The sequence below is a fragment of the Macrotis lagotis genome, chromosome 5, assembly GCF_037893015.1.
Source record: "Macrotis lagotis isolate mMagLag1 chromosome 5, bilby.v1.9.chrom.fasta, whole genome shotgun sequence".
Classification (NCBI taxonomy): Eukaryota; Metazoa; Chordata; class Mammalia; order Peramelemorphia; family Peramelidae; genus Macrotis; species Macrotis lagotis.
This window is the reverse complement of record NC_133662.1, coordinates 140,665,808-140,807,639: the sequence shown is the minus strand read 5'-3', so window position 1 is coordinate 140,807,639 and position 141,832 is coordinate 140,665,808. Positions and strand designations below refer to the sequence as shown.

Below are 141,832 nucleotides of genomic sequence, written 5' to 3'. Positions count from 1 at the left end.
AGTTCCACAGTATTTTTCATATCCACTTCTTCCTCCTCATCATACTACCACCATTTTAGTCTAGGTCCTCATCAGTTCACTTGATCTGTTTTAAGAGCCTCCAAATTGTCCTCCAAATTCTCTCTTCTTCATCCTATCCTTTACCAAGCTGCTAAAATAAACTTCTAAAGGCTCTATGTGCTTTATGTTGCTCATCTGCTCAATAATCTTTAGTGATTTCTATGACCTCTAGAACAAAATAACCCTGATTCCTCATGCCTTACTCTACTTTGCATCTGCTGCTCTGTCTAATTTTAGAATATACCAGTCACTTCTAATCTCAGCACCATGCTGCTTAGTATAGTTTGACTGATAGCATCTTCCCCTCTGATTGAGGAGACTGGAGGACAGAAAAGCAAATTCCTCCCACTGCCTTTCTTTATAGAAGGCAAAAACTGGACTTGCAGGTCATTCCATTTTGCTCCTTTTATCATTTCAATTCTACAGAACAATATATTCCCTGATGATTCCTCTACTCTGTCCCAGTTTTTTCTGCCTCCTTTTTGTATGTCATCTTTCTTTTTTAGATGGTAAGCTCCTTGAAGGCAAGGACTACCTTCTCATTATTTATAGCCCCAGAATTTAGCATAGTGTCTGATATGGTAGATTTAGATATAAATAAATAGCTATTGGATTAGATTGGACCTTCAACCCACTCCTTCATGGAAGTGGGAGGCCCTCAGTTGTAACACATTGCACATTTTGAAACTTTTACCATGTGTTGATTTTTTTTTCAAAAATACTATTTGTCATATGAGATGACTCTCTGATGGGGAAAAGAAAGAAGAGTTGAGATAGGTATGTTGATGTAAGAAGCAGAAGATGTGAATAAAAGCTCATTTTTTAATAAATAGGATAGTTCACAAATTCTTCTCAAAGTGCTGAGTAAAGTAAATGAAAACATGGACTATCATAATTGATATACATGGAATGGTTAAAGAATTTCAGTGAGATATTCTTATTTATCTGAAAACAACAATCAGAAAGCTCAAATAAACAGAATTTTCTTGCATTTGTTCACAATTCTAAGAAACCAAAAGAAGCTAAAATCAGTGCTTTACTTGGAAAAAGAACTACCATGACTAATCAAAAGATGGGCAGATGCTGCTGCATCTCCTATGCCCTCTGCTGAACATCTGCAGAACTGCTGTCATTTCTGAATTTAGAATAGCCAGACTAATGCCCCACAGCATGTTACCTTCTATACCATCAAATAAAGCTTCAACTATGTGCTTTATCATTTTAGTGTTAAGCATATTTCATTGTGCTCTAATAAGTAAAAATAATCAGATCCTCAAATGCCTAGCTCTTAATTAAGCTTAATATTCACTTATTCCCCAGTCATTCTCTTTTTAAAAAATATTTTAATTAATTTTCATCCATATGCACATGTATATTTTTTAAGTTACAAAATTTCCTTCCCACCCCCCTCCCCTCAGCAGCGAACAGTCAGATTAGCATTATACATACATATTTTGATAAACATGCTTACAGATTAGTTATTTTCAGTATTAAGAATTAGAATTAAGGGAAAGAGACACATAAGAGATAATTTATTTAAAGTGTTCATCAGATTCTGAAGGGTTGTTTTTGTGTGTGTATGATTTGCTTTGTTTTGTTTTTCTTCCTTTGGATGGGTTTTCCATAGCTTGTCTAATCCATTTGTCCCAGCTCTGAATTGCCAAGAGGAACTGCTTCCATCAAGATTGATTATCTCACAATGTTGTTGTTAATATGTACGTTGTTCTCTTGGTTCTACTTCCTTCCTCAGCATCAAATCCTGTAACTCATGCCACACTTATCTAAAGTCCGACCATTTATGATTTCTTATTCATGTACCATAACTTGTCTGGCCATTCGCCAATGGATGGGCATCCCCGATTTCCAATTCTTTGCCACTACAAAAAGAGCTGCTATGAATATTTTGGAACATGTAGGACTTTTCCTTTTTTTTTTTTGATATAATTTCTTCTGGATATAGACCTAGAATTGCAATTGCTGGGTTAAAGTATGCTCTTTGGGCATACTTCTGTATTGCTCTCTAGAAAGACTGGATCCATTCACAATTCCACCAGCCATGCATCATTGTCCCAATCCTCCCACAACCTCTCTCCAACATTGATTATGTTCCCTTTATCTCATCTTGGCCAATCTGACAAGTGTGAGATGATACTTCCTTGTTTTCATTTGCATTTTTCTAATCAATAATGATTTGGAGCATTCTTTTCATATGATTATATCTAGCTTTAATTTCTTCATTTGAAAACTGTGCATAGCCTTTGACCATTTATCAATTGGGGATGACTTATAACCTTATAAATGTAATGCAATTCTCTCTCTCTCTCTCTCTCTCTCTCTCTCTCTCTCTATATATATATATATATATATATATATATATATATATATATAAGACCTTTATCAGAATTCCTAATTGTGAAGATTTTTTTCCCAGCTTTCTGCTTTCCTTCTAATTTTGGCAGCATTGATTTTATTAGCGCAAAAACTTTTTTTAGTAAAAAAAACAGTATGGTTTCTTTTATTTGATTTTTTGGTGTTTTGCTTTTGTTTTCCTTTAAAAACACACACACACACACACACACACACACACACACACACACACACACACACACACACATCACAACTACTTCTACACTTAAACAGCCTGTCTATTCTAAGGGAATAGGTGGGAGAGGAAAGGGGAGGAGGGAGGGGAGGGGAGGGAAGGGGGAAATGGACTCCGATGCCTAGCACACTTCAGAAGTGGGGGTAGCAGCAAGGAGGGTTCTACTGCTCATGTAGAAGGCCCAGTGTTGGTTTGACTGGGCTTGCTGACATGCCGCTTCCTCATGGCCTCCTGAGCCCCATCACAGGTGATCGTGCCAGGAGCAACCTGGAAGGTTCCTGAGTTCTCTGGTGATTCCAATACAGTTGTCATGAATGGATGATTCGACTTTCCGAAGAAGAAACTTGCCCACCAGTGGCCTGGGTCTGATTTAGGAAGACCTGGATGGTGGGGGATCACTTCCCCAGAGTACTCAGCACTTCCACAGGAGCTGTTGCTGGAAGTGGACCAGACGCCTTTGGTAGTAACAGAGAAAATAGACATACGAAAAGGAGGCAGAAAAAACTGGGACAGAGTAGAGGAATCATGGGTTGCTACAAGTGAACAGCTAGACGGGATTGCTGCCTTGTTGCTTGTTCTTCTTGTGATGATGTAAACCTTAGTGGAGGCTCCGGAGCAGCCCTGGTCAGGCAGAGGGCTGCGATGGACGATCACGGTGACCTGGCTCGAGGGGAAAGGGGCACTAGGCCACAGAGCCCATTTGTAAAGGACATCACAGGAGGTAACTCCACGGCAACGGAAAATGCGAGAGTTCTTTGGGTTTTGCAAAAACTTTTTTTAACTTAATTATATTCAGAATCACTCATTTTGCAGTTTCTTGTTTGGTCATAAATTTATCCCCTTTCCATAGATCTGATAGAGTATTTCTTGGTCTATTTATTTATCTTTGGTGTTACTCTTTATGTCTAAATCCTGTACCCATTTTGACCTTATTTTATATACGGTGTGAGATGTGAATCTATGTCTAGTTTTTGCCATACTATTTTTCAGTTTTTCCCAGTAATTTTTATCAAATAGTAAGTTCTTATCCCAGATGTCTTTGGATTTGTCAAATAGTAGATTGCTATAGTCATTTACTGCAACTTCTTTTGAATCTATCCTAATTCACTGATCTATTACTGTATTTTCTTAACCAGTACTAGGCAGTTTTGATGACTGCTGCTTTATAGTATAGTTTTAGATCTGGTAGAGCTAGGCCACCTTCTTTTACATTTTTTTTCCTTCACTTCCCTTGCTATTCTTGCCCTTTTGTTGCTCCAGATGAATTTTGTTACTATTTTTTTTCTAGCTCAGTAAAGTAGTTATTTGGTACTTTGATTAGTATGGCACTGAATAAGTCATTTAATTTAGGTAGAATTATCATTTTTATTATATTAGCTTGACCAACCTATGAAGCATTTTACATTTTTCCAATTATTTAGATCTGACTTTATTTGGGTGAGAAATGCTTTATAATTGTATTCATACAGTTACTGGGTTTGTCTTGGGAGGCAGATTCCCAAGTATTTAATGGTGTCTATAGCTATTTTAAATGGAATTTCTCTTTCTATATCTTGTTCTTGGGCTTTGTTGTTCATTTATAGATATGTTAATGATTTATGTGGATTTATTATATATCCTGCTACTTTGCTGAATTGTTCATTGTTTCAAGGAGTTTTTAGATGATTTTCTCAGGTTCTTTAAGTATACCGTCATATCATCTGCAAAGAGGGAAAGTTTTGCTTCCTTATTGCCAACTCTGATTCCTTCAATTTCTTTTTCTTCTCTTATTGTTATAGCTAGCATTCTAATACTATATTGAATTGAATGGTGATAATTGACATCCTTGTTTCACCTTTGATTTTATTGGAAATACTCTGAGTTTATGAAATGGGAACAACATATAATATTTGTTGATGGTATTAGATAGATACTATTTATTATTTTAAGGAAATTCTATTTATTCTTAAACTTTCCAGTGTTTTTTAACAGGAATGGATGTTGTATTTTATCAAAGGCTTCCAGCATCAATAGAGATAATCGTATGATTTCTGTTGGTTTTGCTATTGATATGTTTAATTATGTTGAGTGTTTTCCTAATATTGAACCATTTCTGGTAATGGTATATTATCCTGGTAATAACTTGCTGTAGTCTCATTGCTAAAACTTTATTTAAGATTTTTGCATCAATATTAATTAGGGAGATTGGTCTACAATTTTCTTTGTCTGTTTTACTTCTTCCTGGTTTAGATATCAGCACCATGTTGGTGTCATAAAGAGAGTTTGGCAGAACTCCTTCCTCTCCTATTTTTTTAAAACAGCTTATGTAGAATAGGAATTAATTGATCCTTAAATGTTTGGTAGAATTCACTTGTAAATTCATCTGGACCTGGAGATTTTTTCTTAGGGAGTTTATCGATGGTTTCTTCAATTTCTTTCTCTGAAATAAGTAATTTATTTTCTCTTCTATTAATCTGGGCAGTTTGTATTTTTTGTAAATATTCATCCATTTTACTCAGGTTATCCAATTTATTGGCATGCAGCATAATAAATTGGCTCTGAATTATCTCTTTAATTTCCTCCTTATTGGTAGTTAGTTTATCCTTTTCATTTTTAATACTGGTAATTTGGTTATCTTCTTTCTTTTTTAAAAATCAGATTGGGGTGGCTAGGTGGCATAGTGGATAAAGCACCAGCCTTGGAGTCAGGAGTACCTGGGTTCAAATCTGACCTCAGACACTTAATAATTACCTAGCTGTATGGCCTTGGGCAAGCCACTTAACCCCGTTTGCCTTGCAAAAACCTAAAAAAAATTAGATTGACCAAAGATTTGTCTATTTTATTGGCTTTTTCGTAAAACCAACTAAGTTTTATTTATAAGATCAATGGTTTTCTTGCTTTCAATTTTATTAATCTGTCCCTTGATTTTCAAAATTTCTAATTTGTTATTTAATTGGGAATGTTTAATTTGTTCTTTTTTCTAGCTTTTTTATTAGTATGCCCAGTTCATTGTTCTCCTCTTTCTCTTTTTCATTCATATAAGCATTAGAGATATAAAGTTTCCCCTCAAAACTAACCTGGCTGCATTCCATAAATTTTGGTATGTCTCATTATTATCATTTTCTTGAATATAATTATTGAATGTTTCTATTATTTACTATTTGATCCACCTATTATTTAAGATAAAGCTATTTAATTTCCAATTAGTTCTTGGTTTATCTTTCCAATATCCTTTATTACATTTAATTTTTATTCCATCGTGGTCTGAGAAGTGTGTATTATTTCTGCCTTTCTGCATGTGATTATAAGGTTTTGTAGCCTAGTACATAGACAATTTTGGTATATACTGCCAAGAAAAAGGTATATTCTTTTCTATCCCCATTAAGTTTTCTCCAGAGATCTATCATATCTAAGTTTTCTAAGATTTCATTCACCTTCTTAACTTCCTTCTTGTTTATTTTGTGGTTAGATTTATCTACTTCTGAGAGAGGGAGATTGAGGTCTCCCATTATTAAAGTTTTGCTGTCTATGTCTCCTTGTAATTCACTCAACTTTTCCCCTAGGAATTTGGATGCTATGCCACTAGGTGCATACATGTTTAGTAATGATATAGTTTCATTACCAATGGTGCCTTTTTAAGAAGATGTAGTTTCCTTCCTTATCCCTTTTAATGAAATTGATTTTTTTCTTTTATTATATTTGAGATTAGGATGGATACCCCTGATTTTTTTCACTTCAGTTTAGGCATAATATATTTTGCTCCAACCTATTACCTTTACCCTGTTTGTATCTCTGCACTTCAAATGTATTTCTTGTAAACAATAAATTGTAGGATTCTGGTTTTTAATCCATTCTGCTATCCACTTCTGTCTGTTTTATGGGAGAGTTCATCCCATTCACATTTCCAGTTAAAATGACTAATTCTGTATTTCCCTCCATGATATCTTTCTCCATTTAGATTTTTCTCTTTCCTTTGCTCATTCCTCATCATCAAAATTTTACTTTCTCTCTTTGACTTTTCTTTTAAAAATTTTCACTTATACCTTCACCTTCCCTTTTATCAGTCCCTTCTTCCCTTATCTTTCCATCTCCCAGTCCCCACTTCCCTGTAGATTAGGGTAGATTTTTAACCCTAAGTAGGAATGTATCAGATTCCCTCTCTAGGCCAAATCTATTGAATAGAATTTACTCAGCATTCACATTCTCCCTTCTTTCCCTCTAAAATTATGAGTCTTTGTGCCTCTTCCCTTGGTATTATTATTTATCACTCTAGTACTATTAATCAGGTATCATCAATCACAGCTTGATTCTTTGATTGCTTGATAAACTCATATTGTTATCAAGGTATCATCACAGATTACTTACTTGATTGTTTGATGGGCAGCATTGTCTCAAATTATATCAAATTATAATTATAATTATAATCATTTTTTACCTTAACCCCCCTTCAAGCACACATAATCCTCCTCATGAGCTAAAGTATCATCCAAAGTCATGTCATTTCTTGAATTATTTATGCCCCTCCCCCAGGCCTATTTTCTCTCATACTTTTCTCCCCTCCCCCTCCCCCACCTAGGGTCAAGTACTTAACCCCTTGTTAGGGGAAGTAAAGCCTATTTTCTCTCCCACTTTACCAACACCCCCAGGGTACTTAACTCCTTGTTAAGTGAAGCATGGGTTATATCAAACCCTGTACTAATTAAATGCAAGAATCTTAAAGATCTCTAAGTACTGGGAGGCTCTGGAGGTCTCACCTGAGAACCTTGCAAATAATTTTAAGTTATAAAGACACTGACTCAGATCCTTGCAGTTTATGATGCCCTCATCAGACAAGGTGCTAAGCACTATGTGATTAAAGTGAGTCAAAGGATAATGAACACTTAAGTTTAAAGTTAGCACCCCTGCTTTTTTTCAGGGCTTTTTGTCCCAAATATAGTGATATCATCTTGGAACTTTTCATTGGAGAGATAAGACTCAACTATACTCAAATACTTTAGGTCCATTCTCTTCAATTATATTCTACCCTTTAATTATCCCAAGAGAAGTAGAGTTTTAAAGAATTAGACATGTTATATCTTCCCTTTTAGGGCTGTATACAATTTGATGATCTTGACCAACATTTGTTTTACTTTTTTTTCTTTCCCTTTTCATATACCTTTTTTATGCAACTCTTAAGTCAGGTGATTGAGTTCTCTGTTCAGTTCTGATCTTGTGTCAGGAAATTCTGGAAATCCTCTATTTCATTGAGCATTCATCTTTTTCCTTAACAGTATATGCTGAATTTTGTAGTGTAGATCTTTCTGGGTTGTAATCCCAGGTCCTTTGCTCTCTGATATATGCTATTCCAGGTCTTTGGATCCTTTAGTGTTTAGACTGATAGGTCCTGTGTGAGTCTGATTGTGTTTCCTTTGTATTTGAATTGTTTTCTTTTCACTGCTTGCATTATTATCTCCTTTATTTGAGAATTCTGGAATTTGGCTATTTCAGCTCTTGGAATTTTTATCCTGAGGTCTCTTTCTAGAGGAGTTCTGTGAATTCTTTCAATGGTTTTATTGCTATCTTGTTCTAGTAGGTTTGGACAGTTTTCCCTTACAATTTCCTGCATGTTTTTGATCTAGGCTTTCTAGTAGTCCAATGATTCATAGATTGACTCTTTGATTTATTTTGCAGGTCATGCATTTTTCCCTTAAAGGTACTTTACATTTTCTTCAGTTTTTTTCAGTTCTTTTTATTTTATTTGATAGAATCTTGTAGTCTTGTAGATTTGTTGGTTTCTATCTATTCAATTTTAATTTTTAGGGTTTTATTTTCTTCAATTAGCTTTTGTGTTTCTTTTTCCAATTGGTTATTTTTGCTTTTAACAGAGGTGATTTCTTTGGTCGATTTTTCATAATTTTCCTGCATTACTTTCATTTCTTTTTTCCATTTTTCTTCTTCCTCTCTTCTTTGGTTTTTAAATTCTTTTTTAAGCTCTTAGATGAGCTTTTGTATTTGAGTTCAATTTATAAACTGTTTTGATACTTCTCCTATGAGTGATTTTTCACTGCTTTCTTCTTCCAACATGGCATTATTATCATCTTTGTCTGTTAAGTAGTTTTCTATACTGAGCACTCTTTTAATTTTTTTTGTTCATCTCCATTGTTTTACTTCTGCTACTGGGGTACAGGGAGTATAGATCCAAGCTTTTTTCTTTTTTTTTGCTGGGGCTGGCATCTGATCCCTGGCTTGTCATTGGCCAAGATGTTGTCTATGTAATCCAGGTCTTGCCTTTGCAAAGGTTTGTTTCCTCCTTTATGTCCAAGTTCTCACTTAACAGTGGTTTGTTCCCAACCCAGTCCTGTCTTTTACCCTGTATTCTCAAAATTCAGACTTTGTTTGGGGTTGAATTCCTCCCTACTGGCTTGCCATCTAGCTGCTGGGACCTCTGCTGTTGTTCAGCTGTCAGGACCTGGATTGCACTGTTGCTTAAAACCTCCTGCTGTCTTTCCCACTCTCCCACCTCCTGGGCTTTATTTCCCCTTTTCCCACAAAGAGACAGACCTTCACTGAAGATCTTCTATGATGTCTATAGTTGAAAACTTCTTTGAATTTTCTCTTTTTTTTGGTGGGATCTGTACCTTGAATGTCAGAGTAGAGGCTTCAGAGAGAAAGCTCCAGGAGCATGCTAGCTTCACCTGACATCTTGGCATCCTGGAAATCCCAAAAGCAATCTTTATAGGTAGATCACAAATACACACACACACACACACACATATATATATATGTAATTTTGAAAATTAAATTTTAAATACTCCCCCAGTCATTCTCTAGGCAGCAAAACTACAAATCAGGGTTTGAGTGATTATTTTGTTAATGTCTAGATTTAAGAAAGTGATAGAAAAAAATGTTAAAAATGCAGATTAAACTTTAACAGAATCTTTTGGTGGGGGGGGGGGAGTGGAAGGGAAAGACTTGTCTCTCCTAGAAACATCTCATTCAGGATGTTTGGTTTGGTTTTAGTTTCCTGTGCATGAATTATCCCAAAACATGACAGCAGAGGGCATCCTCCTCCTTTATGAAAGAGTTTGTTCCATTATTTCAAAGTTTCATAGCAGAAACGAGACCTTAGTTAATTCCTGTCTTACTGGAACTGTTCAAATTATTTACCAAATGATGTCTAAAGGTTAAGTAAATGGAAAGCAAACTAATAAGTTCTCCAGAACAGATACTTGGGCAGGTCTCCATATCCTCTTGAACTGTCACTAACATTTACTGGATAAAAAAAGTTGTAGTATTCCTTTTGCTATAATCCACATGGTTGTATGTGCCCACATGTGGAACCCAGCCTGGTAAGGAGGGTCTAGTTTGCTTACCAAAATCTGAAGCTGTCCATCTCCCTGAAGCATTGTTCTCAGGAATTAACTAATCCCTTTTGATCTACCCTCCCTGTCTAAGTCAAATAATACTCAATATTCCACTTTATTGTTGTAATGTTCCAATAATCATTTTAAAGACAGCTTCACAACCTGAAAGATATTTCTATCTTTCCTTTTCCACACCATTCTTGTGTCTCCTGAACACTACTCTCTTGTCTACAGTGCCCCCCACCATCCATCCTCTTCCTCAGTTTCTTTTTTCTTTCCAAACCATTTTAAAGGCAAATTTCAAAGAAGGGATTCTCTCTGCCAGTTTAGATCAGAACCTGCTTTGCAATCTCAATCCTAAAAAAAATTGACTAGTAGTTTGCTCTGGGTCACATAGTTTGCTCTGGGTCACATAACTAGTTTATAGCTGAGACAGGATTTGAACCTAAGTATTCTGAACAATAATATATGGCTTTTAGACACTCTTAAGGTTTGCAAAGTGCTTTACAAATTTTCTCATTTTATCCTTGTTACAACCCTGGGAAGTAGATACTATTGTTCTGCCCATTTTACAGATAAGGATACTGAAATAGAAAGAGGTTAAGGGTCTAGAGTTAATTAAACATCTGAGACCATATTTGAACACAAGGTCTCCCTATTCATTAGGAAATATTGCCTCTTATTTCTGAGTTTTAGGATAGGGGAAAGTAGAAAGGTGTAAAGACCTGAGAGAATCGATAATGTTCTTACTATCTGAAGTAGAAAAATCACAGGTCCTTAGAAATGGAAGGAGTATCATTTAAATGTCATTCAACCCAAATCAACCCATGTATGTGATTATTCATGAAGTTACCAAAATACTAATTTGACATTTACCTTATATGTGTATATGTTGGAGTCAAGTTTCTTAAGAACAGGGATTATTTCATTGTTGTCATTGCTTACTAAATGCTAATTGGATTAAATTAAATTCAACTTTTAATTTTATATATTCAGTACAGGAAACTCACTTCTCCCCAGGCATCTTATTCCTCTTTTGAATAGATCTGATTATAAAGAAGTTTTTCTTACACCAAACTGAAATGTGTTTCCTTACAATTCTATCCAGTGTTCCTGGTGCTCCTTTCTATATTCAAGCGGAACCAATAAAACCCATCTTCCAGCAGCTATCATAACCTTCATTAAACTAAAAATACTTCCTGGTTGTTCCAAACGTTCCTCTTGTAGCATGGTATCCAGATCTTTCATCTTGGAATTATATCAATTTAAAGGCAAAGAAAACCATTACTCCTCTTCAGAACAAACTTTAGAATGTAATAAAAACAACTGTATTTATAATCAGTTGCTCTTGGCTTAAATTTTAGGATTGTACCTTTCTATCCTTGAATAAATCCATTTAATCTCTAAACTCCAGTTTTCTTATCTATGAAATGGAGATAATAATGCTACCATGTCTGTCTCACATTATTATTATAGAATGAAATGAGTAAGTGAAACTTTTTTGCTGATAATTCCTTATATATTATTTATATTAAGTACTACAAAATATAGCTGCATATTTTAGCATAACCTTTGCTTCCCAGCTATCTCTCCTTTATTCACACACATAGATAAATTAGAGATCTGATGAAGGAACTACTATTATATTGTGTCATTCCATTGTCAATTAGTTCAAAGAAGTAACACAGTTAAAGTAACTCTCACTCTTCCCCTGACCCCATTCCCTTTTTTTCTCATGACTTCCTCTTATTCAATCAAATGAAATGTATGTGTAAAGCCCTTAGGAGAATGCCTGGCACATATTTGTGATTGTTGTTTGTCCTTCATTTTCAGAGTATCAATGACATGATGGGATGATGTCTTGACTTGTGAGTGAATTGTATTCAAATGAGGCAAAGTTGCCTAAAGTCATCAGTTTCACTCTTTCTTCCAGTCATCAAAGATTTTAAAGACAAAAGTCAGGATGACTGTTGATAAATAGTGAATTAGTATTTGACCTTGGAATCTTTGAAGTCTGGCAAAACTCTAAGATGCTTCAGTGCCTACTTCAGTTGCCTTGTTGGCCATTGGAACAAATTGTTCTCATCCATTCATTCTACTGGGAAAAGTCTTCAAATAATTGGGGTAGATACTCCCCTAACTCAACAGATCTGAGGTCTGTTGGTTGCCATGAACCTGGTTTAGCCCTATCTACCAAGATGGTTTCTTGGGGTTATGGGCTGCTGTGCAGCCACAGTTTTTTGGAACCACAGGTGAGAGTTGAGTGCCAGGTAGATGAGCAGCTCTGAAAGCCCTAACACTACAGAAGCTAATCCTCCTTAACACTTTGTTCCTCTGGCATTCATATATATTTTTTAGAAATCTTGTATTGACCACTGGAAGGATCAGTGGAAGATATGAGTACAAATTTAGTCCCAGACACTTACCAGCTATTTGGTCTTGTGGGAGTCACTTAAACTTTCTGCTTCATTTTCTGCAGTTAATATGTGAATAATAATAGCATGTGCTTTTTTTTTGTCAGATTCAAATAAGATAATATTAGTTAAGTGTTTAACAGTGCCTGATACATTTTTAAAGAAAAAAATAGTAGAAATAACTGGTACTAATTATAAAAGCATCTGTCTTGATGCTAGCTAAAAAGCTTCAGAGGTTCAAGAGAATATAAATGAATTCACTATGTACAAATTATAAAGACCAACTCTTGACCCACAATAATTATTTACACATTTCTGTGTTTATTAAAGTAACAAGGGAATTGAGCGATAAATTGATTTTTCTTAGGAAAATTGTTAAATTCCTTAAGAAAGTAGCAAAGTCAAAAGAGATATTAAGGACAGCTGTAAGAGCATCACAACCAGGCTGATAACAGCAACTGCCCTGCAGGATAACTAGATAGAATCAGCAACCAAGAGGGATAAAGCCAGCAGGGGAAAAGGTCAGAATCATATAGGACAAGTATTGTGAAAGTGATAAAGGAGGAGTTAGGGTGGTGTTAGGGTGGTGCTAGGAAGAGTTAAAGGAGTGGATAACACAGAAACTGCATGTTCAGAGAGGTCAATTTAGTGCCTCCAAGTGGTATCTGTAAAGTAGACAATGGGATGGAAGAAGGTACAGTAGCTTTATCCTTCCAGGTTAGGGCAGGGATTTATTTTGTTGATAGGGGCTTGTTTTGTACCTGGGTATAAGGCACTTCACTAAAGGTCATTGACCTCATCATTGCCCCCACCCCCCACCCCCTGCCACAAGGAGTAGGAACTCAAATTCATTTGGGGAACAAGGAAGAAGGTCTTATCTTCTAAAGCTGTTTCTTTCTTTTTTTTTTTTAGGTTTTTGCAAGGCAATGGGGTTAAGTGACTTGCCCAAGGCCACATGGCTAAGTAATTATTAAGTGTCTGAGACTGGATTTGAACCCAGGTACTCCTGACTCCAGGGCCAGTACTTTATCTGCTGTGCTACCTAGCCACCCCTCTAAAGCTGTTTCTTGCTGAGAATGGGGCTTTTAATAAATGCTTATTTTCCAACCACTTGGAAAGGTTTTTTTGGTAATGTATGGTGGAAATATAAATCAAGTCAAAATTTCAGCAAATGCAGGTGATGATGCTAGGGCTGGGTATTTTGTAGTAACACTGCCATCTATTTCTTGACAACAAGGAGGGTGGGTGCAATAGGGTACAGAAATCTATCTTACCCTAGAGAAAAATGAGGGGAAAGAGATGGCATAAGGGGGACAGGGAAGGGGAGGGAGGAGTAGGTGATAGTTGAGAGGGAAGATTGTGGGAAAAGAGTAATCAGATACAAGATACTTCTGAGCAAAGACAAGGTGATAAGAGAGAGAATAGAATAAATGGGAGGGGGACAGAATGGAGGAAAATATAGCTAGTAATAGCAACTGTGGGAAAAGATACTACTTCTCTGGTAGACTTAAGATAAAGAAGGTAACTCATCCCAGAGACAGAGTTGATGGAATATGAACACAGACTGAAATACAATTTTTTTTCTCTCACTTCATTTCTCTTGAGGTTTCTCTATCTCTTTGGAGGGTAGAGGGGGGTGTAATCTTTATTTTCACAACATGATTATTATAATAATATAAAATAAACTATAAAAAGAAAAAAGAATGAAGAACAAACAATATCAAAAAGACTCTTTAGACAGCCAATGTGTATGTGTAAGATACTGGGTTAAGTACTGGTGATTAAAAAGGAAGGAAATAACAGCCCTTATCCTCAAGGAACTCACAGTCCAATTTGGTAAACAACTTTCATTTTGGGGTTTGTTTGGGGGTTTTTTTGGATTTGGTTTTTGCAAGGCAATGGGGTTAAATGACTTGCCCAAGATCACACAGCTAGGTAATTATGAAGTATCTGAACCAGGATTTGAATTCAGGTCCTCCTGACTCTAGGACCAGTGCCCTATGCATTATGCCACCTAGCTGTCCAGTAAACAATTTTCAAAGAACTATGTACAAATTATAAGCAGTTAAATGGGAGAGAATCTCAGAGGAAATGCATTAGCAATGGGTAGCAGAAGGGGACATAAAAAAGATCTGCTGAAAAAAAAATGAGACTTGTATTGAATCATAAAGGAAGCCAGGAGGCAGAGACATTTGGCAAGAATATCCCAGATAAGGGGATAATATCCAGTGAAAAGGCACAGAGAGAGAGAGAGGATGGGGGTGTTCTGGGAAGGAACAGCAAAGAGACAGGCATTGTTATATCTCTGAATATGTGGAAGTCCCCAAACAGTCTTAGGATCATGAAATCATAGTTTTAAAACTAGAAGGGACTTTAGAGGCTACTTAGTTCAATCCTGTAATTTTACTGGTGAAGAAATTAGGTGCAGAAACATTAGCTGATTTTCCCAGAGTCAAAGAGGTAATAAATAGGTGCATGAGCCAAATCACATAACAAATATTTGTTGAACTAATGAAACTTAATCCAGGTAAGTGTAAAATCCTACACTTATTTTTTTTAAAATTAATCTGCCATAGGATAATAGGATCATAGATTTAAAGCTGGAAGGGAACTTAGAGGTAATCCAAAACAACTTTTCATTTTAAAAATGAGGAAATACAAGAACGTGGAGTAATTGATAACTGCTGCTCACCCAATACTCTGCCCTATGAATGCAATTATGCTGCTCTTATTTGTTCTTTTGGTAGATTAATCCCAGTGTGATTAGTCTGGAGCCAAGATTAAAACTCCCCTTCATAGACATGAGAAGAAAGGGTAGCTCTGTGAAATAGTTGGAGAGAGTGCCTGCTACTTTATTTAACTCATTTTCTTCAATCTTTTATTCTGTTAATTATTATTCCTTTCATTAAATAAATTTTATTTGCTTTGCTATGATGTAATGTGTAGAGGTAATAATTAAAACAATGGGAGTAGATGACATTTTCAAGGAATATAGAATAGAAACAGAAAGAACATTGAAACCCAAATCTCATGTTTGGGGACTGGAAGTATTAAAAGAGTCAGAAAGCGAGAGAGAGAGAGAGAGAGAGAGAGAGAGAGAGAGAGAGAGAGAGAGAGAGAAAGCTGCTGTCAGAGAGGTAAGAATATAGCTGGGATGGTGGAAATAAGAAAGAGGAGAGTTTAAGAAATGAATGTTCAGCATGATGTGCAAACAGATGGCAGATAGGTGGCACAGTGGATAGAGTACCAAATTTGGAGTAAGGAAGACTCATCTTCATGGTTCAAGTTTTGTTTGCCTTAGTTTTCTCATCTGTAAAATGGACTGGAGAAGTAAATGGCAAACTGCTCCAGGATCTTTGCCAAAAGAATAAATGGAGGCAGAAAGAGTGGAAAGTAATTGAACAACAATATTTGCGAGTTGGGGAAGATGAAAATGAGAAATAGCTTTTTTTATTTCATCCAGTGAGCAGGCTATTGTTGATCTTTGAGAGAGAAATTTCAGTGCAGTTGGAACAGAAGCTGAAATTCTAAAGGCTAAAGAGAAAAAGTGGAAAAGATGGCTGGTAAACAGGAGTGCTCCTAGAGTACTCAAGGATGAAAAGAAGTGAAAGCAAGGGGAGTAACTGAAAGGAACAAGTGGGAGTAAGGATCAAATGATCATTTTTTTCAAGACACAGGAAATTAAAAAAAAAACCAGGCAGGTATAGGTGGATTCAGATGAGAGAAAATAACTGAACTCCTGAAGAGAAGGTGGAGTGATTCAACCTAGAGAGGTGAAGGGATATCTTTTTCTCTGAGATGGTAGGTTAGAGGACAGTGATATACAAACAAAGATGATGTGGAGGGAAAGAAAGAGGGGAAAAGGATACTTGTCCTTAGATCATCAAACTCTGTATTACCTGTCGGGGACTCAGAGTTAAAGAGAAAGATAAGGTGAACTGTTACATTTGAGCTTCTTCCTATCATTTAAATCATATGCCTTATAAATAATGCATTGTGATTAAGTCACTTCAGAGTCTTCATGTTGCATTCAAAATGTGTTTCTAATATTGGCCCGTCAAAAAATTATTGATGGGATTCTCATAGGATGATAAATTTAGAGATGGAAGGAAACTCGGAAGACATGTAATATAAGGTCCTTGAATGAAAAGATGGTTTTTAATTCTGTCTTTGCATCTCCAATATCCAGCACAGGCTCAAAGCAATGCAGGTATTTTTTGAATGGTTTAGTTTAGCCCTTTTCATTTTACTGGAAAGAATAGATGAATCAAATGATTCACCCAAGATCACCCATAAGTGGCAGTTAGATTCAAACCACTTGATCCAACATCAAAATCCATCCCTCTTTCCTCTAAATGTCATAATCTCTCTTAGAGAAGGGATAATTCTCCTCTTGACTAAAATATCTGACAGTTGTATGTTTACTTTTGATCAGATCACTCATATCCCTCCCTCCCAGATATTCCATTCTCACCACCACCACCATCCCCCTTCTATCTATTTATTTTTGAAGCTAGAAGGTTTTATCTGAACTAATGGATTTGATTTGATTCAAATGGAGGTCAGTTTTCTACATGAGAAACAGTGGTGCTTTGTAACAGTTTCTCCATTTAATGTGTCAACATGCTGAAAAGTTCATTCTTTCCTAGTCAGCTCAGCAGACTTTGAGCTCTCCACAGGATGGAGTCAATGAAACAATTGTGTCAACCCTGAAAAGACATTCTCTTGTTTTGATTCAGCTTTGAATATGGAGCAACAAGACATTTATGAATGAACTCCTTCCTCATGAATATGTTGGAGATATTAGGAGACCCAAAATACCATACACTGTACAAGAATAAGGGAGGGTGTCATAAATAATGGATTCCAGCATCATTCCCCTGCAGCTAAATTTCTCTGACCAGTGACTTGCATGCTAATGTTGAATGTATCCCTGGGGGGGGGGGGGGGGGGGGGGGGGGGAAGGGGGGGAGATTGCTTCTCAAACTTCATTGCAAGTTTTGGTGGAAGGTCCCTGAACCTCTTTGAGTATTCATTTTTCCACCTATCCAATGAAACCATTGCACTAAAAGACTCTAAGGTCTTTCCAATTTTATGTCTTGTCAAGATTTGAATTTATGTAGTACATTATTTACAAAGTTCTTTGCAAAAACTATCACATTTTATCTTCATGAACCTGAGAAGTAGGAGTCATTATTATCACTATTTTATAAATAAAAGTAAACAAAAGTTGGTACATTTATCATTAATCTTTTACCCTTTTCCCATTCTAAGTAATCATTTATTAAAACCAATTTTGAGAGGAAATGCTCAAAGGTAGATACATCCTTTACATGGATGACTAAAAGAGGAAGCATGGTAGGTCTCAGATGTAACATTATGGTTTAGAGATATGAACTTTTTTTCAGATTATTTTACTCTCCCTAAAATGCTACATTGCCTTGCAAGGCAAGATAAGTAACTTTCTAGATAAAAAAAAATTCAGATGTGCAACTAAGAAAATTTTGATATTTGAAATATTTTCACTAATATATGTACAAAAGTTAATTTATTTGCCCAGGGTCAAACAGCAAACAAGAGTGTGAGGTATGATTTAAACTCATATCTTTTTTTATTAAAATTCAGGTGCTCTAGCTATTGAAACCACTTTGCTACAAGATTTAGACAACTGGACAGGAGAATGAAGGGCATACTTGGCAGGCTAGGGATTGTAATGAGTAAAGCATTCTTTATTATTATTATTATTATTGTTGTTGTTGTTGTTAACAGCAACAATATAAAAATTATCAATGGAGTAGATATAGAGGTTTTATTATAGAGAAAAAGCAGGCTAAATTATGGAGTGCCTAGACTGTCACTCAAGGAGATGAAATAAATCATTTCTAGAAAAGATTTGAAAATTTTACTCTCTATGTTTTCCTGGTGTTCTTAAGAATTAAATAGGGGTGGCTAGGTGGTGCAGTAGATAGAGTACCAGCCCTGGAGTCAGGAGTACCTGAGTTCAAATTTGGCCTCAGATAGTTAATAATTACCTAGCTGTGTGGCCTTGGGCAAGCCACTTAACCCCATTTGCCTTGCAAAAACCTAAAAAAAAATTTTGAATGAAAACATAGAAATTCTTTGCAAATTTTTAAGCATTAATTAAATGTTACATTTTTGCCCAAACACTATGATGTCATGTTTGTGGAGAGTTCCTGGTATGGCACTTCAATCTCTAAGGAAAATTATCACCTTGTTTACAACTTAAAGAAAGTTGCCTGGCCACTGAGACTTTCCCAGATTGATATAACCAATATGTATCAAAGGTAGAGCTTGATTCACATTCTGCTAATGCTGATGTCACCCCTCCTATCCATTCAGTCATGCCATCTCATGATTGTCAATTATCATTATTAACTATAATACACAACACTTGTTTTGTCATCAATGCTTAAGTGCTCTGAAAACCAGAACTTCAGACATTAAAAGTACATCCATGTGTGAAAATGTACTAAACATCAAATTTTTCTTGGTTGCATCAATTGTACATTATCAATTAGAAGACTACTACTTTCCTTACCTATCCAAGGCAATGTTATGATTCCTATCTTATTTGCAATGGGAATCTAGAAAAGTTTTTCAGTTAGAGAGTGATCAAGGCAGCATTATAGAGAGATTACTGTAATCTAAAAAAAAAAGTTCCCAGTGTCCATATCTCCAAAAAGTAAACCACAGTATTACATCAAATTTGGAGACCTTCTATGCTTCCTCTTTTAGATATCCATCTAAGAAAAGGCTGAATCTATCTTTGAGCATTTCATCTCAAAATTAATTTTAACAAATGATTGCTTAGAAGAGAGAGAACAAAGGATAAATGGAAAAAGTACTAAAACAGAAAAAGAACTAAGAAATTATTACAAATCAGGGTATTTCTATTAGTCTGAGACCGAATGACTAGGATAACCTCTAAGAAATTTCAAAAACCAATTCTAAGTTTTTAACACTATATATCTTTGTAGTTCTGAGAGGCTGGCTTTTTTTTCCTTTTATACAATGATCAGTAGAGTGTTTGAATATAAGTGAATTTTTAAAATATTTAGTAATATATATGACTCACTCTAGCTCATACACTGTAGTATATGAGTTCTCTATCAGGAAATGGATAATGTGTTTCATTTTGGCTCCTCTGGATTAATATTAGGTGAGTGAATATTAATCAGAGTTCTTAAATTTTTCAGTTATTTGTCTTAACAGTGTTGTTATTATATAAATTGTTCTTCTGGTTCTGCTTACCAATTCATCTGTCTTCCCAAGTTTCCCTGAAATGATCCCTTTTGTCACTTCTTTCAGAACAAATAATATAATTTGTTCTACCAGTTCTTTGTCACCACAAATAGAGCTATCAATGTTTTTTGTTCATATAGGTACCTTTTTTCTTCAAGTACCTTAGTATGTGACAATTTTTTGAGGATTATTGATATTTTGCTCTTATATAATAAACATTTATATTTATGGAATTTACCCATTCTGTGAGAGATATCATATAAAAAATAAATAAAACAATTAAGCAAACTAAAAAAAGGGCTCTCACCTGAAAGTGCACAACATTACACATTTTTAATATCTACATTAAAAAAAATTTTAATTAACAAAAATCTAATTTCTCTCCCTCCCATCTTCTACTCCACTGGGGGAAAAAAAAGAGAAAAGAAAACAATTCCTTGTAACAAATTTGCATGATCAAGCTAAACAAATTCCTTCATTATATATGTCTCATTGTACACCATAAATTCATTACTTTCTGTCATGGAAAGCACTTTTTATCACTGGTTTTCTGAAATCATAAAAATTGAACATAATTCTTACAGCTTTCAGAGTTGCTTGTATGTAATGTGTTGTCATCATACAAATTATTTTTCTGGTTCCGCTCACCTCATCAGTTTTTAAACACCTTCCAAATGTTTTGTTTTTAAAATGTTGATATTATAGTATAACATTTTCTAGCTCTGCTAATTTCATGCTATCAGTGCATACAGGTCCATCTTTGCATTTTTGAAACCATTTGGTTCCTCATTTCTCACTACGCAATAATATTCCAATGCATTCATAAATCACAGCCTATTCAGTCTCTCAATTAATGAACATCTCTTTGGTTTCATGTTTTTTTTTGTCACCATGAAAAAAGCCAGTGTAAATATTTTTATGTGCATTGGACCTTTTCCTCTTTCTTTTAATTCTTTTGGGAGTAGGCCTGGATGACTTACTATTCTGCTCTTGAGAGCAAAATAGACCAGATGTTATTAAAGGATTTTTTTTTTGCTCTGTCAGTCTATTATCTAACACAGTAAAAACTGTCTTGAATGCAAAAAAGCATTCAACTTTAGTTTTCAACTAAAAACTGATAATTCACTGAATCTTTTGGAGGGAAAAATCTAGATATAATAGTTATTGATTAGAGGGCTCTGGTTTTGGAAATATTGTGGGTATTCAATAGAGGCTTTAAGATTTCTGATAACTTTTCAGACACAAGCTTATCAAGTAATTTCAGAGACCTGTTTAATAATATCTCATTGAGAAGTTTGGTTTCCCAGAAGATGAGTTTTTTCTTTTTTTGTTACATGTTCAAAAGATAAAACAAGCAAGCATTTATGAGGCTAAGAAAGTATATAAAAATGTATTTTATAAGGTGAATCCAGTTAGAATGGTGAGGGCTGGTTAAATGTATAATAAAATGTACACATAAAATGTTGTTCCAGAGGTCACAGATCAGATGTGGCTGTTTGCTCAGTGAACTATGGATGAACTTTGTTTCATACTGAAGATTTATTTTACCAGCAATCTTCACAGTTCATTGCCAATAAACTTTGGGCTCAAGAGTAACAAATCTATGAGGGAATGGAAAAAGAACTCAGGGAAAAAGAAATCCTCTAAATTTAGGGGTTTATAAATTTTCTCCAATATTTATAAATATTGATTTCTTAGCTTAGAAATGTATAAACGCCCTATAAATTCTTTCTATCACCCTTCTTTTCTTTCCCCTTTCCTTTCCCCCTCCTATCTAATATGTAGACTCATGTCAAAAGCAGAAAGAAAGTTCCCTACTTAATCACAGGGAGATTTACTAATTTTTTTTAAATAAAATACTTTCCAACACAATAAATTCCTATCACAAATCTCCAGCAAAAACTTTAATTACCGTATTTTCCCATGTTTAAGATGCACCTTTTTTTGAAAAATTTGGGGTCTAAAAACTGGGAGTGTCTTTATACAATGGTTATAGATTTTTTTGTTTGCATATCCTGCTTTTTTCCCCCACTTGTCTTTGGGCTCACTGTTTCACATTTATGACCAGTGCATTACGTTACACTTTGCCACGTTCTGCCCAGAAATGACTCAGAAAAGATCTTCTAGTGCTGAATTCAAGTTCAAAATGATCCAATTTGCAAAAGTGAATGGAAATTGTGCTGCTGAACAAAAGTCTGATCCTCCTCCAACTGAGAAAACTGAGACTGGCTACAGGACGAAGAAATCGTCTGAAAATGCCATGGCAGAAGAAGGCCATGAGAGGCAAGTCAGTAAAATGGCCTGAGTTAAGGGAGCTGAAGAAATGGATTGAAAAGCTAAAGCCAAGTGGAATTCCTGTGTCCACAAAGATGGTTCAGCATGAGCCAAGAAGAATTGCTGATGAAAAAGAATTGACTGATTTCCAAGGAGGACACAATTGGTGCCTCAGGTTCATGAAACGGAATAGGCTAAGCATGCATTCACACACAGACTTGCCCAGGTTGTGCTTGTGGTCAACCCCAGACCAGAGCACAGGCAGGAGAGCAGTCAGAGTCTCTCCTAAGACAGAGATACATCATCAAACACAGATAAAGATGAGCTAATGGATGGGAGTTTTGACAGTGATGAGAAACTGTATGAATTTTATGATGAATTATATTAAAGTGTGTCTTATGCTTACAAGTGTCTTATACATGGGAAGCACACTGTTTAATTGAGTTTCAGATGAGTTTCTTGATGACTAGCACCAAGAGTTTTGGAGTGTGGCTGACCTCACACCTAAAAACTGCAATAGCTTTCTGGTTGATTTTCCTACCTGAAGACATAATCAAAGTAATCTTCCTAAAGAGAAGGTCTGATCATGGCACACCACAATCCCTAACTCAACAAACTCCATTGTCAGTATAATATTCCCAGAACCAAATATAAAAATCTTCCTTTTGACTTTTAAACCCCATAACTTTTCCCCTTCCTACCTTTCTTGCATTTTTAAGACTTTGCTCTCTTTTAATTACTCTGATAACAATGACACTGTTCTTCCTTACTATTCTTCACATGAGACAATATATATTCCTGATTTATATTTTCACTTGCTTTCTCCAATGCCAGGAATTCTTTCTCTTCATGTTTTTCTCCTGGCTCCCCTGCCTTCCTTGGAATCTCATTCTACAAGGAACCTTTTCTAGTTCCCTTAAATGTTAGCACATTTCCTCAGTTGATCACCTCCAATTTATCCAGTATACATACATACATATATATATATATTATATATATATATATATATATATATATATATATATATATATATATATATATTGATTGCATGTTGTCTCCTGGTAAAATGTGAAAGGAAAGTGATTGAGAAAAAGAACTTTTTAAAAAACATTCTTTAAATTCTCAATGTACATGCCTATCACATGGGTACTTAATCAATGTTGTCCATTTGATTTGGGACTAGATGAACCATAGAGTCTTTTCCAACTTTTGTATTTCATAAGGCTATAAGTTACTGATTAAATAATTTATGGAAGACAAATACACAAAATGATTTAAAACTTATTGAGAGATCGTCAAAGTGAGTATTGGAGAAAGTACAATAAACATATTTCTCTAAAAATATCTTCCAGAACTCCTCATCAATTTACTACAATTTAAGTTTATGTTAGAGAATAAAGTCACTGATTCACAATTCTAATGAAGGAAATAATTGGGGTTATATGAATTTGATAAGATACAATTCATTTTTAAAGAAAAAATCCTGAAAAAACATCACCAGCAACAAATTGTCTCCAAGTCTAAATCCACATGAAGAATTAACATTACTAAAGATATGCCCTACCTCCTTTTTTTAAGTTAATAGATTATACAAATTTATGCAAAATAGAGGTAGGAAAACAATATATATATATATATATATTACACATATATATATACTAACTATAGCAATGTAAATGGAAACATCAACCATTTTAAAAAATCAAAAAATGATTTTGAAAAATTATAAGGAATAAACTTGACTCTAAAGAAGGGATATAAAGATACCTATTTCTACTCCTTTGTAGAGGTGGGAGAAGGGGTCTATAATATGAAGTATTGCATATAACAATTACATTGTTCAGTTCTACTGAATTTTTTTTCTTGATCTTTTGCCTTTTTTCAAAATTTCTAGGTGTTATAAAAACAAAAAAATACCCTATTTTTAAAAAAAAGAGTAGAGGCGGCTAGGTGGCATAGTGGATAAAACACTGGTCTTGGAGTCAGGAGTACTTGGGTTCAAATGTGGTCTCAGATACTTAATAATTACCTAGCTGTGTGGCCTTGGGCAAGCCACTTAACCCCATTTGCCTTGCAAAAACCTAAAAAAAAAAAAAAAGAATGAAAAGAAACCCCACACAGTGGTACATTTCTGTAATCACAGCTACCAGGAAGTTTGATTATGATAGTTAGGTAGTTCTGAACTGTAGGGGAATATGCTGATGGAGTGCCAGCACTAAGTCTGGCCCTAATATGGTAAGTCTCTAGAAACAGCCCAGAAATACCAAACTGCTTAAATATAGGTGAGCCAAAATAAATTGGAAATGGAGCAAGTCAAAGTCTCTTTGACAATCAGCACTGGGACAGGGCTAGCAAGTAAGTAAGCAATTACCAGCAGAGGTAAAATGTAGAGAATTAGTCTTTTTAAAAAAAAAATAAGCATTATACAAATGTTGAGGGAAAAAGAGTCAACAATAGGTTTGTATTACATATAAATTTATTTTTTAAAAAATGAATTTGATATTACAAAGCAGGAAAAACAAAGTAGTGACACATTACAACAAATTGTCTGTTTGACATTTGAATAATGCCAGTGACAGAAAATGGTAGTGTGAGGAAAAGCTACGTGTATGAGGGACAAGCCATTCTGGAATCCCAATGACACAATAGCACAATAATAAGGAGACCTATAGACTAATTAAGCTTTTTTAATAGACTCCACAATAATTGAGTGAAGTCATGCATGGGTGTGTGTTCTTTTAAAGAATAAATAAAAGTAAATGAGCCAGATTCCCCAAGTAACTAGGCTATTTGTCAAGTCACAAACTGAGTACCTTTGAGAGCCACAAGGATTCTTTGTGGCCATCTGTCAATAGACCACCTCACAGAATGGAAAAATTAAATGGTGGACTTAAGCAGCAACTAAGTAGTGAGCTAGGTGTCCCAAAAGTTAGCTTCCAAAGGTTCCTGATTTGGGACTATAGCTTAAGTCCTAAGAAAATCATGCTCATTGTATTCTCTCTTGTTCCATAGGGAGCTTGAGAGGGATGGGAATAATATCTCTAGACCCATCACCATTACTGGCACAACCATCCACAGCTACAAATGATGAAGATAGTAGTGCCAATGGTGTGTACAAAAAACATTCAGTAGTTATAATAAACCAACTGAACTCTTAGAAGCTACACAAATATGTTTCCAACAACTTTTCTACTTGTTTTCTCTTAACTGATATGGCTAGAATAAGTTAACTACACAAATCTTATTGCCCCCCTACTGTGGAATTCTATGTGTGTGTGTGTATATATATATATATATATATATATATATATATATATATATATATATATATATGTATATATATATATTTCAGTGAAATTTGATGCACCTTAATGATGCTGGTTCACATTACAATTTAAAATAATCACTTGGAACAAAGAAGAAATTTTTCTTTTCAATGTCTCAGTTCAGTAGTATTGAACTAGACTATACTGGGTTCCTCTTTAAACAAATCAAAGAAATGAATCTCTGGAATCATAAAATTGAATATAATTCTTACAGCTCGACCCCACAATAAATAAATAGGCATAATTTACTTCTAGGTCTTCCCACAAATAAAGATATTAAAATAATTCAAATTGAAAAAGGACCATGTGAGATTCAGGTTTGGAGGGATATTCATGATTTCATAAGTGTGGGGAAATCATGTTGAGGAAACTTCCTTCACTATTGTGCATCAGCATTTTGTCTACAATTCAATCTTAAGGGGCAGCTAGGTGGAAAAGTAAATAGAGCACCAACCCTGAAGTCAGGAGGAATGGAGTTCAAATCCAGTCTCAGACACTTAAAATTTATTTAGCTGTATGACCTTGGACAAGTCACTTAACTCCATTGCCTTTCAAAAAAAAATTCATCTTAAGAGAGTTGCCCAAGGCACTGCAAAATTAAATGACTTAGCCATGGTCACATAACTAAGATGGGTCAGAGGAAGGACATGAACCTTAATCTTTCTACTGGATTGATTTCTGACCAAGATCAATCCTCTCTCTACTCTAACAGCTGACTCCCCAAATTTGTAAATCTTTTTTTTGGTGGGAAGTTCATGAGTAACTATTTTGGCTCCTCTTTATACAATTAAAAAATTAGATCCCAAGTTAGAAGTGATATAATATCACTTTTTAATTTTTTGTCAAAATTCTAATGTAATATCAAATGACTCTTTGCCAAAGAATGTCAAAGAATCATTCTAGTTTCCACAGACTTTACATGAGCACATTAATCTTCAAAAAATAAAAATCTGACTTCCAGAAGATTTTTGTATTTACTTGCTTTTCTATTCCCAGGACAAAGAAAAGTGGGAAAAAAGTTCTACATCTCCTTTATCACCAGGACTGAAACAACGTATACCATTCTTACATAGTCATCCATTTGCAGGACATTAGGAACTCCCTTCTAATGCTGTGCTTAGTTCAGCAAATTTCCCTGAGATATGTGTCACATGAACAATTCCCAAATCCACTTTTGGTTGAATGTTTCCAAACAACATGCTAATCTATGGCACTGGGAACAGAACACTATAGAACACTCTCTTTTCCTGTGAAATTTAAAGATCTCTTGCAAAGAAACATGGCAGGAAAAAATTTAAATCAATCTTCTTGATTAAATGTTGGCAAATACGTTTTCAACTTCAAAATGTCTGAGACTGCCTCTTTTCTGTCTTGATAGAAGCTTAGTCCTGTGATAAGTTCAACATCAGAAACACGGGCTCTATGAAGCCTTAGCAGCTCTTCCACCCATAAAGATTCCTGCTTTCCACGCTGTTGAAGTAAATAAAGAATCAAAGGAGAATCAGAAAAACAGTGTAAATAAATGGTTAAAGAGCACTCCATCTTATTATTTGGTGGGACCATCTCCCAAGCATCCCTGCTTTCATGCATTAAAAGGGAAGTATAAGAGGTAGTGTGGGCAATGGAAGAGTCTTAGATTTGGAGTTAGAGGAACTAGGTTTAAATCCTAGTTCCACTATTTGCTTCTTTTGTGACTTTGGACAAACCTCTTTGGGTCTTGGTTTTTCCAACTGGGGGAGAAAAGAGGGAACAGGAAATCTGTCTAAAAGGGGAAAAATATCTTAAATCTCTTCTACCTTTCTTAACTAAACTCCTTGAAGATTTTGTTGGCACTCACTGTGTATAATTTTATCCTCAGTTCTCTAGTTTTCTATTTCATCCCCTATACAAATATATATATATATGTGTGTGTGTGTGTGTGTGTGTGTGTGTGTGTGTGTGTACATATAGACACACACAAATATATGATGTATATAAGTATATATGTATGTACATATATATGCTGATCTTTTCATTATTTCCTGTTGCACTGATTTCATTATTATCCTATGTCATAATTTTTCAGCTCTTATCTAAGTGATACTCCCAATTCTTAGTTTCAAAAAAATATATTATTATAAACATTTTTGTATTTATAGATCTTTTCCCTCTGTCTTTGGGTACTACCAGAAACTTTTAATTACATATATATATATATGTATGTATATATATATATATATATATATATATATATATATACTAAATTTCTTTTCTTTTCTCTAAATTTGTTCTTTCTTATGATTTCTGACCTCAGTCTGACTTAAAATTAGAATTGTCTACTGTCACATGTTTGAGGTCTTGATTTTATCTCTGATGTTTCCCTTTTTCTTATCTCATATCTTTTAGATATATTTAGTCTTCGAAACTATCTTTCCACATGCACATCCTCTTTTTTCCCATTGATATCAACCCAATATAGGAATACTGCAATAGTTTTCTAATAGTTCAATCAATCAAAAAGTATTTATTAATACAATGAGCCAGGAACTCTTCTAGAAGCTGGATGTATAAGTACAAATAGTGAAACAAGCCCTACTAGTGATGCATTTAGACTCTATTAGAGGAGCCAGTAAATATAAAAAATAGTTACATACAAATATCAAGTGAGTATGTACATATAAGAATGTGTCCCTACATATATAACTATGTTCATATACATTTTATTTATATGCAGTAGTGCATGTCCATACACATAAATAAATTTTGTATGTACATATTTGTTTGTATGTTTTCATAAAAATATACATATGTATCTTAATTAGGTTCATAAACAAGGTTGAGACATCACCTAGTTAGAGTAGCTGGATGACACAACAGAGAGCTCCAGTACTGGGATCAGAGAGATCCAAAGAGCAAAATCTGGGCTTAGATACTTGCTAGCCATGTGACCCTGGACAAGTCACAATTTTTGATTGCCTAGTTTCCTTGAATGTAAAATAAGGATAATAATAATAATAACACCTACATCCCAAGATTGTTGTGAGGATCAAAGGAGGTAATAAAAAAAATCACAGTGCCTGATACATAATAGGTAATATAGAAAGTTAGTTATCATCATCATCATCATCAACCCAAAGTCAGTCAACTTGGTGAGATGAAACAGACAGAAATTATAGTGACAGATAATAAGTAGTGACAGAAATTGGAACAAATGACAGGGACTGGCACAGTACAGCAGTTTGAACACAGCCCTCAGAAGAATACTAGAAAGGGAAGGTATCACTTAGTGGTCGTCAGGAGAGTGGATTATGTAAACAATAAAGTTATATAAAAGATACCCATTATGGCCTCATACAATCTCTATACACTATCAGCTGTTGCTGCATGCAAAAACATAAAGAGCCCTAAGACAGCAATCTCTTTATGGTTCCAGACCTCAGATTTAGAATTGGTGAGTGAAAATATAAGGCAAGCAGATTTAGACTCAAAATAAGGAAGAATATCATCATTGTGATGATTATTGTTGGCCAGTCATTCAGCTGTGCCTGACTCTTTGTGACCCCCAAGTCCTTTTGTTCTCCACTATCTCCCAAATTTGTACAAGTTCATGTTCATTGCTCCCATGATACTATTTATTCATCTCATCATAAATCAGAGTTGTCTAAATTGGGATCGCCCTCACTTTTTGATACAGTATTAAAGCATAGCCCAGATGGATATGTGAAAGACATTCCTGCATTGTATTAAAGAGATTCTAAAGTACCATTTCAAATCTAGAAATAGATAAGATTTAAATTATTTAGATTTAACATTTTAAAAATAAGAGACATAAATACAAAGTTTTAAATACTCAACCAAGAGAACTAGGAAGTAGAATAACTATATATAAGAATCAGACAAAAAGGCAGTTCATTTACAGTGTAATTTAAAAATCATAATTAATTGACATTATGACAATGTCAAAATGAAAAATACATATTTTTAAAAGTAAATAAATACTTCAAATGTTTCTGGGATTCAACATTTAAACATCCTGCTTACTGAATTTTGCATATTAAAATCTCATTTTTATAGTTTGAACTTGGATATATTGATGATTTCCTACCTGTCTGTAAAGACACCATCTTAAAATAACAATTAAAAACTACCTGTTACTTCCTTCTACACTGATAACGTAGGCCCAGGGATGTACATGATAATTCATATGCAATATTTAAGTGATCAAATATACTTACAGTACAACTTTCACTGTTGTCTATCCGGTGAGGAATAATAAAAGCAAGAGTCTCTAAAGAATTCTCACACCGCAATGGAGTCTGGGTTTTATTTTTGCAACTTGTTAACACAATGAAATAGTGAGTGGGTATCAGGACTTCTTGATTACTGATGCGTTTGCTGTTTCTGCATCAAAAAATAAATAAATAAAATAAATAAATAATAAGTCTGTATTGTCTTAGGAGAGAAATAGCATTATTATTTATTGTTGTAATTGAGTTTAGTAGAATATAGCTAAACTCATATCCTGAAGCATATGAGTCACTTTGACAACCATTGTAAAAAGAAAAGTAGTAATTTTCGAATATATATATATATATATATATATATATATATATATACTCTCATTTTTCTCCAAGCTATATTCTGATCTTCTCCTAGGCTACAACTCTTCATCCTAAAGTTCACTCCAATCCCAGAATTCACACATTTGAAGTACTTCACTCACTTCTATAACTTTCTTCTGATTGAATGGACCCCCCCCAAATAGCTTCTATAGAAATATGGTATATAGGCAAACCAATTCCTCTCCAGTCTACATTCAAGATTTACTGTACTAAGTAGTGGGGTATTTTAGAAAACATTTCTAGTCTAGGAAGGAAAACTCCATGAGAAAATACCAAATACCCTATATATTCCAGTCAAAGATATTTTGCAAAAAGTCAGTGAATTTCATTTTCTAATCATAAAATTCTAATAGTTTTAAAATCCAGCTATCAATCTGTTCAGAATATTCACACAAAGTGCAACCTGGCCCCTATAGAATAAAAATATGGTTTATAAGTAATACTCTTTTTTCTTATTTATATATCTAAATGTTCATGTTTATTGATGGTTTAAGTTTTTAATTAAGAATTAATTTTTTTTTTAAATTAAGGTCAGAATCAAAGTATGAAATTTACCCTCTAGTAGAATAGAAACATTGAGATTCAAGTCAAAATTCTAAAGCCTGCTTAAATGAAAACTAAGGGAAATTTTTCCTCCTTAGTGGCAAAGAAGAGAAAATGAGTTCACTACAATCAAATGTACCAATGCAAGAAATGCCTTTTCTGCCACCTAGTCTTAGAGTCCTCTCTAGGGCACTGTTAGGTGACTTGCCCCAACTCGGACAGCAGACAGAGGTGAAAACTTTAATCCAAATCTTCCTGGCTCTCATTCCTTTTAGTTTCAATTTAAAACACTTAATTTCCTTTTTTTCCTCCTATTAATCAAAACAAATAATACTAAACAACATTATTATATTTACATTGCATTATATACTTCTCAGAACACTTCCAAATCAATATTTGATACTTAAAAATTATTATAAAAACTATTTATATCCTACATAGATTTTTATATTTATTTCCCCAGCAAAGGAAATGAAAGATTCAAATATTTAATCCCTTTTCTTATCCCTACTATGCTTACACCTCATATAAATCTTTATGCCCAAAATCATGGCTCTTTTCTTTAATTTCCAGTTCCAATTTTTCCTTCACTTTACCCCTTCCCCATTCAGTGAGGTGGTAAGAAGAAAAAAGTCCTTTACAAATATGCATAGCCATGCAAAGCAAAGTTCTATGTAAGCCAATTTCTTTTATATTTATTTAGTGATTCCTTCTTTCCTTCCCTCCACCCACCCACCCAAAGCGCATACTGAAAATCTCACTGATTTCATCCCTTACTTTGGTTCTTTTTGTTTTCAATTAAGAGAAAGAGATTTATTTACAGACTTTTGTCATAATTAATCATAAACTCAAACACAGTCTTCCATTTGTCAGTTACATATATTTATAATTTTTTAAATTATTTTTTCCTAGCTATAGGATTACAATTGCTTTTCAGTCAGAAATAATTCTCATGACTTTCCTACTGTAAAAATTTAGCACTTCCAAATTTATGTGACAATTTTTTTCTAGTATACTTCATCAATTATCAATAAACAGTTAATAATAAAAGGTAGGAGAGAATAGTTAGTCAAGTATAATGAAATGTCAATTGGACTTAAATTTTCCCTCTCTATATAATTACAATTTTTTTTGCCTTTCAACACTCTCATTCCTTTACCATCATCATGATCTCTGATGCTGGTGAGTTATATGGAGAGGACTATATGAACAAGTGATTAAAATAATCACTGATCTGAGGGTGAAGTCCTCCATGAAAAAAGGAAAGGAAAAGATAAGCCAGAAGTCAGGTCAAAACATGAGCTACAAGATCAAAGTCCAAGAAACGAGGTGGTAACCAGGAATAAAGCAGAGATTTCAAGCTAGGGAAGGTCACATGAACTAAGTTACATGAATCAAAAGTGTAAATAAAATGATAGATTGTCTTACACAACCTTCTTATTTGCAGTCCTGTTCTTCTATAGAGATCTTCTTCCTCGCTGCCTCCTAAACTCTGATAAACCAGTGATGATGCTGTAGGATCCCTATTCCCCAAAATGCCTCTTCAGATTTCAAATACATTGTTTTTCAGGGCAGTGTTGAGGGAAGACCTCTATAAATTGTGAGCTATACATAAAATAAACAGACTCCCATGTTCTTTGCATAGACCTATGTCTAAACCAATCTCCTTTAACTGATGTTACTTCTTTGAGTAAAAGATTTCACAGACTAGATATTCTTATTGTCCACCTGCTATTTGTAGGAATAAGATTAAGGTGAGTGACCAGGGTATGAACTGTGGAACAGTGGTGGACCAGGAACACTGATTTAGTATCCACACTTCAAAGATAAAGTGACTGAACCCACAAGCCAGGGTCAGCAGATGAAGATTAAGTTTTTATTTCTTGTCACAAGGTATGCATTTCAGAGAAGTTAAGACTATAGACTTGATCCCTTTGTCTCCCATACTGACTACAAAGTCAGGTTACCTAGATTAAATTGTTGAAACAACCCAGAAGAGGACAATAATTCTAAAAACACAGAAAACACATAAGACTTCATTATAAAATACAGCTTGCCCAGAAGATTGTTTAGAATTCCTCAAGGAAATAATGAAAGAATATTTTTTAATGATAATAAAAGTAAAATAAGAGCAATGGAGAAAAAAAATTAAGAAAAAAGGAAATGGATCTGGGATTTTATATTTTAAAAACAGAAAAGAAGTATGCACAAACATGGGGGGGGGCTTTATCTAAATGTGAATTGTCATTAGAATTCATAGGAGTCAAATAAGGTGGAGAACCTGGAAGTGATTTTTATTATGTTTTGGTTATTTTAAAAGGAAAAAAAGGAAAGAGAAGGGAAGAATAATTTATGGGAGTACTTAGATCACATAAAGGGGAGGGGAACACATAATAAATATATTGAGATGAAAGAAAAGCCCAAGAGACAGTTTCAAAGTAATTAGTAATCAGCTCAATGCTAATTTGGTTATCAATGTAATAGAAAATTAATTATTTTTCTCACATACAAATGAACAAGCATCACAAATCTTTTCATTTGAAATTTCAAACATTACTTGTACATACATAAACACACACACAAAACTCAGCAGGAAAACAGGAGGCAACAAGAAGAAGGGAATAAGACAGAGAGAAAAATCAAGGAGGAACAAAACATAAGTGAAATAAACTCTAACTCAAAAGGGGAATTGTGAAAAAAAAGAGAGGAAGGAAGGAAGGAGGGAGAGAGTAAGAAAAGGAAGGAAGAAAGGCTAACAGCCAGTGACTGAGATCTGGGTGAAAGGGAAAGAAGGTCAAGAAGTGGAATTTGTTTGTTATAAGCATAGAAGTATGAGTATTAAGCACATTTTCATTCTATGCCCTAATTCTACTATATAAAAAAGGAGAAAGGAGCAAAGAAAGGGGGAGAAAAACATAAAAATAGGATTGACAAGATACATAAAATTTAAAAGTTTTTGCACAAATAAATCAGTACAGTTAAGATTAGAAATGGAAAAATTAATTAGGAAACAAAAATCTTCTCAATGAGTTTCTTTGCTAAACATCTTATTTCCAAAATATAGGAATGCATATACAATAGTCATATACAATATACAGGAGTCAATATGCATGAGTCATTTCTTAATTAATAAATAGTCAAAGGATATGAACAAGCAGTTTTCACTGGAAGAAATCCAAGTGATCTATAGCCAAATAAAAAAAAGTTCCTAATCATGATTAATTAGAGAACTGCAAATTAAAGCAATTCTGAGATATCACCTTTACACCCATAAGACTGGCAAATATGCCAAAACATAAAAATGACAAATGCCAGAGGGGCTATGAGAAAATAAGTACATTGATACACCATTGGAATTGTGAATTAGTCTAGCAATTCTGTAAAACAATTTGGAGCAATGCATAAAAAGTTGCTTAAAGTACTGATTATAATCTTTAATCCAACAATACTACTACTAATAAGCCTATTCCCCAAGGAATAGGAAAGAGGAAAAGATAGAAAGATAAACTGATAGATATAGAAATGTATGTGTATATATACATACATGTGTATGGAATACACACACACACATATATGTAGGTCTACTCTTTTTTTGTAGTAACAAGGAACTGAGAACTGGGGAGATGTTCATCAATTAGATAATGACTGAACAACTTATTGTACATACATGTAATATAATCCTGTTGTGTTATAAGAAATGAAGAAATCTAGGAAACTTTAGAAGGCTGCTTTCATATTTATTGCCTTACTATGTCATGGTTAGGTCATACAATATACACCACCACCACCATCATCATCACCACCCCCAAGAGCTTCAATTTAGTGGATACCTCTGTCCCTGAAAAAATCATCCATCAACTCAAGTAACAATATCAGATTGTGGTGATATTCAGGGCTCTATTGTTATGGCAGAGTTGCTATTCTCTACTTTAAAAACAAAAGCAACAATAAAAACAGGTCTAACCCTTCAGGAAGAGAAACAGAGGGTCAGAAAGAATGTTTCTTTCAGATCTTTCCCCATTGAATTTCTATATACTTGCCATCTCTGAACTTAGCAACACTTGGGGAGAAAAAAGCTACTTTCCAAGATAGTCCTCTCTACTTAAATGTAAAGTAACATGGAAACCATAAGTAATGTGTGTGTGTGTGTGTATACAATATGTATGTATGTATATAGATTCATATATAAACATTTATACATACATACACACACACACACACACACACATATATATATATATGTATACCAGCTATAATTATCTCATTCTCATTTTGATGGGATTACAAATAGAACTAGTGCTATGATAAAATGTTATTCCATCATTCCTTTATATTCAATATTGTACAGATAAAACAATTTCTCTTTGCAGTTGATTACCATTGGGATAAAAGTTAATCTGTGACTCACTTGGTTCAGTGGCACACCTCATCCTATTCCCACACGATTTTTATCTTTTTAGTTGTCTTGATATTTTATAAGCTTTTCATTCCACATACCTTTGAGATTATGAGTATTTGCGATAGTGACAGCTATTAAGAATACTTTTTAAATTTGTGTGAATCAATGTTTATTCCCTTGGCTGTTATTGGCAATAGTTCATATGGGCTAATTGGTTCAGTTCCGGTAGTTTATCAGCTGAGTTCTTCAAGGTCACTTTAAAAATCTGTATTTTTGAATGGATTTGTTGTACATTAGTCCATGAAAGACAGCAAGCTTCTAATATGTAATTCTAGCGATCAGATTATGGCTTACTAAAAACTAAACAGGTCCTAAATGTTTAATGACTGATGGGCTATAGTGATGTATTTCCACTGTTTCTTTGAATAAAGTACATTAATCACTAAATCCAGGTTCCTTAAGGTAGTTTCTTTTCTTTTTTCTTTTTTAGGTTTTTGCAAGGCAAATGGCGTTAAGTGGCTTGCCCAAGGCCACACAGCTAGGTAATTATTAAGTGTCTGAGACCGGATTCGAACCCAAGTACTCCTGACTCCAAGGTTGGTGCTCTATCCACTACGCCACCTAGCCGCCCCCTTAAGGTAGTTTCTTAAGGAGTTTCTGGTGGCAATACGCCATATTACCCCATTTGCTTCCACAAATCCACATGATTTAACATTTGTTCAATATTCCTTTGTTGACATATTGATGTTTACCTAATTGATGCCAAATGGCCCATTGATGACAATCTTGTATTTCAATCATTTAATAGGCTCCATAAAGAGAAAAGTCTAAAGATGTTGTGGACTATAATGAAGATAATTTTGTGATTGTATTTGTTGCTATGGGTGTAAACATGGAAACTGCTTGATTCTTCGAATCAGACTTTGAAGAAAATGGCTCATTGAATTAATGTCTGCCTCTTTGAGTTTGGTTCATGATTCATTGAGGTTGTATTATCACTCCTCATCTGGCTCTAATGACAGCAGGATTCCTGGCCTATCAGTGTGAAAAGCATATGTTGGTCATTCTAACAGATGTGAGTTCTTATGCTGAAGTTCTTCGAGAGGTTTCAGCAGCCCAAGAAGTGCCTGATTGAGGTGGCTAGGTGGCGCAGTGGATAGAGCACCGGCCCTGGAGTCAGGAGTACCTGAGTTCAAATCTCAGCTCGGACACTTAATAATTACCTAGCTGTGTGGCCTTGGGCAAGCCACTTAACCCCACTGCCTTGCAAAAACCTAAAAAAAAGAAGTGCCTGGTCATCGTGGCTTCCCAAGTTATATGTATACAGATTTAGCCACAATATGTGAACAGGCTGTCTGGGTAGAAGGCAGGAATGGTTCAATTACTCAGATCCCTATTCTTACCAAGCCTAATGATGATATCATTCATCTCATCCCTGATTTGACTGGATACATTACTAAAGGACAAATCTACATGGACAGGCAGCTGCATAACTGCATTAACCCACCTATTAATGTGTTGCCCTCCTTGTCCCGATTAATGAAATCTTCTGTTGGAGATGGTATGACCAGAAAAGATCATTCTGATGTATTTAACCAGCTGTATGTATGTTATGCTATTGGTAAGGATGTACAAGTTATGAAAGCAGTTGTTGGAGAAGAAGCCCTCACCTCTGCTGTTCTCCTTTATCTGGAATTTTTGCACAAGTTTGAAAGGAATTTTTTTGCTCAGGGTCCTTATGAAAATCGCACTATCTTTGAAACTTTGGACAATATTGGTTTTACTCTTTTCTTCCCCTTCTCCCTCCCCTCTGTGTTGGAGTTTACATGTTACTCAGTAATTGTTAAAGAATAGGTAATATATTGTGCCAGTGTTCCTGATGTTTTTAAACTTTATAATAGACTTTAAAATAACCTCTATTCAAAAAGCCTGTGTGGCTGCAGGAACTGAATTGAAGCTGTCTTTTATTGATGTGTGTGTTTGTACTTACTGGTAATTATTTGGATTTCCTGGACCTTATTTTTAAACCTTTTCAGGAGGATGGCTACAGAAAGCTTTAGTCTTGACCCTCAAATAAAGGGCAAACCCAAGTCTGAGAAAGTCCTTTAGGAAGAGTCAAGAAGCATATATTTAATCCCTCCTTAACTTGAGAACATCTTCTTTAGTTCTCCTGAATACCATTGTTCCTATGTTTTTTGCCCAGAACAGATGGTACTTGTCTTGTCTGTTTAATGGACAGACCAGCAAGGGAAGACTTTTCTCTCTTACTTTGATAATGAAGATGATGATTTACAATATTTGATCCCAGACCACAGGAAACCATTGGCCTTGATTCTGTCTCTGGAGGGAGGAGGATTTTGGGTTTTGCTGCTACTCCTTCTAAGTTAGGTATAAAAACTTGCAACTTTTGCACAATTGGTATTTATCTGACACAATGAGTTTCCTTTGTCATGGTGATCCGTATTGAGCCTCCAAAGTACATGAGAGGTGCCATTATGCTTGTCTATGCTGCGGAAATCAATTAGCTTGTTGGAAAAAGCAGACAAAAACACTATCCATTCTTATCCAAATTTAGACATGTTAGTATTCTGATATGTTATCAGTGTTTAAAATGTCAAAAATGTTTACCCCAAACTGAAAATATAACACTTTAAAGAGAATAACATGCTAGCACATGTAAATGGATATTTTGAACTCTATTATAGAACATTCTGCTGAAATTTTCCATTTGATCTTGTTTTCTGACCACTTTAGCAATTGCAATTTCATTTCTAGTGCATTCCATTTTAAAGTTGTGTAAAAATCCTTTATTTTTCTTGTGGTGGGAGGAGGTGGTTAGCAGTGGTTAGTGTTAAAATGTCATTGTAGAAAATGTAACATCCGAATATTATAATATGAAAAATAAATGTTCAAAAAATGGGAAAAAAAAGAAAAGGAGAACCAAGAGAAAAATGTACACAATAACAGCACTGAAAAAATAAACAACTTTAAAAACAAATTCATGATTTTTCAGTGGACTGATGATGAAATTTGTCCTCACTACAGAAAGTAGTGATTTAGGATCCAAAATTAGGTATAGCTAGTTTTGTATAAAGTTATTAAGAGAATCTATTTAACTTGACTTTACATTATTTTTTTTAGGTTTTTGCAAGGCAATGGGGTTAAGTGGTTTGCCCAAGGCCACACAGCTATGTAATTATTAAGTGTCTGAGATCAGATTTGAACTCAGGTATTCCTGACTCCAGGGCCAGTGCTCTATCCATGGTGCCACCTAGCCACTCTGACTTTACATATAAGAGGAAATTTGTTTTTATTTTATTTTTTACCAATAGTTGAGGAATGGAAAAGAGAGAAAATATACTTCTTTTAATATTTTTAAGTAGGTAGCATAAGGATGCAATATATTAAATCTCTAGAATTGTTATAAAAATAAAAGAATTCAATAGCTAGTTCTCTATACTATAAAACATAATTCCCAATTAATTGAAGGAAGAAAAATGTTTTAAATAGCCATTTCCCAATTGACAAAAGGCATAAGGAAAGAAGACAGTTCAAGGAAAAAAAACATCAGCAGCCATATAAAAAAAAAACAAGGAGACAAGTCATTACTAATTAGAGAACTGTAAATTAAAGCAAGTCTAAGTTTCCACTGCAAAACTATCAGGATGACAAAGAAGACAAAAAAAATGATAAATGTTGGAGGGACTATGGGAAAACAGCTACATCGAGGGTTGGTAGATCTGGGAAAGTGAACAACCGTTCTGGAAAGCAATGAAAGAGATTGGTAATATCATTTGCAGTTATTGTTCTTACTGATTTGAGAAAGTATAAAGTAGAAACATGTTCTTACCTTTTCCGTATTTCTGGAGTATCATACAATCCATTGTAATCTGAGTCAAACACAGGACCACTGACTACATTGACTCCATTTCTTTCCCCAGCATACTTTGGGAGTAGGATATTATGGAAATAATTCCATATGACTAAACAAAGGAAGGAAAAAATGATATTTGGGGAGAACAACTTATAATGATGTCATGTGGATGAAATTTATATAGTAAATTTAAAATAGCAAATCTAACATCTTTAAAATAGCATATAAATCACAACACATGGGCATGTCAATGGTACAGCAGATAAAGGGCCAGGTCTAGAGTCAGGAATGTCTTGAGATCATATCTGACCTTAGACACTAACTGAGTGACCCTGGCCAAGTCACTTAACCCTGTTTGTTTCAGTTTCTTTTTCTGTAAAATGAAGTGGGGAAAGTAATGGTATCTTTGCCAACAAATACCCCCGACCAAAGGGCATCACAAAAATTCAGTCACTATCAAAACAACTAAAAAAAATCATATGTACCTGATGCTCTGTGTATAAGAATATTACTTTGGAATGTCTGTCTGTCTGTCTGTCTGTCTGTCTCTCTCTCTCTATATATATATATATATACACACACACACACATATATACACACACACATACATGTATACATATGTATGAGACATCCCCATGTATTTGTTTGTATATGTGCATACAAATTAGAGTTACAAGGAATTGTAACAAACCTCAATGAGACTCTTTTCTTATCTGTAAAATAAGAATGATAAATATCTGTACCACCTGCTACTCACACAGCTGTTATATGGGTCAACTGGGAATTTGTTTAAAGTTATTTAGAGCCATAAAGCTGACCTAAAGGCAATACTATTATCTTCATGTGAAACAACTGTAAAGTAAATAATTCCCCTATAATTTGTTCGATATACCTGGTTTCCTTGGTGTGTAAAACAAAATTTTTAAGTAATATATCTACCATGTAAAATAAGTTATATTTGTCACTATGGCAAAAGAATTAAAATAATAAAATTTACCTTGAAAATTTTGGTACATTGGTATTAAGTTACTGGTAATCAGGGCTTCATGATGTCTATTATTAGTACTTTTAGTAAGTTCTGCAAATAAGAAAAAATAATTCAAACATATTATTAAAAAGTCCTTTTTTAATAGTATAAGAAAATACAACCTTCTTAGATACTGGGAGGGGGAATTAAGTGGAATATTACACTAGATCTCATTGTATGAATAAAATGAAATCTTAGTAAAATTCAACATTTAAGGATTTTGTTTAGTCACACTCCTTAAAAAGATAAAATAAAATCACATACTTGAGAATTTGTCTAAGAGCTCCCTATTCATCATATTGACAGCAATTCCTTCCTATGCTGAATATGCTGAAGATTCTCTCCTTTTTATAATTTAACATTTTCTCCTAATTACATGTAAAAACAATTTTAACATTCACATTTAAAGATTTTTAAGTTTCCACTTCTCTTTTTGCCTCCTCCCTACCTCCATCATTGAGAAGGCAAGCAATGCTATAGTAATTCATGTACAGTCATGTAAAATATATTTCCATATTAGTCATGTTGTGAAAGAAATTAGACCAAAAAGAAAAAGAAATTAAGGAAATAAAGACTCTTTCCTTTTAAGACTTTTAAGAAGACTAGTTTGCCTTTTGGCTATTAACATTTATAACCACCTTTTAAGCACAAAAATGGTTTTTTTAACATTTCAAAGATCTGCTTTCCATCATCTATGGGTTAGCATGATACAACACAAAAAAAACAATGGCTCTACAGTTATAAAGGCAGAAACTATGATTGCTTTCCATCAGGAATGGGGGGGGGAGAAAAATTGTAAAACTCAAAACCTTGTCAAAAAGTGATTGGTAAAAACTACCATTGCATGTAGTTGGAAAAACATAAAATAATTTTTTTTTAAAAAGGCAATGACTACAATCAGAGGAATTGAGTTTAAATCCCACCTTGAATGCCATGGACCTTGGTCAAATCATTTAAGTTCTCCAAGCCAGGCTTTCTTCATCTGTAGAATGTGGGGGTTGAATTAAATGAACTTTCAGGTTATTTCCATTCTGGTTATAAGATCTACTCTGAGCTTTTCTAATCTTTACATCTTTACTCAGGAAAGCAGAGAAACAATCATTTCTATAGTATTAGGATTTTCCTATCAAAATATTTTTGGAGAGTTCAAGTCAATGTTAAATTTTCAAAAATCATAATTCAAAGAACTATTAAACAGACTCAAACAACATGATAATATAAGGTAAGTCTGAAAGAAGTTTACATTTTTTAAAAATTATACTTACGTGGAGGAGAGAGGAATCCATAACTTAGTTTTGGGTTATTTTTATAAAATGAACATTTCTGGATGGGACTCAGAGGTATTCGATGATCCTGGTAGAAACAGTTTGAAAAGTCTTCTACAGCGAAACTGTCCTAATGAACAAAATAAAACACTAATTTTGTTCAGGGAAAAGGTGACAAAGGTTCTCTGTGAATAAGTTGTTATAACTGCAAGTCATATGAAGGATCAGTGGTGGTAGTGAAAAGATGGGTTTATTTGAAATCAGAAGAAATGGGTTCAAATTCTGACTCTGCTGCTTACAACTTTATAAGTCTCCCTATTTCACTTTCATTTAAAAATATCATTCTGAAAAGGGTTCCATAGATTTCACAAGACTCTCAAAGGAGTCTCAAACAAAACATTATAAAAAATGTTAAGAAACCTGAACTAGAGGAGTTTTAAAATACTTTCTGGTTGAGTCTTATGAACAATCCTATGAATAAGGGTAGGAGCAATAATATATTTATTTAATCTCTGAATTTCCTTCAGTGTCTAACTCAGTGCTCTACATATTAGAAGATGCTAAATATATTTTATGTGAATTGTATAAAATCTAATCAGCTCCCATGAATTTAATTACCATCCTTATGGTAATTATGATTCTTAAATCTATTTTTGTGCCCCATTATCTCTACTGACTTCTACTGACTGGGCCTCCATAAGACATGAATTTAAAATATTTGTATAATTATTATGAGGTAAAAGAATAAAGTGCAAGATGAAATATTGTTTTTTAAAAAGATTAAACTATATTCTTATTTATCCACAATTTTTCCTCATTGCTTGACTCCCTTGGAGTAAACAATAAGAAATTAAACATGTCACTAACTTCAGGAACAAAATGCATCAAATGAAAGTAGGAAAATTCAGGGGCAGGGATTAGCATGAAGCTATCCTTCTTTGGATATGATACAAAAGGCTAAATCAAGTAGAAATAATAGCTAGCAAAAGCAAAGTATTTATCTATCCTATATCACCAAAAGAAGGAATGAAAAAGTGTTCACAGTAAATCAAAGTGCAAAATGGATCCTGGGGGTAATGAGTGTGCCTTCATTCTCATCAGAAGTGACTCAGGGAGGAAATAACATCCACACTCAAAACAGTTTAGAATACTATAGTAAGCAAAGAGAAAGAGTGGGAAGAGATGGGAGAAAGGGGATGGGGAGGAGAGGAGGGTGTAGGTGAGGAAGAGAGGGAAGATCTTGAGAAAAGATAATCAGATAAAATGGGGGTGGGGAGGAATAGAATGGAGGGGAAATTCAGCTAGCAAAAACAATTGTGGGAAAAAATATTGAATTTCTCTGATGGACTTATGATAAAGAATGCAATCCACCCCAGAGACAGAACTGATGGTATCTGAACACAGATTGAAGTGCACTTTTTTTTTGCTCTCATTTTATTTCTCTTGAGATTTCTCTATCATTGTGTGGATGGGGGGATTATGTTCACTTTTACAACAAGACTATTGTAGTAGTAGTAGTGTGAAAATTAATTAATTAATTAAAATAAATAAATAAGCTAAAGAAAAATGTATCGTACAAGGTGATTCAAAATTGCAAAATGTTTCGGGTGTAGTCTAAGAACTAAAAGGAAGTCTATGGTCAGATGACAAACATAAATAAGAATCATGCAATCATTTCTAATTTATCTACAAAGTAAATATTGCCATCTTATGTCTCTGTTTGGACATGCAATACTCATAGTTTCTACAGTTTGAAGTTGGTTTATATATTTATTCAAGCTTCTGAAATAAATTCTGAAGCTAATTTTGTTCATTGGTTTCCCCTTAAATTCAAGAAATATGAAGTACCAGCTGCATTCAGGTATTAAGTTACGTATTAAATATACAATGATAGATGTGATTATGACTTCATTCTCAAAGAGCTTACATTTTAATTAGAGTTGGGGGTAGGGAGTAAGATCAGTTTGAAAAAAGATATAGACAAAACTACTACAAGAATTTGAGGAGGAAAAAGTCATTTTTTTTTCCAGGGAGAGGTCAAGAAGGCTTCACGGAGAGTGATAAATCTGAACTGGAGGAATTCAGACTCAAGGAGAATAATTTTGTGAAATGGATATTGCTCCTCCTTGATACTTCCCTTCTCTCTATGTCTTCAGGATGCCTGTTTTTCTTCTCTGATTTTTCCTTCTCTCTTTTGCTGATACTACTTTACTTGAAGATCTAATCAGCTCCCATGAATTTAGTTACCATCTTTATGGTAATTATGATTCTTAAATCTACTTTTTTGTGCCCCATTATCTCTACTGACTTCTAATCTCCCATCTCCAAATGACTTTCAGATAAGACAAACTGAATATCTAGTAGGTGTGTTAAACTCATATTCAAAAAAAGAACTCATTATCTTTCCCCTTAAATCTTCCCCACCCCTACCTTCCCTAATACTGTGAAAAGTAACATCATCCTCCCAATCTCTTAGGCTCACAATTTAGGAGTCAGCTTGGATTATTCACTATCTTGAACCTGATATCCAAGCTAATATCAAGGTCTCTCAATTTCACCTTTATAACGTCTCTTGAATATGCTTCTTTCTTTCCTCTGGCACTGTCATTTCCTTGGTACACAAGTTTATTACCTCACACCTATATTATTAAAGACTTACTGGTTCTGCCTGCCTCAAATGCCACCCTATACACCAGTCCTTTCTCTATTCAACCACTAAAATGATTTTACTAATGTGTAGATTAATTCATGTAATATGTGCACACACAAACACACATGCATACATGCATACATACACACATACACTCAATAAACTCCAATAATTTTATTGCCTCAGAGCAAATACAAAAATGCTCTGTTCTGTTTAACAAGGTCCCCTCTTGCCACTCCAGTCTTTTTATACCTTCCTCATCCAGTTACACTGACCTTCTGACTATCCAATGAAAAAGACACTCCATCTCTAGACTCTAGGCATCCTCTCTGGTCATCCTCAATGCCTGGGATGTTGTTCCTCCTTTGTTTTAATTGTTGATCTCCTTGAACTGCTTTCAATCTCAAATAAAATCCCACCTTCTACAAGAAGTCTTTTTTTGGGGAGGCTAGGTGGCACTTAATAATTACCTAGCTGTGTGGACTTGGGCAAGCCACTTAACCTAAATACCTTGCAAAAACTTTAAAAAAAAGGTCTTTTTTCTAAAATTGCCTCTGTAGCTTCCTACATAAATACATATATACTTACAAAGTGTGTTTGCATGTTGCCTCCTCCATTAGACTGTAAATTCCTAAAATCAAGTACTTTTTCCCTCTTTTTTGTATCCACAGTATTTATCATAGTACCTGGTACAGAGTAGGCACTAATAAATGTCTATAAATTAATTATTGATGGAGGGGAGAAGTGCAAAACAAAGATGGAAGAGAAGATGAGAATGGAAAATATCAATCTAAACTGTAACATACAATTTGTGAAGTATGATATAGTTGCAAATGTAAAATTATTCCAGATTGTGAAGAGATTTGAATGTCAAATCCAGGGGTAAATACTTTATTTATTAGACAATTTATTAGTAGCTCCCTGATGATTTACATGCAAAGGAGTGGCATGATCATAGAAATATATATGAATTAAAAGGATTACTTGGATAATAGCAAGGAAGACAAACTGGAGAAGGAACAGATGAGACAGGGAGACATGCTGGTAGGTTAATTATCTAGGCACAAGGCTTAATCTAGGAAGGCTGCAAAAGAAGTGTAGGGAAAGCCCTAGATGCAGAAGGCCTTGTTAAAGTGACAGTCAAATACTAGACAAATAATTGCTGAATGTATAAATTATTGGTGATCTTTTGAAACTGAAAAAGTTTCCCCCGACTAAAATGAACTGATTCTAAAGTTACCAATCAATAAAAATGACAATTATAAAATGCTGGAGCTAAATGGAACTTAGAAATTATCTAGACCCACTAACTAGCTTGAAAGATGAGAAAATTGAGGTTTTTCCATTACAAGTCTATTACAAGGTCTTGCCATTACAAATCTTTGGTTATAAACCAAGATTGACCATGAACAAATACTTCCCAACTAATTTGCTAAGTAATGACCATTTAAAGTGTTTTTGAGAAGGGTCATACCACAGTCACATATACTTGCATTTTTGCCAACAGTGTAGGAACTCCAGAGCGGCATTGTGATGTCACGGCTGTATGCATTTATAAACTGGTGTTGATAAAGAAGACAAAAAGTGCTGTTCTTTTGGAGTACCCTAGGCCTTCCATAGGGCAGGGTGTTTCGCTTAATTGTTTTTTCTAAAAGTGTAAGAGAAGGAAAATAAAACAGTATCTAGAGGACCAGGTTATTATTTTAATCCATTTAGCATATCTGCAAAAAAAATGAAAAAACTGTTTCCCTACAAACATTAATCTACCATTTATTCCAATTTGGAAGTCAGTCTTCATGTTCTAAATCTATTAGCAAATAGTAAAAAACATAAGATTAAAAAAAAAAGGAAAAGATCATAGTAACTTCTACCTGTGGGCAGTTAAGGGGAAAACAAGAATAGAAAACCATTTAGGCTTGGGGAAATCATAAGTTTTCTAGCATATATCCTTCAGCAATTAAGGCCACTTAAAACTGGGTTTATGAAATTTTCTAATGCCCTTAGGTCTTTATTATAGTTAAGTATCTTTATCTTTATCGGTGATTCTTCCTAGTTTTCTGATGTTTTCTAGAATGAACATTTCTTAATCTCTAAAAGTGAAGGTTTGTTTGGTTTTAGAACAATCAAATTGTGCAGCATATAAATTAGGAATTATGAAACTAAGGTACTGTTGGATCTTAGATTTGGTAAAGATCTTAAAAATAATTTAGCTCAACCTGCAAATGAGAAGGAACCTCCTTTATAATATTTATATTTAACTGTAGAGGTAATTCAGATTCAGCTGATTTTACTTTCAGACATCTCTCTTTGAGAAGTTATTTTTTTTTCTCAGATGGGAACAAAAAAATGTCTTCTACTCATCTCATAATTCTACCCTCTGAAGTCAAGCAAAACAAGTTTTATCTTTCAAATATATTGCAAACTTTCAAAAATTTGGACAGTTAAACTATCCTCCTATTTCCTCAGTTCTTTAGAATAAATATTCCTACTTTTTTAAATCAATTAATAACCATCCTGGTTATCCTCCTTCAGATCCAGACACAATACTCTGGACATTTGAGAATGTGAGCAAGACAAACAAAAATTTGTATCACCCTATTGCTAACCTCTCTGAATTCAGACAGGCTAACTATAGATATTCAGATTGGACAATTAACTAAAGTTTATATCATTGGAACTATAACTCAGAAATGTTTTGTTTTTTTAGTTTGGTAGTCTGTCTTAATTTTTGCACTCCACTAACAGTCACTTAAACTCTTTTTTGTCCTAGGCAACTCTCTAACTTTAAGTGACAGAAAACACGCCAACCTGCATTATTATAGGGGAAGTTTCTTTATCCTAGAGTTCTCTAGACCAGTGAAATAAAAGATCCATTCCCAATACTTATATTTAATATAGGTAAAATTTACTTAACTTCCAATTCAGATTATTGACTTCTGTTGTGCCAAGTTACATTGTTGACTCATTAAAATTGCTTTTCACTAAAATGGTAAAAGGGAATCAGGAAGACTTGAGTTCAAATTAGACCTCAGACATTTACTAGTTGTGTGACTCTGGACAAGCCACTTAACCTCTTTTGGACTAAGTTTTATTAACTTTAAAATGGGGATAATAATACCATCTACTTCTTAGTATTGTTGTGAGGATCAAATGAGATATAATTTAGCACAATTCCTGGCTATTCTCTCTCCTTTTCTTTTCCTTGTCTGTTTCACATTCTTCACCTATAAAACATAATATTTACTTTCCAAAATTCTTGGAAGGATTAAATGAAATAATTTTGTAAAAAAAAATCTTTGAAAATTTTAAAGGGCAATATAAAAACAAGTTATCATCATCATCATCATCATCACTATTAAATCCCTTTGACTTTTATAATATGAATTATTGTCTAGCTATATCTAACTGATTCAGCACTCGTTCAATTGACTTCTGAACCAACATAAGACTTTATATTAATTTATCCCTACTAATTTTTATATAATCCAATTCAGCCCAGATTTCTGGTCAGAATTCAGAAATCTTTTTAGATCTTGATTCTATCATCTAGCACATTAGGAATATAAGATAAATCTCACAGGCAACATAATTATTTTTGAGCAAAATATTAACTTCTGCAAAACATTGCTATGTGGAAAAAACGACTGAAGTACAAATCTCTGCACAAGAAAATCAATGTTAGATTCAGGGTTGAGTATTTAGCAACCCCAAATCTTCTGAAGAATTTTGAAAGAACTGCTGTTTTGATTTTAGACTGCATCTAAATGACACCAAATGCACATATGGACATTGAAAAAGGAAATGATCTTTTTCAATTTTCATTCAGATTTCAATTTCATTTAATTAATCAGTCCAACTTTAGGTACCCGAATCTCTTTAATATGACCTCATGTCTAGTAGAGTATACTTGGACATAGAAACCTGAGTAGAAGCTATTGATGGCAGTGTTAAAACCATCATCTGAGGGTCTATTATTAAGTAGCTCTCAAACCTTCAAAACATCTTTCTTGTCGTCATAAAGAGTGATTCAGCTCCCACAAAAATGATATCATTCACTATTTCCAATATAAATACTCCTGCTCTCACTTATGACTAACAGTCTAGACTGTCCAAAACAAAGAGATCTGTGTTGCACCAAGTAGATACAGTAATAGTAGAAGTTCCTTTCTATATTTCTTATACTGCTAAAATTCTAAAAATTCACTTTGCATTTCTTCTGACTTTGCATAAAAATAAGACTATCTTACCTTCTTCTGTGGTCATATTTAACTCTGATTGAAAATCCATGATGGATAAAACCTAAAATGTTTGAAAAATTAAAAAGTAATTCAAGTGAATTTATGGTTATCACTATTCATGTCTTTATTATAGGAACTGGATGCTATAATTAACTAATATTAATCATATGTAACATTCAAAATATTGAAAGTCTTATGAGAAAATACTGTTATTAATTATCATAATTCCATAAAAATTTCAGCATTATATGTTAAGATAAATAAAACACTGTAAAAACATAAATCGAAAACTAGCCCACCTCTTTTCCCAATATCTTCCTACAAATCTTAATCACCTCAGAGACTAAAGAAAAAAAAGAAAAAAAGAAGTCTCTAAAATAACTTTATGGATGGTTATTCTATATTTGACAATAGTCCATCACAACTGTATCACCTTTACAGGTTCCTGACCATAAATGTGTAATGCGAGGCATATATAAGCAAAGCTAAATTTGAGAGCATAGAATTACTACTACCTTGGTTCTCCCTCTACTTACAGAATATTAATGACACCATAAAAAATAAAGATCATGCCCATTTTAAATTTAATGTCCCATGTTCTCCTTTCCTCTATGTCTTTCTGTCTCTTTCTGTCTCTTTTCTGACACAATATATTCTACTGTTCAACAACAACTTCTCTCCTTTTTTAATCAGATTAGAGAAGCCACTGCAAAATTACAACAATCAAAAGAGTATCTTCAGCATTCTTACCGAATCACATGAACAGCCAAGGTTCTCTCTTGTTTTCTTTGTATAAGGGCATTTTGTTAGGTGGCTTACTTCTTTTGGATGCTCTGGTATATGAACAGGTTTCTTTAGAAGATGGTTAAGACTTCCATGAGTCCCATTATTTGAAGCTGGTGTCAAATCCAATAAATCTAATGATTTGAAGAATGGTGGATAATTATTTGAAAGAACTTAGATCTTTCTTAAATGGCATATTATATTATAATTTTTTGAGACTGGACTTCCCTATCTCACCCAGCCTGGAAATATTATGCCTTGTCACTACTGAATGGTACTAAGAGCTATGACCTGCTCTATTTCTGAACCATACTGGCTTGTTTCTCCACAGACAATGCCTCCTGCTACTGAGTTCTCACAAATTTGCTACTGAGTTCTCACAAATTTGCTGCTATAATTAGCATGCACATTCTTAACAATTTACTAACCTCAGCCTCCTAAATAGCAGAGATTATAGGCTCATGACACTATGCCCAATGGCTGTATTATATTTTTTAAACTAAATGTATATAAGTCTTTATAATGTCTATATAGGAGAAAAATTAAGATTTATATTCTTTTCATTTATTTCAGACTGGATTTTGACAATACTGTTTTTAATATAAACTTGAAGAGACTTGGCACACCATGCTTATGTATAAAATTTTCTGTGGAAAACAATTTGTATCACTAGTGATTTATTATATACTATAACATTTCAGATTTTCCAATGCCAGATTATAGAAATATTAGAAATGTTTACAAATAAAATTTAGTATATCATAAATGGTTCACTTCCTATATGGTGCCTGACTGAGCCTGAAATCTTATTCTCCTGGAATGGTCCAGGTACTGCCTATCCCACCCATTTCTTCTTCTGCAAGGTCACCTTTCCTATGTTTCTATCACTATATCCTCTTCATTTTCTTATACTTTCTCTTTTGTTGACAACTTGATCTTTCTCCTGATTCTTCTACTTGTAGAAAAGCTCCTTCTAAGACTCCTTTGCTGGATTATCATCTTTATCTATCACATAATATGTGCTTATTGCACACAAAACCCTTTCAAATCACTTTTTTTAACAATCATTGATTATAATCTCCATGCAGATGATTTCCAGTTCTACTTGTCCATCCTTTACCTGTCTCCTAAGCTCTAGTACTATATTAGTAAACTCCTGCTGATCATCTCCACCTGGATATCCTATAAACATCACAAACTCAAACTCTTATTGCACTCAAATTTTATTCCTTCCTCAAAATTTTCCATTTATTTCTGTTTATGATACTATCATCTTTCTCTTAATATAAATTTGAAACCTTGATTCAATCTTTCCTTCCCTTCTCCTCAATGTGTGTATATATCAGATTCTCAAATCACATTAATCCTATCTCAATGATGTCTCTTATATCCATCATCTTTTCTCCTTACATATGCTCTACATTAACCCAAGCCATGATTCAGAGGACAGTTTCTTGATAGAGAATCAGAGGGCTTTGGTTCAAATCCCACTTCTGCCACTTATTCTCTCTTTGAACTTGAGCAAAGCATATCAGACAAAAGGCAGCAGAACAGTGTGGTTGATCAAGCACTAAGCTTGAAATCAGGAAGGTAAGGATTCAATTCAATTCAAGAGGACAATCCTCTTAACTTCTCTAGACCTCAGCTTTCTCATCTGTAAAATGAGGGAGTTGGACCTGGTGACCTTTAAGGTCCTTTCCAACTGTAAATCTATATTGTTATGATTTCTCAGTATCTCAGTTTTCTCATCTGTAAACTGAGGCACTTGAACTAGATAATCTTTAAAGCCTCTCAAGGTCTAAAATTTAAGATGCTTCATCATTTCTCAGCTGTATTATTACAGTATGCTAATTGGTTTCCCTAGCCTCAAATCTCTAAAGCTCAGATCTAAACATGTTAAATTCCTCCCTCCTCAAAAATCTTAGATGAATCTTTTTTCTAGCCATTTACTCAACGCTCTCAGCATATGGGCTCCTGATAACCTGTCCAGTATTATTTCATATTATTCTGATGGTCTCAAAGGTTCCTTTTTATCCTCAAATATGACATTCCATATCACACCTCTTTAATTTTGCATAAGCGTATCCCCAGATCTTGCACTTAATAAATATTTGTCAATAGAGGGAAAAGAGAACAAATGTGAAAATATTAAAGATTATTCCAAAAACAATGTTGTGTGTATATATGCATAACCATTCCATATGTGTCAATAAAATAGTTTACTAGGTATGCTTTCATTCTACATAAATTCTGAGAAAATATGAATTTTTCACTTACCACACATTAAGTTATAAACTTCAATGTTTTCAAAGGGTTCAACTTTAGTATTATGCTTGAATGCAGGTCCATAGCCAATGAAAAGGGCCTATGTTTTGAACAAAAAAAGATAATCTTAATTTAATAATTCATTGTACATTCTTAGGGAAAAATTAGAAGGAAAATGTCATTTGGTAAATATTCTTTATTATTAATATTAATGATATTTACATTAATATGTTTTCTATAAACTATCCTATGAGGTAGGCAGGGGAAACATAATTATAATTGCCATTTAATAGATGGAGAAATTTAGGTTCACAAAACTTAAATGACTTGCTAAATATTAATTAATCAAAAATTATTAAGTACCCACCATGCACCAGGTACTATCTAGGTAATAAAGATACAAAGACCAAAATGAACAATCTCTCTCTTCAAGGGGAAACAAGGTACACACCTATCTAAGTACATGTAAATTTATGCAAAATAACTACAGAGTGATTTGGAAACACTAAAAGGAGGCATCAGAACAAGTTTCATGTATAAATTGGCACTTGAGTCTGACAGTTTCAAAGGAGAGTAGGGATTCATAGAAGTAGAAATGAGGAGGGAATATATTGTGAGAATGAGAAGCAGTGCAAAGGTATGAAGATGGAAAATAAAATATCATATCTAAGGAATAACAATAAAGTCACTTTGATTCAACCAAAGAATAAGTAAAGGAGTCAATGCACAATAAGGATGGAGGCATATTCTAAAGGGTTCAAAAGGAGAATTTGCATTTGACTCTAGACATAATACTGAATAGGGGAGTGAAATGGAAAGACTTTACTTTAGAAAAATCCCTTCAAGCTGTTGTGAGGCATATTGAATGGAACTATGGAGGCACAATGGAGATTTAAAAATTTTCAGTGCAAGCATTTACATCTTGGAAGTAAGCAAAAGCTACAAACCACAGCATTTTTTATTCAATTGACAGCCCAAATTTAAGAAAGTGATGAGGCAAATGTTAATAATTATTAACTGATTTTATAATATAACTTTATTAATTAGACATTAATATTAATTTTTAAATAACAATTATTGTTTTTCATCTGACTAATATTTATATTGACATCATGTTATTACTATTTCATATTACTATTTATTGGTAAAAATGATATAATATTGTTTATAATGAAATAATAATAGTAAAATATAATATTAATGAAATGCACACATATACATTGTTAATGACTTACATGATAAATCAATACTTTATTCATTGATCTGATTAAATATCATAATTTTATTATGTATTTTACTAATATGTTAATATTGCATTATATAATACAAATTCTATATAATTGCATCATTATTGTTGCTGCTATTATTTACTAATATAAAGCAGATTAAACTGAAAAGTATGTCAAACTTTTTTTCCCTGGAGAGCTGGTTTTCAAACATTTATCAATACATCTTTGATCATATGAGTAGAAAGAAGGAAATAGATGTGAAAAATGTTGTGGAGGTAGAATTAAGAATATTTGGCAACTTTTTGAATTGGAAGGAGAGGAGTAGTTAAGGAGTGTTGAGTGAAAGTGAGAATAAGAAATTGAGAATAACTCCTTAGATTCAAACCTGAATGATTGGAAGAATGGAGATACCTTTTCCAGAAAAAGCAAAGTTAAATGAATGGCAAAATCAGAATGAAAACACAAATACTTAAAGAAGCACCTTAAAAGTAAAAAGCACATTATTCATTTGATCATTACAACAACCTTGTGAGAATATTCTGATTATTCCTATTTTTCAAAAGAAATGTATTTTTACATGTATTCTAATAGCCCGGAAAAGAGTGACTGCTTAATAAATGCTTGATTGATCTAATAAAAAAAAAGTGATGTGTCTATGAAGACATGAGACTGATGAACTAACTAGCTTAGAAGGGATAAGTGATTTGCACATGTTCTACTACTAATAGATGTAGTGAGCAAGATTTTAAAATTTTAAAAGAAGTATGCCTCACTTTAGGAACCTCCTGAAAAGTCACGTGTAAATCAATTTGGGGTAAATCAAAATTATTTTAAGTCCATAAGTGGAATATATTTTTCAAAGGATTTTAAGAAATCTTTTTGCAAAACGGTGATTCATCTCTATTTTGCTTTGCAAGTTTTGAATTTACATATTGGACTTTTTTTTTAGGTTTGTTTTTTTTTTTTTTGCAAGGCAAATGGAGTTAAGTGGCTTGCCCAAGGCCACACAGCTAGGTAATTATTAAGTGTCTGAGACTGGATTTGAACCCAGGTACTCCTGACTCCAAGGCCGGTGCTTTATCCACTATGCCACCTAGCCACCCCAACATATTGGATTTTCTTAAACCAGGTATATGCTTGCATTTAATCATTATGTAATCTTTTCTTTTCAAAAAGATAATGAGGTATAATATTGTCACTTACTTGCATATTTGAGAATATATTATCTGAGCCATGGAATCCATATCCACAATGTTTTCTCTCTTCTGGGTTCCTAATTTTGATATAAATATTTCAGTTAACATATTATATAGTTAGAAAAAATTTTTACATTTATTGTGCCTGGAATAGAATAGCTGCTTAATACATTGATTGATCTGAAAATAAGCACCTACTATGAAGACAAAGCTGATGAAATAATTAGTTTAAAAAAAACTGTACAAGGTTTATTTAACTTTTCTATACTATCTTATAAACTGAATGAGAATTGTTGTCTTTGGTCCTTCTGTCTCTCTTCCTTCTTTGCTCCCTTTCCCAAAAATGTAGTATGGAATTAAGAGACAAGATACTCAGTAAAATACTATTACTTGACTCCTAGCTCAATATTTAAATTCAGCGTGGATTAAGAAGACATACGGGGTGGCTAGGTGGCGCAGTGGATAGAGCACTGGCCCTGGAGTCAGGAGAATCTGAGGGACACTTAATAATTACCTAGCTGTGTGGCCTTAGGCAAGCCACTTAACCCCATTGCCTTGCAAAAACTAAAAAAAAGGAAGATATACACATTTAGTTTCCACTCCTTTTTTTGTGACCATAACATAATTTGATAATTTAGGTATTGGTTTACCAATAATACCATTTAATAGACTTTTAATTTTTATTCAGTAACCCAGAGGCACAGAATCCTATTAAAGTACTCTGAGGTGAGGTATAAAACAACTGGTACATACTCCTGAAGTTTACAACCCAGAACATGAACTTGAAACTACTTACAAAGGAATATTTTAAGGAGTGGAATTAATAAAGTATAAAAGTGCCATTTAAGTACTTCTTAGTACTTAGTAATTTTCTTAAATTACAAATAAAGGGTAAGAAGATATTGATGAAGTTAAGCAGGTGACAATCCATTTTCATATTGTTTCCAATGATCCATAGTATCTTAAACTGTCAAATCATTATAACATCTGTAATATGAATACTCTACTAAGTATGATTTAACTGACTTCCCTAGCTCTTCACTGGCTCTTTTCCATGTTCTCCTCTAGCTCCTTTTCACAATTTTCCTTTAATAGTCAGAACCCCAGTATCTATTTTGACTTCATGTTCCATTAGTCCTGCTGATTTTTTTTTGAAGTGTCACTCTCATTCACCTCTTCATTTTTATTTCTATAATCCCAATCCTAATCTGGATCTTGTTACCTAGTTAATCTCCTTCTGCACTTCCAACTTTTATTTCTCTTCCCTAGGATTCAAACTCTGCCTTAAAACATTTACTAGCTGTGTAACCCTGGGCAAGTCATTTAACTTTCTCAGGCTCCATGACTGCTTCTGTGAAATTGGGAATAAGGATATTATGAGTATTAAATGAGATTAATATATAAATAACTTTGCAAACCCAAAGCATTATATAATTGATAGATATCATTGCTGTTATTACTAGCTATTATTAGGTGCATAACCCTGAGAAAGTCATATAACTTCTCTCAGTCTTAGTTTCTTAACTTGTAAATGGGACTATTATTAGTACCCACTTTCTCAACTATTCTTTGCATACCTTAATTTAATTTCCTTATTTTTCCTAATACAAATTATTCTCGCATAATCTGCCACAAACACTGTTTGCACAGAAGGTACAAAAGAGAAAACAAAGGTAGAACTTACATTGCAAGTTGCCATTGAGGATCTAAATAGAATATCAAAGGCTCAATTCTATCATTCTTCGCAAAATGTAAACGCCTGGGTAAAAATTGTTTCAGGTAAGGTTTGAAGTGTTGATCAGGTTCTCTGCACTGAAATCACAATTTTACTTTAAATTAAGCAGAATCATTATTTCTCTGTTTTCCAAAAAACACTCTTTTAAAAGTCCAGCTCTATTCCCTCATAGTAAAGAAGTTATCTTGTGCTCTTGAAGCTAAAATTGTGTCATCAGAATAAAATGCTCTGGGGTTTTCTCATAAAATGATTGAAAGCACATGAATATGAGATTAAAGATGTAATGCAGATATTTTGTCTGAGGACAAGCCTAATTATATTTGGAGAGACTCAGAAAGATCACCCATTAAAGCATAAAAAGAATGAGGCACTGGTGAAAGTAATGCTCAAACCGATGAAATCAATTATAAATCCTTGAAACACTGAAGTATAAAGCCTTCAAATGAAATTATGATGAAAATGTTACCTAATATTGTTTTGTTTTAGTTTACACTGTGAAATAGAACCACAAAAATAAATCTAGTTATTAGGACTAATCTAAGTCCAATATCAGAGCTGGCTAAAATGTTCTAGGTATGACAGATTTATTGTCATTAAAAATTGTGTTTATTTTGGCTATTGACTAATCAATTTACAAATATTCTCCTCCAGAATAATAAAGATTTTTCTCAATATTTGTGATTAAAACAGAACAATCTAGCTTAACAGTATAAAACCTTGAGCCTCCTTAAAAGTTACAAATTAGGCAAAACAAACCCACATAGGCAAAAATTTCAAACTTGCAGTCCTACAATACAGTTTTTATATTCTTTACTTAAGTCATCTTGGATAAAGCATGTGCTTAACATTAACTTCTCCATCAAAGATTTTTAAAATTTAAATTTATATAATATTACTCAGCTATTACAAAAGAAGTAATACTTACAGAAAGATTCCTGGCAATGTCTTCATAATTAACTGAAAGAATACCAGATAATTGTTAAACAAGTTTCTCACATGACAAGAAATGCAAAACACTGTAAGAACAATATTAACAAAGGAATTCAAGCAAAAACTTTAGGCTAAATACTTAAGGTTTCAAATATCTATTTATAAAGTTTCCGTGCATTAAATGTATATTCCCTGAAATATTTTCACAATATGCTCAAAATAAATGTGAACTGAATATAAAAGGTCATGAAACAATGGTAAAATAAAAAGAGAATGGGATATCTCATAATGAAAACAAATGGAAGATTATTAACCTAGCAAAGATTAGAAGCTTTCATTGAAAAAATTTAAATAAATTTGATTACGTAAAATTAAAAAGATTGTTCTTGCAATAAAAATCACTGAAGCTAAGGAAAAACACTAGCTGGGGAAAAAACTGTATCAAATATTTCTAGCAAGAGTCTTATATCCTAAATATATTGGGGCATTATAACAAGCATAAAAGACAAATAATCATTCCCTAAAGAACAAATGGTTAAAGAATATGAAACAAGTAGTTCTTTAAAACAGAATTGTGAACTATTAATCTATGAGAGTGTTCCAAATCACTAATAAGAAAAATATGAATGAAAAACTCTAAGATTCCAAAAACTGGCAAAAATAACCAAAATAGTTATGTCAGTGTTTTAGGGAATGGATAAAGATAGTATATTAACATTTTCCAGGTAGAACCATGAATTAGTTTGATCATTCTAGAAAACAATTTGGAACTGTTATTAAAAAAAACAAGTCTAATGTGCCTATACATATCCTGTGACTCAGAAATCATACCACTACATATATAAACATGGAGGTAAAAAAAGTAGAAAAGACTTTTGTATATATCAAAATATTGTTAGATGTGTTTTTTGAGATAAAAAAATTCAGAGAAACATGATAACCTGATGCAGGAATGAAATAGGCAATACAAGAAAATGAACATGGACAGAACAGTAAAAAGGAATTAAATGCTATGCAATCATAATTATAATCTCAGACCAATGAAAGAGTTTAAGAAAATGTACTTCTCTTCCTTTGCAGAGGTGAGGGACTCTGAGTGTGGAATGTAGCATAAACTATTAGACATAGTTGATATGTTAGTTCTAAACTGTTCTCCCCACCATAACCCTTTTTCTTTTATTTGTTTCTCAACAGTACACAAATAATTAACTGTTCTCAAAAACCCCAAGAGAGAATGGGTGTGGGAGGTGCAGAAGAAAGTAGTTTAAACTACAACCAAAATAATATTTTAAAATATATTTCCAGACACCATTGAATTGGGAAAAATGAAGTATATTTAAGAGCTTAAGAGCTAATATACAACTTAATTTTTCCTTTGGCATCTTTTTTAAAAATAAATTTTAACATAATTTAGAAAAGTTTCAGATTGTCTTTCTTAGGAGTAAGCCTCCTTTCTTCTTTAAAACTCTTTTTCAATAATATAAATCATTATATATAAGTAGTTGCCCAGAAAACAAATGGATATATATTAGCAATTAGTTCTGCTACTGCTATTAATAACAATGAAATTGAATTGAATAAAATGTTTTAATATTTTCTAAAATTTTCTGTCTGTAGGTCACCTAAGATGAGGAGTCCTGTACTTTTGCAGTGATTCACAGAACAGCAGCACTTTTCTGATTGATTGTTGTCTGTAATTAAAGATGACCATGACATCAAATGAACTGATGGCATGACAATTTTCTAAGTGCTAAAATTTAGCAAAAAAAAGTCTGGAGGATCTGAGAATGTATGGCTGTACTTCCCTTACCCTTGCAATTCCATAAGATGTTTGACTTGCATAAGATGTAGGTTGCTAATCCAAAAGTCAAAAGGAAAGTAACATTCTCATCTATCCTGCTTCCTGGTCAAAATTGACTAAATTTGACTTGTAATAACAAGTTCTGAATATAATCACTCATTGTCTGGTAAGTTTAAATACTTACAAGTCTGGGGGTTATCTGGAACATCAAAAATTCTAAATCGAGCTGCAGGACCATAAAATACTTTGACATTTTTAACATCCCCCAAGTATTTGTTCAGGTAGACATATTTTTTACAGCTACCTTGTTCCATTCCTAAGGAGGAAAAATAAAGGATTAAAAAACTGCAGGAATACTAGGAAGGAAGGAAGGAAGGAAGGGAGGGAGGGAGGGAGGGAGAGAGAGGAAGGGAAAGACAGAGAGAGGGAAAAGGAAAGGACAAAAGAAAGAACCTTATCAGACAGAATGAACTTTCTCTTAAGAATTTCATTTGAAGTAATGATCTAACAATTCCAAAGAACTCATGATGAAAAAAGCAATCAGCCTCCAGACAGAGAACTGAAAGACTCTGAGTGCATATTTTTTCCTTTATATAGCTTCTTCCCCCCCACCCCCACAACAGTTAATGTGTAAATACATTTTGCATTATTTCATATAAAATGAGTTTCATATGTCTTGCTTTCTCAATGCCTGTGAAAGGATATGCAGGGAGGGAGAGAATTTGGAAACTGAGATAAACATTAAAAATAAAAAAATTTAAAAGAATTTCATTTGGTAAGTTTTGAAATTTATATTGTGTTATAATTTGTGAAAACAAAAGAAGCATGCAACAGGTTTTCCCTCCCCCTTTAAGAGTCTTAATTTCTAGCAATCACTTTTACTTGATCTTGTTTGATTATCTGTCCCCCTCCCCCTAAACCTCTTTAATATTTATACTTTTTAAAAATAAATTTTGATAGCTATTTGAAAAAAATACTTATCCTTATTCAAACTTTGTAATATCTTAGATATATATGTGTGTGTATTGAGGCTAGTATTCCAGTTTTATGACTAGAAAAACAAAACCAGTGTTTGGCCAAATTCATCTAGAGAACTAATAACATAATTGATCTCTCCTTGGATATTTTATTATTTCATAGATTTTGCCATTAGTATTTTATTTTCCAACATAATCATTTCTATTTCCCAGAAATGTTTTTCAATTTCCCATATGCATACTTCTCCCATTTTCCCAACACTGTTATTAACATAGTAAACAACAACTCACAATCAAAAAAGGAGCAAGATTTTAGAAGCTGAAATATGCTAAGCCCAAGTCTAATATTCGTCTTCTTCATATCTACCTCAACAAAATGGAGATGGAAAAGTTTCATGAAAATATAATTGTCTAAAACATCCAACAAGATAAATTAGAGGCAGAAATAATCTTTTAAATTTCCTTATAATGACTTAGATTAGTGGCTGCCTCCATCCCAAATTAACCAACAATTACTCCCATCCTTCAATTTAGTAATTGGATTTTAAATTTTCTTCTTATTTGCACATGTCATTTTACATTATTTTCCCCTTAATTTCCCTGTATATCTGTATGAGATTCCAGTATAAGAAGGAAACTACATGAAATGAATTGTAAAATGTAATGGGAACTAGCGTAGTGTAACTAATTCCTTGGCACCTCTGTTATGAAGTGTAACCAAAAGAATTTAAATTACCATGATCTGACACAAGAATAAGGTTTATGCATCTGTGTAAGTTCAGCACTTTAAGACCATCCATCAGCATGCCAACAATGTTGTCAACTCTCTGTAATGCCTTGATCACCTAGAAAAGAGAAGACATTTCAAGTGGAACAAAGTTGTGATTGAATTTGGCTGCAAATATTTTCTTTTCTAGAAATATTTATATTTTTAAGGAAAAACACATTGAAGGGCATATCTATATGATATAAAACATTCTTTGGAAGCTCAGTAGTTAGGGGTCATTGAGAGCAGGAAATAATAATTGACTATCAGAAAGGCAATCATAGAGCACTAAAACAGAAATAGTCTAGACTTTGAAACAAATATAACCAATGTGATAAGCCCTTTCCCAAGGCATCTATTTGGCAAATATTCATATAATACCTCTGATTCAAACTATGTTTCAACTCAGATTAATGAACCTAACAAAAACTGACCATGGTATTAAACTAACATTGAAACTGCATTGAAGGGGTGGCTAGGTGGTGTGCTGGATAGAGCACTGGCCCTGGAGTCAGGAGTACCTGAGTTCAAATCTGACCTCAGACACTTAATAATTACCTAGCTGTTTGGCCTTGGGCAAGCCACTTAACCCATTGCCTTGCAAAAATCTAAAAAAAAATTGCATTGAAATTGAGTGTGAATTTTGTGTTTAGTGAACTTATCTGCACATGACTAATAATTTTCTAAAACCACTAAATCCTAAAAAATAAAATAACAAAAATTCAAGAATATCAAGGGACATTCCAGAACTAATACCTAGCAGCATTTATATTCTCCAACTATCCACAAAGAAAACCACACTAGTATTCCATTTCATTTTAATACTTGGGTAATATGTCAAATCAGTTTAATCTTTAATTCCATTTATTCCACTATTGTGGAAGTAAAATGACAGGTTCTCTCAATATGACTTCTCATTCAAAGATAACTAACAACATAAATTAACATTTTGTTAATAAATACAAATCAAGTGTAAATTTGTCTGAGAATTTAAATTATCTTATTTCTTGCAAGTAAATTAAATTTGAGAAATAAACTCAAAAATGGATGAACCAAAATTTCTAAAATTGGTAAGAAGAATCAGCAAAGTAAATTCTCTGAAAAGACAGAAAGAAATTGAACTTTAAAGTATATATAATCAGTGCGAGATGATGGTTCAGTCACTAAAGTCACTAGCGTTGAGTCAGCAGACATGAGTTCAATTCTAATTCAGTTACTTACTACCTAACCTAGGCAAACTTGACAAGTTAAGTCAATTTATGGGTTTCAATATTCCAATTTAAGAAATAGAGGGTAAGAAGTAATGGATTGGATGGTCTATCAACTCTAGACTTTCAACTTTATTCCTAGATTTTCAATCACTCAGAGAAAGAACTTTGAAATAAAAAATAACAATCCACAGATCATTTATATTGAATATCAAAGACAATGAAGTCATACTTCTCACATGAGTCTCAAAGTACCTTAAGGAGACTGGAGTAATCTCATTTAAGCTAAATATTTGACTGAACAAAATAGGGTAATAGGATTTAGACCTGGGAGGGACCTTAAGAATCAGCTAATCCTCACTTTCCATGAGACAGCACTGAAGTGGAGAGAGATGCCTCCTAACATCAAACAGCTAATAAGCAGCAGAGATTCAAACTCAGCTCTTCTGACTCAAAAATCCAATGCTCTTTGCACTATACTTCACTGCCTCTATATCTGTCATCAAAACAACCAAGAACTTTTTTTTAAGACAGAGTCAGTCTATTTGGCTATTCAATGAAACTGTATCTGACTATAGTTTTCCCTGAAATATATGTGTTGTGTTATTACATACACTTAACTTTACTTAAAACTTGCTTGCCATCTAACTCAAACTTCACCTGCCTACCTGGGAAAGAAGAGACATATGAGAGTCAGAAACAAAGAAAGAAATCATTAAGCATATTTAAACAAAAATAAATGATGCTCACATCCACTTGCCTTGTAAAAAGTTATAACTTATACAAGAGCATTCAAGAACCTCTTGTAATTATAAAAAAGAGTGACATTACACACAGCTTTTTGCTGATATACAGTCTAGAAGTAGCATTTTCCTGAACTGCTGTTGCATAGGATATAATCATCTTCTATGTGGAATAGTTGTCAAAATAAATGTTGCAAAGATTTAGGAACAACTTTTGGTTTAATTCCAATTTTTCATAAAGTTCTGATAATTAAGGTAGTCTTAAAGACTCCAATTCTTCATAAAGTTCTTATAATTAAGGTGGTCTTAAAGAAGCAGGAAACTATCAAAAGACAGTAAGCTAGGTGGCATGGTAGATATAGCACCAGTCCAGAAGTCAGGAGAACCTGAATTCAAAACCAGCCTCAGACACTTGATATTTACTAACTCTGTGACTTTGGACAAGTTACTTAAGTCCATTGCTCCACAAAAACCAAAAAAGAAAAAAAAAAGGAAGAATTTCTTTCTCATTGCCCACCTCCTCCCATGAAATTACAGAGATCTGGCTCTTGTCACTCTGTGCCAGTCTGTTGGGTGGTGCAGAAGATATAATACTGGACCTGGAGGCAAGGAAGCCATAACATCAAAACTTGCCTCAGACACTTACTATGTGACCCTGGATTATCAAATAACTTCTCTATGTTTCTGTTTCCTTATATGCAAAAAGGGGATAATAATAATAATAATATTTAAAATCCAGGATTATTGTGAGGATATAATGATGTAACATATGCACAGTACTTTGCAAACCTTAAACCTTAAATGCTGCTAATTATCACCATTATTATCACAAACCATTGACTGGTAAGAATTTTGTTTTAGGACTGATACCAACCCCAGGATCCTGGGCAATGTTGATTAAGCTTTTGGATTGTCATCAATTTTAAGATGCAAACTAGGAAATAAGGAAAAATATATGAAAACACTCTCCTAACTATTGGAGCCACCCTGAATATTGTTTCTTTAAGAAGTCCATTCTTGGTTCAGTTTAGTTTCTCTCATCCTTCATTCACCTTGCGCCTCAGGTCTTTCAGATTATCAAGAACTGCCTAAAATTCAGATTCATTTAATTGTTAGCTTGTTCTACAAAGTTGCTAATGAAAATGTACTTACTTCACTGCTGAGGGGTCCAAATGAATGACCTGAAGTATCTGGTTCTTCTAAATACAGAGTGTAAAAGTGTGGTCTAAATCAAACAGTATCAAAATGTAATATTTTATAAACACATTGAAACACAGAATAGAAAAGATTCATTCAACAACACATATCAAGTAAAAATCCATTTCATTTCACAGAGGTAATATTTAAATGTGTTGAGAAAGAAATTGCATGTTGGATGCCTTGAAAACATTTGAAATTATTAATTCAATAGATTGTCAAGGCTACATTACTAAGTAAAGTAAACCAATTAACATTATCAAAAGTCATTTCTTTAAAAATAAGTTACATAGAGAAGCTAACTACTCTAAAACAATTAGACAAGAGAGCACATAGAACAATTCTGCACCTACATACCTTTCATCTTTAGGAAGCTTTAGCCATTGAAGAATACTCAAAACTCTTTCTTCAAATGGGATGGAACTAAGGAAAAAGGAAGACAAAAGAATCAATGCTTTTGGAGATAAATAATATATATATGCATATATATATGTGTGTGTATGTGTATATATATATACATATATATATATGTATATATATCTGTGACAAATCAATCAGTCAATAAACATTTATTAAGTAGCTACTAAATACAGGACTAAATGCTGAGTGTTATTGCTGAAAGGAAGTAGAGAAAAAGCACCAAGTACTTAACCTAAAAACTATGGTTTTCTTTGGTAAATAATAATAATTTTTAAAATTAGCATTCAAAAATACCTTCTATGTGCCAGGTACTTTGCTAATCACTATACAAATGTTATCTCATTTGAGTCTCACAACAAATCTGGCAAGTGAGTGTTATTAATTATATTTCAAAAGAGTTAACTAGTTTGTTGTCATAGAAGAAGGTAGGTAGCTTTTCTCTGTGCTATGCTACTTGAGAATAAGACTCTATGTCTCCTTTTTTTTTTAAATAATCAATCCCTCTTGGAAGTCTGTCAAAACCTATGTACCCTTTTTCAGAATAATGCTTTTAAATTCATAAAATGAAATGTGAAATTATAAAGGAAACTTCATAATGAAATAAAAGTTAAAAATATTTAAAGCAAATTAACAGACCCTAGTTAAGAACTCTAGCTGCAGATTGTGAAATCTAAGTTTCAAAAACAATCTTCTTTAATAAGGTTCTCACACTTAATAGCAACATTTTAAAATTGAATGATTTTCAGGAAGTTCTCTTAATTTAACTTTTTCAATAGTAATCAGCTTTTAACATTAGTAACCAATTCCAGACTAAAGGCTCTTATCTAATTTCCTGCCAACAAACTTGTATAACTTTCAAATTTTTTTTCTATTTTAATTCATTTTTAAGTGCCTATTTTGGCTTTGATTTGGAAATATGAAGGTGGAAAACAGAGAAAATCTTGTCTTCCAGCAACTGACAACTTGATCCTATTGGTTAACCTAGCTATGCTTCGTCAGCAATAGCAAAGTAACAGGGTTTGGGGGGGAAAATGGTGAGAAAAAGGCTGTACACAAATAAATATAATTTTAAAAAATAGAATTTTATAAGGGTAAAAAATAATGTATAAAATGCTACAATAATTTTAGGACCAAGGAATGACTTTCAGAAAAGACTTTAATGCAGAGGTAAAACCTAAGCTAGGGTAGATAAGTTGTGCAGTGGTTAGAGTGCCTGACCTGGAGTCAGGAAGACTCATCTTCCTGGGCTTAAATCTGGCTTCAGACACTTCAGTTGTGTGACCTTGGGAAAGTCACTTTACTGTTTGACTCAGTATCCTCATCAATGAAATGGAGAAGGAAATGGTAAACCACTCCAGTATCTTTGCCAAGAAAACCCCCAAATGGGACCACAAAGAGTTGGACACAATTGAAAAATGACTTAACAAGAAAAAGCTGGCCTGGGAAGTAGAAGAATTTAAGAGGTAAAAATGGAGAGGGGGATATGTTCATTTAGAGGATGACAGACTTAAGAGCTAGAAGGGAATCTCAAAGACCATCAAATCCTATTCACTCATTTTACGATCAAGAAAACTAAGGTCCTAGGTGGTGCAGTGGATAGAACACCAGCCTTGGAGTCAGGAATAACTGAGTTCAAATCTGGCCCCAGACACTTAATAATTACCTAGCTGTGTGGCTTTGGGCAAGCCACTTAATCCAATTGCCTTGCAAAAACCTAAAAAAAAAACAAAACCCTGAGGTCCAGAGAGATAAAATGACTTGCCCAAAGTCACAGAAATTGTGTCAGGAACAGGATTTTAATCTAGGTCCTATGACTTTAGAATGTTCTTCTACAATTTAGGCACAAGAAACTACCTGAATAAATTCAGAAAGCAAGAGAGAAAAGGAAGGTATCAGACCAGTTTGACTGTAACATGGAGTACAAAAAGTATAATAAGTGGGGAATGAGACAAGAAATGTAGTCTGGAAAAAGGTTATGGATCACCTTAAATTCTTGGCTAAAACATGTCTATTTTATTCCATTGGCAATGGGGAATCAAAGATGCATTGTTAAATCTTTTCATTAAGAGGATTATTTGGGCAGCCAGGTAAACAATTATTTAGAAAAATGAGAAACCTGTAGCAGGAAGACCAGTTAGAAATTGTCACACTATCCAAGGTGAGAAGTAATAAGAGTAGTGGGAGTGTAAATGAAGAGAAAGATGTGGATGGATAAGGACTTAAACACAATGGGGCACGTCAATAGCTCTTGCCATAAATGGCATGATAGGCAATCAGAATTGAATAAAAATCTGTAGTACAAATGGCAGGTTCCTCTTAGCATGAATTTATAAGAAATTTGGTTAAGATAAATTCAAGACTTCCTCCAGGAGTATTCAGTAGCTCATGGAGAAGGCAGAAGTTGGAAGTGACCCAGGGTTGGAGATTTTGAAGATGAAAGAGTAAGGTCCTTCAGAATTTAGGAATAGAAATCAGTGAGTTATTGAAATAGCTGATTTAAAAGAAATAGTACAGAATGGGTGACAGACTCAGAAAACTGGGAAGGATCAAGGGTTAAAAAGATATTAAAAACAAATAATTGGAAATAGAGAAGATATTGATCAGAGAAAGGAACTTCAAATTTCAGTAAGTTGGAGTTTGATTCTGAGTAATTATGGGATCTAACTATGACTATTCCCTTTGGTCTCTGAAATAATGGAATTGAAGGTCATGGGAGTTGAGTGTGAGTTATGAAGAAGCCAGGGTAAATATTGAGGCTTCCTCTCATACTACTCCAGACACTTCATATTCCTTTTCCTATCAAATGATCTCCACATCTCCAGAAGAGGACATTCATACTTTACTTCTTATTCTCTGATATGCTAAAAGCCTTTATCCCTGCCCAAAGACCTCAGTATGGTAGGATGTCAATAAGATAACCTACCCAACAATATTTCTCAGGCACTATAATTAGGAGATTTTTAAAAAATCGAATTCATGTCCTATTGCCATTTATATTTTTTAACATGAATTTCTGGTTTTCTTAACTGTCTGCCACACTTGCAAACTGAAATGTTAGAATATAAGATATGAAATACCATTGGGTAAGATGATCTTCCATATGCTTTCAATAACTACTCACCATTGTATAGCTCTTTGAAGCATACCAAGTTCTTCCCTTGAAATAATTTCATACAGTCGGTATGGGAAAACTGAACCTCAGAGAATTTCAGGAGACAATGCCCATGATCACACAACTAATAAGTGCCAGGGGGAGGATTTGAACCCAGGTCTCCAGTACTCTTTTTATTACACTTTGCTGAGAAGTGATATTGAATAGTAGATAGAGCATTAGACCTAGAATCAGGAAAAGTTGCATTCAAATCTTATCTTGAACTCTTTATGGCTATTTGATCCTGGATAAGTCAATTAACCTTTGATTAATTTTCCTCACCTATATAACCTTAGTTAAAAAAAATTCAAGCAAACATACCCATTATATATTTGATAGATATCTGGAAGAATTCCATTAATTTTCACATCTGATCCAGGCCAAAAATATGTGCCAGACTTAAGACCTTGATACTTAGTGGTAAGCCAAATCTGAGAAGATAATTAGGAAGAATCAGGAAATTATATGAGCATCCAACAGTTATATTTCTTCATCATTATCAAAGTGTTTTATGTTTCATCTACTAGAAAACAGTACCTATTTAAGGGATTATGTAGTTTATTTTTTATCAGGGATAAAAATAACTTCAAAAATCTCATAACTGAGACCTGTCATTTTTCCTAGAAATTTAACATATTTCCAAATTCTATTAGTTAACTTATCACTTGGCTGCAGCAATATCGTAGTAGAAAAGTTCCTTTGGGATATAATGCTGCATAAATGGAATGTTTTTACTTTTTTTAATACATGAAAAGAATAGTACATTTGAATTCCTATTAAAAGATGCTCCTAAATTTTTAGTAAATCCAATCTGTGATGGGCCAATTAACTGTCTAGAGAAAAAAATATTCCCCAGTCCAGTTTCACAGATATTGCTGCTGGTATGAGGAGGAAGTAGGCTAGCATAACCAAGCACCACTAAGAGTTATCCAGCCATTCCAGAAAACTCTACTGAAACATCATCTTAATTTTCACTAGGAAGTAGGTTGTTTAAACTCCAGGGAGTCTGAAATTTAATTCTGAATTAAGTAAGTAAGGGTTCTAAAAGAAGTGTTTTCAGAAGATTAAACAAAAGACTCACAGGTTCTCCTTTATACCATTCTGGGTTGAATTTCTCTTTATTTCTAAGTGCAAAGGAAGCATTCATTTTGGGGTCATACATTTTGTTGTCAATGATTCCATGGGATTCAGGATACAGACCCTAAAAGGAATATTTAAACCAATATAATACAAACATTATAAGTGTTCACTTCATTTCCATAACCACCACCACAACAGCAAAAAATTTTTTTTTCTTAATTTTAAATTATCAAATTGTCAACATGGTCTGAGTAACCAGACAGTAACTGGATCTATTAAGGATCACTCAGTAACATGACTTAAGGGAGACATTTTTGGTACAGTAAAAAAGATTCCTGGTTCTATAATCAGAGGACCTCCATTCAAATCCTGTCTCTAATGATGATCAAAACCTCAGTTTTCTCATCTGTTAAAATGAGGGGATTTTATCTCTGAGGGTCTATCATGTAGATTTAATTATATGAACCATAACAACTGGACAAATTCTGCCAAAATAAAACTTACTTCAATGGATTATTAAATAAAGAAGTCAAAATTGAAGTCTCAGATTGAAAGGATTGAAGTTTAGAGAAGTAGAACACCTAAACTTATCATGAGAAAAATATCCTATGTTGTTTCACATTGCAATGGAATGCATTCTTAGTATAATCTAATTTGTATAGTTTAGAATAAACTAATTGGCTAATATTCAAAAAGAGCTTACATAAAACTGGACCAAAGGAAATTCCTAAGTTTTGTACTGAAGTTGTATTGAAATTCAGTTCCTTAACATACACACTCAATTGGGTATAGAAATGGATCCTACCCTAGAGGGAAAAAAAAGAAGAGGAAAGGGATGGGAGAAAGGGGATGGGGAAGGGGTGATGTAGATGATAGAAAAGAGATTATGGGAAAGGGTAGTCAAATACAACACACTTTTGTGAAAGGATAGGGTGAAAGGAGAGAAAGAATAGAATATGTAGGGAAATAAGTTAGAGGGAAATACAGCTAGCAATAGCAACTGTGGGAAAAAAAATATTGAAGCAATTTTTTCGATGGACTTATGATAAAGAATGCTATCCATCCCAGAGAGTTGATGGTATCTCAATACACACTAAAATATGCTTTTTCTTGAGGTTTCTCTTTCTTTGTGTGTATGGGGGTGGGTATGTTTACTTTGACAATTCGACTATTGTAGTAATATTTTTCAAGGTTACACATTTTATACCTATACCAAGTAACTTGCTTTCTCAAATGGGGGGTGGGGGGGACAGTGGGAGCATGGTGGGAGGAAAGGGGAGAATTTGGGACTCAGATTTTTGGAAGTAAAATGTTGAAACTTGCTTTTGCACATAACTGGGGAGGGGATTTAAAAATAAAGTAAATTATAAAAGATTTTAAGAAATAGAAATTTGGGGTGGCTAGGTGGTACAGTGGATAGAGCACTATCCCTGGAGTCAGGAGTACCTGAGTTCAAATCCGGCCTTAAGACACTTAATTACCTAGCTGTGTGGCCACTTAACCCCATTGCCTAGCAAAAAATAAAAAAATAAAAAAAATAGAAATTCAATTGCTACTTGTATCACATTATGATAGAAAATTTTGTCCCAAATTGTAAAAAGACTCTAAAGCTATTATCAGGCAAAATCTTTTGCTCAGATTCACAGAGTAAATCCATTAAAAAAGACCAGAGAAGAATACATGAGTTTGGGAATATAAAGCTGGTCAAATGAAGTAGGTTTGATAAAGAATGAAATTAATTCTTTGTAATTTCTGTCCATTTTTTCTATGAAGAATTTCACCCAACCTGCCTTGCATTAGCTTTAAAAAAGTACCTCCCTTCATTTTCTTCTAAGCTTTTTTAAGGGTGACATTTTATATTTAAATATTCATTTGGAGATTTTCTTGTAAATATTATGTAAGATGAAGGTTTAAATCTTTTTTTAAACTCTTTTCTAAATTTTCCCATAATTTATTAACAGAAAAGGAATTCTCCCTAGGCATGTTCTCAGGATTATCAAACACAGAAAATATTTTATTTTTTCTGAGTCTTGCTATTCTATTGATTTACTTTTCTACTTTTTTTTTACCAGAACCATATAGTTTTAATGATTATCAATTTATGAGTTGTCCCAAAAAAATAATTTCATTCATTCCTGCGATTTTTCCCCCTGTAGATTCTATATTTTCTCTACCTTCAAAAGAATATCATTATTATTTAAGTTAGTTCTATCTATAGTTTTTTCAGTTTAGCACTAAATCTATTATTTTATTTAGGAAATCTAATCACTATTTTTATATTGACATGGCCCAAACATTGGTAATTACTATATAGTTATTAATTTAAGTCCCCATTTATATTTATAGAATTTTATAGTTGAATTTCTATATGTAATTTGAAATTATTATAAGAGGAATGTCTTACTATTGCAGCTGCTGGCTACTTGGGTTTGATTCTGTCTGTGAGGAATCACTTTCAGACCCAGGAATTCAGGTATGGAAAGAAAATAAAAATGTATTAAAAGAAGTTATAACACATAAAAAAGTGGTAGGTAAAGAGAGAAACAGAAATAAAAGAACAGTCAAGCAGAGTTGACTGGGCCAGAGTCATACATGACTGGCCTTGAGCAGAGGTCTAATCCATATTTTTATTGTCTTGCCCCTTATCCAGAGGGCAAAAGGTAGATTCCCTTCCCCTTTACTGGACCTGGACTTAGGTAGAGGGTTGAAGAGAAGATCAAGATACCAATTTTGCATTAAACAATGAAACAATGATAGCTGAGTAGGGAACATCTCAAGAGTAGGAAACCTCCAACCAATTTAACAAGATTAACAGCCTTTAAGATTACAAATTTTGTTTCTGCTAGTTCACAATTCTCTATATCATTTCCCTGTATCACTATCATTTCCTTCTGGTTCAGTTTCATAAAACTGAAAAAGCTTTTGCACAAAATAGATAAGAGGAGAAAATGTTGGAGAAAAAATTTCATGATACTCTGATAAAAATGAAATATTTATGATAAATGTGTATATATATATATATATATATATGAAATCACCAATTAACAAAATGTGTGACTAAGAGCCAATAATTGGTAAGAGACAGAAAGAGTTGATGTATGTGGGGGGGGGGGGGCAGTTAGGTGGTGCAGTGGATAGAGCATGGGTCCTAGAGTCAGGAGGACCTGAGTTCAAATCCAGTTTCAGACACTTAATTACCTAGCTGTGTGACCTTAGAAAAAGCTAAAAAAAAGACACATCCTAGTGAAAGTAACACAATAAAAAAACACAATGACAACAATAACAAAAAGCCCACTTTAAATACTTTGTAGTTATGATGAACATCCTTAGTCCAATAAAAAAGAAAAGGGAAAAAATGACCACCTTCTTTTGTTGAAGACAGAGGGCATTATGAGTGTGGAATATTACATATACTTCTAGAAGCATCTGATGGCTCCACTGATTCTACTTATTTTTTTTCTCATTGAGTACAGAGGAATGTTTAGCATATTTGGAAGAAAGATATTCAGATATTCAGAAAAACTTTAAATGAAAACAAAAAGCATCAATAAAACTTTTAAAAAGAATAATTTACATACTGGGAAAGAACTTAAATATTTAAAAATCTAAAAATTCTAAATTAAGTCTTACATTGTAGAGAAGTCAGACAAGATGGTATAGTAGAAGCAAATATTACACCCAATCTTTCCCTCCAACAATTAATCCAAAAACATCTGGAAAATGCACCAGTCCAAGTCTTAATGAGAAAAAATCTGAAAAAATTCAGAGGCTCATTTTGTAGCCCAGGTCAGAATAGGAAGACAGACATGGTAACCTATGCACACTACGGAGGGAAAGTAGCAAGAAGAGTGTTGTGCTGTACTGAACCTGTAGGAGTTATGTACCAAAACAAGAAAAGATCCCAGATCTAGCACGAAGGGGTCTGACATGAGCAGAAACAAATAACAAATGGCACCTCTATCACTAGAGCTAGTCATAGATCCATCACAAACCAAGAAGGATTCCTGTGCTTAGTCCAGCAGTCCAACACAAGGAACTGTTGTCTCAAGCTCTGGGCTATGTACTGAGCAAGGAATAACTACAGAAACTGTATGGCTCTAATTCCAGAAAAAGAGAGTCTCAGATCTCATCCCAGCCCAATCTGAAACTTGCCATGGAATAACCATGGCAGGAAGCTCTGGTCAAAGGGTAACCTGCAGAGCTTTCCAACTGAATCCAGTAGCAGTATCCTGAGCTCTAAAGTCCATAGTTCTGACTTAGCCAAGTCAGAATCTTACAAAGTTCAAATAATAAGGGTAATTCTCAGGCTTGAGAGACTGCTTTAAGTCCACTGAAAGTTCATAGATCCCCAGTCTGAACACTGTCCCTGAAATTCTGGAATAAGACAATCCTCAAACACCCTCAAGAACACAGTATCATAAGCCAATAGGACACAAAACAGGACCAAGCACGTCCCATAGTTTTCTTCAAGAAATACAAAGGACCTGGTCCTAACACAAAGTTCAAAGTCAGGAATTAAAACTGAAAGAATGAAGAAAAAGCAATCCTCCCACAAAGATACTTTAATGTAAGAGATGCTTAATACACAAACCCAGAAGAAAAGAATAATTCCAAAATATTTTTAAAGATACAAAGATTAAAAACATCATTTTAGCATAAGTTCAACTGGAATTCCTAGAAGAGTAGAAGGAAGAGGGTTTTTTAAGAGTTAAAAATGATGCAATAATGGAAACGCAGGCACTAGAGGAAAGAATTGGAAAAGACATGATTATTTTTGAAGGACAGGTGGCAGAATTATGGGGAAAATAATTGAAAAGTATATTGACAATTTGGCACAAAAAGAAAAAAAAACGACCAAAAGACAATAAAAATGTGCATACCCTTTGATCCAGCAATATCACTGCTGGGTCTATATCTTAGAGATCTGCAAAAGGGTAAAATCATCATTTGTACGAAAATATTCATAGCAGCTCTCTTTGTGGTAGTAAAGAATTGGAAATTGAGTGAATGTCCATCAATTGGGAAATGGCTGAACAAATTGTGGAATATATATATATATATATATATATATATATATATATATATATATATATATGTATGTATATATGTATGTATATATGTATATATGTTGTGGCACACTATTGTTCTATTAGAAACCAAGAGGGATGGGATTTCAGAGAAACCTGGAAAGGTTTGCATGAACAGATATTGAACAAGATGAGCAGAACCAGAAGAACATTGTACACCTTAACAGCAACATGGGGTGATGATCAGCCTTAATGGACATGCTCATTCCATCAATGCAATAATCAGGGACAATTTTAGAGTACCTGCAACAGAGAATATCATCTGTGTCTAGAGAAAGAATTGTGGTAGTTTAAACAAAGACCAGTCTATTACCTTCGATTTTTTTTTAAAAAGTGTCTTATATCCTACATAATTTTGCTATCTCTAATATTTTATTTTCTCCTTAAGGATATGATTTCACTCAACACATTCAATTTCGATCAATGTATAGCATGGAAACAATGTAAAGATTATCAGACTGCCTTCTGTGGGGGGAAAATTGTAAAATTCAAAACCTCACAAAAACCTTACAAAAAACTACTTATTGTGTATAATTGGAAAACAATAAAATATTAATAAAAAATTAAATTGAAAAAGAAAATTAGAATGCATAAAATAGAAGCTAATGATTTTGTGAGACAATAAGAAATATGTCAAAAAACTAAAAAAAAATTAGGAAAAAAAACACAAAATAGTTCATGTCCAAAACAACTGACCTGGAAAAGAGATCACAAAGAGAACTAAATTAAGAATCATTGCACTATCTAAAAGATATGACCAAACACAAAATGATCCTAAACATTCTATTTCAATAAACCATAAAAGAAATCTGCCCAGATCTCTTAGAAACAGAAGTTAAAAGAGATAGCTAGGTGGCACATTGGATAGAGCACTAGCCCTGGAATCAGAAGGACCTAAGTTCAAATCCATCTTCAGACATTTGATACTTACTAGTTGTGGTTGGGCAAGTCACTCAATCCATTGTCCCACAAAACACCCCCCCCCAAAAAAGAAGCAGAGGACAAAGTAAACATAATAAGAATTCACTGATAGTCTCATTTAAAAAAAAAGCCTAAATAAAAATTCCCAGTAACATTGTAATTCCATTGCCATTCAGTGAAAAAAAAAAAGAAAAGAAAATATGTAGCTTACCGTGACAAGGCTATAATGATTGGGGAAGGTTTTTGTTGGATATACTGGTCTCATATTTGTAGTGTGTGTTCCACAATTTTCTAAAGGCAAAAGATTATTAAATAAGTTTTATAACAAGCTTAGCTTCTTTTAGAAATAGATAGAACCTTAATCTCAGCAACTAACAAAAGAATAATGAAATTGAGATGTCAAATAAAATTGTATAAATATTCCAATATAACAAATTTTAATATGTTGAGATCCAACAATAAATTTCACAGAATATCATCATACCCCTGAAGTTACCAGAGTTCTTCTACATACTACAGTGAATATGACTTATGAAAAGTGCTAATAAACTAGAAAAGCTTCCAGTTTACTCAAAGAAAGAATGTGCCATGCTGTACAATGATCAACCTAAATTTGTAAAGACAAAACAAGAAGGCTGAACATGTGAAAGTTTCTTTTTTTTTCTCTCAGTGATTCTTGATGGAAGTCTACTGATGTGTATAAGGTTTGTAAATTCCATTAATTGAATCCACATAAATTCCTTGATGCTTGAAGTAGAAATATAAAACAAGACTGAGTAATTAATTCTATATTCATCAATAAAACATTAAACAGTATGAAAAACATATATCAAATTTCATTTTTAAAATTAGAATGTTCTATCAATTTATAAGTAATAAAATTCTTCAGATAAAAAGATATTTTAAGCATCTTTTAAAATAACTTGATTGGGGCAACAAGATTGATGTGGTAGATAGAGTACCAACCCTGTAATTAGGAGGACCTGAGTTCAAATTTGACCTCAGACATTTTATCTTTACTAGCTGTGTGACCAGCAATGACTTGTATGAGCAATGGACCCCCACCTTGTAAATCTCAGGTGGAATAAAATCAAAACCAGGTGCTTTGACACATGAAAGAAGCCTAAAGGCATTCAAAAACCTCTTCTTAGAACTTCACCTAAGGATGGATTAACTTCAGTTTAAGACAGTCAATGGCTTCTGCATAGATTGATGATGATCTGTTAACCTTCATTGTGGAAGGATTCAATCCATCTCTCTAGGATTATTTCCCTATCACTAATCAATGTAGCTCCATCAGCACTGAGTAATTGAGGTGCACCGGATGTCTTTGGCTCATAAATTGCCTTTATTCGCATCATAAAAGCACTTTGGACTGTTACTATCTGCATAAAACTGAATTCATCTGCCTTCTTACTGAATCAAGAGTCCTGAATCTCTCTAAGCTTCATTTTGTACTTTTTACTTTTGATGGAATTAAATGTTGTCTCCTAAGAAATGGATCTTGCTAGTAAAACCCTGTGGAGTTCTTATTTTTCATTTAGCAGCTTCTATATTTCCCCATAATTTTCATCAAACTAGTTTTTATGTTTGTAAACATCCTGACCCACATGAGCTGTAGATCAAATCTCTGGAAACTGTTCACTCTTTTTTCTGCCCATCTGTTGTCAGCTGTGGATTGGCTCAACTTTCCCTCTGAGTTAGCAACAAACTGTTCCTGCTCAGAGACAATCAAATCTCTTGACATTAATTCTTCTGGCAATTCTTTTGCCTTTGGGCTGCAGCTTCAGATGAATGTGAATATTTAGTTCAGTATTTGGGAGGCTCCAAAACAAAGTGTGAAAGGTGTATTAGACTGACCAGCCAAATGAAATCCAGAGCCATTGCACTGACCTCCTTGCTGCATGCCTCTGAAACCTGGACAGTCTACCAGCACCATGTCAGGAATTTGAATCACTTCCATTTAAATTGTTGTAGGAAGATTCTGAATATCACTTGGCAGAAGAAGATACCAGACACTGAGGTCCTTTCTCAAGTTAAACTGCCAAGCAGTCAAACATTACTACAGAGAGCACAACTACTATGTGTTGGTCACATTCGAAAGTCAAATGAACTCTTGCTAAAAAGGCTATTTTTTTTGAGAAACCACACAGGGTAAGTACTCACAACGGGGCCAGAAGAAGCAATACAGAGATACCCTGAAAGTCTCTCTTAAAACTTTAGAATTGACTGTGCAACATGGGAGACAATGGCACAAGACTGCCCAGCATGGCATGCCCTCATCAGTGAGGGGGCTGCACTCTGTGAGCAATAATTGAAGCAGCTCAAAAGAAACCTGACATACTTAAGTTTAAAGTAACCACCCCAGGTGTTCACGTGGACTATTTGTGTCTGACCTGTAGTAAAGCATTCTGAGCCCATATTGTTCTGATCATTCACAGCCAATTGTCTCTAACAAAGTGATGTCATTCTGGTCTTCTTTGATAATGAAGAACAAACAGTGTGACCCTGCACAAGTCATTTGACTCTGTTGCCTAGCAAAAAATAAAATAAAATAAAATAACTAGATACTAGTGTGTTTTATTTTAGTTAATAAATATGTAGTAGAGAGCCAGTGTGATGCTATGGGATAAGAGCTCAATTTGAAATCAGAGAATCTGGGTTTGAATTGCAGCTCTATCATTCTACTCTCAGTGTGAACCTAGGCAAGTTATGGAGGCTGGGTAAGATTATCAGCCTTTCAAATCTAAATCTATATATTTGTGAAAATTTGAGCAAAAATCAACTCATTTTTTGAATGACTAACTGTAATTTCAGAGATGCTTTTTCTTCATTTCAATAGATCATTGACAGTGACTCCTACAATTTAGACTTGAGTTCCTATACTATAATTATCACACTTGAATCCATAATATAGCTTCTCCAGAAAATAATTTTCTATTAACCAATAATTAAATGCTCCCCCAAAAACTTTCTTTAACATAAAACATGTTCATTTTTCTTTAATACAAAGAATCATTTCATAATAATGGAAGGAGGGGCAGCTAGGTGGTGCAGTGGATAGAGCACCAGCCCTAGAGTCAGGAGTACCTGAGTGCAAATCCGACCTCAGACACTTAATAATGACCTAGCTGTGGCCTTGGGCAAGCCACTTAACCCCATTTGCCTTGCAAAAAAAAAAAAAACCCAAACTAAAAAAAACACCATAATAATGGAGGGTGACCAATTCATTAGCATAGTTTTTGAAGTTTTGATTTTGGAATTTGGTATTTTCTCAAAGTATGGTTCAACCATATTGCCCAAACTGGTTGGTGCAGTAGATAGACTGCCAAATCTGGAGTCAGGAAGACCTGAATTCAAGTCCAGATTCAGACACTTAACTAGCTGTGTGACTTTGAGCAAGTCATTTAATTCTATTTGACTCAGTGTACTCATTTGTAAAATAAGTTGGAGTGGTAAAGAGCAAACCACTCCAATATCTATGCTAAGAAAACTTCAAATGGAGTCATGAAGAATAGAATATAACCACTACTTTTTTATTACAGGATATTTTTTAATAACACCATCATAATATTCATATTCAGTGAGTATACTCTCTCCCTTTTTTGCAATTTTGTATTTTTTGTATAATTGGAGAATCTTAAGAGATACAAATTCTGTGAATAGCAGATACTATTTTAGATACCATTAGATAGCAATACTATTACATGACAAAGCAATGTTATGTTCATGAATAAATCTTTTTTGTAACCACTACTTTTTAATCAGGCAATGTTTCAATATATGTATAATTTTATCAAAATGAATACTCCCTCAAATGCAAATTTCAACCCATTCACATCATTATCACTTGTAATTCTTCTCTAGATTTTTTCACTAAATCCTTTAAAGAAAGTCTATTCAATATTTCAAGAGTCCTTCATTAGGTCTCTTGATATTACTCTACAGGTAATACATAATCTTGTCATTTTTTGAATACAATTCATTCTTGATATCACAGTATAACTTATTTATACCCAAATGCAACTTGTCATTGCCTTTTTGGTGACTTACAATTTTGATTCATTTTAACCGGATAGCATTGCTAGAAGAATTTTGATAGTAAGATGATTTTTTTCTGGGTTTTTTTTTAGTGGCGAAACTAAAAGCACTGAACAATTTCTAGATAAAGGGCTGATAAAGAGGTATGTAAGGAATGGTGATAGATAGATGGGTAAATAGGTAGAAAGACAGGCAGAGGTATGTCTAATGGTAACCATCTAAGATGGAGGGGGGGAGGAAGAAAAAAGAGAAAAAGAAAGTAATATGATAACTAATTATATATTAAAAGGAAAAGCAAATTGTACATAATAGATTTGAACTTTCATGTAAAATTATCTTTTTTTCTATTCTATTGTGTTAAGAAAATGTTAGTCTTAGTTCTTAAATTCAGCATAAAATATATTCAGACTACTCTTTTTCACATGTTTAATTTTAGACTAACCAATCTGAAGTGTCTAAGTAATATATACTTATAATTAAATCAAACTTGTCATTATAGCCTCAAAAATAAATCTTTTAAATTTCCTTGATCTTCTTCTGTAAATACTTATATTTAAACCTTTTCACTAGATATAGATCTAATTATAGAGGCTCAGCAGGATTATGGAGCTCAATGTCATCAGCACAATAGCCCTTGTGAACAGGAAAATCTTATCATCCCATCCCTCAGCAATCTTTTCATATTGATTCTCACCTGCATGCATTTAATATCACTGTCAGAACCTTTAACATACAGCTGTCATTTTTGATATCAATAATCAAAAGATAAAGCAAAATTATCCTTGTTGTATCTAGGAAGGAATCTTATGATATGAATTCATACCTGAAAGATACCTTATTGGTAGAGAGTATTTTTTTCCCAACAAATCAAATGCTGCTTTTCTGGTCAATAAACAATTAAGGTCTATAAATTATAAATATATGATCTCCCATATTAACAGTATAGCAAACACTGATGAGAGTTAGCCTCAGACTTATCTGAGCATAAATAAAAGTAGGGGCCCCACTTTTAGCAATTAGGAAAGATAGCTACCTGCAAAATGCAAACAACTTCACTTCATTCTTGCCACATAATTTTAGTTGGAGGATTGATTTTTCTCCTAATTTATAACACATGGCAAACTACCTCAAGGGCATTAATTATTCTATATTATCTGACATTGGCAGTCTAATAATGAATTCAGGATTGTGGTTTTTATCTTAACTCAGATAAAATTCCTTTCTTTTACTACAAATAAACTACTGACATCCAATCTCAAACCATGTGTGCTTAAATAAGCATGGAGCCTTATAAATGCAATGCTTAACAAAGGATATTTTTTATTTGATAATGCTTACTTAAACAGGCATTTTTTTTTCTATGGTAGGCACAAAATAACCTTCTATCAGTTAGTTTAAACAATGTAATCAATGAATTTGATTAAATTCTCAAACTTTGGAAAATATCATTTAGAAATTTCAAAAGAAGAATCTAAATAAGCATCTCAGAAGAATTTTGATATTTTAAAAAAATAAAAATCATGCTCGCATATACTACATAGTAATTATTTTGTAAATTCAAAAGAACAACTTTGAAAATGTTTCTATGCCACCCAAGATTCCAGGATTTAAGTTCCTCAATTGTGTATAATGTCAAATCTTTTAAAACTTAAGAGAAACAGCATTAACCAAATTCATATTAGTCACTAGTATCATGTTTAATTGTTCAATTGTTTTCAGTTATATCCAGTTCTTCATGATCCCATTTGGTGTTTTCTCAGCAGAGATATTGGAATCATTTGCCATTTTCTTCTGCAGCACATTTTATAAACAAGAAAATTAAGGCAAACTGGGTTAAGCAACTTGCCCAGGGTCACACATAGCTAATAAAAGTCTAAGGCCATATTTGAACTAAGGAAGATGAATCTTCTTGACAGCAGAGCTGTGCTACCCAGCTGCCCTATTAGCATCATAGTTATGTGCTAAGTACTTCCCTAGGAATGACCTTGATATAAGTCAATTTTGAAAAATGAAAGTTTACTTTCATCTATAGAATGGAAAGTGGCCTAGATTGAAAGATTCAACTATATCCAATTCACCCTCAACAGTAAAGACAATGGGTCTTTAAGAGTAAAGCAGATACTCAGAAAGTTGCTTGTTAATATGATTTAAATCTTTGGCATGAATTATTGCCTTAGCAATGCATTCAGTGTTTTGTACATAATGATCACTTAAGAGGTTGTTGATGGAGATGAATAAATTGGGATGATTCATTTATAATCAATTAGTATACAACGTTTCCAAATTTTTTTCATTCTTTGTAAGAACTATAGTTCTGTAGATAAACCAATATGCTAACAAGAATTCTATCTCTTTCTTAAGGTTCAAAATTCAACCTTTAAATTCAAAAAGATATATAAAAGATTTTCTATTTATTATAAGAAACAAAATTTCTGGGGAAGTACAAAAACAAATAAAATGACTGAGACCAATGATGCTAAAATAATTGTCACTGTTGCAATTTTACATAAATTATATACAATAATTCCATTATTAAGGACTAATTATCTATCATCCAACTGCTCTAGCATCTTGCAGTCAAGGATAGTTAAGAAAAAGAATAAAAAATCCAGAATTCTACTGGTACTTTTCCAAGCATGTCTGACATCATCAACTCTTTCATTGAAAGATCACATTATCATATTAACAGTAAAGTTACTCACGTAGTTTCTTAATAACAGGAAGAAGTCCACCCCAAGTGTGCAAATACTCTGCCCTGAAGCCATCCAAGGAAAACAAAATGGTAGGTGGGATTTCAAACCTAGGTCATAAGAAAAAGCTGTTTTTAGGAAAGGGCATTTTGATGAACTTCATCCTTCCCTTTGATATTCTTCCATAATGAATTTTCCACTAAAATCAGAGTGAAAAAAGCCAGAAATAAATCCTATCCAAAAAAATATTTTAAGGGGTGGCTAGGTGGCACAGTGGATAGAGCACTGGCCCTGGAGTCAGGAGTACCTGAGCTCAAATCCGGCCTCAGACACTTTATAATTACCTAGCTGTGGGGCCCTGGGCAAGTCACTTAACCCCATCTGCCTTGCAAAAACAAACAAACAAAAAAATATTTTAATATGCACATGTATATAAGCATAATGCTTTTTGAGATAGCAAAAGGTAAAGAAGGTCTCCAAGATGTTAAGCTTCAGTTATGGAGGACTTAGGGGAAGATATAGAGAAGAATATTAGAGAATTAGAAATTCTTGATTTTATGTGTGTGTGTGTGTATGTGTATGTGTATACACATATACATATATATTGCCCTAAATATCTAATTTATATGTACTGTGTTGCATCAGAATATCTAAATAACTTGGTAAAGTGGACAGAAAACATACCTCTACCCCACCCCCACCCTGGTAATAAGATCTGAACTCAATTCCCACTTCTGACATATGCTTGTGCAACTTGGGGCAAGTCAATAAACTTCTCAGCTCTTCCAGACAATTCCCTAAGACTGCATGTTATAGGACAGTTACTCATCTGTTTTGGTGGAAGACATTTTCAGTTCAAAAGCAAAATTACATATATCTCTACATGGGGGGTTTATATATGCATGTTTTATATGTTTACATAGATGTTTATGATAGATGTTATATCTTTATTAAGTATTCATATATTATTCTATCAATCAATAAGTATTTATCAAATCTCCATTGTAAATTGAGGATACAAAAATGAAATAGTCCCTGACTTCAAGGAGCTTATATTCTATCAAAGTGAAAGTTAGGAAGGAAAGGGAAAAAGGGGAAAAGAAAACAAACTCTCAAGGGGATCAGGAAAGGCTTCATAAAAATGGAGCACATGAACAAAACTTTAAAAGAAACCAGAGACTCCTAGAGGAGGAAAAATAGTCATTTAGATGAAAACAAGATTATCAACATTATGAATCACATTTCAGAAAGGATCTCATTAATTTAACTATGAAATAATCACAAATCACTGTAACCTTCATAAAGTGTTTCCAAGAAGTGAAGAATAAGTGTATTCCAAGCATGGAGAAAGAGGGGAGGGTGAATCTGTGCAAAAGCACCAATAGGATATGAAGTCTCATCCATGAAATCACCAAGACCAGTTTAGCTTTACCAGAAAGTATGGAGGGTGGTGACAAACTATGAAGAACTTTTAATGTTAAAGAGTTAAATCTATGACCAGAGAGTTATGGGCCTATACTTAGTAGGGAAATGTCTTGATAAGAATTGTGCTTCAAGAAAATGATTCTGGCAATTATGAGCAGTATGTACTGGAGTAAGGAGAGACTTGAATTAATAACTAGGGCAACTGAGATGGTCACCCATTATCTTACCCTGTTGGACACTGAGGTTCATTAATGTTTTCACATTTTTCTTCTACCCAACTTTTCTCACCTAAAAAGGAGATTTTTAAAGACATAAATATTTATTTGGACAAATATAAGATTATAAAGAAATATGATGCTGGTACATCACCAAAAGGCAGATTGTTTTAAAACCTGCAAAACCCATAAAAATGTTCAGGCTAGCATGATGAAATATCAAAATATATAAGGAATGATTACAGCTCTGGTGTTTTTTAAATGGACATCAGGAAAATGAAAGAATGTTTAAGAGAATAGTCTAGCATAGAATTCCCTTATTTACTCATGACACGTGTTTCCTATATCTGCCTCAGGTCCGTCAACTACAAAATGGAAATAATAATAGCACCTACTTCCCAAGATTATTGTGGGGGTCAAATGAGATAATATTTGTAAAGTGCTTAGTTAGGGGTCAGGCACATAGTAAATACTTAATAAATATTTTCTGGTTTGGTTTATTTTCATTACATGTAACTATTGGATTTCCTCCACTTTCCAATTTTTGGATTTTCTAGCTAGGGTTTATTGAACATCAAAATCCCCAAGTCATCAGGAAAAAAACCTTTTTCAGTCTTAATCAGTTCACTCTCATACAATCAGACTCCATAGCATTTCAAGGACCTATATTCATTACATACAATTTTTACCTCCTTCTGCACTTACCATGGTTAGGATGTACTAGTCAAAACCAATTAATGTTGGCTTACCGCTTTATACTTTCCAACTCTCAGTTTCATTTGATTCTCATAACAACTCCATGTTGGATCAATCTTAGCAATCAATGGCAGATGAAGAATTCATTTTGAGTATGGAAAAACTAAACTTCTTTCACAGATGAGGAAACTGAGGTCTAGAAATTTACTTGACTTGCCTAAGGTTACTCAGAGAAAGGGACAGAGGTTGGAATGTATCTCAGTTCATCTACATTCAGATTGAGCAGTCTTTTTACCAGTCCATACTCTTTCACTTTAGCACTCTTTTACAAACTGAGCAATCAAGGCATAGAGAAGTTATACAACTTGCTCAAGATCACAGTCATAAGTAACAGACAACTAGAATCAAATCTTTTAAATATGATTCTAGGATACTTTCCTCTTTACCATCATCTATGTTTGTAATGTGGGTGCTATTCTCTCCTCCTCTCCCCCCGATCCCAAACATAATTGTTATAATAACTTTCTCCAACTTTCTCCTGCCTAAAAATAAGGAATGAGTCAAAGTCCAGGACATATATATATATGATATAACATAACATAACATATGTTATGCTATTATATATAATATATATTTATATATATGAAAATTTTAGTATATACATATATACTAGTATACTATATACTACATATAAGTATGTAGTATATGTATATAAAAAAATCAATTCAAAAACTCTTACCTTGGCAGACAGAATCATAGTTAATACAACAGTCACCCTTCTCTTTGCAGTCATCTGTACAGGAACAATGACTTTTTGGCAGTCTTTTCTCACCACACCTGAATTTGCTGCAAGTCCATATATGCTCTGAACCAAAAGAAAAAAAAAGTCACATGCTTTCCTATTTAGATCCAATGCTGTCACCAACATAAACATCTCTCTGGAAACCAAATGCTAATTTCTCATGTCTGATTTTGTTCAACTTTTTGCAGTTTAAGGTAAAGATTTAGTATAAATTCTGTTCTTACCTGTATACAACTACATAAAATTTTGAGGTTGGTTATCAAGGCAATGAGTATCAAGATAACAGACTTAAAATATGCAACTACATCTAGTTCAAAGCATCAGCTATCCAGTTTCACATTAAAAAACTAAGACATTTTCCCTTATTGTACTGAAAAAACATAGCACCAGTTTTCCTCTGCTTTCTGCCAAAAGATGTAGAAACTTTGACTCCTTTTTACAGTCCGAGAATGTCTGAATTTTTATCTGCACTTGTGAAATAATGTGCTCATAAAAGGTTACTTGAAGTTTTTTTAAAAGATTGCTTTATGAAATTTCATAGTTCATCTAAGCTACATTCTCCCAGGGAATGCTATCTACTTACAAATCAAGACACATAACAATCTCAGAAAAATCACAATTCTTAGTGACTCAGTTTTGAGTGGAGAGATGCTACATCCTCCTCCTCATCATCATAATCATTTATATAGTGTTTTGGGGTTTGCAAAGTCTTACATATATTATCTCATTTAAGACTCAAAACAGCCCGAAGAGGAGCTATGATTTTTCCCTATTTTATAGATAAGGAAACTGAGGAAAATTCAGGTTAAGTAGTTTGTACAAGATCACATAGTAAATATCCATGCTACATTTGAACTTGTCTTCCTGGCTTCAGATCCAGTGTTCTATCCACTGTACTACCTAGCTGCATTTTGGCTCTAAGCTAGTTTTAGCCCATTATTAATAGCATACATGTAATTATTGGCATAAAAGACATCAGCAAGAATATGTATGACTAGAAAAGGAGGTGAACTGCTCATACAATGTTAATGAGAACTGACAGAGAGACAATCTAACTGTTATACTGGTATACATAAAATATTAAAGGAAACAAGGTCTCCAGTATGTTTGCTGGCTCCTTATAGGAGATTTATGCAAAGATGTGGACAAAGACAATACACAGTGAAAATGTGCATAGCTTATGGTCTGCTCAGGTGGAAGGAACACGTCAATGTGATTATGGAGCCACTGAAAGAGTAAAGTTAAAAATCTGCCAAAAACTCTACTGTTCAATGACATTTTTAAAGATTAAGATTAGGTGAATGCCCAAGAATTCGTGTTTTATTAAGCTCTTTAATGACTAAAAAATATATAATTAAAGGATTAATTCATCAAACAACTCTTAAGACCCAAGCTCAAATATATTATCCAAAGGAAGAAATTTATTTGACATGCACTAAAAATACATACACTCATATTTCTCTCATGTCACTAATAAAAAATAGTATTGGAGCATTAAATGCTTTGAATATGAATTTTTTATATCTTAAATAAAGTGGAATTTAAAAACAAGATATACTTATAATGAAAAATTGATCTTAGAGTTATGTCTATACATGTTTCCTAGAGTTAAAAAAAATGTTACGCGTCTGTCTTGGTCATATACAGAACGTGACTGCACCTGCACCTTGGATTGCTTTATTTTTAATTTTATTTTTATTATAAACTTAAATCATCAAAAAATTGCAATATACAAAAAGAATAAAAAAGAATGAACTTTTGTTATGTAGTTTGTTTTTAAAGTATACTATATTATATACATGTAGATAAATATATTTTTAATTCTAGTAGAAAAGTTACTTTATTCATTTGTGTTTTCCATACTGGTCCATTCTCTGCATTTCTTAATTTTTATTTAAATATTATTTAATTAAATTTCTAGTGATTCTGGGGGGTTTTTTGCACATCTGTCTCTACCCACTAATCTATTACTTTCTATCAGTCCCTCCCCAAGCTGAAGACTTTCTTATAACAAATATAATTATATCTCAAATAGTTTGAATAATAAATCCTCCAAAGGGGTTATATATGTTTGAATTTTCATTACTCAAAAATTATAATTATATAAAATATAATAATTGGTCCTACAGTAGAGGAAATATGTAGTATGAATTCAAATACTGTGATCTAACTGCATATATGTTCCAGGAAAAAATAATCAACATATTGGCCTTGTCTGAAAAGCTCTATCTCATCCTGTATATCAAATCTATTGAGTCTCTATTAAGCTGTGGAAGGTATTTCAGGAACCAATTCTCTAATAAAGCTCTATGGTGATACATCTTTTATACTCAGTTGTTGTTATTCCCTCTTCTGGTTTCTACTCTCTTTCCATTTCCCCAAATATTTTATACCTGGTTCTAGACACGTTTCCTGGTAATCTAGACAGCAGTTTCCAAGTTCAACACAGGCAACATCACAGCGACAGTTCCCAAATGTCCTCTCGAAACAGCGACCTTTGCAACTTTTGACTGAAATATTAAACAAAGTTAACTATTACTAAGAAATATATAACATCAACTATTCATTCAAAATTATAAAGTCACTGAGAAAGAAATGTCTCAAATCTTAATTTAGATTATATCAGTCTTAGTAATCATGATATATTAATATTCTACATAAATATAATCATATTTGATGGTATAATGTAATCATCTTTACCTTATAACTTCTTGCTATCAAAAAAAGGAAAATTTTCAGCAACAAAGTCTTTATAAATGAGGCTTTTTAAGATTCAGTCTTATAAACTGAGGAAGAAAATAGAATAAGAATTCTAAACAAAACTTCAGCGAATGGTAGAACATATCTGTTAGTTGCATGGTCTGTCCTAGCTTGCACAAGATTGTGGAAACTGCAACATTTGGACAAGGACCAAAAAAAAAGGAAGAATTTGTCCTAGGGCCATTTCATAGATTTAAGTAGGTCTGACTAGGTAGAATTCAGGTCCCACCTCTTTAAAAAGGTTAACATAAAGCTAAAACAAAGTAAAGACAGAGAAGAGCTTTGAAAAAGTTTTAAAACAGTCAACCAGTATTTATTAAGTTCCTTTGATGTGCCAGGTACTTTGCTAAGGGTTATAATCTGAAGCACTAACACCAGTTCATCTGAAAGAGAAAAATATCAGCACCTCATTAGATGCATAATCAATTAGCTTGTGCTCACCATTCTCTCTTAAATTCCCCAATCATTGGCAAGGAAATTTTCACTCAAATAACTCTGGCATATATGACATTTTAGAGGAGGTAGATGGTGGAGTGCTAAGTACCAGGTCTGGAGTCTGGTCTGAAAACCAGAGAATCTGGTCTTAAATATTTATTAGTTGTGTAACCCTAAACAAATCACTTAACTTCAGTTGCTTCTGTTTCCTCATCTGTAAAATGAGCTGGAGAAGGAAATGACAAAACACTCCAGTATCTTTGCCCAAGATAACCTCAAATAGAGTCTTAGAGTCAGTTGCACAACTGAACAGGAACTACAATGAATGAAGCCATACACTCAAAACAAAGTACAGTGTGAGTGACTTTTACTTTCTAAAACCACAAACTTAACTGTGGTATATGTATGTCATGGAACACTATTGTTCTATTAGAAACCAGAAGGGATGGGAATTCAGGGAAGCCTGGAGGGATTTACATGAGCTGATGCTGAGTGAGATGAGCAGAACCAGAAAAACACTGTATACCCTAACAGCAACATGGAGGTGATGATCAACCTTGAAGGACTCACTCATTCCATCAATCAGTGCAACATTAGGGAACAATTTTGAGCTGTCTGCAAAGGAGAGTGTCATCTCTATCCAGATAAAGAGCCGTAAAGTTTGAACAAAGTTCAAGTTCTATTCCCTTTAATTTAGAAAAAACAGGCATCTTATTGTCTGATCTTGTTACCTCTTAGACTTCTTGTCTCTTCCTTAAGGATATGATTTCTCTCTCATCACACTCAATTTGGATTAAGGTAAAATATGGAAACAAAATAAAGACTGACAGATTGCTTTCCGTGGGGGGGGGGGAAGTAAGATTGGGGGGATTGTAAAACTCAAATAATATCATTAATAAAAATAAATTAAAAAAAAAAACCAAACTTTCTTGACCCAAGAATATATGATTATAAATGATAGTTTCTGAGAGTCCATCATTAATCCAGCATCTTCATGAGAGATTTGTATTGCTAAGCAATGTTCAGTCTTAGTTTTTTAATAACTGATACAGAAATCAATGCGAATTTTCCATTCAAAAACTTCATGCCTGTTCTTCACTTGCTAAAAATGAAATTGCAAATGCTAATGAAGTATCTAACCTGAAGAAATTCCTTAAAGGAACATGAAAAGAGATCCTACTTGAGAATAATAGTGTAATAGCATTTGGCAAGCATGACTTTAGAGTAAATAGTAATGCAATTATTGTGGTGGAACTGGAAGACTAGGACCCAAGCAACGAATCTGGGTTTTCAAAAAAAAAAAGGATAAAAAAAAATCAATCAGAAGTGTAACAATCTCATGAAAAAAATTATTGGTTAGGTGGAAGAGGGATATACACACATACACAACAAGCATACACAGGAGTATGACTGTACACAAAATGAATATAAATGATGGGGGGGTTTATTACTTTATCAGGATATGGTTATTTTAATCTCCTCTTTTAACCAAGAGGTGACTATTTTTCTTTTATAGAATTATAAATGTAACTCTTATTTTTATATCATAGATATTGACTTTTTATAGAAAGATTCTAAACTTGTTATTTATATGAATTTTTAAAATTTTTCAGAAGTAAAATCTTTGGGATCATTATAATAATATTAATTTTAAAACTATCTATACTGAGGAGATCCTTAAGAAAACTTGAAATGTGCTTTTATTTGAGATTAATAGACTCACAAAGAAAAACTAGACACTATTCTTAATCCTACAATCATGGAAAACTTTAGCAAGAGGGGAAAAAAAAAGTTGCCTAATCAATTGTCCCATTATCAAAACTTCTAAAGACTCTTAGGAAAATCATCTATGGTTCCTGATGAAAAAAATCTAAATTGTTTCTCTAAGCTGAAAAGTATACATGATAGTTTACTCAAATATTGGAATTCTATGTATAATAATTACTTTTGGAATTTTCCCAATGTGAATTTTGTCCTTCCTAACACTGAGGAAATATGAGATAAGGGATAGGAGCCCATTCTTCCCATCTTAACTAATGTAATCACAAAAAAAAATCCAGAATATATTTAAATATTGAAAAATAAATGTGAATGAGTATTCCAACAACCTTACAGCAATGTATGAAAAAGTCCTTAATCAACATGAAAGGATTATAGGGCTTTAGTTCTGGATTTTTATCCATTACAGACAAAGGAAATATCTTGTGACCATTTCAGAGAATCAGTTCTTCCTCCTTAGACATAGCATAAAAATAGTAAGTCAGTTCAGGAGTTGGCCAGTCCAGTGGTGGAAAATTCCAGGCTTTGGATCTCTATGTGGAGACGGATCCTTGTACCTGTACCAGAGGGCAGCAGAGAGTGGGAGAGTGAATGCTGGAGAGAGGATGTTATTCTCTTCCCTACATCCCACTGCCATGTCACTGGAGAAACTAAATCAGTAAAAAATAATGCATTTAACCAGGAACAGAGGTGCACATAGAAGTTAGGTAGATAAGAAGAGATAGTCATCCAAAAGGTCATTTCAAAGAATGAAATCTTTCATGGTAGATAGAAGTGCTGGATATGAACTCAAGAAAGGAGAAGATTACTATTGAATATTAATAGCCTTATTACTATTGCATTTTGAAGCCTTTCTTCCCAAGGATACTACATATATTTGTGGGATATTACATCCCAGGCTTTTGAAGGGAAGCTGTTGTTCCAACTGTGCTTGCTAAGTCATTTGATTAAAGTCTTTGATGAGAGCTTATTGAGTTTGCTGCTAAATGTTCATGGGAAGCATTAATAGGGCAGCCTCACAGGATTATATCTAGAACCTGAGAGGTAATAATTACTCCTCAAAAATCCAACCTGACAATGTGAGTGGAAATTCCAGAGAGTAGCCTCAGAGAAGGATTTACAATATTAAAAAGCTTTAACAATAACAATAACAACAACCACAAAACCACTATATTTTAATATAACTATTTGTATTGCCAAAATACCAGAAATATCCAGAAATGATAGCTTGTATTTATATAACATTTCCTCTTTACATTGTGCTACACAAGTCACAATGCTATAAATATTGGTAATTGTAAATATTATTCCCATTTTATAGAAAAAGAAACTGAGACTCAGAGCAATTAAATGACCTATCCAGAGTCATATGGCTATCAGGTGGTAGATCCAGGAAAACAATCAAATCTTTCCATCTCAGGCCCATTGAACTTTTCAATATATTGTGCTGTTTGACAAAAGTTTTCAATACAGCAGAACTCATCAAACCCATCATTATGTCCATCCAGATGATACTAGCCATGATGACTCTCCTAGGAGAAATATGTTCTGAAATAGTAGTTCCAGGGGACCATTAGATTTAATGAAAGGCTAGGATCTCAATTAACACTCTTACTGGCATCTCTGTCAGTCAATTTTCATTTAAATAATTTCTCTGGCCCCCATTATAGGTTCTTTTTGTTTGTTTTTTTAAATAAATTCCCCCTTCCTCACTTACAAATGAAAGTTTTTAATTATTTATGTGGTTTCTGCAAAGCAATGAGGTTAAGTGACTTGCTGAAGGCCACACAGCTGGATAATTACAAAGTGTCTGAGGCCATATTAAACTCAAATCCTCCTGACTCCAGGACCAGTGCTCTATCCACTGCACTGCCTAGCTTCCCCTTTAGGTTCAAATGTTGGCAAAAAAAAAAGACTGATGCAACAAAATCATGAAAGTAAGTACATGGCTATTATCCTATGGTGAAGAAGGTATAAATAAGACAGGCTCCAATGATAAGAATAAATTGAATAAAAGCATTCTATAGATATTTGTATTGACATATATATCATTCAATATATATTCAATAATCAAAGATTATATGCTATTTTTATATACTATGATTACCTTCTCTGGAACAACTTGGTTTCAATCCAAATATACATCCAAGGATTGTTGTTAACATGCAGACAGAAAGTACCTGTTTAAAAAGAAAAATCCATTATATTTTCCCCCAAATAATATTTTTATTTATTTAAATTTTTTTCAACCAGTCCTGGTATTTTATTGAATGCATTCAGTGAGATTGGTTAGAAAATTTCCTCTATTAACTCCTATCAGTAGACATTCTGCAATATGCATTCTCAGAGAGTAGCCTGTGTGACTGAGAAATTAATGACCTTACCCAGAATTCTACAGTTAGTTATCTGTCAGAGATGAAACTTGATTCAGTTCTTCCTGTCACCAAAGGTGGCCCTATTACCGATAATGCCATGTTATCTTTTATATTATCTAAATATTATTTGCTACATCAGGTAGACAACACTAATAAACTTGTAAGTAATGAATAACAAAGCAAAATCAATTTATTATATTAAAGGGAAATTGGAGAGAGCCTGGCTAGCACCTGTAATTAAAATAAATAAAAATTAATGGACTGCAGAAAGGGACTATTTCTTTTATCTATCTTCAGCACCTGACACCATAGTAGTACCTTAATAAAATAAGTGTTGGCTGTTTTAGAATGTGAATATGACAAGTACTAATCTTCTATGATTCTATCCCCTCTTTTTAATGAACAAAGGAATTGCAATAATGATTACAGATAAATTCTGGGTTTTCAAAGTTGGTGTTAGAGAGTCTGTAAAAAGTCGTCACAGGGTGGTTAGGTGGAGCAGTGTACAGAGCACTGGCCCTGGAGTCAGGAGTACCTGAGTTCAAATTTGGCCTCAGTCACTTAATAATTACCTAGCTGTGTGACCTTTGGCAAGTCATTAACCCCATTGCCTTGCAAAAACAAAAAGAAAAGAAACAGAAGTCATTAACATACTATTGATGAATCTGTAAACCTTCTGTTTATGGTTCTGTAAATAGTTCAAACCATTCTTAAAACAATCTGGAATAATTTAAGAAAAGTTTTTCAACTATTCATATACTCTAATACAGTGTTCCTATGACCTTGGGAGATCAAAGAAAAATAGACTACTCCAAATACTCCAGTACTCCTAAGTGTACCAAAGAGTTCTTTAAGGCAGCAAAAACTGGAAAAAAAAGTGAGAACTCATCACTTGGATATAATGGAGTATTATTATATTGTAAAAATCAGGGAATGAGAAGAATTCAGAGAAAGAGGGAAGACTTTTATGAAATGTTTCAAAGCAATATAGAAGAAAAATAAACCCAATAGCTACAATAACATAAAGAGAAAGAACACTAAAAAGCAACATGAGATTCAGATTAATTACAATAACTAGTCTTAAAATTAAATATTAGGTTAAGAAGTATACTTTTTCTCCTTTAAATTGAGAGTGCAAAGCAAGAAATGATGGTGTAATGAAACATATACTGTCAGACATAATCATTTTGCTTGGTTTAAGAGGAAAGCACTGTGTTAGGAAACAAATGATTTCTGTTTGGAAAAACTAAATATAGCAAGAAAATTTTAAAAGATAATCCAAATAAAAAGAGTTCTATAAAATGGAGATAATAATAGGATCTGTCTCACAGATATAAATGAAATGATAGTATTTGTTTAGTGTTTGGGAAAATTTAAAATAACTACATACAAAATAGCTATTATTACTATAATTTATTTCATTTATTATCCCTTCAAAGAAATCAAAAAGATATGATAACTTATCTGGAGTCTTATACACCAAAACTTTATTCTGGGCGGCTAGGTAGCACAGTGGATAGAGCACCGGCCCTGGAGTCAGGAGTACCTGAGTTCAAATCTGGCCTCAGACACTTAATAATTACCTAGCTGTGTGGTCTTGGGCAAGCCACTTAACCCCATTGCCTTGCAAAAAAAAAAAAAGCAACAAAACTTAAAAAAACTATAAAAAACAAACTTAAAAAAAACCTTATCCCAATAAACCATATCAAAGCATGGAAAAATGTGGCAGAGTATCCTGAAAGCTATATCAATCAATCAATAAGAATTTATTGAGGATCTCTTAAATGTCAAGAAATGGGAATAAAGACCAAAGTGAAAACCCTGACCTCAAGTAGCAGATATTTTATGGGAGGAAGAATACTATAGTATAGTATTCAAAATCTATACTTATATAGATATACAATCGCTGCAACTTGAGGAGATCATGAAAGGCTTTGTATAAAGGCTTGAATTGAACTTTAAAGAAAAAAAAGAAATCTGACAATTCACCATTAAACAAGTAATTAAAATTAAGGTAACTGAAGCATGCTTAGTAAAGCATGATCAATTTGGTAAAGTATAAATTAGTATCTCAGCTTCCCCTTCAAAGCTCAGATCTCAAATTCATTTGAAGGGGCATTTTTATTTTATAGGTTTGGGAAGTACAGAAAATAGGAAGACTAGTATCATAAAAGGAAGAAAATATAATTGAATGGAAATTGGGAATGAGGACTAGCACCAACTTCTTCCTTCTCTCCAGTGATTTAGAAATGATTATTAGTCCAATTGTATCTGCAAGGGCAGAGAGCAAATCAGACTTCTTTGGATAACAAACCAGACATCCTTGAAAGATATTTTGGTAGCATCAGAATATTAGACCAGATTCCCTGATGTCCCCTACATCCTTCAAAGGTAACAGATTACCTTAATACAAGACTACAGTGATTAACAAAAGAAAGGGATTTCTAAACTTAACTTATTACAAGCTAGCTAACTTTCTGTATTGAGTTGAAAAAAAGAATGTTAACAAATTTAAATTAGGAAAAGTCTTTGCATCTACGTTGAATTTCCCCTCTTAAGATCCAAAAATATGAGAGATATATAAGGAACCCAATTTGATACATGAATAGCTAACTATCAGTAGATAGTTAACTATAATATATACTGATAGCTAACTATCAGTAGATATGACAAGCCTAAGAACTCATTAACCTAATTATATAAGGACATTGAGTTGACTACACATATAGAATAAAAACAGTAAGACCTTTCATAACTGCATCTCATAATTAACTCAAGAGTACTGGGATATTGCAGCAGCACAAGTCATGATATTTGAACATTACAGTTTGACCTGCCATGGTTTAGAGATTTGCAAGGAAAAGAAAGAAGCCAGGGCCATGCTTGTTAACAGCCTCAAAACTGGTCTTGAGTCTTAAGCCTAAGAGCACAGAATGATGTTCCACTTGATTTCAGATATTAGGACAGACAACAATCAGCTAAGTTCCACCTTATCCACAGGATATCATAGCCAACTCAGGATTAATCCAGTGGAAAACATTCCTGTTCAGAAAGGAAATCACACAATGGGAAAATCAAGTCAAGAGGATCCTACTTAGTTCATCCCCTCAACTTCCCCCAAACACAGACATTCAGGAGTAGTATTCTAAGCTAATGGCATTTTCCTTGAATTGCTAATTATTCAAAATGATCATTTAGACAGTTATCTGAATCAAAACTCAAAACAACATCAGAATAGATAGTAGTACAAGGTTTCATCTCAAATAGCAAAGTTTTACTAAGCATTCCTAAGGACTAGGGACGATTGTCACTCTCATGTTAGTAAGTTACATAACAATAAAAATGTTACCAAGTCTCCCCCCCCCAAAAAAATATCTCTTGATATTATGTTCTTCTTCCTTTTCCCACACAAGGAATTATTTCTCTTCACCCTTTAAAAGATATCCAAATAAATATTTGACAATAGACTCTAACAGCCTAATTAATAACTTCCCAGTATCTGGTAAAGTGGCATTCCAGGCCTGGAGACTTGAGTTCAAATTTGGCCTCAGACTAACTAGATATGTGACACTGGGCAAATCATTTCACTTTATTTCTCTCAGTTTCTTCAACTGTAAAATAAGTTGAAGAAGGAAATGGCAAACTATTCCAGCATCTTTGCCAAGAAAATTCCAAACGAAGTCACAAAAAGTTGGACACAACTGAAATGACTGAACAATAATCCAAAAGGAGTTAAATACTCTAATTAAATAATTTTATTATCCTCCTAATAGCATTTCTTATACAATAGTTTTTCAGAATGTAAAATACAAGAAAATTTAGGAACACAATAAAAATATTCACAATATCATGAATTTAAAACATGAAACTAAGCCTATTACTTATCAGAAGACATCAATTCAGTTGATTGCATTTCCAAGTTATCTTAAATAGAAAAATCATTCTTTTTTTAATCACCTTTGGTATTATACACTAATCATATATAAATTATACACTAATCATATATAAACTCTAATATAGAGTAATTCCAGAATGGAGAAAATATATTCAATTAGAGAAATAACAATAATTAACACATAAAGATAGTACTTATCAAATGACAAGTCATGTTTTAGACACTTAATAACCACATGATTCTCACATCAACCTGGGAAGCAGGTGATATTTTTATTTCTTTTACAGAGTACTGAGGTAAACAAAGATGAGTTTACTTGCCTCAAATCATACTACAATTAATTTACAGAGCATAGATTTCTATTCAATCTATGCTATTTCAGCATTTTGCCTTAATGCTAAACCACATTATAATTTAGCTTCAGGACAAATCTTTACTACATTAAATCTAGATTTACAATTACAAAATCAAAATCTCAAAATTTCTCAAGAACCATGTATTTTGAGGATTTCATATTATTATGCCCTCTACTTTTAGAGATTTTATTGCAAAGATTTAAAGTCGAAGTTTTGTATTCTCAACTCCCTTCTTAAGAATATATATTCTTATTCCTCACATAACAACTAAAAGAGTCTTCTAATGATCTTTCAAGGACAGAAATATTTCAGAAATATATTACCATAGTGTCCCTTGTGGTTTGCCCTTTGTTCTCAAAAAGGTTATGACGTTATATAAAATGAAAGAATTACATGACATTTCTCATGTATTGATTAAGTACTTTTTGGTGACATTTCTGATTTACACCAGCAAATTCTTTTAGGGGTCTAATTTTCTTCTTGACAAGTTGTTTAAAATTTACTCTAATATCTATACCTGACATGGAATTTTATAATTTATAGCAATACTTCTAATTGTAAAAATACAACAATTCAAAATTTTCTTTCTAAATTGATTTGAACTTAACTTGGGAGTTTTCAATTAGATATATCCTTATAATAAAGTTTATTTTTACTTTTTAGTTGTTCCCTAATTAACACAAGCTTGCTTAAGTATCACAGATACTCAAACTGCAAGCTACAACCTATTTTTCCCTTCACTTTGGAATTTCACTGATATGATTTATTTTTTTGCAAGGCAATGGGGTTAGGTAACTTGCCCAAGGTCACACAGCTAGGTACTTATTAAGTGTCTGAGACTAGATTTGAACTCAGGTCTTCCTGACTCCAGGGCAGATGCTCTAACCACTGCACTACCTAACTCCCCCCACATAGGTTTTTTCAAACTAGCTGCTGTTCCAACAGGTCATTAAAAACTCTATATAACATTCACATAATCTCTTAAAACAATTTCTAAGGAATGTTAACCCAAAATACACTAGAATATTTCAGCATTTATAAAAAATATTCAAACCAAAATTTGGAAATTTCACAATAGAGAGCTTAGAATTTAGTCGCAGTTTCTAGTTAGTTTACACTGTCATAATATTATGTAATATGAGGTAAAAAATTCCCTTTTCTTTTATCTATCTTTCTCTCTGTACTCCCAAAACTTGGCCAGGGTTTAGAAATATATAGACTTAGGGAACTCCACAGCAAAAAATTTAGAAGATGTGGATACAGAGAAGCATTCACAGGCAAGGTTTTTTCCTTAACTCCTTGTGCACAATTTTCTAAAACTAATCTCAGTGACAAGTAGGATTGTCCCCATAAGTCAGACACAGAGACAGTAAGCATCAGAGACAGAAATTATTTTTAAAAAAATTAGTGTGAAATAATTAGCAACTTTGCAGGATATAAAATAAAGTCTCATAAATCCACAACATAGCAAGATACAGCAGAAAGAGCTAGAAAGAGAAATCCCATTCAAAGTAAACTCAGACAATATAAAATACCTGGGAGTCTATCTGCCAAGGCAGACTCAAAAACTTTTTGAAAACAATTACAAAACACTTCTCACAAAAATAAAATCAGACTTAAATAACTGGGCAAACATCAACTGTTCATAGATAGGCTGAGCTAACATAATACAAATGACAATTCTACCAAAACTAAATTACCTGCTTAGTGCCCTACCAAGAAAAATTCCAAAAATTTACTTTAATGAGTTAGAAAAAAGTTGTAAGTAAATTCATATAGAGAAATAAAAAGTCAAGAATTTCCAGGGATTCAATGAAAAAAAGTGCAAAAGAAGGTGGCTTAGCCTTACCAGATCTAAAATTATATTATAAAGCATCAGTCATCAGTAGATCAGTGGAATAGATTGGGTACAATAGCAGGAAATGATTATAGTAATCTGTTGTTTAATAAACCCAGAGTCCAGCTATTGGCATAAAAGCTCTCTCTTTGATAAAAACTGTTGGGAAAATTGGAAGTTAGCATGGAAGAAACTTAGATTAGACCAATACCTCATACCCTATACCAAGATAAGATCAAAATGGATACAGGATTTAGATATATAAAAAAAATTATTATAAGCAAACTAGAAGATCAAGGAGTAGTTTACCTGTCAGCTCTATGGAAAGGGGAGCAGTTTATGACCAAGGAAGAGATGGAGAACATCACTAAAAACAAGCTAGATGATTTTGATTACATTAAATTAAAAAGCATTTGCACAGATAAAACCACTGTAACCAATATCAAAAGAAATGTAGCAAATTGGGAAACAATTTTTACAATTAGTTATTTCTGACAAAGGACTCATTTCTAAAATATACAGAGAACTGAGTCAAATTTTCAAAAAAAAAAACCATTCCCCAATTGACAAATGGTCAAAGGATATGCAAAGGCAATTTACAGATGAGGAAATCAAATCAATCCATAGTCATATGAAAAATTGCTCTAAATTACTACTTATTAGATAAATGCAAATTAAAGCATCTCTGGAATACCACCTCACACCTCTCAGATCGGCCAATACGACCAGAAAGGACAATGATCAATGTTGGAAGGGATGTAGGAAATCTGAGACACTAATACATTGTTGGTGGAGCTATGAACTCATCCAACTTTTCTTAAGAGTAATCTGGAATTATGCCCAAAGGGCAACAAAAATGTGCATATCCTTTGATGCAGCAATAATACCACTACTATGAAAAAAAGGGGGTTAAGACATCACGTGTACAAAAATGTTCATAGCAGCCCTGTTTGTGGTGGCAAAGAATTGGATTGTCCTTCAACTGGGGAATGGCTTAACAAACTGTAGTATATGTATGTCATGGAACACTATTGTTTTATTAGAAACCAGGAGGGATGGGAATTCAGGGAAGCCTGGAGGGATTTGCATGAACTGATGCTGAGTGAGATGAGCAGAACCAGAAAAACACTGTACACGCTAACAGCAACATGGGGGTGATGATCAACCGTAATGGACTTGCTCATTCCTTCAGTGCAACAACGAGGGACAATTTTGGTATATCTGCAATGGAGAATACCATCTGTATCCAGAGAAAGAATTAAGGAATTTGTACAAAGACCAAAAACTATTACCTTCAATTTAGGGGAAAAAAAACCCATTATCTTATTATGTAACTTTGCGATCTCTTATACTTTATTTTCCTTCCTTAAGGATATTATTTCTTTCTCATAACATTCAACTGAGATCAATGTATACCATGGAAACAATGTAAAGACTAACAGAATGCCTTCTGTGGGGGAGAGAAGCAAGAATGAGGGAAAAAACTTGTAACTCAAAATTAATAAAATCTCTCTAAAGAAAAAAAAATTAGTATGTGGGGACACAGCTAGGTGGCACAACTAGAAAAACTGCCCTGGAGTCAGGACCTGAGTTCAAATTCAGCCTCAAATACTTAATACTTACTTTGGCTGTGTGACCTTGGGCAAGTCAATTAACCCCATTTGCAAAAACCAAAAAAAATTACTATGCATAAGAAAAAGAACCTTTTCAGGCCAAATATGTTGACCTTAGAGATAGATACTGGTATATCTTAAACTAATTTGCATAAGGGTGTTCCTGGGTGATGACTAGGGAAAATTCCCTTATCATTCAACTTTATACTTTTGAGCTCTATTTTTAATTACTCTTTTTGGTTTGGAAGAATCTATCAGTTTATCAATCATTCACCAAAATGTTATTTTTGACTGCCCATTCTTCCCTGGTCAGTATTAGTTATTTGTGACATAGTTCTTCTCTAACTCCTTTTGAATTGGAAGTCACTCTTCCAATTTTCCAATTATAATGAGAGGCTCAGAACTTAATCTTTCTCTTCTGCCAATGGCAATAAATGACCTGGGACTTATTTTAGGACTTCCCTAAACATCTGACACTGATGCAAGTCTTTTGATCATTCCTCAGCTTGAGCTGGGAATTTTCCTTTAAGAAAAGAAAAGGGACTTGTACCTTAAGAGAATTTTCTGTTAGATAGCAACAAGAGAGGAATGTCTCTTAGGTGCTCTCTCATAAAACTCATATAAGGACTCTAACCAAATTTTCTAGAGACAGAACCCACAAAGGGACCCAGTGAGGCAGTTCTCCTACTCAAGGTAACCTGCAAAAGAGCAGAAAGGCTCTGCTCCCCGGGGTCGGAGGGGAAGCCCGCCAGAGGGGTGGCTGCCAGAGAGAGAAAGAACTTCAGCCTCCTGGAGGCAGCCCCAGGGCGCTGGGAGCCATGGCTTACAGCAGTGGGGGAGTTTCCTGAGCTATGCCCCAGGGAGCACAGGCACAAATTGGGGGAACAGCAGGGGACCTCTGCCAGAGCAAGCACATGAAGCCCAGCCCTCAGGGCACAGAGAGAGCAGCTTGGCCAGTGCAGCCCAGATCCAGGAACCAGAAGCAGGGGAGCATAAACAGGAGCCCCCAGGGCATGAGCCCATTGAACCTAGGGAGGGGAGTGAAAAGAGACTGCCCAGCTCTGCCCCAGGAACAGGACTCTGGGGCTCTGAACACATTCAGATCCTGATCTCAGTCTAGGGCCCCCCCACCTCAGCCCCGTGGCAATGGGGGGGGGGGGGCACATATGGTCATTCACAGACCAGGAGGGAGGACAGAGCCTCACACACTGAGACCCTTGTAGGAGTGTCCCAAAAGCTCAGGAAGCACTCCAAAACCAGGCTCAGGCTGGGAAAATGAGCAAGCAGAGAAACAAGAGGAACACCATTGAGAAATATTCTGCATATGAACCCAAGAAGGATCAAAATACTCAGTCTGAAGATGAGGAAACACAAGCTCCTGCATCTAAAGACTTTGGAAACAGAAACTGGGCTCAGGCTATGACAGAGCTCAAAAAAGACTTTGAAAATCAAATGAGGGAGTTAGAAGAAAAACTGGGAAAAGAAATGAGAGAGATGCAGGAAAAACATGAAAATGAAGTCAGCAGCCTAGTCAAGGAAATCCAAAAAAATGCTGAAGAAAATAGCATGCTAAAAACCAGCTTAGATCAAATGGATAAAACAGTCCAAAAAGTTATTGAGGAGAAGAATAGTTTAAAAAGAAAAATTGGCCAGATGGAAAAAGAGATAAGAAAACTCTCTGAGGAGAACAAATCCTTCAGGAAGGAGATTGATGAATTTACAAGAAACCAGGACTCAATACTTCAAAACCAAAACAATGAAAAATTAGAAGAAAATGTAAAGCATCTCATTGAAAAAACAACTGATATGGAAAACAGACTTAGGAAAGATAATTTAAAAATTATTGGAATACCTGAAAGTCATGATCAGGAAAAGAGCCTTGACATCATTTTCAAAGAATTACTACAGGAATATTGCCCTGATATTCTAGAAGCAGAGGGCAAAATAGAAATGGAGAGAATCCAACCATCCCCCCAAGAAAGAGATCCCAAAAAACCAACTCCTAGGAATACTATAGCCAAGTTCCAGAACTCCCAAGTCAAAGAGAAAATATTACAAGCAGCCAGAAGGACACCGTTCAAATATCGTGGAGCTGCAGTCAGGATCACACAGGACTTAGCAGCAACTACATTGGAAGCTCGTAGGGCTTGGAATATAATATACTGGAAGGCAAAAGAGCTTAGAATGCAGCCAAGAATCAACTACCCAGCAAAACTGAATGTCCTCTTCCAGGGAAAAAGATGGACTTTCAATGAACCAGGGTAATTTCAAATGTTCCTGTTGGAATGGCCAGAGCTGAACAGAAGGTTTGATCTTCAGATACAGGACTCAGGTGAAGCATGGAGATTGGAGGAGAGGGGGGAAATATGAGGGACTTAATGAGGATGAACTGCATGTATTCCTGCATAGAAAAATGACACTGATAATACTCATATGAACCTTCTCAGTTAATAAAGCAGGTAGAGGGAGCTTTTATAGTTGAAACACAGTAGAAAGCTGAATTTGAAGATAAAATATGGTGTAAACATGGAGTAAAGAGAAAAAAGGGAAATGTAATGGGAGAAAGAAAAAGGAGAGGGTGAGTAGGCCAAGATATTTCATATAATAAGATTTTTCTTTATTACAATGAGCTATGGCAATGATATGGAAGGGGGGGAGGCAAGGGGAAATGAGGGAATCTTCACTCATCAGAGGTGGCTAGGAGAGGAAACAGCATATATACTCAATGGGGTATAGACATCTGGAGTAAGAAGGAAGGGGGGGAACAGGGGAAAGGGGGGGTGATATGAGTGATGGAGGAGAGGATGGACCATGGGGGGAGAGTGGTCAGATGTAAAAAAGAAAATATATAACACATTTTCTTTTTTACTTCTCACAGGCAGTTTATAGGACAAAGTCAATTAACTACAAATAGGACCAATTAAAAAAGATACAGAATTAATCTGATAATATCAATATAAAAATGACAAGGGAATATATTTCAAGCATAGGAAACACAGTGTAAAGACACAGATATAGGAGATAGAATTTCATTTATGAGAAGCAGAAAGTAAATGATTTGACTGAATCACTGTGCAAATGAAGTGGCATGCTGTATGACAAGACTGGAAATGTAGGGCTCAGGTTGTAAAGGGTTTTAAATAGAGGCAGTGAGATGGTGCAATAAAGTGTTGGACATGGAAATGGGAAGATTTTTAAAGTGGGAATAATAATAACCCCTATCTCCTATGATTGAGGATAAAATGAGATATTTGTAAAAAGTGATCTCTAAACCTTAAAGTTCTATATGAACTTTAGTTGTTACTATTAATACCATTACTACTACAACTACCAATACCATTATTACTACTACTATCACCACTATCACCACCACTACTACTACATTTGTTACTGGAGAAGAAAATGGCAAACCAGTTCAGTATCTTTGCTAAGCAAACACCAAATAGAATTATGGAGAATCAGATATAGCCGGAACAACTGAATAACAACAAAACATTTGTTCTGGAGGCATTATGGAATTAAAACTTTGGGGAGCATTGTCTGCCAAGATGTAAAGTCTTTGAGAAGAGGTCAAACAATTTATTATTTATTTCATCCTGGAAGAATTTAGTTCAGTATTGGTGACCTCAAATCCCTCTACACCCACCCTACCCCCCTCCCAAAAATCAAAAACTATTGGTCACATGTTCACAAATTAAGGAATTGAAAACTCTCTCCAGATTTCAAACTGGGTTTTGAATTGTTTTAGTTGACAATCTAAGTCTAACAATTTTCACAAGACTGTGAATTGGATTCTGTTTTGGTTTCCTTACTGAAAAGTCTGCTCAGCAAATGCAAAGACTCAACTATCTTAAAAAGATAAAACTAAGTGGCACAGTGGATAGAGCACTGGTCTTGGAGTGAGGAGGACTTGAGTTCAAATCCAGCCTCAGACACTTAATAATTGCCTAGCTGTGTGACCTTGAGCAAGTCACTTATCCTCCATTGACTTAAATAAAAAATAAAGATAAAATAAATCTCATTGGTAATGTGTAATATGACATATAATATGAAATTTTAATTGAAATTATCTAATGAGAATAATATTTTTAGAATTTATCAAACAAATGATATCATTAAAAGCAACATTATTATAATTTTTTTCTCTAATTTGATAAACTTTTATTAATCATTACTATAAAACAGGCACTATGCAAAGCACAAAGAAAAATTTTCTTTGGCATTTCTTGTCTATGTATCTAAAAGATCTTCTAAGTGAATTAATAGAACAAAATTAGAAAGGTAGAAATATTTATCTACAATTGCTCTGTAGAAAATTTAAAATTTCTGGTCCACAAAATACCATGATACTAAATCAAGTAAAACTTACCTCATCACTTATTGCTTTTTGAAGGTGCTAAAATAGGCTTGCAAACTGTGAAAGTTACATACTTCTAAGTTTGGCATTTTAAACCTTTTATATTCTAGTCAGAATGAAACTTTCCAGTTTTAATCTTTTCAGTTTCAGTAAATATATCTATCCTGAGCTTCACAAACAGAAAGCAACTAGCTATTTCCCAAATATGCAACATTGTCCCTTTGCACATACTTTTGCTTCAGTCTAGAATACTCTCCTGCCTTATAAGTAACTATTATTAAAGATCTGGATCAAATTCTTCCTCCTTCTTGAAGTCTTTCCTGAATTTTTGTACTCTCCCCAATCAGAAGTAATTTCTCTTTCTTCTAAATGCCCATAGGATTGTTCAAACATGTACATGTGAGTGTTTGTTTGTATATGTGTACACCTCAGACAGGATATGAATCCAGATCCCCATTGTACTGTGTTTTTTCCTATGCATATCTGAGTAGAGAGGATGAATCAGATGAGTATATTTTTGCCCATTATAATTTATGAATTGCCTATTATGTGCCATATATTATGCTAGATTCTGGGGGGAAAATATATGATATATATTTTAGACATATAGAAAGTACAGGATATATTTTAAACATATAGAAAACAGATGAGAAATGATTTTAGAGATGAAGGTACTATTATAGGGAGATCAGGAAAATTTTTGTTTAGAAAATGATGCTGAAGCTGAAATTTGAAGAAACTTTGGGATTCTAAGAGAGAAAGGTCAGGGAAAAGTTAACCTCAGTTCAACTGTCATTATAGTTGGTGTGATAAAAATTACTACTATTTATAACCTGAGAAATCAGATTTCATTCATGATATTATAACTTCTAGCATCTACAAACAACTTAAGCAAATATGCTGTTGACATTAGTACCGAGGTCCTGTGCCAAAGAACAGGAGTCAGAAAGAGGTTGTGGAAAGAGGTGAGATTTAAACAAAATTAGCCTACCACTGAACCTGTATAAATTCCCATGCTGTGTATCACTTGATCTCTTTTCCTAAAGAGCTCATGAATCCATTAAAATAGAGACAATCATACTTATCCTTCTATACACAATAGTCTTTTTGCCTCAGAAGTAAGCCTGGAATATAGAAAGTTAGATCAGTGGCATGAAAGGATAGATGATGTGTCCTGCAATCTGGAAAGATTTCAAGTATAAGCCCAGGGAGGAATAGTATCTGCTTTCCAATAATTAGCTATACAAAACTCATCAGTGTGAACACAGCATGATCAATATTTCTTCACCAGCACCTCTAAAAGACGATTTCCCAAGTTACAGAAGGGGTTGAAACGAGCATTAGTGGAACAAGTATTCACACTAACAAAACTATAAACATTTATAGTATTAAAGTATAAACAAGCATCATAAAGATTGGATGCACATCAGTGCAACAATCAGGGACAATGTTAGGTACCTGCAATGGAGAATTCCATCTGTATCCAAAGAAAGAATTGTAGAGTTTAAACAAAGACCAAAGACTATTACCTTTATTTTTTAAAAAAAGGTATCATATTATGTAATTTTACTATCTCTTCTATTTTATTTTTTCCTTAAGGAAATGATTTCTCTCTCAACATGTTCGATTTTGATCAATGTATAGCATGGAAACAATGGAAAGACTATCAGACTGCCTTCTGTGGGAGGTGGGGGGGAGGGAAGCGAGATTGGGGGGAAATTGTAAAAATTTAAAAAACAATAAAAGATTTGATGCAATGAATTTGTAGAAAAAGTAAATTACTGTTGAAGAATTTGCAACCATTACAAAGGACAAAGTTGAACACTAAGTGGGGCTATCTATAAAAAACATGCCATATATATTAAAACTAAATGATAATAGTCTAATATTTTATTAATATTTTTCCAATTGCATATAAAACAAATCTTAACATTCTTTTTAATTTTGAATTACAAATTTTCTCTTTTCTCTCCTTCCTTGCTCAAGAAGGCAACCAATTTTATATAGGTGATATATGTGCAGTCATGAAAAACATTTCCATAAGTCATGTCTTAAGAACATAAGCCATGTTCTGATGCTAAGTCACAGTTGATCATCATATATAATATTATTGTTACTGTGCACTTTAATTCATGTATAATATTTTCTCTTTCATTTCTAGTATTTCATCTACTTTAAAGTAAAAGCACCCATACAAAAACTAACATTGAAAGGAACATTTAAATTTGATTAAATTAACATTTAACATTAAATTACATTAAATTAACATTTAATATTAATGTTAAACCTAATATAATGTTACAAATTCCATGAAATAAGGGACAAAAAATAGTTAACATTTATAAAACACTTTTAAGTTTGCAAAGTCCTTTACATATATTATCTCATTTGATTCTCACAACACCTCTATGAGGTTGGGTCTATTATTATCCAAGTTTCATAGGGAAAGAATTTGAGGCTAAGAGAAGTTAAAAGACCTACCCAGGGTCACACATCTAGCTAAGAATCTGTGGCAGTATTTGACCTCAAGTATTCTTACTCCAAATACAATTGCCCATTTTACCACCTGCTGCAGCTTTTGGTAAAGGAAAGAGAAGAATGGGGAGAAATCAAGTAGTCAGTTGATCACTTTGGTTAACTCTTGAAATGAGTCCCTACTGTGGTCATCTATATCAATCAATAATTATCTACTATGTGTCACTGTGCTAAGCATCACAACTCTCTGAACTATTGAAATTCCTTAATGTCTTCCTACCTTCATTCTCTCCTCTTCAAATAAGCCTTCACATTGCTTATCACAGACCCTATCATCACAAATCTACAATGACTCCCAGTTGTCAAAGAACCAAAATTCAAACTCTTTCTTCATGCATTCAGGACTCTACACAAGAAAGTATAATCCTATTGAGAAATATTTGTTCACCACACCTTCCTGATTCTCCATGTACTCCTGATAATTCCAGATTTTTAAATTGTGTAATGGGGGTTTGCAAAAAAAAAAAAAATTGTTAGTTACACAAATGTTGACTTAGTTAAAAATTTTCAAATACTATTCCTGACTTTAGACTCCATCCTATTATGATTTAAAAACTATATCCTAGGGGGGAAATAAGCTGGAGGAAGACCCCAGATGATGCAATAAATTCCATTTATTTCTTGCTCAAGAGTTTTATTTATATTTGGATCATATATAGATCATATATCAAAGTACAATATCATCACTTTGAGATATTTTGTTTAGTGGCAAAGAAATTATTTCTGTGTATACTGAGAGGGCCAAAATTCTAAAACATGCAAGCAAATACTAAGGAAAGGTCTAGAGATTTTGCTCCTGTTCTTGGTGGTCAGATATCATTTATTGCCAAACAACTACAATGGGAAAAAATAAGAAACAGCAACCAGTTAGTTGAAATTCTATTTCTATTTTCTTATGACTTCTAACACCCAAATGTGAAGATGTTAGTAAGGGAGAGTTAGGGACTAGACCTGGGATTTTTGGGTAGAAGTATTTCCCAGATAAGTAAACTCTCTCCACAATGCAAGTCAGCATTTTCCTTGAAACATACATTTAAAGAACCCTGAAGGGGTTAAGTAACTTGTCCAGGATCACATAGCCAGGATATGTCAGAGGAGGGACTAGAACTTAAGTCTTGGTGGCTCCTTTGAATATTATCCTCTCTATTCTACCCTTAATATCCATATGGCAGTTCAATAAAGAGAATTTGGTATTGGGTGTACAAATATGCTATAATTGGAAAACATTAAAATGAAAGTGATGATTTTAAGAAAAATATAATCAAAAATAAACTTCAAAAAAAAGATTGAATTTATGCTTAACTTTGCAAAAATCTCAAGTCACATGTTTGCAAGGATGAGAAAATATATTTGCCTTAGCAATACATCACTTCAGAGAATGTATTTCCTCTAAATGACCATAGGGATTTTATCAGGAATGCTGTGCTTAAATAACTGGCAAATAGTTTCCATATTTTGTAAGTGAGAGGTGAAAAAGGCATAGAAAGATTAAGTGATTTTCCAAAAAACATATTTGCATTATTAGAATTTGAAGTCTGGGGAGCAGACTGAGAAGAATTTAAATCTATAATCTAGCTATCTTCCTTCCATGGAATCACTTTCCTTATTAAAAAAAAAAGTAGAGGAAAGTAAACTAATTCTGTGACTAGAATATAGAATGAAAATTCTGACATTCTATGTTCAAATACAACTATAATGTATGGAATTCTAGACTTAAATCTAGGAAGAACTTAGTTCAATTTGCTTCTTTTGTTATAAGATCTTAGGTACATCACAATTTTTCTAAGCCTTGACTATTTGATGTTTAAAATTGGCATAATGTTACCTATAATAGCTACTCCCACAGCATTGTCATAAGCCTAAAATATAAAGTGTTTAAAGTGGTTAAAGACTTTATAAAGGTCAGATACTGTTTTGTTTACTGGCTTGTTTGATTATGTCAACAAGGACACTTCATGTTGTCATCTCTCATATAAAATCAATAGGAGTAGTAGGGTTGCATAGTGGATGGACAGCTGGCCTCTCAGTCAACAAAGCCTAGATTCCAGTTCCAACACTGGCTGCATGATCCTGGGCAAGTGAATTAAACTCTCTGTGCCTCACGCAACTCTCTAATGGTATATGTTACAGAGAAGGTACTGATTTGATTTGGAAGAGGAAGTTTCTCATTGACTGCTTTCTTTATGCCATAGAAAGCACAGGTTCAATTCAAAAATATTAATTTTTTAAGTATAAGGATGGAGATCCATTGAATGGATCAATCCCACTCTCACTTAAAATTACATTTTCAGGAAAGAATACCTCATTTGAGTTAAATTATAAATTAGATATGATGAGGCTTAGACATCACTATTATCAAACAATCAAATGCATAATAGAAACCATGAGAGGGGGTTTCTCACAGAATGGTATTATGCTACGAAGGAAATACTTTGGGATTGTTTTGTATAATATATCAGACCAGCTCAAAATCCTGGATCAATTCCAGGGATTCATTCCAAGAGAAGTATTTCAGTCAAGCTCTTGAGAAGAATCTCTTTGGAGAATGGGGAGGAAAGAAAGGGAGAAGTGGAGCTTTGGTCTCTTCTCCCAAGTCCTTGCCTAGAAAAGGACCCTGTAAATTTTAGAGGGCTAAAGATTTGAACTTTTTCCATCAACATCTTAGGAATGACCCTAGTATAGCAGTGAGTGGTGACATTGGGAACCAAAATCAAACCAGACACAGTGGAAAGTGTGAACTTCAAGACTCTATAAGAGCCCATGCAAAAACTCTACCATGCCTAAAGGGAACTTCATGAACACCCACAAGAAGGTGAGTAAAGGACTTTGAGCAACTACAAGTTGCAACTAGCCACTTGCTACTTGCCACCCACTTTCGCCTGAACTCTATATGCCCTTGAGATAGCATGCATATCACAGACTTTGGAGGAAGGAGTTCTTACCATATACTACCTTATTAATACCTCTACCTAAAAGTCAATAAAATATAGCTTACTAATTAATATAAACTCATAATCCTGGAGTATGCCTGGTAGAGACTCATGCACCATTGTAAAAGGAAACCACACCACCTTTGGATTCAATTTTTCAATTTAATTCAATAAACATATGAATGCCTTTGTGTGCCAACAACTATACTAAACTCTGGGAATACAAAATATATAGGATAAATAGGAAATGAAAGGAGTCAGAATTAAAAAGGGCTGAAAAAGCTTCCTATAGGAGGTGAGAGTTTAATGGAATTGAAAGAAATCAGAGGGATAGTCATTGGAATGGAGGAGGAAGAGAATTTCCAGCTAGAACTGCAAGAAAGCCAACTAGAAAGTGAGCTAGAAAGAGTTCCAGGAGCCAAGAAATGAAGTATCTTATTCCTGAAATAGCCAGGAGGCCATTGTCACTAGATGGAAGAATACATGATGAGAAGTAAGGTTTTGTAAGAAGACTAGAAAGATAGCTTGATGGCCAGTAAATGAAGGACTTTGAAATTCAAACAGATTATTTTGTATTTGCTTCTAAAGACAAGAGGAAGTCACTAGAATTTATTATATAGAGGAGGGTTGACAGGATCATACTTACTGTTTTAAGAAAACCATTTTAGTTGCTGAATGGAGAATGGACTGGAGTCCAGAGAGACTTGGGACAGACAATCCACCAAAAGGCAATTGTTACAGTACTCAAAGCTTAGCCCTAGAATTTGGGTGGGTGGGACTAGTAAAGGCTTTCTGGGGACTTGACCTGCCAGCCAGAGAGTGAGAATTCAGAATTTAGTCCAGAGCATGAGTTTCAAAAGATAAAAATAACAGAAAGACCAAATTTTCAAAAATGCTCTAATAATATAGTAAACTACATTTGCTATATAGCAGACCAAAATGCCATTAACATTACTGTTTGCTTTGAATACTGGAAAGAAGGAACACAATGCCCTTGGATGAGGATGAATTGTGGTAATAATGACTGGGTGATTGAAATTGCAGTTGTGAAAAACTTTGAATAAAGCACTTTGTAGTTTTAGTTGGAGAAGTCTGTTGTACAAATGATGCTATCAGATTCTTTTCCAAACCTCAGTTATTAAGTTAGAGAAGATTTCCCAACATATTTGACATCCAACTGACTGGTAATATCATGGCTTCTCTGCTTTCCAATGAATGTTCCAGATATGCTAACCATCTAAGGAACTAGCTTGGAAAAAACTCCAATTTGTTGTTTGTTTTTCCCTCCCAGGTGATCTGTCAGTGGGAATTAAGAAAGAACTTAAGAAAAAAACATTAAAGTCAAGCATAAAATTAAAGGGATAGCTTAAGAAAACTTGAAATGAAATGCAGTTTTTAATTAAAACAATTTGTTAGAATATAATTCTGTTTAATCTTTTAATATGATGTCTTAGAGAGTTGATGAATTTTGCAAACAGATGAAAATGTGGTCAAAGAAGCCAAGTCTTTGCTCAAGGCCACAGAGCCAGGAAAAACCAGGTCTCCTGATTCCCAGTATTATGCTCTTTCTAAATTTTTTTAGTCCAAAAAAAACCAGGAACAATTTAATTGTGATCTTTATTCACAAAGGAATTATTCTTCTCCAGCTTTAGCCTAGGACTAATTAGATAAAGCCTACATATCCCATTATTCTCAATCCACCTCTCCTTTCTGGCTATCTATTGCCTCCAAGACCTAACCAATCCCCAAATCAAATGCACATAGTCATTACAAATAAAAGGAAATAAATGAAACTGGTAGTATTTAGCATATCTGATGAATATGTTTATGAGATCTAGAGCCTCACATTTCACTAGGTCACAAGGGAAAAATTTAGTAAAGTGGATAGTTGCTTGGATCACAATGGTCAGCTAGTCAAACTCACACTTAAATTATGACATATCTGACAATCCCCTGAATCTCCAGTATTTGATGTTTTTCCTGGGTTCCCAAGGGACATTAAGGGAAAGGATTTCTCTAGGGAATTAGACAGACCCAGCAGTTTATCCTCAAACTTATGTTGATGTGTCATCTACTATTAAGCAATCTAACAGGAAATATTGTTCATAACTTCGAAATTCTGCCAAACTGAGCAAGTCACTTCAAGTCAACTGGTTATCTCTAATCATGTCAATGGTCATCCTTTGCAAATGATTTTTTCTTTATAATCAAAAACTAGAGAACAAAGGAATGATTTTAATAGTAATTTAATTTTCCAAGATGCTTTCCTACAAACTGCAAAGATTCTCTTAACCTTAAATAGGGATGAACATAATCAAATACCTAAAAGTTTGGGCAAATCAGGTTCTTACGAGGTCACCAAGAAAGGGTTTATTTAACTCTACGAGAATTATAGCCATAACCTAGAATTAAATTATTTTCTTACATATAAAGAAGCTTCTTAACTTCAAAGGCTATTTCATTTTTGTCCTTCTAATTCTAGCACAGAGTAGGCATTCAATAAAATAAAATAAATCAAGTCTATTAGTATCTTTACTAAAAGTGTTCAAATGAAAAATGAGTCTCAAATTAGTAGCAAATTCCTTTGTTCTCATTATGTCTTCAATCATCCTTTGTTGCTATTAGAATCATATTAAAAGTTTAACAATGATATATTTATTCTTTTACATTTAAATTTCCCCATTTGATGTGCTAAAAGTTTATAAATCAAAGGATTAAATTAAAGAAAAGTCATAATTTTAAGGTCACTTTCCATATTATTTGAAGTATAATCATAGTGTTTTTTGAGTGGTAAAGCCTTTAGATTTTCCAAATAAGGAAACATGCAGAGATTTTTCAGTAATTTTTCCAAAGTTACAAGGGTAGTAACAGAAAGGACTTGAACAAAGGGATTCTGACTTCAAAGCCAAGGCTCTTTCCACTGTACTGTTGCCCTTCCTGATCTATTAGTCCCTCTCTCAAAATTCTCAAATTCAGATTTACATACAGTTAAATTATTGTCATATTTTGGATAGATTTCATGTAATGTGATTCTACTAATGCTCAATTCTTAAAGAACTAATCACATTTTGGGGTCAAATGACACATCTGATCACTAGTGTTAAGGTAATTGTTGGGGCAACTAGGTGGCGAAGTAGATAGAGCACTGGCCCTGGAGTGAGGAGGACCTAAGTTCAAATTTGACCTCAGACACTTAATAATTGCCTAGATATGTGTCCTTAGGCAAGTCACTCAACCCCATACTTAAAAGTCTATTTTACTTAGTACTAAGGTAATTGTTTAAGCAATATTTAAAAACCTATTTAGACCTACAAGAGAGGAGAGAGAAGAGGAAAAAGTAGTATATTTCTTCCACCTCAGGGCTGCCCATCCCCATTCCACTCTCAGAAGAAGGAGGGAAAGCAGAGACCGGATTAAAAAGAATTATAGGTTTCCAAAAGTTTGCTCCTACATGGTTGTTCTTGTCTCAACAATTGCCTCATTTTTATTTAAAAGAAAAATTCCTTATCCTGTCCAACTCTAAATAAATCAAAGCAGAAAGCAAAAGGTGGAAAGAACATTGTGTTCAGTCAATTTAGCTGATTGATTCCAACTTGCTTTTTTCTAAATTCACCTTTTAAAACACAGCCAGTATGCCACCTTGAATTTAATCAAGAAGTATGCTCTGAATAAAAAGCCAATAAAAACACAACTGAAAGAAGTCTTTATGCAACAAGTGATGGGGCATGGGTAGGGCTTAAATGGAAAGGTATTCATAAATACAATTTTCTACCTCTAGTCAGGGACCAAAGGAAATTCATTTTACAGCTGTAGTCATGTACATAAGTGTAGACAGGAGTTTCTTAATGAAATACAAAATATGCAGACATATTTGATTGACTATGTATAGTCCTAAATCCATTTGCTTAAATCTGTAAACATATTTAGTGAAAGAATCTGGAAATCTGATATAGAAAGTCTTTGAAAATTTACTGTTGAATTTAACAAAATATTTTACTGATAATTACTATCATTCACTACTTACTGAACATCTATGTTATATGCAAAATAATTACTAGCTAGTCAAGGAAGGAAGCATAAATACAGTCTAAGCCATGATCCCTGCCCTCAGAAAGCTTTCATTCCAATAAGAAAGAGAAGGCACACAGGAGTGAAGTAATTGTATTACCAGTTAGAGAAGATTTTGATTAAGTGGCAAAGACATTAGGGTTGCCTGGCTATAAAGTTCCAAACACTGAGGAATCAAAGCAGGGGCATGCTGGTAAATGTGTTAACAACTGACTCCATGGAAGAACAAATATAGACTTGATAGACTTTTAATTTTGATCAACTTCATTAACTTTTCATCATCATTTTCTTATCTAAACAATAAAAAAAAATAGTAAGTTAAGCCCTGATAGTAGCATTTACCTATTTCTAATGCATATAAAACTCACACTGAAAATGTAACAGGAAGCTTTCATGAGTCTATAGGAGCTGACTCCAACATATCCCTGAGTTTAAGGAAAATAAATGTAAAGATAATATAAACTAAGATCTAGACTGTACAGTGAGAGAGAAAAATTAGAAAACAGTTGAATTGAAAAAGAAAGCAAAAACATTTAAGGGCAAAAGCAAAAAAAAGAGAAACAACATGAATTTAAGCTAGTGAGAAGAATCTGGTATACTTGACTGCTAGAGTGGTAGAAAACAAAAATTATGGGATTGGGCTCCAGAAGCCTTTAAGTGCCAATATCGTTGGTGTTTACTCTGTAGGTAACAGAGTCATGAGGTTTCTAAGCAAAGAAAATTACCAGAATCTTTAAGCTTACAAAAATCTGAAAAGGAGGTTTGGACTTGGATTGAACTTGATGAATAAAGAAGGGAAAGATCGCTGGATTTTGATCACCTCCATTCTCTGATACTTATTACCAATACATAATCACTGAAAGGAATCTTAGAGGTCATCTGATATAATTCCATAGTTTTTCAGAAGACAAAATTGAGACTCAAGAGCATAAGCAAGTCACAACCTTCCTGAGTCTCAATTTTGTCTTCTGAAAAACTATGGAATTATATCAGATGACCTCTAAGGTTCCTTTCAGTCATAGATCTATGATCCCACAATTATTTTTTTTTAAAAATCAAAATTAGAATCACCAAAACATGAGAACTGTGGGATAATGGAGAGGAAAGTTAATGTTGGAAAACAAGCTCTGTGAGCCTCAATTTCCTCATCTGGAAAATGGTGACCTAAAAAAAAGGATTAACAGAGTATTATCTCTCAAGTCTTTTGTGAGAAAAGTGCTTTTATAAACCTCTTACAGAAATATATAAATTAGACTGTTGTTAGGGTCAGATTCCATAAGGAAGAAAATATCCTTTCACTGGAAAGAGACAATAGATAGTTAAAAAAAGAGCTCATGATCAAGCAAGAAACAGATAGGATTATGGAATATAAAACAAGATAATTTTTAATTACATAAAATTTTAGAAGTTTTTGTAAAAATAAAACAGATGCAGTTAAGATTAGAAGTGGAAAAACAGTTAACTGGGAGATAGGGGCAATATCTGCAGCAAGTTTCCTGATAAAGGACTTATATCTCATGATAAGGAATCGACTTAAATTTGTTAGAACAAGAGGCAACATTCAATAGATATGAATAAAGTAAAAACAGACATTCTCAAAGGAAGAAATAAATACAAGCTACCTAAAAATCACCAAAAAATGTTCTGAATCACAAAGAATTACAGAAGTACAAACTGACATCCATAACATATCCATCAGATTGACAAAGATGATAAAAGAAAAAAGAACCAAAGTATTTTTTAATGCACAGAAGAGACAAAAGGAAGACCAGAATCATAGAAAATTAGTACAACTTTGAAAGTAACATGTTGAGTTTATTGTACTTAAAAGAAAATGATATAGATTTATCTTGAACAGATGGTCTCCTCCTATAGAACAGAATATTATCTTTAGACTTTATGTCTAGCCTAAAAACAAGGGGGAAAAAAATAAAAGTAAGCAAAAAAGTCACACTAAGGTTTTGAGGATTCTTTCTTTATGAAGGATTTCTGTGTATGTGTTCTTGATTAATAATTTTTTAAAAAAGACTCATACCCCTGGCCTTAATAAATCCTTGCTAACTTGGTTTGACTTGGAAGGAAAATTAAGAGGCTGAGAAAGATTCTATCTACAGAACCACAGAGTAGGCCCTTGATCCTCATAATCCCCACTTCCTTTAACCTTAAAATACCTGGGTGTTCAAAATACCCTGTCTATTTTTTTTTCTTGCCACCCTCTATTAATTATCTTATCCATGAATTCCCTCTTCCAATTCTTCCAACTGAAGTGTTGACAGTTTCCAACATCTTACTTTTTTCTAGGAAAAACCTACACAATAATCGCTACTATCAGGGCTTAACTATAATCAACCCCACTTTACAGATGAAGAAAATGAGGCTGAGAGATGTTAAGTGACTTGACCATGGCCTACAGCTAATAGGGATCTAAGTGAATTCAGATCTTTCTTACTTCAAATTCAGCCCTCTATCCGCTATGCCACCCTATTATCTCAAGTAAACAGAGGCAGATCACCAAATAAATACATTTGTTAAGTACCACAGAGCCTCTGAGAAAACCAAGAGGTTGGCCAAGAGAAGCAATCTTTCACTCTTACATGTTGGAACCAGTCAGCATATTACATAACGACATGTGGCCAAATGAGGTAGATGCATAAGTCAATATGGAGAGAGGGGGCAGATGCAGACAAAGAACCATTGTAAAATCAGAAGCTCCCAGAAGCAGTTTTTTACTAACCCATTTGGTTAGCCTACTTTCAAGCAAATTCACTTCATAGATTTTCTTTAACCAACCTTGCAGATACAAGTTTCATTTCCTGGCACTGCCCTTCAGTCTTCCTAGATAGTGTTGCTTATTTTACAGACTCCTCCTACTGAATAACTAAAATACTTTTGACTCTATTCTGGATTATTGTGGCAATCAAAGAAATCATAATTTAAAAAAAAGAAACATGTGTGGCATTCTACTTGCTTTCCATGCATAAAATTTACCACAAATATATTAATCATACTAATGTTCATCCAACTCATGAATCTATAGAATTTGCACATTTGATAACCAATAAATTGAATATAATTATGATTTTAATATAATGTCAAGTTGAATAACTTGATGAGGCAAATGTTTTTCATAGTAACTTTTTTATTCATTCAATTGGTCAACAAGTATGAACACTGTAGATACACAGAAAAAAGCAAAAACAATCCCTGTCTAAGAAATTTGCATTCAGATGGGGGGAAACAACACATATACATACATACATACATATATATATATATATATATGTATAAATTAATTGATGCAAGATTAAATGTAAAGTATAAAGAAGAGGCCTTAGATAAAAAGGTACTAACAATTGGGGGAAGGTCCCAGGAAAGTTGATTCTTAAGTTGAATCTTTTTTTTTTTTAGGTCTTTGCAAGGTAAATGGGGTTAAAGTGGCTTACCCAAGGCCACACAGCTAGGTAATTACTAAGTATCTGAGACCAGATTTGAACCCAGGTACTCCTGACTCCAAGGCCAGCGCTTTATCCCCTCCGCCACCTAGCTGCCCCTTTAAGTTGAATCTTAAAGGAAGTTAGAGAGTCTACCAGGTGGACATTAGGAGAAAGTCTCTCAACAGAGGGAATGTGTAGGATTTTCTAGAAATAAGTAAGAAGTTGGAAACTGTCAACTCTTCAGTTGAAAGAGTTGGATGAGGGCATTCAAGGACATGAAAATTAATTGGAGTGGCAAGGGGAAAAAACAATAGAAAGCATGTTTTGAAATAGATATTTTAAAATTAAATGAAGTGGTGATTATAAGAAGCAAGTGCCTACCCTTTGGCTCTGTGGATGACTTGGATACAATCTTTCCCAGCCTCTTGATTTTCCTTCCAAGTCAAATTAATTTAACATTCATTAAGACCAGGGCTATGATTCTTTTTTAAAAAAATTTTGTTCAAGAATACATATGCAGAAATTCTTTATAAAGAGAGAATCCTCTAAACCTTAGAGTGTGACTAGTCAATGGTAAAAAAGCAAGTTCAAAAGAAGTAAAGAATTGAACAGGAATGATAATGAGTTCTGTTTTGGACATTTTGAATTTGAAACGCTTATGGCCATCTAGGACAAAGAACCTAACGGAGTTGGTGATGTAGAAAGAAGCTCAGAAAGCTAAGGCTGAAAAAATAGATTTGATAATCAACTGAAGAGATGAAAATTGAACCATTGGGAGCAGATAATATTACCAAATAAGAGACTGTAAAGAGAAAAGAGAAGACAACCTAGAACTGAACTATATGGTATATCTACAGTTAGTGAAAGTGACACAGATGAAGATCTAAGAAAGGAGAATGAGATAGAATGATCAGACAGATAGGAGATGAACCCAGAAAAAGCAGGCACAAAAACCCAAAATGAGGTGATCTATGAGAAAAAAGTTGTCAAGTGTTGCAGAGAAGTCAAGAATTCTTGGATGAGCATTGGGGAAAGGTCCTTAGATCTGACAATGAAAAAATCATGGTAACTTTAAAAAGAAAAGCTTCAGTTGAATGATGAGGTCACATGGCAATTTACAGAAGATTTAGAAAAGAATAAAAGAAAAAAAATGTAGGTACTAAATGAAGATGGTTTCTTCAAATGGGAGAGATATAGAATGACAACTGGTGAGAATGGAATGTGTACTTTCTGAATATGTGGAAGATGAGTAGGTTTGTAGGTAATAAGGAAGAAATCAATGGGTACTGAGTGACTCATGATTGAAGATAGTAGAGATGATAGTGGAAGCAATCTGCTGGAAAAGATGGGTATATAGGATCAAGTGCATATGGCCTTGGTAAGGTACACATGATTTTATGGCACAGGACCTGGGTTTGAACACAACTCTGCTATATTCTAGCTATGTAATATTGGGCCTATGCTTTAAAATGAAGGAAGTGACCTCAAAGACTTCAAAATATCTTTGAAGCCCTAAAGTTATTCTCCCTTTTGTAAAATAGGTATTTAAATGTGCTTTCCAAATCAAAACCATGAAATGTTAGGGATAGAAGGGACCCAAGTGATAAATGTTCTATCTAACCCTTGATTTTTTTTAAATGAAGAAACTGAAGTCTAAAAAGGTAAAATTACTTGACCAAGATCACAACTAGTAAGCAATACAGATGAACATTAGTCTTTTATCTCCCATTCAAATACTTATCCCCTACACAAGAAAACTTAATTTAACAGAATTTTTAAATCTATTATTCTAATATTTTAGGTTTAAAGGATTTTAGAACTAAAAGAGACCTTAAAGGCTATTAAGATCATAGTCATGAGTTCTTATCTTCCGTCCTATACTTCAAACTCATCTACTTATTTATCCATTCTCTTTTGTGCCATTCATAATAGAAATAATGACTTTTTAAAAAAAAGCAAGTCCCCTTTATTTTTGCCTTCAAAACTGGTCCCTGTCCTATATCTTATGATCAGGTCAACATTTTCTCTAAATATTGCTAGTTACTCAGCATATCACCCAATTTTCCTCTTCAGTTTCATTGATGAACTGCTTATCTCTTGATTGCTAAATCAAATGATTTATAGTAAATGTATATGAATAATATATGAACATAATAGAATATTACTACACTAAAAGAAACACAGAAAAGAACAGTTTTGGAGAAACTGGGTAAGATTTTTTTATTGACTGATGCAGAGTGAAGTGATAATATTCTAAAGAAAAAAACTTTAAAAACAAAATGTTTGATTACTGCAATGACCAATCATTTTTTAAAGGAATAATAAATCCTAATAAATCTTAGGAACTCTCCTGCCAGAGAGGCCGTAATTTCAAGGTGTGAAATAAGACATTCATTTTCAGATGTAATAATTTGATATTTACTTCTACCTGATTATGCATATATTTATAAGGATTTTGGTTTTTTTCTTCTATTGAGGGAAGAAGAGAATTGATAATTGTCTTCACGTATTTGAAAAACTATGTCTTGAAAGAAGAATTATGCTTAGTCTCAAAAGGCAGAACTAAAAACAATGTGTAGAAGCTGCAGAGAGAGAGAGACAGATTTAAACTTAATAGAAGTCAAAACATTCCAACAATTAAAACTGTCTAGATTATTTCTGGAGTAGAATAGGCTGCCACACTATCACATTCCTCTTCATTACAAGTTGATGGTTGCTGTCTTTCATTCTCAAAGAGGACCAAAATGATATCACTATGCTGCAGACTATGACTGATCAGACCAATATAAACTTAAAAGGTTCTACTTCAGATGGAGTACAAATAATCCAAACAACATTTGAAGTAGTGATGTCTCTAAATTTGTGCATCTCATGTTTCTCTTGGGCTACTGTAATTCTGTTTGGTTCATAAAGCACAGCACCTTCTCTGTTATGAGCACACCATGCTAGGCAGTCCTTTGCCTGTCTCCCATGTCTCACAGTTGAGTCCAGAGTTCAGAAAGACTTTGAAAGTGGTCTTCTCTCATTTCTTCTGACCTCCATGTGACTTCTTGCTTTATATGAGTTCTCCATAAAATAGTCTTCTAGGCAAAAGTTGAAATACAAACAGCCAGTATGGATCCAATTCCATTTCAGGCATGTTGTTGGTCTACTGTCAAGGTTTTATAATTATATAGTAATGAGGTCAGCATAATGGTTCTACAGATGTTCAGTTTGGAAGGCAATCTAATAATTTTTTTCTCTGACTTTCCTTCAGTTTTGCAAATACTTTACTAGCTCTATCAATGTGTGTCAAAAGGCTCATAAGCAAAACCTGGACAAACACTTCTTGGAGATTATATGGAAGGAATTTTTTAAGACTAGATTGGCCTCAAAAGTATTTGCCAACTCTTGAGTTCCTAAGATGTATAACTTTCACAGTGTTCATCTCCTTTAAAGGGTCATATGCCAACTCTTCCCTAATTCTCCCTAAATGAAAGTTTTCTTTCCCTCTTTAAGTATTCCAAGAGAGCTTTGTCTGGGTTTCTTCTTTGCCCTTTAACTTTCTGTTTTTTCTATAATACCAATCTGTGTACATTTCATAATAGAATATATAAACACATTGAAGGAAAGGGCCATGCCATTTTTGTCTTTGAATCCCCACCATCATTCAGTACAGGGTCTAGAATAGACTTCTATACCTCAGTGTATTTGAGCCACATCAATATGAGCACTCCTGTCACAAATCATCTATGTCTGTTCATCCTCTCAAACTCTTATCCATATCCTACCATAAATATGCTCTTGAAGTCTTGATATTTCCAGGATGCTAATGGAGTGATCCCTCAATTAATTATCCACCTATCTCATTATATAAGCCGGTCTTTTTTTCCCATTATCCATTTTTGTGACAACAATCTTTTTTGCCACTTCCCCTACCCACTAAGGACATCTCTGCTGCTCCTTAACAGACCCTTAATAGATGCTAAATTGACATAAATATGCTTAAATTACCACTGAGAGGTCCCAAAGAGGTAACATAATTTACCCAAGGTCATATATGTTGTGGCAAAGGTGGGATCTGAATCCAGGTCTTTTGACTTTTTTCTACTATATTATGTGGACTCATTTAAGATCCTCAGCTGAATATTTGAGTATTTTCTGAAGAAATTTTTAGAGTGAGGCTTCTTAATCTGGATTCATGGACAACTTTCAGAGGGATCCATGAACTTGAATGGGAAAAAATATATCTTCATTTTCACTGACTTTTGGGTTCCTTTGTATTTTGTTTGATGTATTTAATGACATTATTCTAAGAAATATTTTTAGGACGTAAATTAATCCTAAATCTCTCTCACCCATTGCCACTATTTCTGCCCTTTCAGGTCAAATGGATTAAGTCAAATTTCTTCCCACCCACTCCCAATCCAATATAGCATGCCTGTAAATGCCTAAGACTGGTCACAGTTTGGCCTAGGATTGGCTCAGCAACTTTTCTATTTTGGCCAGAAACCTTGAGGGTCTTCCCCTCCCAGGTTGATTTTTATTTTGACAAGGTAGAAGAGGCCATTCTTTGCCACATTTCTTTCTTACCCAGTCTTCATCACAGAATGGACATTGCCTCAGTAAACCAAGACCTGTTACAGACCTTAGCTTAAAAAGACCAAGGTCACCTATTGCATCTGGGATCATCTCATCATCCTGATGTATATCTGGCCACTGAACTCAGATGACTTTGGAGGAGAAAGTAAGGTTAATGACTTTGCATAGTTCTCCTGTATATCATGACATCACCTCCCAGCATGGTCCTTCTGGAGAACAAAGGATCAACAATAATAATGACTCTATATAAGATACTAGGAATATAATGAGAAATGAAAATGACAGGTTCTGATCTGTGGTAATTTATAGGATAAATGTTAATTGGTTCTTTAATCCATCCTTTTATGACCTTATCTCCCAACAATTCACCATCTCTCTCTCCCTCTTCATAATACTCCCTTCCATAGTCTAACCACATTAGATTACTACTACTGCTACTCTCTCCTGACTCATTGGATTCTCATGTTTCCAAGTCTTATCTTTTATTTTCCCTGGACCAGCAATGTCTTCCCTTCCTTTCTTCTTTAAGGAATTACAGTAATTTATACATCTTTTAAAAATTAGCTAAATTGTCACTCCCTCCTGAAAGTTGTCTGTGATTCTGTGTAAGACCTAACATACACTTTTTTTTGTAAATGCACAAAATCATAGCTCAAAAACTAATGAACCTTAGAGGATAACTAATACAAATTTTACAAGTGAGGTAATAAAGCCTATTGAAGATGAGTGACTTTTCCAAGCCAAATAAATATGAAGCATCAGAGGCAAGATTTAAACTCAGTGTTAAGTGATGCAGTGGTTTCAGCTCCAATCCTGAAGTCAAGAAGAACTCAAACAAATCTCATATCTTAGACGCTCAGTGGCTTTGTGACACTGGGCAAGTCCCTTAACCCTGTTTGCTTCAATTTTCTCAACTGTAAAATGAGCTGCAGAAGGAAATGGCAAACCACTCCAGTATCTTTGCACAGGAAATCCCAGATAGGGTCATGGGAAAAGTTGGAAGCAACTCTTAAAAAACAAATAAATTAGCATACTATAGAAGTCATAAAACTATCAATGTAGCATCACTGATTATGTATGAACATTGACTTGCATATTGAATGAAAATGGAAATTCCTAAACAGTGAAGATATGGCAAGAGAACTTTGTGAAATTGATGATTCCATTTTCAAAAGCCTATCTTAAATCTTATCTTAAGTCATCATGACTCCAGTGACCTCAAGTCCCTAAAGGCATCCAGACTCCAGACATGATTTCCCTGCACCACTGTTCACCTAAAAGATAGAAAAAAACAAAAGAAAGGGCCAAATATACTCAGTACTAAACTCCATCAAATATCTTTCCTGTTGTATTTACTTTCTAGAAAAGTTCAGCCTTTTTAGGCTGATTTAAGTAGATTTAACTCCAAAGTGATGGTGTTCTTTTTAATCATTTTGTTTAAAGTCTTCAGAAATGTCTTTTTAAAAAAAAATTTATACAAGTCACAAAAAAATACTTCTTATTCAATAAAAGAATAATGCTGAACAGTCTGGTGTTTTTTTTTTGGCAAGGCAATGGGGGTGAAGTGATTTGCCCAAGGTCACACACAGCTAGGTAATTACCAACCTCAGATCCTCCTGACTCCGGGGTGGGTGCTCCATCCACTTTGCCACCTAGCTGCCAGCTGAACAGTCTTTATATTTATTCAAAGAGTTGATCTTTTTGAAAGCTTTACATCAATATATTAATGATACATTATACAATATATTATACTTATGTGAGAGTATAATATATTGCTTTTCTGAGGTCAACATGGTAGAATAGAAAACTGTCTTTGGTATAACCAAGATCTAGTTTCAAGTTTCACCTCTCTCCTACTTACTTGCCCACCTCTCCCACCCTACTATCCTAGCAGTGTGACTCAACTTCTTAGTGATCCAGGAAATTTTAAGACTTTCAATTTAAAAGCAGTGGTTGCTCTCCCTGGGTGGAAGGAATTTCCTCACCTAGAGCTCCCCTGTAGTAAAGAAATCCCAGGTTCGGGTTTGTTTTTATTTCATAAAGTTTTTTTTCTTGCAAGGCAATGGGCTCAAGTGGCTTGCCCAAGGCACACAGCTAGGTAAATATTAAATGTCTGAGGCTGGATTTGAACTCCAGGGCCGGTGCGCCACCTAGGTTTGTTTTTAAAGATATTATTAAAATTGTTGGAATCATTAATTAAAATTTGAAAAATATTCATTAAATTTAAAAATTGTTAAGATCCCATATGAAGAGGGGTGATTCTTCTGTGTAATTAACATGATTATACTATATAATGAATATAATATGTAATGAATAAAATAATAGCGACTTGGAGTGAACCCCGTGTTTCCAGTACTAGGGTGGTAGTGAGACAGAAGCACAGCCACTCTTTGTTGCTGGTGCCTCTCCAAGTCTACCTGTCAGTCCGCCTGGCAGGCAGGCAGTGTGCCCGTCTGTCTGTCAGCTTGTCTGCCTGCCCGCCTGCCCGCCGCCCTCCCACAGTGTGCCCTGCAGCCAGGTGGCCAGATCACACGGTCAGCGCCGGGCTGGAGCAGAGTCCTCTCCGGCCGGCCCTGCGGGCCTGGCACGGGCCCCGGACGGGGCGAGGGCGGAGAAAAGGGTGTGGAGGCGGCACCTGGTCCGGGGAGCCCAGAGGCGGGCCCCGGGGGCGGCCCGGCCCGTCCCCCGGCCCGTCCTCACTCACCAGGGAGAGCACTTTGTAGGTGTTGGGGTCCTTGGTTTTGGGCGCCCGCGCCCCTTTTTCGGGCTGCTGCTCGTCCCCCACGTCCAAGGGGGCCAGCATGCTGAGCGCAGCCTGCGGGTCCCCGGCCGCGTCCCGGTAGCCCCGCTCCTTGCCGCCCGGGGCACTGCCCGGGGCACTGCCGCCGCAGCCGTCCCTCTCCATGGTAGGCTCCGGCTCTCCGCCTCTCCGGCTCCGCTGCCCGCAGCCCAGCTTTAATAGAGCCGCCCAGGGCGGCCTGGCCCCGGGGACTCCGCCCCCCTCCTTCAGCCAGCCTCCTCCCAGACCCTTGGCTCTGGTCCCCTGGCCAATAATGTACAATGTGAGGGGGAGAGCGGCCCAACGCCCCGGATTATTTGGCTTCCTGTCTGATTTGGGGCATTCTGGCTTTGGGGTTATTTTGGGTGTTTTACGTGTGTGTCTCTTTAACTTCCCTCAAAGCCTTTTCCCCTCACCCCACCCTGGGCACCATCTGAAGACTTGCAGGAATCGCCCTTCTCGGTACCTTAGTATTGCCTGAATTGCATAGTGTGGTCTGCAGAGGGCATGAGATCATGTGGCCCCAAAATAGTGCGAGAGGAGGAGGAGGAGGAGGATGGATAGATGCTGTTTATAAGGGAACAGAACAAGACTCTCCTGGCTGACTTTACTGAAGGCAAACTGCAACCACCGCCGGGAGCAGGACTGTCCCCCGTTCTTCCTCCCTCCCAAATAGAAAGAGAGACCGGGACGAAGAAAACATTGGGTTTCATCAGGAAAATCATCTGCCTAAAGGACTTAGAACTGAAAGGGACCAGTCTGTTGGGAAATGCAAAATCCCAAGGTTTTGGAGTAGTTCCCGTTTTGTTGTTTTGTTTAGTGGATTCCTATGTTGGGCCTTTCAAATTTAATAAGCTGGAAATGTTAAAGTGACATAATGTCCCTCCCGGTGGATGACGTTTTGCTATTGAACCAAATTGGTTCCTTCGATAGTTTAACAAATTTTAACAAAAGGAAAAAAAAAAAACTCCAAATATGTGTATCGGGGATTCAAGAGTCTGGGAGAAGCTTTTCTTTAGGTTTCTTCAACTGGCCTCTGAAGCTTTCACAGGTAGTTGCCCTTCAATAATAAAAGAGCACGTGTGTGATGCAGACTCAGACTGCCTTATGCCTACTTAAAACACTGTCTGCCAATAGTCCAAGCTAACTCCAGCATTGAAAAGTTGTAACTTCTCAAAACAAAACTAATAGAATTTTACAATGTTTATTTTGCTCTTTACAAAACACATGTGCATATGGAATGATTAAAAATTAATATATTTTAACAACATGAATATTGATGCCTTCAAAGTATTCGAGTTAGGGGAAAGGAAGCAGTATGGATGGTACAACTAAAACAGTTCTAGCCCTGAATTCAACTCTCATTTAGAACGCACCTAGTACAATGCCTGACAAAGCATCATAGAGATCTTAGCTTTTTCATTTCTTTCTTTTTTTTTAACTATTATTGCTGCCTGTGTGACCTTGGGTTAAGGTCACTTAACCAGTTTTCTCATCTGTAAAATATAAGGATTAGATTAAATGAACCTTATATAGTCCCTCAAACTCTTCAATTGTGTTTCTGATTCTGTATGACTACATTATTCTATAAAGGGAACTCTCCTATAAATCAGGGATTGCTCTATTTCCATCTGCATTCTATCCCTAGAGCAGGAATCCACAGATTTTGAACTGAAATGGGAATTTAAAAAAAAGTCAGTCTTCATTTTCACTACCTCCAACTAAAGTTCATGGCAGTTAAGTCGCACAGTGGCTAACCTGCCCAATGTGAAGCCAGTTTTACTGACTTCAAATCTGACCTCAAATACTTACTGAATGTCCTTGGGCAAGTCACTTAATCCTGTTTGTTTCAGTTTTCTCATTTGTAAAATGAAATGGAGAAGAAATGGCACACCACTCCAGTACCTTTGCCAAGGAAACCCTAAATGGGGTCATGAAAAGTTGGACATGATTTGTCATGGCAGGCTAGTGAATTTTGCTTGCTTGTTTACTTTCCTCTCTTCTTTCTCTTTGGCTCTTTTTTTTTTCTTTCCCTTCCCTTCCCACAAACAGTAGCACACCCTTACCTGCTACCAGTTCTCTGCCCAAAGGAAATCAAACTTTGAACTTTTGATTATAGAAGCCTACCAAGATATCCAGGGGTTTGTGGCTAGATTTCTTTGTTAAGAACCAAACAAACCCAAATTATTCTGGCTCTCATTGATTGGACAACAGTAGGTCCCAGACCAACCCCAATTTGGTCTTTGTTTCAGCCCTGATTGACTCAACATGAATGTAAATAGCAATTGTTTCTGTTCTGGTCAGAAACCCTGAGGTTCTTCCCCTCCCAGATTATTTTTCTTAATTAAGCTAAAGAAACCACCTTTTGTTTCATTTCTTTCTTAGCAACTTTTTGACCTGTTAAAGACCTTAGCTTTAAAAAGTCAAGGTTTTCCACTGAATCCAGGGACCATTTCCAGTCATGCTAATCTATATCTGATCCCTGAACTCTGATGATTATGGAGGAGAAAATGAGTCTGGTGACTGTACAGCCTTTCCTCACTTAAATCCAATTCATTTTTCATATCATTGCATCACCTCCCTGATGTTAAACAAGTTTATAATATACTGAATAAGGTGATCTTCAAGATGCCTCATGCCTATAATGAATACTTTTATAAATTAATTTACCAGTTCTATTCATTTTGTTCAATAGAACTCAAGAGGTAACTTTCAATCCCAAAGATTAGCTCAGGGCAAATGCATTGAAACTCCCATGTTGTCCTAAGTGGATGGTATAAAGTGAAGGACTCCTTTCATCCCACATTCACACTCAAAATTATCATTTTATCTTAAGGTTTAAGAATGGGTTTTGTCTTAGGGTTTAAGAACCCCAAAACCTTTGGGCTCAGGTGTTGCTTCCATAACAGAGACTCCTTTATGTAATATTTTAAGATTTGTAAAATGCCCCCCCAAAATCCTTTTGTGAACAAATACAAGAATTAGCATACCCATTTTACGAAGATAAAAAATAAAGTCTTGTTATCCAGGGTTAAATAGATTGGGGGGGGGGGTTGTTTTGGGTTTTTTTTTAGATTTTTGCAAGGCAAATGGGGTTAAGTGACTTGCCCAAGGCCACACAGCTAGGTAATTATTAAGTGTCTGAGACCAGATTTGAACCCAGGTACTCCTGACTCCAGGACCGGTGCTTTATCCACTGCACCACCTAGCCGCCCCTAAATAGATTTTTTAAGGCACCTCACCAACATTTTTCCATTGTATCATATGCATGTAGTACCATCTTCAAGATTTTATTTCAAAGTTGGCTCAAGTTCATGTGGATGTCACCCACAAAATGCCTTTTCATTCTCCCTCATTCCCTATCTAGTGCCTTTTAGCACTAGATCTATTATCCTAAATTTCATGCTGGACCAGTTAGCAGAATTAGAGATAGGTAGAATTTACCAGAAAACAGAATTTCATTTGTAACTCCCTCACATGCCTGGTTTGGCCCATTTGCTTGATAATGTATTTTGCAGTTACATATTGCCAATAGCTAATAATAACTAGCATTATATAGCATCTATTTTATACTTGTTATCCAACAGACTTTTTTTGAAGCAAAAAGAGCAATAGAAACCTCAAAAGGGTTAGTTTCTTCCCTAAGATCACAAAACTTGTTTATGGCAGACTTGCACTAGAAACCAACCCTCTGACATCCTACCTCGTGTTCTATCCTCATTTTCCCCTCTGACCAGAAGTTTGTAAACATCAGAAAGTGTTTCTTCTTTGGTAAGACTGAGGGGTAGTTAACAAGTATGCTTACTTAGGCAAATCCTACTTCTAATACTAGTTGCATGACAATGGGTCCCTTATTTAAGTTCTCTAAACTTCACTTTCTTCATCTGCAAAATATATAATAATATCTATAATAGGTCAAAAAACCTTAAGAGTTCCACTCAACGTTGGCAATTATGATTACATTATTTTGTGTAGTGCTTCTAATAATTAAAATGATGATTTGAATTTTTAGGACCCTCTTCTCCCTTTTATCCTATCAAAAATTTCATTCTAACATCATTGTCATGCAAGATTTGTGTTATCTGAACTCCTAAACACTGAACAAAATCAACTTAACTATGTTGGCATTGTTATGGAAGGAAAAAATAGAGTACTTACAGTTTGGAAAAATAAAATTTGTACCTGAATATTGATTTAAGCATCTGAAACAGAGTATATTTAGCATACTCTGTAATAACCTGGCTATATAGACTATCAGAAATTTCTAGACAAGACTAAAATGAGGGAAGGAAGAGATTCCACAAAGCTATTTAATTATAAAAGCAAATGAAAAAAGAAACTACCACATCCTTTGTTGTAGATTGTTTGTTTGTTTTCTGCTAAGATACTTGAAGATATTCAACTTTGTTCCCTTCTAACTCTCTAGGGCCCAAAAAGTCCTTGGAGCAAAAGAGAAGAGGAAATTCTTCTTCTGTGACTATTATAAAACATTAAGAGCTAAATTCTCCCAACTTCTCCTTAGACCTTTAGAGTCTGCCCTCTACAGGTTTGTGATAATCTAATCACCTATCTATGGAACTTATTAATGGCTAAATAATGATTAGTGATATGTTATACAATATGTCAAATGATCAGAAGGAGAGATCATTCAAAGAATAACTGATAGTAGGTAAGGATAGAATGCCTTTTGGATAAGAGAATTAATTTGAGTTCAGGTTAGGACCCAAATTAATTCCATTTGATAAACTTATTTAAGATGAGTTATATATCATTTCAATCCCTGGATTTCAATTTCTTCAACTTATAATGAGTGAGTTGGACTAGAGAAATTAAAAATAATAATAGTCACTATTTTTATGGGACCATAGTGTTAATGCTAATTGCTTTACAACATCCCTGTGAGATAGATGCCATTAGTATTCTCATTTTTCAGTTGAAGAAACTAAGGGAAATAAAAGTCAAATGACTTATCCAGAATCATACAGTTAGTAACTCTATGTAATCAAATTTGAACTCAGGTTTTCCTGACTCCAGGTTCAGCACTCTTACCACCCAGCTGCCTTTTAGCACTAGATCTTTTATCCTAAATTTCACTGGTAGGGCCAGTTGGCAGAATTAGAAATAGGGAGAATTTACGAGAAAACAGAATTTCATTTGTAACTCCTTCACATGCTTAGTTCAGCCCATTTGCTTGATAATGTATTTCACGGTTACAAATTGCTAATAGCTGATAATAACTAGCATTATATAGTATCTATTTTGTACTGGTCACTGTGAAAAGCACTTTATAAATATTATCTTATCTCATTTGATTTTTATCCTCATAACAAAGCTGGTATTATTATCCCCATTTTACAAAGGAGAAAACTGAGGCAGGCAGATTAGATGATTTGCCAAAGGTCTCACAATTAATGTCTGACATTGGTTTCAATTCATGTCTCCGTGACTTCAAGATGAGTGAACCATCTATTACACTACCTAATTGCTTAATATCTAAGACTGGAAGAGATCTCAAGAGTTCAACTAATTCAAATCCCTTGATTTTACAATTGAGGAAGTTAGATTGAAAGTGGTAAAAGGGCTTATTCAATACTTTGTTGGAGGTAAATGTCAGAGGCAATATTTAATCCTATATCCCCTAACTTCAGATTTTCCTCCCTTTCTACTATAAAAGACGAAAAATTTCATATGAGTCAATTTAGTCGTGGGGAAGTTCTGTCCTAGTGAAATTCCCTGGGAACCTTCCTTCCTCCCTGCCCAAAGCCGTACAACTTCCCAGGCAATATAGAATTTCCATTTCTCAAACAGCATCTTTGCCCTGCTTTCATTTCCCCCCTAAAGGCATAGGGACCTGAGGAACCATTTTTTCTTTTATAGGCAATATCTCATTCTTCGCTTCCTACCAGCTTTGTTCCCCAAGCGGGACCTGACCTATCAGTTCAGACCTCATCATGGTCTTCTCTCAGACAATTGTCCTCATAAAAGTTGAATCTGAGGCTTCCTTCTCAGGCTTCAGTGGTCCCATCAACTCTACTGTAGTGGTCATATATATGATCAGGCTAAAACTACCGGAAAGTCATCCATACCAGTTTTTCAAAACCCCATGTCTACCCCATGGTTCTGTGCTATACCTATCCCCCCAAAATATTTGCTTCTCAGGTGCTACTTTGCTTTCATCTAAAAATAATTCATCTAGTTCATAGTTTAATCCAATGGAATTCAATAAATATTTATAAAACACCAACCATATTATAGGATTTGTAACCCAACTAGGAGTTTTTAGGTCAAGGTAAGGTTTCACAGACAAATATAGGGGTATCGTACCAGGAAATAAATTAATTATTTCCAGGTATGAATCAGGGGACTTGATAATCCACAATCATTAATTAAGCAACTACTAGGGAGTCATGTACTATACTAGAAAATCAAGGTGCAAAGACAAATGTGAAGCAGTTCCTGCCCTCCAAAAGCTTATATTTTGTCAGAAGTAGGAGATTGGGAAGAAAGAGCAAGCACGTACATATATAAAAATATATGAAATAGATGGAAAATATAAGGTGATTTAACAAAGGTAGTATAGTTGAGTATAAGTTAAAGGTCAGAAAAGTCTCATAAAGAAGTGTAGGAGGGGCAGCTAGGTGATGCAGTGGATAGAGCACCGGTCTTGGACTCAGGAGTGCCTGGGTTCAAGTCTGGTCTCAGACACTTAATAATTAGCTAGCTGTGTGGCCTTGGGCAAGCCACTTAACCCTGTTTGCCTTGCAAAAAAAAAAACTAAAAAAAAAAAGAAGTGTAGGAGGGGCGGCTAGGTGATATAGTGGATAAAGCACCGGCCCTGGAGTCAGGAGTGCCTGGGTTCAAGTCTGGTCTCAGACACTTAATAATTACCTAGCTGTGTGGCCTTGGGCAAGCCACTAAACCCCGTTTGCCTTGCAAAAACCAAAAAAAAAAGTGTAGGAAACCTGAGTCAGGAACCCCTCAGCAAGGTTGGGGAGTCAGCCCGAGGGTGTCCATTGCTTCCCCAGTTACAAGCTGATCAGAGTCCTGACCTGAGTGAGAAATTAAATTAAGGACAGAGTGAATGAAGGAGAATGCTTTATTATGATTCTTTGGAGAATCGGGTGTGTGGTACCCGGAGGAACTCACACACACTCAAGACAGAAGCTAAACAAGCTTTCTACTGTTAGTTCAGCCAACTCCTCTCACTAGAGTGAGGATCGGTCCAGACTCTTCTGGGTTGTACTCTCACTCTGTACCCTTTTTGCTAGGTTCCCCCTCCCTGGTCATACATCACATGTTATGTTAAGGGCTCTCTGTCGTCACACAGGGTGTGTTAGTTAATAGAAAGGAAGTTAATTAAGCATGAGCAGAAATAGGAGCAGTGTGACCAGGGCATGACCTATTGAGTTTATGCTGTTCTACATGTCCCAATCAATAGCTAGGGAATCCAACACAGGATACAGAATGTCTCTGTCTGCTTACTAAAGCATTCTTCAAGAGAAGTTCCCATTTTGGAGATATTTGCAGACTTGCTTAACACAGCAGTATGACAATATGTGTGAAATCTGCTAAGCGCAGTAATTTTTCCACAGAAAGTTACACTAGAGTTGAGCTTTGAAGGAAACTAGGAATTCTAGGTTAAGGAAACTCTCCTGGAAACTTTTTCTAGGGAAACTAGGGAAAGGAGGGAATGTATCCTAGTCAGCTTGGACAGCCTATGCCAAGGCTTGGAAAAAGAATGTCATGAATGAGAAAATGTAAGAAGGCTAATTTGACTGGAATTTAGACTAAGTCAACAGAAGTAATGCCCAGGAAAACTGGAAAGATAATTTGCAGTGAAGTTATGGAGGACTACAAATGTCAAACAAGACATTTCCAAAGAACTCATGATAAAATATGCTATCTGCCTCTAGAGAAAGAACTGATTTTATCTAAATACAGACCGAAGCTTACTATTTTTCTTTTCCTTCCTTCCTTCCTTCCTTCCTTCCTTCCTTCCTTCTTTCCTTTCTTCCTTTCTTTTGCTCAAGTCTTCTTAATATTTACATGATTACAAATATCGGTTTGCTTACTGTCTCCCAGAGTGGGGAGAGGAAGAGTGGAGAAGGAGGGATAGAATTTGGAAATCAAAACTTTAAAATATTGAAAAATTTGTTTTATTATGCAATTAGGGGGAAAAATAAAATAATGTTTTAAAAGAGTTTGTATTTGATACGAGAATTAATAGGCAGTTGCTGAAGTAGAAACGTGAAACATGTAAACTACGTCAACATCACAGATACTGGTTTTACATTAGACATTTTTATAGGCAAGTTTTTTTTTAACCAAGTATATAGTACAATTTTAACATGAATCATAAAATCCCAGAAATATATGATAATTTCCTACTCATTAAAACAACAAATACCACAGCTATTAGTGGTCAGAATCTTTGCATTTTAGCCAAACTAATAATCTCTGGGTACTCTTTTATGGTTTTCCTTTTTTTAAAGCTTCATAAATGATCACCTACTTGAATAATATGACAATGATTAGTTGTACTTATCAATGGGTACATATACAAGTTTTTCAGAAGCAATAATAGAATAAAAAGCCTGAATTGCATATATTTGAAGAACAGTGAGGGTCATTTCTAGCTGGAGTATAGGGTTCCTTTTGGAAAGCAATAATAATAATATGTTTGGAAAGCTGCATTAAGGCTAGATTGTTGAGAGCCTTCAATTCTGAGAAACCTTGACTGTATTCTTTAGTAAGATTATTTTTCAAAAGATGTGAGCTAAAAGGGAATTTATGTATAGCCATAAGTTAATAAAAAAAAGATAAATCTATTGGAATTTTACAGAAGGATTCAAAAAGAAGAAGTCTTCAGCTTTGACATCAGGGGACTATAAATGTTAGGACTAGAGTGTCTAAAGTGATATCCCCCTTTTGCATTGATTTATGTATATGATTAGGGTCTTTCACCTCAAGGTCTAAGCTTCTTAGTCTTGGGAAATTTATTTCTACTTCTAATATACATCTCTGACCCCTCACTTCTTAGCTTAATTATATCTTTCTTAAAGAGTTTAAAGCAGAGTTTTCATTCCTTTTCTTTGAGAAGCAGAATATTAGAAGAGAAAGAACCCAGAAGGCCTGGCTTCAAATCTCAGATCTGTTGTCCACTATCTGGGTGACTGAGCCTCAGTTTCTTTGTCTATAAAATGAAATATTTGGACTAAATTATTTCTGAGATCTCTTCTGTCTCTAAGACCCTATAATCATTTTTGGCACCATTTAACAAAGAAAATAACAACAACCACCTTTTATATATTACATTACAATTATAAAAAATACATATATTTTTTTGTTTCATTTAATCTTCCACATCTCTGCTAATTAGGGAATGAAAATATTATCTCTGATCAACATGATACAAATGGCATTCTACAAGTTGAAATCCAATTTTTAAAAAATTATTTATTTTACTTGTTTTTTCAGTGATGTAGATAAATCTATAAATACCACTGTTATAGTGTATTAAAAGTTTCAAGACAAGGAAAGATCAAATCAATTTCTTATACTAGAAAAAGAAGAAATGAACTCCCTAGAAGTGATTAGTGAAAGAATTAGAGGAAAAACGGGTCCATGAATGAAGAAACATAATGACATAGCATTTGTGGCTGTTTTAGAACAAGGAACAGAAAAGGGAACTACTTAATGATCTAAAGACAGTCTGACACAAACACTGAGAAAATAAACTAGGCCTGGTGAATTCAAAGTAAAAGTCCAAGAAAAGGACTAGGATGGTTATAAGCTGAAAAGATATTTTTTAAGTTTCAGAGAAAGTTAGCACTTTATCACATTAGCTGTATATTCAGTTGAATTTGTCCTTTTAATATAATCTTATTTAATAAACTTGTGAAATTAATCACTTTTTTAAAAAGTGAGTAGACTAATAAAGGAGAAGCCCAAGCTCCATTCTATTAAGTAGAGAAAGCTCTTTTAATTTCACTGAAACAATGTATTAGTGATTGGCTTGCAAGATAAACAAAAAATAAAATAGCTGAGAAATTGAACACAAATAGGCTTCATTCTTTGAAACATCTGACAACTCTCTAGTAGCCGTGATTTCATTCTTCTTCCTTGCTCATGTATATTATTTGAATATCATGAGGGTCTATTTTAATGGGTGTAGGGAAGAAGACCTTGACTTTCTGAACCTGCTTATCTTTTAATCTAAAATGAAAAGACTCCTATCACACTCACTTATCTACTCCAACAGTAGCCAAACCTACCACCTATATTTCTTCTTCTTGAAGACCTTCAAGCATAGGCTACTTGATCACTATAATATCTTTTAATGATAATTCCTTCACATATAGGTTATACTATGGCACAGTGGGTAGAGTGCTGGTCCTGAAATCATGAGGACTTGAGTTCAAATCCATTCTCAGACGCTCAGTAGTTCTGTGACTTTGGGCAAGTCGGTTAACTTTGATTGCTTCACATCCAGGGCTAACTCAGGAGTGGTTAATGTCTGACTCAAGACAGCATTCACTGAGCATGCTCCTGCCCCAAAGGGTGTGACCAAGGTCCAAAAGTCCAAAGTGGCTTAGAAAATGAGGTTTGCAAAAAGCCAGCACAGAATGGAGAACACCCCCCCACACACACACTACAGAAAAGTTACTAGTACAAAAAGATTACATTTCTTTGTGCTCAGAGTTCCTCTGCTTCAATTATATTACACATTTTATTATCATATTTGTTAGATTAAAAATAATATACATCATATGATTATTATTCTGTTGATTGTGAATATTTTTATAGAGATGAAAGTTATCTATTCTTAATCTATATTGCACATTGAGTACCCCAACTCTTTCATTTAAATAAATCCTTGACATAAATCCAACAATTAGCTTTTAGTAATATTTCCCAGAGCTATGGAGATAGGATGTAGGAGATACGGAGTGTAATAAAAGAAGGCTGACCCCTCCTCTTATTAAAGACCAGGTCTTCCAGGTCTAAATATGGTCACTGGTTACATAGCTCTAGAGAAGAGGGTCACTTTGAGTACAATGTCCCAGATTCTAGGGTCCAATAAGTCATTCTAATAATTAGAAGTGCAAACTGATCTAACCCACTAAATCTAGCCAGCCTCAGACAATGTTTCCTGTTCCAGCCAGTCAACCAATGGATAAATTTGACACTTTCCCTGATGCCTTCCCATATAACCTCTTTACACTTTCCTGTCTTTATACTGCTTTCAAAGCAATAATCAAAACAGTGCTGCTGCTTCAGAAAATAGGAGAGGCAATCACCAGTCATGGTTCCATTCCTTATCCCCAGGACTTCCAAAATCTCCTTCCACGGTTATCACATTCCTATATAAGTTGCTTCCCTGCATTAAAAGGAATGCCTAAAGGAGGGGACTGGTTTACTTCTGTATGTTTCTCCAGCACTTAGGACAGTACCTGGCAAAAAAAAAACATGCTTAATAAAAGCTTTTCCATTCAAGTTTATTATTGAAAAACAACATCATAAGTACGTAGTAAGATAGGGGTGCTCCCGCACCAGTTGGTCAATGAAGATTGGTTTTATGTCAGAGTATGACAAAACCAAATTGATTCACAGACACAGCTCCACCAACAAAGACTCCACTCTCAAACAACCCATCCACTCCAACAACTGACATTGTCCATTTTGTCCTTATTAATCTGATAAGGATCAAGTGGAATTTTAGAGATTCTTTTAAGTTTGCATTTCTCTTATTGGTAGTAATTGAGGCATTTTTAACATGGTTATTTATAGTTTGTGTTTCTTCTTTTGAAAATTCCCTCACCATATCCTTTAACCATATCTTCATTATGGTTACAATGAACTCAGGCTTTCTTTTTCAATTAGAGAAAGTTATAGTCAGATTTTAAGATAAATGAACGACTAGAAGGAATGGAGAAGAGATATTATAGGCATGGAAGAACACTGTCAAATAAAGATTCTCAACCTATAATCAAGCCTAATTCCCCTCAGTCTGAGCCATGCTAAGGAGTTTTCTGTCAGAAACAAACGATAGCTTATTCTTCACACACCATGCCAGCATGTCAGGTGAAAAAACTTTGGAGATGATAAATGTCAAGGACTTTACTTGAAGGGTAAAAGAAGTCCCCAAAGTATGGTTTGCTATTTTGGAAAAAGGAAAGATTTCTACTTGTGCTTTTAAACAGGTGAGGCTTGAGAAAATGTGATACAAATCCCAGTTCTTAAAGATCTTTGTAGAATTTTTAAAATTTGATTATCTTTTTTTTTTGACCAGACCATTGATTCATCGATGTACTATCCTAAGTGCTGGAGAAACATATACAGAAGTAAACTAGTCCCTGCCTTTAAGCATCCCTCTTAATTTAAGGAGGTAATATATATATGTTATATGTGTGTGTGTGTGTGTGTGTGTGTGTGTGTGTGTGTGTGTGTGTGTGTATGAATATGATCACCACAGAAGGAGCCTTTGGAAGTCATGGGGATAGTGAATGGAACCATAATTGGTGATTGTCATGCCTATTTTCAGAAGTAGCAGCACGTTGTTTTGATTACTGCTTCAAAATCAGTGTAAAAATCCCAGTTCTTAAAGATTTTTGTAGGATTTTTAAAATTTGGTTATCTTTTTGACCAGACCATTGATTTCATCAAGAGACTCCCAGTGAGGATTTTTTTTCCCCCATCAAGCAAATAATGACCTGGGAGAAACTGAGAGGTTATAAGATTCACCTAAGGGTCACAGTTAATATATATGTGTGGGAGCCAAATTCATTCACAGAATTGGAGCAATTCAGAACTCCACCAACATAGATATATGTCACTGTTCTCACACAACACATCCACCCCAACAATTGACATTTTCATTTTTGTCCTCTTTAATCTGGTAGGGATCAAGTAGAACTTCAGGGTTTCTCTTATTGTAATTATCAAGGCATTCTTTTATATGGTTATTTATAACTTGTATTTCTTCTTTTGAAAACTCCCTAACTATATCCTTTAACCATATATTCATTAGGTAGTAGCTTTTATTCTTGTATATGTATATCAGTTCCCTATATATGTTGCATATCAGACCTTTATCAAAAATATTTTCTGCAATGATTTTTACCAATTTACTATTTATCTTTTAACTGAATTGATTTTTTGCTTATACAAACACTTTTAAACTTTACTTAGAGGAAATTGCCCATTTTATTATCTATGATTACTTCCATCCTTCTTTTAAAATTCTTCCCCAGCCATAATTGTAGAAAATATTTACTTCATTTCTCCAATTTTCAATGCTTTATCCCTTCATATTTGTGTGTATATATATATATATATATATACATATATATATATATATATGTATCCATTTAGAACTAATTGTAACATATAGTATAATACTGATCTAAATCTAATTTTTTCTGGATTACTTTATAATTTTTCTGAACAGTTTTTGTCAAATAGCAAAATCTGTCAAAGTGCAAAATTTTGTCAAATCCTTACCCCAATAGTTTGTGCCCTAGAGTTTATTGAATACCATGTGTTAGGATATTTGATTGATTATTGGTTTCATTTACCTAACCTTTTCTATTGGTCAACTTCCCTATTTTTTAACTAACACTAAATACTTTTGATGAATACTTTTCATAGATTTTGACACTGAGCAATACTGTGTCTCTTTCATTTTTTACTTTTTTTTTCCCATTATTTCTTTCCTATCTTTTTGAGTTCATTTTGGAAAATCCATTTTGAGGAAAAGGCCAGCCATGCTCAATCCCTCACTCTCCTGCAGGTTCTGTTTCTGGTCCTCTGGACTTCATCATGCCCTAGTTATAGTGCCATCTTGAAAGATGTCTCTCTACTCTTATTCATTTATCCTACTATTGATTAATTCCATAGAAACTACGTTATGAAGAAGCTCCTGGACTGCCATGCTCAGTCATCTCACAACTTCATTTCTGACCTTCCAGACTTTTCCACCTGTTTAAATACTTTCTCCCACCCTCCTTTTTGTCAGTTTCTTTTTAATGTATATTCCTACTTTAGAATATTAACCTCTTAAGGGCAAAGACCATTTTGCTTGTATTTTATATTCTCAAAACTTTTAGCTATTTCTGGCATGTAGTAAGCACTTAATAAATGCTTTTTGACTTGGTTTAACTTACTCCTCACCTAAGAAGAAGGCAGCCACAAAAGAACCACCAAGGGACATTCTGACACTTAGCTGATAAATCATAATGGGCATTTCAGGCAAGAGAGTTTCATTCAACAGTTATTTAGAGGTGATCTCAATGTCTATCATTGTCCTTCATTTTTGAAGAAGATCATGACATCAGAGATGATGCCATGAAAAGCACATGAATTGGATTTGAGTGAGGGGGTGCTGTGCTAAGTCACCAGACTCACTTTTTCCTCCTGAGCCATCTGGGTCCAGTGGCCAGATATGAATCAGGATTACTGGAGATGGCCCTGTTTGAGAGGCAATGAGGGTTAAATGATTTGCCTAAGGTCACACAGCTAGTAAGTGGCAAGTGTCTAAGGCCAGATTCTAACTCCTGTCCTCCTGAATCCAAGGTCAGCACTCTATTCACTGAGCCACCTAGTTGCCCTTATCATTACTAAATATCCTTATCTTGAAATAGCTAAATAAATGTCTTTTTTTGCTAACTGTTGAATGATCTCTGATATCTATCTATTCTAATATATCTTTAACTTCTAATACTAATTTAATTGAGTCAGATCTAGTCCAGAACATCTTGCTATAGTAGTTTCAATTGATATAGTATCACAAATGTAAATTAATTTAATAATTTTTATTTTATTGTTATGGCCCAACAATGTACAATAAATTTGCATATTTTTTAAAATTCTTAACAAGTTTTATAGTTTTATTCATGCAAGTTCTGACTATGTCTTAGTGGATTGACTCCCAGATATTTTATACATTTTTAATTATTTTAAATAAAATTTGGTTTCATATCTCCCATTGCTTTTTTGTTAGTAAAATTCAGAATAGTTGACAATTTTGTGAGTTTATTTCCTATCCTTCTACTTCAAAAGAAGTGAGTAATTGTTTAAATAAATACCTAGCAGAATCTCCAGCATTTTCGAAGTAAACATTACATTAGCATCTAATAGTAACAATTGTGTTTTTTTAATTTATTTTTATTTTTTCCTAATTTCATATAAAGATGGTTTTCAATATATATTTTGTAACTTTTTTCTACCTCCCTGCTTTTCTTCTCTCCTCCCCATGACAGGAATAATCTGATATAGGAAAAATAATTTTGTTTGCTCTCTGTCAATGTTTATTTCTCCAATTTCTTTTTCTTGCATTTTTGATATAGCTAGTATTCATAGAATTATATTATATAATTATCATGGCAAATTAGCATTTTTGAGCAATGTTCCCTCCAAGCTACTTCTGTCTCTTGGAACAAAGCAGAATAAATCTAACCCCTTTTTTTAAATGACCATGCTTCAAATACTTTAAAACAATCATTATATCCCTCCAATATGATATACTGGAAGGAATAATAGATTTAGAGTTAGATGACATGGGTTAAAAACCTAGTTCTATTACATATCTATGTAACTTTAAGCACAATCTCTAATTTCCCTTATTAGGTCCACTTCATTTCCAAAGATTTTCATTACAAAATATTAAGGAATTAAACAGTTCCAAATCCATTCTTGAATTTCATCTTCTTCATCAACTTTTCGATTTTCAATTTGTTGTACAGAAATTCAATTCCCATCCTTGACATTATGTTAACTATCTGTTCCTAGATAGCATCTTAGCTACTTAACCATTTGTTCTCTCCCCAAATATCCTTTATCCTTCTCTTTTGCATCCCTTACCTTTGATGAAAAACAGTGATAAAAATATCCCCTATTCCCCTAGATTCTTTAGTTTCTTGCCCAATACTTCATAATCTTTGATAGTGCATTTGAGGTTTCTTATCACAATATCTTTTGTGGTCTACATTAATAACTAGAAGCAGGTAATAGTCTCTGGAGGTTTTCTATTATTTCATGAAGATATGCCTTGAGAAGGCATATTCTACTGCTATAATTAAGTCAACAAATAACTGGCTTAGTATTACTCACAAGGAGTCACCAATAATCACTTCTCTTCTTGCTCTGATCCTCACTGAATAATCTCTTACCTGAAAATGTCTATTGATCAACTTTATCATTTAATTCATTCATCCAATACATATTTATCAAATGATTACTCCATACTAGGCACTAGATTATCAGTCCAAGGAGGAGAAACTGGTAACTTCTCCCCAAGACACCTGGATGTCTCCTCTTCATAAAAAGATTCTACTTCATCTCAGCTATAATTTTCCAGAGCTTCTTATATAATACTTTTGCCCTTTCTAACTTATTAACCCTAGGGTTTACCTGCACACCATCATGATGCATCTGGGAGGACTTCATGGAGAATCATCTCAACAACCCCTCACAATGCTAAGATCTGTCTGTGGGATAAGCACTGGGATTAACTATATAAACACTCAACTCCTGGAAAAGCATATTATTTTCATGTGACTTAGTAGCTAATTTCTATATTCAAACTCCTTCAGAATTTTTTTTTTACTCTGCCCTCAAAAGAATAAAATGAATATTTGGCACTCATATCCTTATTCCTTTTTTCCCTTTTTTTTAAAATTTATTTTCATCCATTTGTATATGTATATTTCCAAGGTACAAAGTTTCCCTCCACCCTCCCTTCCCACCCCCCTCCCCTCAGTTGGGAATGATCAGGTTAGCATTTTATATACATAATTTGTTAAACATATTTACAAAGTAGTAGTTTTTGGCATGAAGAATTAGGATTAAGGGAAAGAGATACAGAAGAGATAATTTTTATAAAGTGTCCATCAGATTCAGTAGGGTTTTTTTCTGTGTATTTCATTTTGTTTTTTTTTCCTTCCTCTTGTTGGAGATAATATAGTCCATAATCTGTCAAATATAGTTATACTAGCTCTCTGGACTGCCAATAAGGGTTGCTTCCATCAAGGTTGTTAATGCCGATGTGCAAATTGTTCTCCTGGTTCTACTCCTTTTACTCAGCATCAGAACCTGCAAGTCATTCCATGCTTCTCCAGAGTCCAACCACTTATTGTTTCTTATAGAACAATAACATGTCATAGTATTCATGTACCATAACTTGTTTAACCATTCACCAATTGATGGGCATCCTGTCAATTTCCAATTCTTTGCCACTACAAAAAAAAGACAGCTATGAATATTTTAGAACATGTAGGACTTTTTCAATTTTTTATAATTTCTTCTGGATATAGTCCTAGAATTGGAATTTCTGGGTCAAAGGGTATGAACAGTTTTATTGCTCTTTGGGCATAGTTCCATATTGCAATCTAGAAAGCTTGGATCCATTCACAACTCCACCAGCAATGCATCAATGTCCCAATCCTCCCACAACCTCTCCAACATTGATCATTGTCCCTTTTTCTCATCTGGGCTAATCTAATAGGTGTGAGATGATAGCTCATTGTTCTTTTAATTTGCACTTCTTTAGTCAATAGTGATTTGGAGCATTTTTTCATATGATTATATATAGCTTTAATTTCTTCATTTGAAAACTGTCTGTTCATATCCTTTGACCATTTGTCAATTGGGGAATGACTTGTGACCTTATAAATTTGATGCAATTCTCTGTATATTTTGGAAATGAGACCTTTATCAGAACTCCTGGTTGTGAAAATTGTTTCCCAGCTTTCTGCTTTTCTTCTAATTTTGGCAGCATTGATTTTATTAGTGCAAAACCTTTTTAATTTAATATAGTCAAAATCATTCACTTTGTAATTTATAATGTGCTCTAATTCTTTTTTTTATCATAAATCTATCCTTTTTCCATAGATCAGATAGATAGAATATTTTTTGGTCTGTTAGTTTATCTATGGTATCGCTTTTTATGTCTAAATCCTGTACCCATTTTGACTTTATTTTGCTATAGGGTGTGAGATGTGAATCTATACCTAGTTTTTGCCATACTATTTTCCAGTTTTTCCAACAATTTTTGTCAAATAGTGAATTCTTATCCTAGAGGCTGATGTCTTTGGATTTGTCAAATGGTAGATTGTTGAAGTTGTTTACTGTGTTTTCTTTTGAACCTGGCCTAATCTATTGATCCATTACTCTATTTCATAACTAATATCAGGCAGTTTTGATGACTGCCACTTTATAGTATAGTTTTAGATCTGATAGAGCAAGGCCACCTTCCTTTACAATTTTTCTTTCATCAGTTCCTTTGCTATTCTTCCCCTTTTGTTACTATTTTTTCTAGCTCAGTAAAGTATTTATTTGGTAGTTTGATTAGTATGGCAGTGAATAAGTTATTTAATTTGGTTAGAATTGTCATTTTTAACCTCAACCTAACCATGAGCATGACATTTTTCCAATAATTTAGAAATGATTTTATTTGGGTGAGGAGATTTTTATAATTGTGTTCATACAATTTCTGGGTTTGTCTTGGGAGGTAGATTCCCAAGTATTTAATGTTATCTACAATTATTTTAAATGGAATTTATCATCTTTCTCTTGTTCTTGGGCTTTGTTCTTCATATATAGAAATGCTGATGTAGGTTTATTTTATATCTTGATACTTTGCTGAATTTGTTAATTGTTTCAAGGAATTTTTTTAGATGATTTTCTCAGGTTCTCTAGGTATATCATCATATCATCTGTAAAAAGTGAAAGTTTTGCTTCATCGCTGCCTATTCTGATTCCTTCAATTTCTCTTTCTTCTCTTATTGCCATTGCTAGAGTTTCCTAATAATTTATTGAATAGTAATAGTGATAGTGGGCATCATTATTTTACCCCTGAATTTATTTGAAATGCTCTGAGTTTAT

At 34.1% G+C, this 141,832-nt stretch overlaps 2 protein-coding genes across 2 annotated transcripts; one reads left to right on the top strand and one right to left on the bottom strand.

The window, feature by feature from the left end:
• Positions 1-23,676: 23,676 nt before the first annotated feature.
• On the bottom strand, positions 23,677-123,082 carry ENPP1 (ectonucleotide pyrophosphatase/phosphodiesterase 1). Its single transcript, XM_074187602.1, has 25 exons — positions 122,876-123,082; positions 90,298-90,370; positions 85,610-85,726; positions 83,154-83,279; positions 81,731-81,791; positions 80,091-80,188; positions 73,559-73,638; positions 67,341-67,460; positions 66,581-66,690; positions 63,046-63,111; positions 62,644-62,716; positions 59,511-59,619; positions 57,982-58,113; positions 55,992-56,023; positions 55,016-55,143; positions 53,339-53,408; positions 50,919-51,006; positions 48,609-48,775; positions 47,868-47,919; positions 45,114-45,268; positions 40,971-41,100; positions 39,676-39,756; positions 38,655-38,787; positions 29,476-29,641; positions 23,677-26,731 (listed from the first exon to the last, which is right to left on the bottom strand). Exons 1-25 carry the CDS (start codon positions 123,074-123,076, stop codon positions 26,561-26,563), a joined length of 2,739 nt encoding a protein of 912 aa, XP_074043703.1. The 5' UTR covers positions 123,077-123,082; the 3' UTR covers positions 23,677-26,560.
• On the top strand, positions 31,572-36,658 carry LOC141487881 (V-type proton ATPase subunit B-like). The gene is made up of 2 exons (XM_074187475.1): positions 31,572-31,587; positions 36,093-36,658. The coding sequence occupies exons 1-2, from the start codon at positions 31,572-31,574 to the stop codon at positions 36,656-36,658; spliced, it is 582 nt and encodes a 193-aa protein (XP_074043576.1).
• Positions 123,083-141,832: the final 18,750 nt, after the last annotated feature.

Excerpts from the sequence above, each read along its gene's own strand:
- ENPP1 (XM_074187602.1), bottom strand. The coding sequence starts at position 123,076 with ATGGAGAGGGACGGCTGCGGCGGCAGTGCCCCGGGCAGTGCCCCGGGC. Across the intron at positions 90,371-122,875 it reads CCTACAAAGTGCTCTCCCTG|GTACTTTCTGTCTGCATGTT; the intron begins GTGAGTGAGGAC and ends CTTTTTAAACAG. Across the intron at positions 53,409-55,015 it reads CCTCAATGGCAACTTGCAAT|GAACCCAGAAGAGAGAAAAC; the intron begins GTAAGTTCTACC and ends TATCAAAATTAG.